Genomic DNA, 136,561 nt, shown 5'->3' with positions numbered 1-136,561 from the left:
CGTTTTATTTCCATAAATACTCCTGCTCTCACTCACACACTGACCCCACTCAGCCCACAGACGGATGGGCAGAGGTGAGCCGCCCACAGGAGGCCCCGGCAGAGGCCAGGGACTGAAGGAGACGCACTGAGAACTCCAATGCAGGACCTCCCTTGGCCAGGGGCCCTGGAGCCCCCAGCCGGGGCACCCAGGTCTGCCACAACCTCCGGGCCAGCAGTCACAGCCCCCACAGCCCCTCAGGAGGCCTGACGGCAAAGGGGGCAGGTGGGTGGAGTGAAACCCCCACGAGAAGTGGGGGACAGGTGGGGCTCCCCCAACTGGGCCTCCTGAGATGGTGACCACAGGGCCACTGAGAAAGAAAAGCAGAGTCAAACCACACACCAGAGTGCAAAGAGCTGGGGGTGCAGGCGTCACCCCCCACCAGTCACCCGGTTCCTATGGAGGAGGCCTGAGCTGGTTACTGCGCCAGCATGGCCCCCCGAGTTATGGCTGGGCCTTCCCATAAGGCATAAGAGACAGGTGGGGATGACCCCACCCCAGGCTGGGGTCAGGGCTGGGCCTGAGGTCCTGGCCCCTGCCCGACACCCATGCTTCTCCCCCATGACCCCAAGTCCTTCCAGGGCCACGCAGCTGTTCCCTGCTCCAGGCTCCCCCCTGTGGCGAAGGTCCCCAGCAGTGCAAACCCAGGCCCAGCCTCCTGCTGGGTTCAGCTCCGCAGGGGAGGGAGCAAGGAAGGAGGGGGCCGCAGGGGTGAGGGGAGAAGCACCAGGCCCAGGGGATATCGCCATGGGAACATAGGGTGTCCTAGGCCACCACAGCCTCCCACCCAGGCTAGACGGTGCCCAGTCCTGTTGCCCCTCCTCTGCCCAGCCCCTCCCTGTTCTAGAGGCTCCCCCAGGTCTCGGGTGGGGGGAACTGGTCCACATCCCCCATCTCGTTGTAGGTCTGGTCGCCCATGGTGAAGAGGAGCTTGTAGCGGAGCCGAACCTTCTCCTGGGGCAGACACGGTGAAGGCAAGGTCAGAGGGAGAGAACAGGCCACCCCCACCCCACGGTGGCGCTCTGTCACAGCCGGGCCCCTCACCTTCTGGGGGTTGGCGAGGAGCAGGACCTGGGTGATGGCTGAGGGGTGGACGATGGGGTTAAACGCCGGCAGCTCTGTGCCTGAGGGTGGCTGCAGCTTCACTTTCATGACCTGCAGGCAGTAGGGCGGGACGGCCGGCTAGCCCTGGCTTCCTGGCCCCATCCTCTGAGGGACCGGGCCCAGTCCACCTGTCAGCTCCTCCCCGGGGGGCCCGGGGGCTCTGTCCTTTGGCTCCTTTCTATCCCCTAATCCCCAGAGGGACCCTGCCCCCTGCCCCCCCCCAGCCAGCTGGTTCCCCTCCAGCCCCAAGTTACCCTGCCTCCAAAGGAGGGAGGCATGTGCGCGTCACCTTGGGCACAGCTGACTGGAAAACGATGTTGCGAATGGGCTGGGGGGCGGTGCTCAGCATGGACACCACGACCACCAGCACGTCGGAGCGCCCGGGCAGCGGGTCCCGGGCAAAGTGGAAGAGGACCCGGAAGCCATGCTGGTCATACACCGTCACTGGCAAGATGCTGCCTGGCAGGGGGGGAGGGGAGAGGCCGACGGGTGGTGCCAGGCCTGAGCCCCAGCGCGTCCAACCCGCTCCCCAAACCGGCTCCCATCAGGCACTCGCCGCGCTGCTGGAAGGAGCGGACGAGTCCACAAACTCCGGTCCTCGCCTCGACCCTGGGCAGCAGGGCGGCCGGGGTGCAGACTGGCACCCAGACGGGGCAGGCACACTTCTACTGTGTTGGTGGCGGCAGGACACCCACCCCAGACGGGGTCACAGCTGGGGCTCCCCCAGTACTCCTTGCTGGAATGCTGAAGGCCGAGGGGTGAGCTGGGGTCATGCTCTCACCGTGCGACCCCGGCACAGTCACTCTGCTGTTCAGGGTCCTCCCTGCTGCTAAGAGAGGGGCACCACTACCCACTTCTTGGGGACACTGGGGGTGATGCCCTCGGTCACAGTGCGGTCATGAGATGGACAAGGCCGAGAAGACCTGCCCATCTTCATTGGTCTGCTCACGGCCTGGGCCGGGAGTGGCCCCCCTATTGCTCCTGGGCAGGAGCAGCTCAGGCTTGGATCTACATCTTGATCCTGGTTTGGTTTCACGATCTCGGAGAGACCCCGAACCTCTCTGTCCTGGCCCTGCCTTTCTGGGGAGGGCGCACCCAGTGGCCAGCATAAGAAGTCCTCTTGCCTGCGGAAGCCTGGACTCTGGAGCTCTCTGCCCTCACTCTGGGACAGATAAGAAAGCAGGGTCCCAGGAAGGGCAAGGGCCTCCCTCAGAGCTCCCTCCCGGGTCAGAGCTCCCAACAGGACAGCGAGGGGGTCCCAGCCCAGCCCGTACCCGCCAGCACCCCTGGCCCACTCACTGGGTTTGATGGACTCCAGGGGCACAGTGATGCTGGCCAGCGAGAGCTCAGTCGTCGTGGGCTGCTGCAAAGGCCCGGGGGGCTCGGGGGATGCAGCGTGGAGGAGGCCGGTGGCCCCGGAGCTGGGCGAGCTGCAGTTACTTTTATTCTGCAGGTCCCGAAGTGTGAGCCGGGGGGTCGGCTGCTGCTTCTCCCTTGTTGGGGGACGTGGCATTGGGGGGTGAATCTTTGGGGGCCGAGAGATCAGGGGCACAGGAAAGGCCAGGCTTCCTGGCTGTCCCTAATGGCCAGCTCAGAGGCCTCCCTGTCTCTCCGGCCTTGGTTTCCTCACCTTGGCACAGGGAGCTCTTGATCCCCCGCCCGCCACCCCTGCCCTGTAGGGCATAGCTCTCCCTTCTCTCATAACCTCTGTGCTCCACGGGACAGGCCCTGCACCTGCCTCGGACCCTGCTGCCTCCCTCCAGCCCAGCACAGAGCTTGGCCCGCGGCGGTCCTCTAGCAGCCGCCGCTCACAGGAGCACGCGGGCCCCGGGCCTCTCCCTGTGGGGCCTGGGAGAGCCCAGAAGCTGCTGCCCGTGGGGCTGGGTGGGGGAGGGGGTGGGGGTGGGCGCAACTGCCACCCCATGTCAGCCCGGGCGGAGCCCTCACCACCGCACTTGTTGGGACTCCGGGGGCAGTGACTGCTGCAGGAGGGTCTTCCCCAGGAGGTCCAGGTCATCCAGACCACTGCTCGCTGGCAGGGACGTCTGTGCGGAGGCCTGGCTGTCCGTGTCGGGGACCCGAGGCGGGGCTGGCGGCTCTGCGCCATCAGAGGACTGTTGGGCATACACAAAGCACGCAGATGGGCAGGGCTGTGCTGGGGCAGGCACGGAGTCACCGGGCACTGCCCTGAGGCCCCTTCCCCTCCTTGCAAGTGACACCTGGGGAAGCAGCAGCATGGAAGGGGACAACATTCCTGCCGGCCTGCACCCCCCTCGTGGGCCGGCCTGGTCTGGGGTTCTACTCGAGAAACCATCACATTCCAGGGACCTTAAAGTCACCCCAAGAGAAAAAAAATGGGGAACCCCATCCCAACCCAACGCTGAGACACAGGGAGAGCGCGTGGAGGTGAGGAGAGAATGCCTGCCCTCCCCCACCTGGGGACAGGTGCCTCAAGCCCAGGGCCGCAGCCGCATGGTCCTCCCACCTCACTACCCCCGGCAGGCTGTCTGGCCCAGCCACCCTACCCCTGGGAGGGGTCGGGCTGGCTCCTGGCCCTCCTACCTGGAAGCTGTTCCATCCAGCACCGTCCAAGCTTGGGCCTGGAGGGGGTGTGGGGTCACTCAGGCCTGCGAGGAAGCGAGACAAGAGGTGAAGGAGCCGGATTCCTGAGCGGAAGCATGGGAGCTGGGGGGGTGGGGGCTGCGTGCTGGCCTGGGGGTCGCTGGCTCCTGCCCTCCCCCTGCGGCCCCCCGAGAGGCTTAGCTCAAAGGGGAAAACCCACTTTTGGAACCGGCAGCAGAGCAGAAGCAGAAACCAAAGATCCTGAGGCCCATTCCCCACACCCACTCAAGCTTCCTTTCCTGCCACTCCGAAGCCACCTCAACCACTGGACATCAGGACTTCTGTCTTCATAGTCGGCTGGCACCTGGCTGCCCAGGGGTGGTGGGGAGGGAGGATGGAGTGGGAGACACCAGGTGAGGATCTACGGACAGGGGGCGGCATTCTGCACCCCCCCCCCCCACAATGGCCTCTGAGCGTCCGGGGTAGGCGGTGCCCCAGCCTTCGAGTGGCCCCTGGCCGGACTGCAGTGTCCCCACGTGCACTGTGGCCGGCGGGAGCTGGGGCGGACTCTAAAGGCCCTCTCTGCCCTGGCCCGTGTCCATAGGGCAGGCTGGCTGGGGCCAAGGAGAGCCGGGGGCCCTCTGCATCGCTCTGCCCGTTGGCCTGCCGAGGAGTGGAAGGCAGTAGGTCACCAACCAGTCTGACCTCTGCCCGCCCTGAAGCGCCCTCAAGGCCAACTTCACCACAGGCTTTACCTAGAGAAGACAAGTTATCCCGTTTCTAGCAAATCCTGAAGGAGTAAGCTGCAGCCTGAAGCTCTGGTGGGCAAGGGCGAGGTGCAGGCAGCTCAGACTGCCGGGTCTCCTCCCCTGGGCACACCGCCCTGAGAGCAGGGACGACATGGGGGTGGCTGCCAAGGTTTCCTACAACCCTCCCCCACCGCCGACGTGCCAGGCTCCTCAGACACAGGGCTCACTGAATCCTCAAACAACCATGGAAGGCAGGTGTAGGGGTGTCATCCCTCTTTCAGGACCAAGGAAATGAATGTCAAGAGGGATTAGGGAACCTGCCCCAGGCCACGTGGCCCACAAGGGGCAGCATCTGGGCCTGGAAGGAGCATGGCCTCATTGCTGGAGTTTGCACACAGCCCTGCCACTCGGCTGTGTGACCTCGGGCTGGTGACAACCTCCCTCCGCCTCATCTGTAAAACCGAGCCAACAGCAGCGTCTGTGTGAGGGGACCGTGACAAATTAGCCCATCAGAGGAAGTGCCTGAACACTGCCGGGACACCCTCCTCGCGGACGGGAAGTCCGTGCTGCTGGCCCTGCCCCCGCCCTTCACCCTTCCTGCCGCAAAGAACCGTTTAGGACAAGCCCCCGCTGTGGTCCCAAGGCTTCCTCTATCCCCCAAGCTGGCCGGGTGCTGCCCTGGCACTTCTGGTTCCTGTTCCCACATTTTCTTTGCCTTTGAGTAGAAACCAACGGAAGCTGGAGGCTCAGGGCTCTGCTGCAGCAGCTCAGGGACGGGAAGTACCAAGCACACCTTGCTTCTCATGAGGAGGTGGTTTTGCCCCCGCCACTCGCGGGGGGCCGGGGGCTGGGGCCACACACACCAACTGCCCGGTCAGGCAGCTGCCGCCGGGGGCCGGGGACCAGCTCTGCGGGGCCAGAAGAGCCTGGGGGTGCTCTGTCCCTGGCCATCCTTTCCCTCGCTGTAGAATGGGGTCAGGGCTCCCTCGCCCTGAGGCGCCCCTAGCTCCGAATGGAAAGGGGGCAGGTGGGTGGGAAGCAGAAGCAGGCCCACGGACACCCTGTGGTCAGACCCTCTTAGGTAGGGTGCCAGCTGCTGGTCCACTGTCCCCCATCCCTCACGCCCCATTCCAAGTCCTCATGTCCCTCTCCTGGCTGATGAGCTGAGTCAGAGTGGCAGAGAGGCTAGGAGAGAGGCCTCAGGCTCGGAGTGCCTTATCTTAACCTGCATGCCCCCTACTTGGGCAAGTCACCCCACCTTCCTAAGCCTTGCCCCTGCATCTGTAAAGCAGGGACGTTGGTGGCACCCGCTCCTGTGGTGGGTGGAGGGCGGTCTGTGATGTGACAGCGCAGCAGCAGTGGTTAGGAAAGCCACCTGCCCGGGACCCCAGCACCCGAATGCTTCTTCCGCTCCGTCAGGTTGGCTTTTTACCTCAGATTTGGCTCAAGAGAACACAGTCTGACTCCTGCCTTCCAAGTCAGTTCCCCAACAAAACCTTCCAGATTCTTTCGACAGAGCTCAAGCTCTCTTTCTCTTTAATAACTTGAGGACTGAGACAGAGACCGTCACTATGGTGTCCCGCTTCTGAGCCCTCAGATGCCCCATCTGCTACCCGAAAGCTGGACTCCTGACAACTGCCCGGCTGGCCGGGCGCCCCTGCGTCTGCCCCGGGCGTGCACCTGGTTCCCCGTGGCTCCCCCGGCCTGTGGTCCAGGACCAGCCTGGGGCACGGGGTGCCTGGAGCTGTCGCCGCTGCAGGGCCTCGGCTCCCCCCGCTGCCTCTCTCCCCCTCAGCGGGTGGGGAAACCGCGGCTGCTGAGGGCCTGCTCCCCACTCTCGGCTCTAACCTGCTGCAGGGAAGTCCTGCCGGTTTCCCTCAGGCCACTGGAGCCCGGGTGTGGTGGGCTTACCAGAGGTGGGTTTAGAAGCTGGCCAGCCTCAACCCATTGACTGTAAGAGCTTGTACGAACTCTGTAACCTCCCTGAGCCCCAGCCTCCTCAGCTGCGAAATGGGCCTAACACCCACCCCATCCTCCAGAGGACTCACAGGAAGTTGGAGGCCTCACCCCCACCTGCAGCCACCCCGCCCTCCTCTGGGCCCGGCCCCCTCCTCACCCAGAGACATGAGCTCGTCATCAAGCAGGGAAACTGAGGTGCTAGGCTGCTCGGGGCTGGCCGGGTCAGCAGGGCAGGTGGGCATGGCTGGGTAGGTGGTGCCCGCAGGAGGGAGATCCAGGCCGGAGAGGTCCAGCAGGGCCGAGGTGCTCCCTGGAGGGGGAAAGGAGAGTCGGGCACGGCCTGGGTGGAGGACAGTCAGGCTCTCGGAGGCCAAGGCGCCTGGTGTGGGGGGCAGCAAGCTGTCCCCCCCCCACAGCCCTCGCTTCCTTCCCCCCACCCTTGGCCACACTGCCTTAGCCCCCCAAATCTGCCACTAGGCCCTCTGTCTAGCCCACGGTGTTCCTTCTGTCCGGAACCTACTTCCTCCTTCTCTCTACTTGGCCAACTGCCTCCCATCCTTCGAGGCCTTGCTTAAACTCTGCTGCTTGTGTAGTGCCCCCCCCCCCCCCCCCCCCCCCGCAACAGGGCCTATTCTAACCTCCGTGGGCCCCCACGGCTGTCCCTTCACCCTGATGGAGCCGAGCCTGCAACGTTTGCATGTCAAACCCTCCCTCCCACCTTGTGATAAGTAGACTAAGCCCGGAAGGTGCCATCCAGCCCCGCACAACAGGTGCCAGATTTAGTAAATGAAAGAAAGGCCTTCCTTCTTCTGCCCGTCCTTGCCAAACCCTGGCTCCGTCCCCTCCGCCCCAGCCGCAGCCCTGGCACACACTTTCCCTGCAGCTGTCTCCCTAGGGCCCTTCCCCGTCTTACGGGGGCAGGGTCACCCTGGCAGTCCTAGCCCCCACCCCGGACTCTGTGGGGCTCCAGCCCGCTAGGCCCTGCCCGGCCCCCGCGCCATCTGCTCACCAGGGACGGAGCCGGCTGCAGCGTCGCCGTTGACCTCCTCGCCCCTCACAAGCTGTTTGTATAGGGTGATCACCTGGGTGAGGTTGTCGTTGGCCTGCAGGATCTCGGCTGGAACAGGTAGGAGGGGAGAGACTAGGCTGAAGAAAGGTGGGGGGCTCTGGCGGGGAGAGGAGCACCCTGAGTCCATCCCAACCCTCGTGGGAGGGGGCGGGGCCGGGGGCATCCCAACTGCTCTACTCACTCGGGCCCTCTGTCACCTCCCCTTGTCCCATGTCCCCACCGCCCTGACCACGGTGGCACGTTCTGGCCTTCAGGCCTCTGCACCGGCTCTGCTGTCTGGATGCCCCCTGCATTTCTGTGTGCCTTCCTTCCTGCCTGCCTTCAGGTCTTCACCCTAAGTCCCCTCAGAAGGCCTTCGCTCACTGCACCACCTAGTCCCCTCCCTGCTTGCTAGTCTCCGTGTCACTGATGACCACCTGAGAAACTTAACTGCTCATGGCCTTGGTTTCTTGTCTGTCCCCTCTCCTTAGGCTGCACGCTCTGCTGAGGATGTGGCTTTGGTCGATTTTAAGCACACCATGTCCCCAGGGACTAGAATAGTGCCTGGCACAAACTAGGCCCTTACCAAGGTTATCCCCTCAGGGGCCAGGGCTGAGGGGTCCGGGAAGCAAGTCCCTTGGGCAGGGACCAGGTACTTGGCACGGGGAAAGCCCTCAATGAGCTTCCACTGAGTCAGAGGCTGAGATGGTACCCGGACTGCTGCCCCAGAAACTGGCTGACACGGTGGCAGAGAATAGGACGAGAACCTGATACATGGCCCTGGCAGGAGTCACAAGGCCCAGCTCTGGAGCTGCTCAGGCCTGTGGGATTTGTCCTTAGTTTCTAGCCCTTACCAGGGAGGCAGTGTCTGGAGAGAGCCCCTGGCCTACCCTGGCTCTGCCACTGTTATGCTCGGTGACCTGGGCCAGTCCCTTCTCCCCGCTTCAGCTTGTTCAGCTCGGGGGCAGGACATGAAATGCCCGAGTAGGGACTTGGCCCTCGGGATCTCCTAACCACACCAGCCCCTGCTCTCTACCTCCTCCTAGATATGCACTAACCCAAAGTCGGTGCTGGGGAAGGGGGCCCCCTGGTGGCAGCTCCTGCCAACTGCAGATACTTAGCAAGGGCTGGGAGGGTAGGGGGAGGGGGAAGGAGGCAGAGAGACAGGACTGACTGCCAGGGGCTCACCTAAGGCCTCATCATTGTCCTCCGTGTCACTGGCCAGTCGGAAGAGCGTCGGCCGCATCCGCTCACAGCGTTGGTACAGCTCCTGGGGGCAGTAGGGTGGGGGGCAGGGGTCAGGCCGGCAGGGGCCAGGAGCGGGTCGGGGCTGGGCAGAGGCGGCAGGCACACCTTCATGAGGTCCTCGCTGCTGCGGGCTGAGGCTCCGCCCTGGCTGTGGCTCATCACCATCTCCGTCAGCAGCTTCACGTTGTTGTTCACCTCCTCGATGGCACTCACCCGCTTTGAGATCTTCTCCATCCGCTTCTGGTCCTAGGGAGGTGGCCGCCCCGGGGGAGCCCAGGTCACGCCTGCTCTGAGCCAGGCACCGTCCACAGCACTCTAGAGTTTCCACTGGTGTGGTGTGACCCTGCTACACGGGGCTCGTGCCCAGGACAGGGCATTCTAGTTCAAAAAGCCCTCTGCCAACCCCGTGCTCACTTCCTCTCCTCCTGCTGACGGTCCCTGGTCCCAGGCCTCCGCACGAGCCTGTCAGAACCTGCGGGGCCCTCACACACAACCTCCAGGATGGCTCAGGAAGCTGGGCCAGGTGCTTCTAGAGGACGAGGGCCACAGACCTACACCTGTGGTTCTACATGACCCTTGCCCTCCTTGCGTTTGTCCCTTGAAAGGAGGTGCCTTGAGAGTGAAAGGGGGCCTTCGTGGTCACCCAGTACAACCAGAACCAGGACAGCGACCCTCCCATCCCACGCCCACTGTGCTTACTATGCGTGTTCCTCCCTCACGGGACAGAAGGTGGGCTTGTGCTGTGCCATCTGACAGTCACCCTCCTTGAGAGGGGCCACCCGGCCTTCCCCTGCACTGTCAGGGCACAGAGCTTGCCCTTGGAAGACAACCTGGGACTCCTGCCCTGCAGGTCTCCAGACTGTAAGCTCTGATGGCCTGCCCTCACCGATACAAAAAGTTTCAGTGCACCCAAAGCATCCGTATACTTGCTTAGAAGTTAAACACGTACGCTTCTCTCTCTCGTGATAAACATACCTATAGAAGGACCTTAAACATAGCGAGGCGTCATTTATTTCTACCTCTCGCGGAAGAGGTCGTCAGCCTCACAGAAGTCCAACTACAGCAGGTTAGCTCGGCTGCTGGGCAAGTCTTCCCTCCACATGGGTCCTGGCTCTGCCCACTAAGGTCCCCCAGTCAGTCAGCTCTTTCTTGGCCGTGACAGCCCTTTACTTGGCCACTGCAGGGCTCCTCGTACGCACACACACCACCCCCCACCTGGGGCGGCCCAGCTCAGATCCCCTCTCTGCCTCCTCCCCGAGCTGTGGGCTTGGCGGTCACCTCCTGCACCATCTCCTTGATGAGTTTGTTGGCTGCTCGGAGGTCCTCGGGGTGGGAGCTCTTCAGCAAGCGGGCCAGCATCTGCAGGGACAGAGGGGCAGGACTCTGACACCAGGACTGGGTCTGGGGTCATATCCTGGCTCCCCGTTTCCTTGCTGTAGGACGTGGGGTACTTGTTAAGCTGTCCGTGAAATGGTGAGCATCTACCGACACCTAATGGTGGGGGGAGGGCACTGAAACACGGCACGTGAATGCTCCCCAAAGAAGTCTTTGATAAACGGTACAAGATGTTATGTTACTATCGCCACAGAATCTTTCTGGAAGGATGTACCAGGAACTCAACAGTGCTTTCCCTCTGGGGCTGGGACTAGGTAGACACTTACTTTTTATCTTACCTCCTCTATAGCGTTTAATCTCTTGCCCATGAGCACATCCTTCTTTAACACAAAGTTAATACAATTATCATCGGAAGGATCAAAGACAAAAATACGCAAACTTCTGCTCAACCTATGAAATGCCCTCAAACGAATCCCAGGGACACAAACATGCTCTCGTGTCTACTACATGCAGGGGCTCTGGATGGGAAGTGCTCAGCACGCAGAAATGCTTGATAAACTTTCCTGTCACCCACTTGTGCCCGCATGAGCCTCTGCTTCAGGGCAGGGCAGCCAGGGCCTGGAATTCAGACCAAGTGGGCCCTGAAGGTCCTCATGTACCCCCCTCCTACCCGTCCCTGGAGCCTCACCTTGGATTTCTCCTCGTCTTCAAAGATCACATTCTTGGGTCGTGGAGGAGGAAGAGGAAAGGTAGCATCATCTGGAAGCTTGGGGTCGGACTTCACAATCCCTGGAGGAGACGGTGGTGGGAAGGCTGTCAACAGGGCCTAGGGCCAGGAGGTGGGATGGGAAAGGGAGGGCAGGCAAGGGTAGGATGGAGGGTGGAGGACAGTCTTTCTCCAGCATGCTGGCTCTGACTCTGGTGGGCCAGGGCTGGTTCCTGAACTACAACGTCGAATTATGTGGAGGAGTTTAGGCACCCATATTTTGAGGCCACTCTGTGGGGGCCACTCCCTGAGAAGTTTGACCCAAACTCACTTTCTTTCCACCCAACCTAGCTTCAGAGCCATAAAAAGGCCCCATTAGCTATAGGTTCTTAAAAAGTTAAAGGGCAGCCCCATGATCTCACTGCCAGAAGCCGCCCCTCAAGCTGCTAGAAGCCCCAGCTCGGGGGCAGGAGGCGCTGCTCACACCCCACCCTCTAGCGCCTCACCCTGCTTCTTCAGCATCTGGTAGGCCTCTGCAATTTTCACCTCCTCGGGCAGGCCGACCGTCCAGCTGTAGAGGAGCTCCAAGATCTTGTTCTTCACCTTCTCCGATGTCCGTGAGCCCAGGTACTTGAGACCGAGGGGAGAGCAGGCCGTTGCCATCGTCCGGCCCCGCTCGCTGCAGCCCCAACCCCTGCCCCAAGCTGGCTGCCTCCCCAGGACTCCCCTGGAAACCTCAGCCTGCCGAGCGGTCTGGTCCCGGCTCTGCTGCCCCACCTGTTAAGCGGGGATGACAGCAGTGGCATCATGGCGAGGATGAAGAGCTGACACAGGGAAGGCGTGGAGCTCAGCGCCTGCTCAGGGCCAGCTCATCTATGGCTTAACTCAGTGACCTCGGGAAGGAGGAGCCTCCTGGCTTGGGGCTGGCCAGGGCAGGGGTGGGCGTGGCACTGCTCGCCCAGGTCCCACTCACAGTCTCTTAGCAGCAAACTAGGCCGAGGGAACTGGCTCTCACACCAGCCGCCTCCCAGGAAGAGAATGGGGGGCCGGGGGGGACATTTAGCTGCTCTGGTTAAGAGAGGGGGGTATGAGCAAAGGAGGGGTGGGCTCTCATCCAAGGGGCCTCAAACAGATGCATGCCCTATGGGGGGACTCCCCCAGGCCAATGCTGGGGCTTCGCCCATCAGCAAGCTCCGCCACTCAGATTTGGGGCTTCAGCATCCAAGGCCTCAAGGAGGCCACTCTTGTGAGGTGGGGACAGGGAGACCCTCCACTAGAGCCCCGGGTGGGGCGCTGCAGCCAGGTCCTCGGTGAGAGAGCAGAGCCAGGGAGGCCGTGCTGGGTGCATGCCCTGTGGTCACTCCTCACTAAGCCTGAGCAGCCCCGTCCGTGGGCAGCTGCAGAGCCGCCAGCCACTGGGTGGCCTGGAAGTCCCCCTCCCGGACCCCCGCTGCCCCGGACTCCGCTGTTAAGGACTGTGAGAAAGGCTCTGTGTTTGTGCCAGTCAGACTTCTAACGGGGGGCTGAGCAGTAGACGCAGGAACCCCAGTGCGAGCTCTCGGGATGACAGCGGTCAGGCACCTCCCACAGGGGGTCGTCCTTCCCCAACCCCCCAGTGACAGCGCAGGCCTGAGCTGGGGCTGGGAGCACCCACCTTGGGAGACACGACCTTGATGAGCTCGTTGAGAAAGCGGAATTTGCCCACCTCGTCATGGAACCTCTTGCCGCAGCTCTTCATGCATGTTTCCAGCACCTGGGGGGGGACCCCAGGGAGAGGGGTCAGAGGAGACAGCCTCCCACCACACCTCGGCCAGGGCCCGGAAGCCCAGGGATGGGCATTCAGAGGGTGGGGGGAACGACTCCTGAGGACAAGAGGATTCTGAGGGTCAGAGTCCCCTGAGCCTGATCACCACCCCCGGGAGCCCCTCCCCAGCCTGGCCGCCTTTGAGCACCACAAAATCCTATGATTTTTCTTTGATGGTTTTTTAAACTTCAACAGGTATTGTCTACCTTGCCTTATCCTATACGTCTGTGAACTCATAGGACTGGCATGTATTTGAGAAAACCCCATCCCATCAAAACAAATACATAACTATGAAAAGAAGAACTGTTTACCACCCGAGGTCAGCCTTGTTCTATAGTGGGTTGCTATGTGGTCCATGCCTGGGGGCCACAGACAGTGCACCCCCTAGTATTCTGCTGACACAGCTTTGAAAGCTCTGGCCTGAGCCCGGCGTCAGCACTCGAACCCCCATGGGAAGGACGGCACCGTCCTGGGTCTGGAGACCACTGATGGGCTGAGCGGGCTCCACACTGCTCCTGGGAACTTTATAAACATGCAGATTCCTGGGAGCAGATACTGAAGGAGCTCGGGTTCAGTGGAGCCCTCATTCAGTATGTGCCCGGCCTCCTGGAGATCTGACACGTGGCTGTAGCAGGGAACCCCTGGGCCAGATGGTCCTAGGGGGCTTCCTCCCCACAAGAGGCCTAACTGTGCAGGGGCTGGGGCAGGAGGCCATGGGCCCCCAGGGCTGGCCCAGACTCCCGATAGAGGCCATTCTGGCCCCACTCCTTTGGCCTCTAAAGAAGAGCCTGATGGGACCCCCGCAAAAAACCTCTGTCTTGTGCCATCCACATGGTCGGGGGACAGACGGCACCCTCTCTCCGCTTCTCACCGTCAGAGCTTGGATCGCCTCCCACTCCTGTGGTGACTGGATCTTGTGAGCCAACAGCCGGGTGGCAAGTGGAGGCCTGGGTGAGAGGAATGGCACAGATCCCAAACAGCTAGAGCCTGAGGCACCCCAGGGGAGGACTGCCACACCACCCTGCCGGGACCGCAGCCCTTGGATGCTTCAGTGGGGCAGATGCAAAGGCCCAGCTCCTTTTCTGATCGGGTGGGGCCAGAGACTGAGGCCCGAGAGGGCAGGGCCAGGCAAGGACTCGGAGCTGGGGACCTTCGAAAGGCATGAGCTCAGCCCCTCAGCCAGCTTTGCCGAGAACTGTGAGCTGGAGAGGGGACCACAGCCTTCAAGGGCCCGGTCTGGGAGTACACCATGACAATGGACCATGAAGGACAGGCAGACAGAGCTCCCTGGGAATTTGAGGGGGCCCAGGACATTTTGCTGGGAGAAAGCAAAGCAGCTTCACAGTAGAGGTGGTGAGCCCGTCTATTAGATCATAAAAGACCCGTCACCAGTGACCATGACACTGAACATGGACTGAGCGCTTAGAATGGACGAGGCTCCTCATGTGCCTTTTCCTGCCCAGCCTTCAGGGGGGCCCTCCAGAGTCGACAGTACTCTTGACCCCACTTTACAAAGGAAACGGAGGTTTGCCCAGCTGACTCAGCTGACAGAGGGACGGGACTCGCACCCCAGCAGCTGGACTCCGGGTTGTGCACATCACACTGTATGCATGGCCTCCCAAAGCAGAGCGCCTGCAGAAGCCCCCTGGCTGTGCTCCCCAAACCTGAGCACCACCTGGGGAGCCTGCCAGCAAAGCCACCCCATGCTCCCTGCCACTCTAGTCCCTGCCTGCACCTAGGCCCCCCAAATGTGCATTTTTGACAAGCACTAATTCCAATGCAGGTGGTTCTCGCTCTTCCTTCAGCAAAGGGCCTGCTGGCCTCCTCCCAGCTGGGGAGCATGTCCCAACAAAGCACTGGCTGGGGCTCAGGCGGGCCTGGGCTTAATGAAGCCCAGGACTACCATTTTCTTTGTGGGGAACCCCTGAGTCCCCTGGGCCTCAGCTTCTTCACCTGTAAAATGGGTTCAGTGAGGCCCAGTTTACAGGGTGCCACACAGACAGTGCACCCCCTAGTATTCTGCTGACACAGCTCTGAAAGCTCTGGCCTGAGCCCGGCGTCAGCACTCGAACCCTCATGGGAAGGACGGCACCGTCCTGGGTCTGGAGACCACTGATGGGCTGAGCGGGCTCCACACTGCTCCTGGGAACTTTATAAACATGCAGATTCCTGGGAGCAGATACTGAAGGAGTGATGGTAGTGGTGCCATCATTAGTTTGTGAGCACAATTAGAATGAAAACGGAGTCTCAACCCACTCATGTCTCCACCCGAGGCCAGGGTCTGGAGTGGGCACGGCAGGTGCACAGTGGATTCTGTTGAGTACGTGAGCAAAAGAGGAGGCCACCTACCCCTCAAAGTCCTCGTTGAGCTGTTCGCAGAAGCCGTTGATGCTGGCCCAATTCAGCTCCTTGTTCAGGGGATTTGTGGCGCTGTCTACAGGAGGAGAGAGGGCCAGCATGGTCTGGTGAAAGGGGTCCCTGCCTCTCCCACTCCCTACTCTAGCAGCAGGGTTGATCAGTAGGGGATAAGGGGTAGGACTGAGCATACAAAAAGACTCTCTTTGACTTCCTGCCCCAATAGCTTCAAGACCTGAGTGATGACCTTTCGGCTGCATCAACGGACAGACGAGCTCCTGTACACGGTCTCCCTTGCAGCCTCTCCCTGGATAGCCCTACTTGTAGTGATGGTGCTCGGGGGCTGTTCCCCCACTCCCTCGGGCTCCCATCTCCGCAGCTGCAAGCCTGTCTGCCTGCCTGACTGTACCTCCTCCGATTCTGCTTCTGAAAGTGTCCTCACAATTCTCGTTTCAAAAGAAACCTCCGTTTCTTTTGTTTCTTACACACTCAGATCCAGAGGTAAGAAAAAAAAAAAAAGCCATAATTCTGCTCTTAAGGAGCCGTGTGGCTGGGAAGTGGGCCAAGGGAAGCTAGGTTCTCAATACAACGTGACAAAGGGAGGCGAAGGAGCCATGAGCAGGGGACTCAGCTGGGCCTGGGGCCAGGGAGGCTGCCCGGAAGAGGCAACACTCAAGCAGGAGTTAACCACGCTGGGGATGGCATGAGGGCCGTGAATGAGGAGGAGAGATGTGGATCATTGAGCACAGGGCAGAGCATGAAGGACCTTAGTGAGGAGTGAGGCTCAGGTATCACCTCCTCCAGGAAGTCTTCCCTAACCCTGGCTCCTGCCCAGGGTGGCACTGCTGGATCAGCTCTCTCCTGTGTGGCCCCAGCTCTGACCTTCATCAGAGGGCCCAAGCCTGCTGTTGCACTGCATCCCAGCCTCTTGGGCACACACCGATTTCCCCTTGGCAAACAAATGAATGAAGGAGGGCTCAGCTGTGGGCAGGTGGGCATAGGTTCTGGGGGAGTCTGAATCCAGGAATGGGTAGTGGCCAGGAAAGGGCACGGGTCTACAGGAGGGGGTGATAAACCAGGCCCGATGGTCACCTCCCTGACACCCAACGCTGGTTAAAAAATAATCAAGTAGCTCGCGAAACTTCCCTGAACCTCTGTTTCCCCATTGGAGTGAAATGTGGACTGATTTAGATGACAAAACACTTGACACAAGGCGGGGCCATGGTGACAACCAGAGCTGGATTTTCACCACCTTCCCAGAAGTCTCTCTAAGTTTCACTCTATTCTGGCCTGTTCTGCCCAAGCCTGACATTGGGCAGGGGGTGTGGAGGGAACATATCCCAGCAGGTGGGACAGAGAAGGATCTATGGACAGGAGGAGGCAAGGACCCAACACGTGGTGCCTGCCCACTTGGGTTCTATGCTGTGGTGGAAGGCCCAGAGCTCTGGGATCACAGTGCCTGGCAGCCATTTATTCCATTCATATTTATCCAATAAATATTCTGAGTGCTGGGGCCACAGAGGGAACAAGACAAAATCCCTGCCCTCCCGGAGCTCACAGCCCAGCAAGAGAACCACCGACTACTCAGATAAACAAACAAACAGAACACTGTATGCTGTTGTGAAGTGCCATAAAGAAAATTAAAGCAAGGAGAACGTACAGAAAGTGTTTTGACGGGGGGGGGGGTGCTGCTCTCTCTGGAAGAGCTCTCAGAGGAGGTGCAGCTGAGCAGAGATCTGAATGAAGCATTTTCTCTCTGGGTACAAATCTCTGTTCCAGGAGCCCTGCAGAGCCCTCTAGTCCCTCAGGGAAAGGAAGCCCCTGCTGACCGCCCAGGGACCCAGGAATAGCTGCCATCCCCCCCCAACCAAGGGAAAGTGTGGCCATCTACTCTGCCTTCTAGTCCCCCAATGTGGCCAGAGGCTGAGGAACACCAGTCTGGAGTTAGAAAGATAGAATGGGGCTGGGTCTTGCCCTCTCAATGACATCTGGCTGGGGGACCCTAAAACGGGAAGTCCCTTACAAGTATCAGACACATGAGTCTGAGTGAGGACAGAGAAGCTAGTTCTAGAAACTGCTCCCGAGTCAGAAGCCAGTGAGGAAGAAGCAGTGGCATCACGAGACATCAGCCTTCTCCCCTGCATCTGGCTCAGAGTGAGAGCCATTGGCTCCAAGGAGGGCTGACTAACCTCTCTGGCCCGGGCCCCCAACCCCCAGGCCTCTTACCTCTACCTGGGGGGAGCACTTTCCCTGGCAGGAAGCAAGGGAGAACACCCAGGGAAGGCAAGAGGGAAGTCTTTCACAATAGGGCATGACTTTACCCTGTCACTCCACAGTGGTGACAACAGCATTTACCTACCAGAAGCTACTCTTTACCTCCAAACCACTGCCAAGGGAAGAGCTTATAATTTCAGTAAGGCACAAAGGGGAAGAAAAAGAGAAAACAATTGTAGCCTCAGTCTATTAGAGTCCAGCTTACTGCCAAACCCAGGTGTCCTGATTCCTGTTTCTCAGATCAGGCTCTGGACTCTCAGAAAATTCCCACCATTGCTAAACCTGAGAGTGTTTTGTATCACCTTCAGCTCAAGTCCCGAAGTTTGTCAGCTCTGTCAGCCAGGGCCCTGCCCATCCTCCCAAGCTGCTGCTGGGACCTGGACACTTGTGGCGTTCTGGAACAGTCTCAATGGCCACCTAGTGCTTCCTTTCCATGCCCTTCCCCTCCACTGGCTAGACTGACTCTGAAACATGCCTGGAAATGCTGTGGCTCTGGGACCAACCTCAGGGTTCAATTCTGCTCAAGACTGGCTCAAAAAGGGCTGGCCATGACCGAAAATCCCCCTGCACAGCTCCCTGGTGTGCCAGGGGCCAAAGAGCTGAGCTGAAGGTAGACCAAGGGCTCCCTGAGGCCCTGGCACCGACGGGAGAAGAGACTTGGAAGGGAGTTGTCATTAGCCCGGGGAGAGTCCAGTGTGGGGGTTGTGAGAGTCAAGGACCTCCCCATCAGCAGTATGGGATAGGGAGGTCAGGTGGAGGGTGTGGGGACTCAGAAGCCTGAGCAGTAGGAACCGGTGCCTGAGGACACGCAGAGAAAGGGGTTCAGGGGCCTTTGGAGGAAGGTCACCAAGGGCTGGGAAAGGAGTCTCGGGTGGAGGCACAGAATCTGAGAGGCTGAGCTGAGGGTAGTGATAGAGAACTTGACATTACTTCTGGAGTCTCAGATGGGACCCTCCCAAGCCGGTACGGTTTGAGGGTTTCTCACTGTGTGGCTTGGAGGATCTGATGGGCCAGTGAGTCCTCCCTTCCTGGGCGAGAAAACAAGCAAATCTGAGAGGAGCTGCAGGCTCAAGGAACGTATAGGAGGGAATCACTCCATGCAGGGCCAGAGAGTGGAGGATTTGGGGTCCACGGAGAGTAGGGTCCCTCCCTCTGGGGTCTGAGATGCAGCCCTAGGGCCGCCGGCTTGCCCCCTCCCGGGCCCAAGGGAATGACTTGGGGGGGTCCGCTCCTCAGTGAAGTCTGGGCCTCAGGGGCTTCGAGACCACTGTCTCCGTCCTGGGGGTTCTGGGCGCAGCTCACTCCTCCCCCAAGGATCGGATGGGCGGGCGGTGCCCGCTGCCACCGCGGGTCCGCGCTGCTGGTGGGCTCTTCCTTCACCTCAGGGTCGGAGGGACCGGCTCGGGGCGCCGCCTCTCCTGGGCCGGAGGCGGGGCGTGGGGAGGGGGCGCCGCGTACCCCGCCCCCGCCGGGAAGGGGCCCGCCTCGTGCCCCCGGTTCCGGTTCCGGTCCGGCCCGCGCCCCTCCCGGACACTCACTGATTCGCGCCTCCAGAGTCTCCGGCTCCATCGCGGGCTCCATCCGCCACGGGCCCCCAGCCTCGGCACCGCCCCCCGCCCCCCGCTGCTCTCGCGGGACCTTCTCGGCACCGCCCTCCGCCGATTAAAGGGGCAACGTCCGCCCCGACGCGCGGGAGAGGCGTAAAGGAGCGCTCGGCACCATAGAGACGAGAACGAGCTCGCCTAGAGCGTCACCTGCTCTCCCAACTCTTCCCCGCCAGGTGGTGTCTACGTCGCGGGCGGGACCCGGCGCCTGCCTTCTTGTCCACGGCGTTCAGGCAGGAGAGGAAGCGGAGGGACTGGGGGCCGAGAGCTGCACCATGGAAACCCCACGGGACGCTGTAACTCGTGCGTCACGAAGATGCCCGTGACCGCTTCCGGAAGAACGCTCCGCAGCCATGTTTCTGAGGGGCTCTGAGGTCACTTCCTGAACCCTGAGGCGGTACTTCCGCTTAGATGAGAAAGTGGGAGGGTCCCTTAAAAGGGCAATGACGTACGTTGGCCGCGGCGAAAATGACAAGTCAAAGTTTGTTGAGGGCTTACAGTGTTCAGGAGTTGTTCTAAGCACTTTTTATGCATGAATGCATTCACTCCCCACAACAAACCCATGAGCCAGATAGTTTGTCTGAGGTCACACAAGGGGCAGAGCCTAAACTCTGTGCTTTCTCTGCGTTCGTTCTGCGATCTTTTAATAAACTCTGCGTTTGCTTTGCTCTGTGATGGGCGCTGGAGGAGAACTGGAGGAGAAAGGCAAGGCCGGATGTTTATTACAATGTGGTAGGGGAAGCCTATGGGGGTAGTGGCAACTCAGGAGGATGCCCCGACTCCAAACTGGAGTTGAGGGGTAAGGGGGATGAGGGAGGGGCTCTTGTCAGGGGAGGTTTCACAGAGGTGACATTTAGCTGAAAGACAGACGGATTTCTCCGGGTAAGCCTGGTGCGAAAAGATATTTCAGGTGGAGGGAACCAAACGTTTCAGGGCTCGCAGGGTAGAAAGAGTATGATGCATTTAGAGAATTGAAAGCATATCAATAGGGCCCCAGAGGATGTTGGCCTGGAATTAGGCCAGGGCAAGATCATGCAGATCTGTGTTTAGCTTTTTTTCTGTAAGCTATGATGGTGTCGTTAATTAGAGTTTCATGGGTGGCGACAAAGTCAGGCTTTTGTTTTAGAGCGGTCCAGGCGGCAATGGGGAGACGGTACTGGTGGGGGCTAGTCTGAAATCGGGGAGGGCAGAATGGATAGAGTTCCTAGCCAAGGTGTCTTTTCTCCTGCTGTTTCTCTCTCCACCAAAGGTCTCCCTCCTCCGGCTTTCCCACCGGCGGGCCCCGGGATCGCCAGGTGACGTCACGCCCAGGGGGAGTCGGTCCCCGGCTCACCTGAGTCCGTTGCAGTCTATCGCCCCCTGGCGGCCCTCCGGGGAACCAGGCCATCGCGCCCTCTGGAGCCACCCAGGCCCAGGGAGGGTTAAAGCCGCAAAGACTAGGAAATCTGGTGAAGCCGGTTCGGCTTGGTGAGCGCCTTGGTGAACGACCTCGAGTCACCTTGCAGAACCGCAGTGACCTCATCTGGGAGATGAAGGGGTTGTGCTGGGTCAGTTTTTCCCCTAAACTCACCATTCAGCCGACTGAGATGCTTTTCTAAAATTCTTCCCCGCAGGCCATTAAAATTATGCAGGAAAGTGATATGTATGTTTATTGCATTCCTCAATAAAAGCGGTAACGTAATGTGTACTTAGACCTCTTTCTGTTTCTTTTATTACTGAAATGGTTTATCCCAGAAATAAAAGGCAACCATATTTACCGCACTGATTTAGGGGCTGTCAGGAGTCACTTTTTAAAGATAGCATAGATTTGACCTGGGTTCAAATTCTGACTTCACTGCTTTACAAGCTGTATGACCTTGGGCAAATCACTTAGCCTACCTAGATCTCAGGCTTCTCATCTGAAACATGGTTGTGAGAATCCAAAGAAACACGTCTGCAAAGTGAACCCCTCAACACATGCTCCCTACCCACTTTCCTTGCTGAACTTTAATCCTTAGTACTTATCTTTATTATATATTTTCTTTTTTCATTGTGTTTTCTGGTCACTCTTCCCCACCAGAATGTAAGCTCTGCGAGAGCAAGGAATTTCATCTGTTTGGTTCACTGACCTACCTCCAAAGCTTAAAAGAGTTGCTGGTACCTGGTAGGTATTTGATAGATAGGCATTGAATAAATGAATGAGTAGAAAGCATTATTTCATAAATTTTATAGATGGAAGGGTGCAGGAATGTGTCCAACATTGCAAAGCAATGTGTGTATGTGGGGGGAACCAGGCTATGCTCTTAAGGAAGGCTCAGGCTGTGTGTCAGTGAGTCCCAGGGAATAGGGCTTGGCGACGGAGACTCAGGAGCTGTGGCCAGGCAGGTAGGACCTGGTCCAGAGTGGGGGTCACTGGGGAAGGTGCAGGAGGAGGATACTGAGGGTGGTGAAAGGAAGAGGCACCAGCACAGGAAGCAGGAAATGCAGGGCTTTAGCCTTTGAAAGCTGTGTCCATCTCTACTGTTTGCAAATGTCTGGCTCTGAGTGACTTGGGAACACTGGGGTGGGTGACGGCAAGAAAGCCGAGCTATCCTTGAAGCACCTGTAATTAACTGACAACCTATACTGACCTCCTAGGGCTTAACGCCTCACACCCTTCCCAGGAAAACCCCTCCAGCCCTGGAAAGGCTGGTGAGGTTGGGTGGGGGAGGGGAGGGGGAAAGAGGAAATGGGGAGAGATCTTGGAGGGCAAGTAGGAAGGCACTCAATCCTTTCCTGGGGGGGGGGGGGCGCTGTAGAAGGCCCACGAACAAGTGGAGACATGGCCTTAATTCCAGCCCCTGTGACCCCAGCCAGATCCTGGTTCACATCTCCTTTCCAGGCTGCCCTCTGGGGGCAGGGGGACAAAGGACCATGGGTGTCATTGTGTCCCATAATCCTCACCCAGACCTCAGAGCTGGGTGTTACGCTCCCTGTTTTACAGATGAGAATTCTGAGGCCCCGTGTATGGATGTGATTGGCCACACAGCCTCCATCACAAGAGCCTACGTAAGACCCAACGCCTTGCCTTCAAAGGACAGAAAATACAAAAGCAAACAAAATATGCTGAATTCATTATAAAAACACTGCAATGGGCTGCCGTGGGAGTGGAGGCCAGGTGTGGGGCAGCCAGGCAGACCATTCTGATGAATTCACATTGTAGCTGAGAAGGAGCTAGCTGTCGGAAGGGTGTCCAAGCCAAGAGACTAGCGAGGGCAGAGGTCCTGAGGTCATCCAATTCAGCAAACCTGAGTCAGAATATGAGCTCAAGCTTGAGTCTCTGCATCCAAAGTCTGTGCTTGGTTCCAGGAACCACGATTCCATGTTCCACTGCTGGCTGAGGCGAAAGCAGGCATCAGAAAGATGAGAGGGTACACGCAGCTTACGTATTCAACCACTTATGTATGTGTACAGGGACAGGGACAGGGGCTCCTATTTTCCGAATCAGAACTAGGCCATGTGGTATAGGGAAGATTATTGCCCTGATTTATTGATTGACATAAATGAGAAGTCTCATAAAGTATTAAAATTCAGTCCTGTTTCCCCGTACATTCAATAAATTATCCTTATTGAAAAGATTGACCTTTGAGGTGGAAGGAAAGATAAATTCAGTGCAGATTTAAAGCCTCTATTACAGAAAATGATCTAATTGGTTGTTTACGATGAAAGCTATCCCAGAAAATCTGGATTGCCTGAAATAATGGGACAGTAAACATAAGAATTGGTTCGCAGGGGACTGGATCATTTCTTGTGTGTGGATGGAGAGGATTGAGGCCCCTAGAGAAATGAACTTGTTCATTGAACTTTTCCATGTCCTGGAGAGTTGAGCAGTGGGTGGGTATCTCTCCTGTGACAGTTTGTTTCACGTCTTTGCTTTTTTTTGTTGTTGTTGGTTTTTTTTTTTTTAAGATTTTATTTATTTATTTGACAGAGAGAGACACAGAGAGAGAGGGAGCACAAGCAGGGGGAGTGGGAGAGGGAGAAGCAGGCTTCCCGCTGAGCAGGGAGCCCGATGTGGGGCTTGATCCCAGGACCCTGGGATCATGACCTGAGCAGAAGGCAGACGCTTAACAACTGAGCCACCCAGGCGCCCCTCACTGTCTTTGCTTTGATTCCATGACAAAGATAACTTGGTACCAGTTATTGACTCACCTGCTGTTTGGGCCAATGACTTGACTTAAAAAGTCAAGTGTGCCATGACTCTTACATATATATCACACCTTTGAGGTGGGGATTAACCTCCCCATTTTACAGTGGAGGAAACTGAGGTCCAGACAGTTTAAAGAAGATCTTGACGGAGGCTCCAAGTTAGTGGGGAGCTGGGACCAATTTCCGTTTGATTTCCGAGGTTGCGCTGGGGATACTCTGCTGATTTTCTCCGAGGTGACTTCGTGTGTCATAATCCCCTGGGGAGCTAATGAACAAGGCTCCCGGACAAACTCATATTCAGTTTGGACTTGCTGGGGGTGTGGCCCGGGAATTCGCCGTCCAAAGTTAGCCTTACCACCCCCCGCTGCCCGAGCCCCCTGCACCTGCCCACTCTGGATCCTCAAGGACCTTAGATCTGACATGGGCATGTTTAGTGTTGCACAGACTCACCCCGGAAGGTCTGACCAGAGATCATATGGATGATCTCTGCAGCATAGTGGGACCCCGGTTCCTGGCCTCCCTCTGCCCCAGCTCGTTGTAACATCAACCTTTCCATGCTCTGGATGGACTAAGTGAAGTCATACTTTCCGGGGACTGAATTGTATGCCACCCCAGGTGGGAGGGAGGAAGTAAAGGCTCGGGAATGAAGAGTCTAAGCAATCCCCCCTTTCCCCCTACACCCCTTTCCAGCGGGTAAGGAGATCTGGTTTACCGGGGGGGTGTGGCCACAGACGCCACACTATGACCCTCACCCTATTGGCTGGAAGGAAAGAAGAAACCCCAGAATTCACCAACTGAAAGGCAATATTCAAACATGGCCCTTCTCTAATTGCTGATGGACAGATGCTTACCATTCATTAATGTGCCCTGGTGGGATTTACGTTCTACAAAACATAAACCCACAAATGAACAACGTAATTTCAAACGGGGTGATGCCAGGAAGACAACGCACCAGGGAGCTGTGAGCTGGCTGCACAGTCAGCGTCCTGGAGGGGTATATTACAGGTGTTGCAGGGGTGGGGGTTGTGGGTCAAGACCAGTTATCCTGGTGGTGAACTGAGGGGTAAGAGAGAGGAGGTGCCCTTGAGCAGGGAACTAAAGTAGGAGCAGAAATGCCCTCCCCAAGAGAAGGGGACAGTATGTGGGAAGTATGGCTTGGCTGGAGGGAAGGGTGTGCAGGGCAGAAGAGAGCAGAGCTATATGTGACTTTGAGTCCTGGATGGCGGGGGATTAGAGATAACATGTTGCCACACTTAGCATACAGTAGGCACTCAATAAATGCTAAATTAAAGAAGGCTCTAAGGGCGCCTGGGTGGCTGGTTAAGCATCTGCCTTCGGCTGGGGTCATGATCCCGGGGTCCTGGGATTGAGTCCCGCCTTGGGCTCCCTGCTCTGCGGGAAGCCTGCTTCTCCCTCTGCCCCTCTTCCCACTCGTTCTTTCAATTTCTCTCTCTCTCTCTCAAATAAATAAATAAAAAATCTTAAAAAAAAAAAAAAAAAAGAAGGCTCCAAATGGTCACGAGTGCTGTTATAGTGGGAGTGGCCCTCCGTTCTATTCCCTAGGTTTAGGGTTTGGGTCCTACCCCTTTGTCTTTCCTTTCCCCCAAAGCTTATACCTTCAAGGTATCTGTCTTCACCTCTCCTCCCGGAGCTCTGCATAACCGTACTTTTGTCTCCCTGCCGGAAAAGGACTCCAAGTACAGCAGGAAAGACTTGGATAAGCTCCAAGACAGGACTTCCCTGTCTTTATGTCTGAGTCAAGCTGCTGGGAGGAGGGGGGCAGGGCACGTTTCCCGCAGAGAGAATTCTGGAGCTGGAAGAAATCTCTGAGATCGTTTATCTAATCCTTGGCAGATAAACTGGACTGTCCTCTACAGAAGAAAGCACAAAAAGGGACAGTCGGAAGAAATTCAAAAGAAAAGAACCCGTTGTGCTGTCAAATTCCGGAGGACCATCACTGGTGCATCTCTTGCTGATATAATGGCCAAGAGGAATCAGAAACCTGAAGGTAGGAAGGCTCAACGAGAACAGGCCATCAGGGCTGCCAAGGAAGCAAAAAAGGCTAAGCAAGCATCTAAAAAGACAGCACTGTCTCCCATAAAGTCAGCACCTAAGCAAAAGATTGTGAAGCCTGTGAAGGTTTCTGTACCCCGAGTTGGTGGAAAGCGCTAAGTTGGTGGATCAGATTTTTAAATAAACATCTGACTATAACTAGAGAAAAAAAAGGGAGGGGGTTCAATCTTTTTTTTTTTTTTTTTGGACAGATACCCAACGTGAGCAATGCACTTTACATAAGGACAAGGTGAACCCAAGTTTTATGGAGCCTGAAGTTTATAAAAATTTGGAGACCTCATTAAAACAAAAGAATATAAAATTACACATGCAAAATTAGGTATTCATTGAGAGTGAGAAAATAAATTCCTATGAATTACAAACTATTTTTTTAATTTTTAAATTTAATTTAATTTTTAAAGATTTTATTTATTTATTTGACAGAGGGAGACACAGGGAGAGAGGGAACACAAGCAGAGGGAGTGGGAGAGGGAAAAGCAGGCTTCCCGCTGAGCAGGGAGCCCGATGCAGGGCTCGATGCGGGGCTCGATCCCCGGACCCTAGGATCATGACCTGAGCCGAAGGCAGACACTTAACGAACGATTGAGCCACCCAGGCGCCCCTGAATTACAAACTTTAAAAAGCTGACAAATACCATACTCGCAAGATCAGAACAATAAGAAATTTTTACCTAACTACCTGACATGCCATTGTAGTACATTTTTTAAAAGATTTTATTTATTTATTTGAGAGAGAGAGAGAGAGCATGAGCAGGGGGAGGGACAGAGGGAGGGGGAGAAGCAGATTCCCTGCTGAGCAGGGAGCCTGACACAGGGCTCGCCCAGGACCCCAAGGTCACGACCTGAGCCAAAGGCAGATCGACTAAGCCACCCAGGCACCCCTACATTTTTTCATCTACAATTTGGGCTGCATCCTCTTCAGATAGTAGTGATTTTATTATTTTTTCTATAATGAGAAAGAAAAGTCAGGCTTCTAGCATGTTTGATCAAAAAAAGTTTTGTATTTTATTTTTTATTTTATTCTGTTCTTCATAATCTATTATTGGTAATGTCACATAAATCTTAAATTTCTAATATTGTCAAACTTGAGAAAGCCAAACTTTGTGTGTGGTTTCATTGGGAACTGCAAAGTTTTGTCAGAACAAAATGTTTTCTATGCTGAGACACACCCCCACGCATCGTGTTATAGAAAACGTTCTGCATGACACACGGTTACACTTGCTGTTTGCACGACTGTTACAGGCTTGGGTCCTACAACAGAGGTGTTCAGATCCATTTGATTGCACAGGATTCCCAAAAAAGAAGAAAACACCTTGTGGTGCGTTTAGAGTCACATACGACGTGTCGTTGACCGTCTTCCCGATGGCGAGGAGTTCCCTTGTAGCTAGGAGACAGTGAGAACGGAGTCCACCACTTTTCTGAGAATTGGGAGAATTTTCCGCAGACTAGCTTCTGGTACAATGTAGACCTTTGTTCTCCCCCATTGCCCACATTCTTCCTGTGTTGGGTGCTTGGGGTATAGTCCTGATGACATAGTGATGTGACCTCTTTCCCTGCACCTTTATGTCAGGACACCAGCTGAATCGGCAGAGAGGGTATGGGTGATAGGAGTATTTCTGGAGACGATTGTCTACACTAGGACAGCTAGCAATCACCTAACTGTTCCTGGAAGTGACTGTGAGCCTTATAATGACAACCCACTAAAACTCCAACTAAAGGCATATCCAACTCAGCTTCCCATTAGTTAGACCTCAAATTAGGCCCAGCCTCTAGAGAGAGAGAAGTGTTTTAGTGATATGGAACAATCTCCAAGATATATCATTAAGAGAATAAAACTAAGGAATGGGACAGTACATATGGCAGGCTCTCCCCTAAGAGGCATGGAGCATAACTCTGGAAGGAAGCAGGAGAATGGTATTCTCCTCTGGGTGGCTGTGGGAATTTTGGTAAGAGGAAGACTTGCTTTTTCCCTGTCTAACCCTTTCGAGCTCTATGAAGTATTTTTTAAATCACATGCATGTTGTAATTTTTCATTTTTCTGAGATAGATGGTTAGCAATTGATGAGCTATTTTTTTTTTTTTTTGCTAATTTATTTCATTTTTTAAAAAAGATTTTATTTATTTGACAGTGAGAGAGAGAGAACAAGCTGGGGGAGCTGCAGGCAGAGGGTGAGGGAGAAGCAGGCTCCCCGCTGAGCAGGGAGCCCCACAGGGGGCTCCATCCCAGGACCCTGATATCGTGACCTGAGCTGAAGGCAGACGCTTAAGCGCTTAACTGACTGAGCCAGCCAGGTGCCCCCCCCTTCTTTTTTTGCTAATTTAGACTGTTCCCTTAGTGGCCAGCAGGAGGAGGCAAATACTTTCTCTCTCCTGGAGAGAGGTTACCCCTTCCACAACCTCCTAAAAACACAGTGGCTGTGCCCTGGGGCTGGAGCCCAGACTCCGGGTGGGGCCTTAGGAGGAAAATAAGTGAAAGAAGTTGCCATTATCAACTCCAGGCAAGCTCTGATTATAAAATAGTTCTATTGTGGGGTACCCGTCTGGCTCTTAACCAGTGGACTCTTGATCTCGGGGTTATGAGTTCAAGCCCTGAGTTGGGTGTAGACATTACATAAAAATAAAATCTTTTTTTTTTTTTTTAAGATTTTTATTTATTTATTTGACAGAGAAAGACACAGCGAGAGATGGAACAGAAGCAGCGGGAGTTGGAGAGGGAGAAGCAGGCTTCCCGCTGAGCAGGGAGCCGGATGCGGGGCTCAATCCCAGGACCCCGGGACCATGATCTGAGCCGAAGGCAGACGCTTAACGACTGAGCCACCCAGGTGCCCCCATAAAAATAAAATCTTAAAAAAATAGCTCTGTTGATATATAATTCACATACCATACGTCTCAGCCATTTAGGGTACGGTTCCATGTTTTTTGGTAAATTGCATTATTAATTTTTAAAAACTGTAGCAAAATTGGGGCACCTGGTGGCTCAGTCGGTTAGGTGTCATGATCTTGGGGTTGTGAGATGGAGTCCGTGGGCTCTGTGCTGGGTGTGGGGCCTGCTTAAGATTCTCTCTCTCCCTCTGCCCACCGCCCCCCCACCGGCTCGCACACGTGCACACTCTCTCTCTCAAAAAAAAAAAAAATTGTAGGGGCGCCTGGGTGGCTCAGTCGGTTAAGCGTCTGCCTTCGGCTCAGGTCATGGTCCCAGGGTCCTGGGATTGAGCCCCGCGTCGGGCTCCCTGCTCGACGGGAAGCCTGCTTCTCCCTCTCCCACTCCCCCTGCTTGTGTTCCCTCTCACTGTGTCTCTCTCTGTCAAATAAATAAAATCTTTAAAAAAAAAATTGTAGCAAAATATATATAACATGGGCGCCTGGGTGGCTCAGTTGGTTAAGCGACTGCTTTCGGCTCAGGTCATGATCCTGGAGTCCTGGGATCGAGTCCCGCATCGGGCTCCCTGCTCGGCAGGGAGTCTGCTTCTCCCTCTGACCCTCCCCCCTCTCATGCTCTCTCTCTATCTCATTCTCTCTCAAATGAATAAACAAAATCTTTAAAAAAATATATATATATATATAACATAAAAATTTCCATTTTAGCTATTTTGAGTGCATAACTCAGTGGCAGTAATCGCATTCACAATGTTGTGCACCATCACTATCTATTTCCAAAACTTTTGTTATCACCCCAGATAGAAACTCTGTACTCATCAGACAGTAACTCCCCAGCCCCAGCCCCTGGCAACCTCTAATTTACTTTCTGTCTCTATGGATTTATCTATTGTAAAGATTTCATCAAAGTGGAATCATGCCATATGTGGCTTTTCGTGTCTTCCTTCTTTCACCGAGCATACGGTTTTCAAGGTTCATCCATGTGAGGGCATGGATCGGCTCTTCATTCCTTTTTAAGGCTGAATACTATTCCATCGTGGGTGCATAGTACATTTGGTTTGTGCATTCACCCGTTGACGGACACTGGGCTATTTCCATCTTCTGTCTGTCGTGAGTGATGTTGCTGTAAATATCTGTGTACATGGATCTGTTCAAGTCCTTGTCATCCATCCCTTTCGACTCTACCTAGGAGTGAAACTGTTGGGTCATGTGGTAATCCTACTTTGAGCTTTTTAGGAACTGTCAAACTGTTTTCCGTAATGGCTGCACCCTTTTACATTCCTACCTGCAACAAATCAGGGTTGAAACCTTTATTTTTTTTAAGTAGCCTCCATTACCAGTGTGGAACCCAATGCAGGGCTTGAACTCACAACCCTGAGATCAAGACCTGAGCTGAGATCAAGCGTCAGTTGCTTAACAAACTGAGCCACCCAGGTGCCCCAAAACCTTGAATGGTTGTCTGCTGCTTGCTGGGATATGGACAGACTCTGGAGATCTTATGGGTGAGGTCCCTTATCCTCTTTGCAAGTAAACTCCCGGGGGCAGGGCTGAAGATGACCTATAGGGTACAAAGACCAGGGAGGGTGGGGCTGGGGGCCTCTAGAATTCTGCAGGGGAGAAGGGAACCTCTAGCAGGCCCCTGGAACCTCCAGCTGAGAGGTAGGGGGCCAGGGCAGGGCAGAGTGGCAGAGGGAGAAACCAACACTCAGAGAGACTGCTGGACATTGAGCCGGAGGGTCATTGCTCCCAACCCCTCTTGCTGCAGCTGGGGAGACTGAGGCTGGGGGGCTGTCCTGTGTCCAGATGAGAGAATGATTGTCTACCGGGTGCCAGCTCTGTGAAGGCCCCGGAGTGCCTCACAGCAAATCTAATGATGCCGGTGAGGGGCGTCGCCATGGCCCAGAGCGTGGGAACCCCTCAGTAAATGCCAGCCATTAGCTAGAGATTACAGAAGAGAAGCAGAGGAGTCCCTACCACGTGCCAGACTCTGTCTGTGAAGCCCATCACGTGTGTTCTCTCGTTTAGCCCCGTGGCAATACTGTGAAGTAGAAATCTTCAAAATGACTTTCCAGGGGTGCCTGGGGGGCTCAGTCAGTTAGGCGTCTGACTTGATTTCAGCTCAGGTCCTGATCTCAGGGTCTTGAGATCCTGCCACGCTCAGGGTGGAGTCTGCTTGAGATTCTCTCTCTCCCTCTGCCCCTCCTCCTGTTTTCTCGCTCTCAAATAAATAAATAAATAAATAAATAAAATCTTTTAAAAAAATAAATAAAATGACTTTCCAGATGAGGAAACTGAGGCCACCTGGCCTGCCCAAGGTCACGCAATGAGTAAGGGGCAGAGCCAGGACTTGAGGAATATGTCATTCCACTGAAGCCCCCCAGCAGGCAGCTCTTCTGGACTCGGGGTCTCCATCCTTGATGGTTGTGGCCTCCTGCCGGGCCTCTGGGAGTTGGACGAGGCCCCATTACAGCTCTGGGCGGTGGCTCTCTGAATTGTGAAGTTGATCCATGGAAGTATTACGGGGCCCAGGTTCCATCCCCACTTTAAAAAGCGGGGGCCAGCCTCTGAAATGGATATTTCCCCATTGACTTCCAGGGCCCCTGGAATCCTGCAGCATCTACTCCGATTCTGGGGTGCAAGATGGTGACGAATGTTGACTCAATAGGAGGGAGGTCTTTCTAGTGGCCACATGAGCTCAAGGTGGACTGGAGGCCTTGGGAGGGGGTGAGCTTCCCCTGGTGGGGAGCTTCCTCTGCTGTTTACCACATCAGGGCAGATAAACACCCCTCCCCCTTCCGTTACTGACACAAAGACCGCCCGTCAGCCCTGAGACAGATAGAGTCCTGACCTTGAGTTTGCCAGGAGCGGGTGGGAATACCAGGTGAGGGGTTATATCCAGAGGATGTTTCTGTCCCCCACAGATCTGCTCCATCAGCTGTGACCAGGACATCGAAGAGTACCACAGGAAGGTTGAGTGGCCCAGGAGGAGGAATGGGGCATTGCAGGACCACCTAAGGAACAGAAACAGTTTGATTTACTTGTTTAATTTCTAGAGAGACGTTCTCTCTGGACATGTTCCTCTTGCCACTTATGTGAAACAGAACACAGAACATTATGGCCTCTTCCGTAAATCTTCCGAGCACCATGTGTGCACAGGGAGGTGTGACCCTGAGAAGGAGCTTCCTGGTCCACGGGGTTTGGGTAATACGCTGGGTGGCAGGGATGGAAATGATGGGGCTAGGCGTCCCTAGATTGGAGCCCCTGCAAACACCCACACTTCTGCCCTCTATGAATGCTTCTGCTGCCAATGCGCCATCCAGCCACCCATCCACCATCCACCCACCCACCCTTTTTTTTTTCAACTTAAATTCAACACCCACCCACCTTTGGGCTGAGACAGACATGATAAGGTCCATCCAAGAGCTGGGGAAGAGTTCTAGGTGGAGGGAACAGCAAGGACAAAGGCTTGAGGCTGGAATAAGCTTGGTGAATTCAAGGGTCAGTCTGGCCGGGGGACATGGGGAGTGACATGAGACTGCAAGGTGGACAGTATCAGATCAAGGAGGTCTCGTCAGCCAAGAGGGACTTAGGATTTTGTTCTAAATGCCAGAAGAAGGCACTGGAGGGTTTAGAGCAGGAGACTGGGGTGTTGTCACTTAGATTTATAAAGATCCCAGTGGGTGTCCAAAGGTTGTGGGGCAAGAGTGGAGGACAGGGTGGGGGTGAGGGGGGCGCCTGGGTGGCTCAGTCGGTTAAGCATCTGCCTTCGGCTCAGGTCATGGTTCTGGGGTCCTGGGATCGAGCCCCACATCAGGCTGCTTGCTCAGCGGAGAGCCTGCTTCTCCCTCTCCCTCTGCTGCTCCCCCTGCTTGTGCTCTCTCTTTCTCTCTCTCTCTGTCAAATAAATAAATAAAATCTTAGAAAAAGAAAAAAAGACTGGAAGACAGGTTAGGGGGGACGGCTAAGTGACTGTGGCCCATTCCCTCCTCCCACTTCTCCAAAATCCTTCCTTCTTCAAGGCCCCTCCCCAATTCCAGGTGAGGTTGGGATGACCCAAGAGCTCCAGTGGACATCTGCGGTCCCGGAGGGATGTCAGACAGGCTTGCGGCCAGGTCCAGCCAGCAGCTGGGGCTCAGAGTGGAGCCACAGAAGCTGGGGTCAGGTTAAATAAGGAGGATCCCTGGGGCAAATGAGGCGAGAACCCTGAGGATGTCTCTTGAAGGACAGACAGGCGGCTGGCTGGAGCTGGAGCAGCAGGGCTGGACATCTACTCTGGCAGCCCTAACATCCAAGCAGGCCTAATAGATAATATTTATTTATTTATTTATTTTTAAGATTTTATTTATTTATTTGACAGAGAGAGAGACACACAGTGAGAGAGGGACCACAAGCAGGGGGAGTGGGAGAGGGAGAAGCAGGCTTCCCGCCGAGCAGGGAGCCCGATGTGGGGCTCGATCCCAGGACCCTGGGATCATGGCCTGAGCCAAAGGCAGATGCTTAACCAACTGAGCCACCCAGGTGCCCCCCTAATAGATAATATTTAATAACGGCAAATGCTTATTCAACACTGAACATGGCTCAGCACTGTGTTTAGCCTTCTCCCTTCAGGGTCAGCTATCCTGTGAGGTGTGACCCTGTGAGGTGTGACAGTTCCCATTTTACAGATGGACAAACTGAAGCCCAGAGAGGTTGCCTGACGTGCCCAAGGTCACACAGTTATAGACGAGGCTCCCTGTGCCTGAGGCTAACACGTCTGAAGAAAGACCGAGGCTAGGAGGGCTTTGATGTCCTTGGAGATCGGGAAGCACAGATCATGAGCCCCAGCTCTGTCTGGGAGATGGGGTCCCTAACGGGCTGGTGTGAGCATCTGGCTGCCTTGAGATGGTACATCTGGCTGTCACCAGCATCTTTCTTCGCACGCCGCCTGCTCCTGTCCAGGATCCCCAGGCTCCGGCAGAGTGGACACTGGCTTCCTCCCAAGGGGCAGGGGAAGGAGTGCGCTCGCCAGCCACAGTCCGAGCTGTTGGACACTGCTCACTGCAAATTTACCCGAGCTTCTGCTCTGTCCACTCTCCTGGACTCTGGGGTCATCAGCGCAGGTGGAACTGTTACCCATTTAGGAATTCTCCCAAAGGAAGATATCTGTTTATCTTTTTAGCATCTATGATGTGCCCCACATGCTACATAAGTCCAGTTTTTAAATTAAATTTAAAAAATATTCTCACAATCACCCCGCAAAGAAGGCGCTCTTAGCTCCCTTTCACAGATGAAGAAACTGAGGCTCAAAGTGACTCGCCATGGCTCCTCAGCTCGTAGGTGACACTTGACCTTTTCCCATTTGCTACCCAGAGCTTGGTGCTTCCGTGCTCCTGCCCTGTTCCCTCTGCCATCTGAAGGAGGATGTTGGGGAGGGGGTGAGCGGGAAGGGAAGCAGGATGAATATCACTGATGCGTTGGGCTGTTTGTTCTTTGGGAGGAGCAGGACCCGAGAGGAGATAGGCCAGGATCTCACAGACCTCAGGACCAAGTCTCCCAACGGCAGAAGGCCAGTGGGCAACAGGCACCATGCCGTGGGCCCAGCACACTTCAGAGGTGCACCGAAAGGTTTCAATTTCTTATAAAATCGGAAGCAAATAAACTTTCAGGTAGAAAAAAAGTGTGGGTGTTCTGGGTTTTGTTTTGTATTGAGGTATAGTTACATATCACATTATATTATTATTTTTTAATTTTTTTAAAATTTATTTATTTGACAGAGAGAGAGATAGCGAGAGCAGGAACACAAGCAGGGGGAGTGGGAGAGGGAGAAGCAGGCCTCCTGCCCAGCAGGGAGCCCAATGCGGGGCTCGATTCCAGGACCCTGGGATCCTGAGCTGAGCGGAAGGCAGAAGCTTAACGACTTAATAACAGCAAATGCTTATTCAACACTGACACCCCAACATATCACATTATATTAGCTTCAGGTATAGAGTAGAAGGATTTGGTATTTGTGTATGTTGAGAAATGACCGCCACAGTAAGCCTAGCTTCCATCCATCGCCGTATTTTTTTTGTTTTGTTTTTCTTGCCTTTTTTTCGTGATGAGGACTTTTAAGATCTAGTCTGTTAGCAACTTTCAAATATGCAAGAGCATAATTAAGCATAGTCGCCATGCTGTACCTCCCATGACTTACTTATTTTATAACTGAAAGTTTATACCTTTTTATCCCTTCATCCATTTTGCCCATCCCTAAGAAAATGTATAATATATAACATTAAAAAAATTTTTTTTGAGACAGAGAGAGCATGTGCGAGCTGGGGAGACGGGCAGAGGGTGAGGGAGAGAGAATCTCCAGCAGGCTCCCTGCTCAGCGCAGAGCCCAGCACGGGGTTCAAGCTCACGACCCTGAGATCATGACCTGAGCTGAAATCCAGAGTCGGATGCTCAACCCACTGAGCCACCTGGGCGCCCCTGATATATGACATTAAAAAAAAAAAAAAGTTCAGGGTCGCCTGGGTGGCTCAGTCGTTAAGTGTCTGCCTTCGGCTCAGGTCATGATCCCAGGGTCTGGGATCGAGCCCCGCATCGGGCTCTCTGCTCAGTGGGAAGCCTGCTTCTTCTTCTCCTACTCCCCCTGCTTGTGTTCCCTCTCTCGCTGTGTCTCTCTCTGTCAAATAAATAAAATCTTAAAAAAAAAAAAAAAGTTCAGTATAGTTAACATACAGTGTTTTATTAGTTTCAGGTGCATTAATATATAACAATGACATATTCATTCAGCGTGGTATAAAATATAATGATATATGTGTGTGTGTGTTTATGTATGTGTATATAAAAATATGTGTAGTTACTGCAGGAAGGGGCCCATGAAGGCAGAAGTACCTTGGGCTCACAAAAGTCATAATGGGGCCCTGGGAGGTTGTCAGAAGAACATTCCTGTAGGCCTGAGGGCTGAGCCTGCGGGTTCCCACGCAGCTGCTGGGTGTGGGGGTTGGGGGGGGGGGGAGTTACCTTCTTCACAGCCAACACAGGTGGGGCACTGGGCTCCTGGTCATAATAACAAATAATATCTGTAAACTATTAACAAAACTCCAGGCGTTATCTCCCTTAATCCTTATAACACTTTTGTTCTCATTTTACAGAGGAAGAGATCGATCTGAGAGGTTAAGTAACTGGGCCCGAGGTCACATAGCTGGTAAGTGGTAGAACCAAGAATCCAGTTCCATATTGTCCTCCAAATGACATCCGAGGACCCCTTCTGCCCCAGGAGTCTGGAACTTTCTGCAGCCTTCCGGGGGGGAGGGGGCGTAGTACATTGTTTTCTGGTTGTTTTCTGGGCTCAAGCTTGTCTCCCTGCTTAGGCTTGATCTCTTTTTTTTTTTTTTTTTTTCAAGGATTTTTTTATCATGACCTGAGCCGAAGGCAGCCGCTTAACCGACTGAGCCACCCAGGCGTCCCAGGCTTGATCTCTTTAAGGCCCGACTGTATTTTACACTTTTCTTCTACGGAGGCCCTCAATCCCCTGTGTTCTGAATAAAGTTGTAGGTGCTTGAGTCACATTACAGAGACCCTGTGTGGTCAGCTCGATGATGTCCTTCTTGGCCCCCCGGAGGTGTCCACACTAGCAGCTTTGCTGTTGCTGCTTCTCGCTGTTGCCCCTTAGAGAGGCGCCCCAAAATGTGACCTTTGATGGCTGTATGATAGTTCGTTTCTATTTGGGTAGTGTCGTGAACATAGCTTGTATTCGTGATATTTTATTTTCCAACCCTTCCCCCGTGATGACGGGGATGGTGAGTTTGCTCTTCGGGAGGTCAGTCCCCAAATAGTTACTAAGCGTGACCTGAGGGCTGAGAACAACGTTCTGATCATCCGGCTTCAGTTCAAGGTAACATCGGGAATATGAGCAGAACATCTTAAAACTTCTGAGAAGTGGGGCACCTGGTGGCTCAGTCAGTTAAGCATCTGCCTTCGGCTCAGGTTATGATCTCGGGGTCCTGGGATCGAGCCCCATGTTGGGCTCCCTGCTCAGCAGGCAGTCTGCCTCTCCTTCTCCCTCTGCTCCTCCCTCCTGCTCGTTCTCTCTCCCTCTCTCTCTCAAATAAATAAATAAAATCTTAAAAACAACAACAACAACAACAAAACTTCTGAGAAGTGGCCAAGGACGCAGTGAGGGAAATTTAGAGCCTAAAATGCATTTATTAGTAAAAAGATGAGATGAAAAATGAATGAACTGAACATTCAACTTGAGAAGCGAGAAAAAGAGCAATAAAAGAAACACCAAGAGAAAGAGTTAATAGGGCATAAAGGGAGGAATTAAGGACACAAAACCAAGAGCTGGGTCTTTAAAAAGACCAGTATGATGGAATGTCTAGGGACACGCCAGACCACAGATTCCTTAGTGGGGAGGCCTTCGGGGATATTATTTCTCACCCCGAGGTTTTGGTAGTAATAGCTTGGCCAAGTGTACTAGTTATCACTTGCTGTGTAACAAATTCACCTGAACGTAGAGACATAAAACCAGAAATAGGTTTCTCACAGCTTCTGTGCTCAGGAATCCAGACAGGACTTTGCTGGGTTTCTCACAAGATGTTGGCAACCTCAGCCATCCCACAGCTTAAGTCGGTGGCACGGGGGAGGGGGGGGTGGTGTCCACTGCCAGGTTCACTCATCTGGCTGTCGGCGAGCCTCAGGTCTTTACTGGCTGTTGGCTGGAGACATCGGTTCCTTGGCACATGGGCCTCGTCTGTAGGACTATTCATAAGTGGCTTGTTTACTTCCCCCAGAGTTAGGGCAGAGAGAGGGAGAGGGAAGGAGGGAGGGAGGGAGGGAGAGGGAGAGGGGACAGTCTTTTCTAACGTCTCTTTTTGTAATCAGTCTTTTCAGTACCTAATTTTGGAAGTGACACCAGGTCACTTTTGCCCTATTCTAGTATTCTCTTGGTTAGACGAAAGTCTCTGGGTCCAGCCACACTCAAGGGGAGTCAATATACGAGGGTGTGAATACCAGGAGGTAGGGATCACTGGACATCATGACCAAGGCTGTGTGTCACACAAAGGACATCCTTCTGGAGGGCAACTCTTCCCTTTGCTAAGTGAGGGCAGCGAGCCATGGGTTTGTAGACAAGGCAAGCTCTGCTACTCACTCCTTGCATGGGACCCTTCCTTCCCCATCTGAAAAATGGGATCATAATAAAGGTCATTTTTTTTTTAAGATTTTATTTATTTATTTATTTATTTGACAGAGAGAGAGAGAGAGAGGGTGCACACAAGCAGGGGGAGGGGCAGAGGGAGAGGGAGAAGCAGGCTCCCCACTGAGCAGGGAGCCCGATATGGGGCTTGATCCCAGGACCCTGGGATCATGACCTGAGCTGAAGGGAGACGCTTAACCAACTGAGCCACCCAGGCGCTCCAATAAAGGTCATCTTGAAAATTTGTTGAGTTTACTGTGATGAGGGCTGGATAAAGTGCTTTGTAAAGTGTAGAGTACCCTTTAGGAGGCAGGCTTTGTTTTATTTTAATTAATTTATTTATGAGAGTGAAGAGAGAGAGCACAGAGAGAGGAGAAGCAGACTCCCTACAGAGCAGAGAACCTGAGGTGGGGCTCGATCCCAGGACCCTGAGATCATGACCTGAGCCAAAGGCAGATGCTTAACTGACTGAGCCACCCAGGCACCCCAGAAGGCAGGTGTTACTAAGAGAACAAGGCTGGAGATTTTTATTTTTTTTTTTTTCTTTTCTTTGGTGATTTTGATTTTTTTTTCTTTCTTTCTTCCCTCCCTCCCTTCCTTTCCCCCCCTTCCTTTCCTTCTTTCTTTCTTTTAAAAAACCTTTCATTGAGGTAACACACACACACAGAAAAGCGTCCCATTCATGGACATGTGCTCCCATCTTTAAAGATTTTTCTAAAGCAAGTGAACTTGTAAATTCTACTTTGTGCGCTTATCGAAACCTTCTACAGTGAGCTAGAGTTACTGCTATAATCAGAAAAATACCACCTTTATGAGGTGCAGTTTCTGTTGATTAGGGGCTTTTCCGTGTATAAAGCATTTGAAACCTCCTTATCTTGCTTGGGCTTTACCACGGCCCTGGGAGGGAGGCCAGGAACGGATTGATTTCCTTGTGGCTTAAAATGAGGAAATCACCATCCTCTTGGGGTGGGCAGGGGCCTGGAGGCTGTGTCCTCTGTGAGCACCGGGCAGCAAGCCAACCGTCAGCTCCTGGCACTGGAGGGTTCTCCGCAGGGCCGGCCTCCCCGCACCCCTTCCAGAGTGGCCACTACCAGCTCTGATGGAAACCACGCCACACTAGGGCTCTAGAAAAATCCCGCTTCCGGGAATCCACCCTAAATACGTTGTCAGGACGCAGTCAAACTTTATATGCAAATAGATTGAATGCAGCAGTACTTTTAATAGCAAACATTTCAAATTAATGTAAGTGTTCAGCCGAAGGAAATTGGTCCAATAAATTTAGTTCTTGAAAGGCGGAAGAGTTCACTGCCATTGCGCTATCATGAAATATAGATTTGTGGGCTTTAATGTTTACTGAATGAAGCAGGATAGGCAACCGCACAGAGGGCTGTCTGTGATATGAATCCACAGAAAACCGTGAGGGGGGAAATGAGCCAGTAGAGTAAGCAGGTTTCCTTCTGGTGGGAGGGTTGGGAGCGCTTGCTTTATTTCTGACTTTTTTCATACTTTGTATCTTGAACTGCCTGCGTGAGCCAGTGATGTAAGTCCCGGAAGATCAAAGCATTTAAATCCCCAGTACTGCCCCCACCTCAGCCCTTGCCCTCCCTTCTCTGATTTTAACAGTTTGTTATAGGCACTCCTAGATATTTTCCTTGAATCCACCATGTATTGCTTTTAAAACTTACACGTACAGGTGCCTGGGTGGCTCAGTTGGTTAAGCGACTGCCTTCAGCTCAGGTCATGATCCTGGAGTCCCGGGATCGAGTCCCACATCGGGCTCCTTGCTAGGATTTAAGGTCTACCCTAAACAAATCTTGATTACATCTGCAAAGACCCTATCTCCAGATAGGTCATGTCCACGGGTGTCAGGTGGCCATAACCTTTTGGGAGACACCGTTCAAGCTGGTACAGATAGGATGCAGGATGTGAATGCCACGGGTGGGGTCAAGTGTGGCGGGGATGATGCTGTCCCCTCCCTCCCCTCTCAGGGGAGCTCTGTGGCCCAGAGACCAGCATCGGGCTCCCTGCTCAGCGGGGAGTCTGCTTCTCCCTCTGACCCTCTCCCCCCTCAAGTGCTCTCTCTCTCTCATTCTCGCTCTCTCAAATAAATAACTAAATAAATAAAATCTTTAAAAAAAAATAAAACACGTACAATCAGAAAAATCATGGGGTGAGGGGAGAAAACAAAACAAAGAGCTCTCGGGATGAATCTTGACATCAGAGAAAATGAGAAGCTTCGAGGTTTTTTTTGCAGAGCAAGTCTCTGTGCTTCAGGATGAGGCAGTGGGGCTCAGGACCGCAGGTGGCTTGCGAAGCTCACGTGGCGTTTGTGCTGGTTCCGACACCCAGCTGGGGCTGGGCTGGGAGGGGGTGGGAGGCTGGGTGCAGGGAGGTCGGGAGGATGCTCTGGGCTGGGCTGGGCGCGCCCGGGTGAGGAGCCTCCCACCCGTTTGTTCTGGGTACTAGGAGATGCTGGTGGAGAGACACTGGGGCAGAAGGGACCAAAGTCCCCATTTATGGCCTTGAGGGAGTTAATGTGTAATATTCTAGAATATAAACTGGCTGTGAGGCGCGATCCGGAGCCCAGGCCTCCAGGAGCCACCAAGAGCTGCGGCCAGGAGCTGCCACCATGTCGGTGAGGAAGCCGGCTTCCCCACGGCTCACCTCCTCCATTCCCCACATCTTTGCCTGAGTGGGGCGACTTGGTGGGGAGGCGGGCTGGAGAAAAGCGTCACCGGCCCTCCCTGGGCTTCGGTTTCCCTCTCTGTATAGTGACCGAGGGGGACAGACGGCTTCCACCGCCCTCTAGCATGGATGTTCTCTGCTCTCTCTACCACCACCCTGCTGCGGGAGCCTGAACCTACCTCTTCCCCTCTCTAGACTCAGTTGCTCGTCCGTAATAATAATATTAGGAATAATAATAATTGCCAACACCTACTGGGTTTTATTTTTTTAAAGATTTTATTTATTTATTTATTTGAGAGAGAGAATGAGAGAGAGCACAAGAGGGGGGAAGGTCAGAGGGAGAAGCAGACTCCCTGCTGAGCAAGGAGCCCGATGCGGGACTCGATCCTGGGACTCCAGGATCATGACCTGAGCCGAAGGCAGTCGCTTAACCAACTGAGCCACCCAGGCGCCCCCTACTGGGCTTTTTAAAAAAGATTTTATTTATTTGAGAGAGAGAGCATGCGCAAGGAAAGGGGGAGGGGCAATGGGAGAAACAAACTCCCTGCTGAGCTGGGGCTCAAACTCGGGACCCCGGGATCATGACTTGAGCCGAAGGCAGACGCTTAACTGACTGAGCCACCCAGGCGCCCCTCTACTGAGCTTTATGAAGACGAAGAAACTGAGGCTCGGGGAGGAGGTTGCCCAAAGTCACAATCTGTAAAACGCAGGAGTTTGGGTGGATCCTCTTTGCCGTCCCTGATTCTCTGTCATAGCTGTGTGGCTTCAGACAAGTCACTGCCCCTCTCTGAGCCTCTGTCTCCCGCATTTGGGCAACTGGATCACAGAGGGCATCTGAGGATCAGAAGGTGTCTTAGTTCCCCGTGGCCGCTGTAACACATTTATTGTCTCAGAGTTTTAGAGGCTAGAAGTCTGAAATCAAGGGGTCGGCAGGGCCACGCTTCCTCTGAAGGCTCCAGGGGAAGATCCTTTCTTGTCTCTTCCAGTTTCCGGTGGTTGCAGTTCGTGGCGGTCCTTGGTTGTGGTTGCACCTCTCCCCTCTCTGCCTCTGTCCTCACAGAGGCTTCACCCCTGTGTGTGTGTCTCTGGGTCCACTTTTCCCTTTGCTTATAAGGATGCCAGGCGTATTGGATTTAAGATCTACCCTAAACAAATCTTGATTACATCTGCAAAGACCCTATCTCCAGATAGGTCATGTCCACGGGTGTCAGGTGGCCATAACTTTTTGGGAGACACCGTTCAAGCTGGTACAGATAGGATGCAGGATGTGAATGCCACGGGTGGGGTCAAGTGTGGCGGGGATGATGCTGTCCCCTCCCTCCCCTCTCAGGGGAGCTCTGTGGCCCAGAGACCTTCCCAACCTACTTTCTGCTTCTCCACTCATCCCATCTCTGCCCGCTCTTTCCTCCTTCACCAGAGACCACCCAGTCCAAATCTCTTATATTAATGATGGGGGAACCTTTCCCAGCTCAGTGCCCTCGAGTGTGCAGAGGGGGAGTGCGACCTGTGGCGTGTGAGTGGGACCCACCAGCAGAAGGGCTCTGGGCATGCGTGTGATGGGCTTTTTATGGAATGCTTCTCCGTTGGCACAGGGAAAATTTGAGATGACGAACATGGACATGAAGTTGGGGAGCACCCTGAAGATCAAGGGCAAGATTGCCAGTGATGCTGATGGGTGAGCAAGGGGAGAGGCGGGGGGTGGGGGGTGGGGTGGGACAGAAGAGGGCAGGGGAGCTGTCCACAGGCCTGGAACAGGCCTGGAAGGCGGGGGCAGGCAGGGCAGCCCTGTGAGATGGACACAGAGGAGAGCGACCCCAGTCCAAACGGGCCTTATTTACATCCTTGCTCGTTCCCACACCCTCCCACGCCCCTGCTGGCTCCCCTCCTGTGAGGGGCCTGCCTTCATGGCTGAGGGTGTTTGGGACCCTCAGAATTTCACAGCTCATGCTATATGCTCAGCTCCGTGGCCCCCAAAGACATTGAGGGGGCAGGTGGAGTAGCCCCTGGAGCTCTGCCCAGCCCCCTGTGGGTCAGGGGTCTCTACTGAAAGCCCACACCCCCCCACCATCACTCTCTTAACCCGGCTGAATGGGCAGAGGCCAGCCTTTCATATACATTACCCCAGAGACAGCCACCAGGGGGCGACAAGGGGTCTCACTTGCTTCCTCTCCGTTAGAACCAGCCGCGGCTTTACCTGTGTGCTGATCGGGTATAGAATTTCTTGGGGCCGATCTCCATGAATCTTTGGTTGGCGAGGGCGGGCTGATGTAGGGGGTAGGAGCCAAGAGCAGAGTCACTCCTTTCTCTTACTTGGGTTCAAGTTTACAGACATTTGTGATCCCTCTGGTCTGAGACCTCCCACTGAAGGCACTCTATTCATGACTCGGAGTGTCCCACTCTCAGGGGCCTTGACGGTCTAACCCAGGCTGTAGTGATCCTGTCAAGAAGTCACACAACCCCTGATGGAATACCTGTAATGACAGGGAGCTCACCACCTTAGCTTAACTGTTTATGGCCAAACTCAATAGGCCTCCAAATATCTAAGGACAGCAATTCTCTCCCCCAGGACAGGTACCCCGATTCCTGAGACTGTCACTCTCAGTGACCCTCCTGTCGAGAGCCTTAGTCAAGGTGCCAAATGGAACGTGGTACTCCCGTGCTAGGTCTGACCAGGTTGTCACCTCCCTTGTTTTAAGGCACAAGCCTCAATTAACACCTTTCTTTCATGATTCTTTCAGCTTGGGGTCAACCCAAGTACTTTTACCCAGGGCTGGCCCCCAATCCTGACTTGCTACCCCTTTCCCTGCAGATTTGTGATTAATCTGGGCCAGGGGTCAGAGAAGCTGAACCTGCATTTCAACCCACGCTTCCGTGATTCCGCCATCATCTGCAACACACGGGATGGCAACTGGGGGCAGGAGCAGCGGGAAGGTCACATGTGCTTCAGCCCAGGGTCAGAGGTCAAGGTGAGGTCAAAGGGGAAAGGCGCCTGAGGAGCACGTCCACGGGAGAGCCCCGAGGGTAGGGCCCACCGGCCTAGACACGTGTTGGCACTCTTTGAGCCTCCGCGAGCTGCCCTGGCCCACTTCCGGGGCCTCCTGCCTCCTTGACACCTTCCCTCCCACCACAGATCACCGTGACCTTCGGGAATGACGGATTCGAAGTGAAGCTGCCAGATGGGCACCAGCTGACCTTTCCCATCAGGCTGGGCCACCGCCACCTGAGCTACCTGAGTGTGCAGGGTGGCTTGAATGTCTCCTCCTTCAAGATTGACTAAGTGGACAGCACCTCACCGGAGTGAAGACCCCGGGTACAGATGCCCTCTCCGGAGCCTCTCTACCCAGTCACACAGGACCAGCAGCCGCGCAGCAGTTCCTGCCCCTGGGACCCTACTCTCCTCCACTAAAGCGAAGAACAAACAAAAAGAACCCGCCTTTATCCAGTCTTTCTGTGGCCGGTGTTTTCCATACATTGTCATGCCCCCAGCATCCTCATGATACAGAGAAGGAAACTGAGGCACGAGATCACAGGGCTTCGAGGTGGGGGTTGGGACGTGCTCCCAAACACGCCCAAGCACCCGCGGCTGCCCTGTGGGATCACGGGGCAGGCACCTGGGCCAGGGGCTGTTCCAGGAACTGTAGATAAGGCTCCCACCTGGGCCTCTTTATCGCTGGAACATTCATTCCAGCCTGGTTACTCATTACCCCCTGCCTCGGCCCCTCCCCTCACTGGGGGCCCTGGGGGTGTGGGTTGGGGGGGCGGGGGCACGATTCTTTGGTTTTCCGAACATGATGGGAGGCTGTTTAAGCAGGTGGAGTTGACCCTGTTCTCCCAGGTCCCCAAGCATCTTGCAGGACACCTTTTATCAAAAAGCCTTTTTTAATCAGGACCCAGAAGCAGGTCTGGGGTGCACAGGAAGGTGGGATTCCTCCCCTGTGAGGTCACACCTGACTTTTTTCTGAGACTTCTGGGATAAGTCAGGGGTTAGGGTTGGAATGTTGGGGAAGCAGCCTTAGCAAGGGCTGGGGCTCTCAGGGATGCAGCAGGGACCCTGCTGGGGGCAGCTCTAGGAGGGCTGGGGCAGGCGGTCCCTTTGGGAGAGGAGACAAAGGCCCTGTGTGGTATGCACCCCACGCACCCCCCCCCCCCCCAGCAAGGACAGTTTTTCCAGCACAAAAGCTGCACTGTGAGCCTGGGCCCTCCAACCAGGGGGGGTGGCACAGGGTTGGGGGTGGGCCTAAGGAATGGCCGTGGGTCCAGAGTGGCAGGGGGGCTGGGCAAGGCAGCCCAGCAGGACCGAGAACAAGCCTGGTCTCCTCTGGCCTCCCTCCCATGTCTGTCCTGCAGAGGTGTGGAGGGGCTGGGGGGCAACTGCGTTCTCCCCTCGATCATGGGCAGGACCTGGTTATCAGGTGCTGGCTCTGCATCTGGGCTGTTCCTGGGCGGTGCCCTGAGCCCCGGCAGGGTCCTGAGCCCGTGGCCGGCCACTCACACTTTGACTTCATCGTCCTCCTCAGCATCAGCAAACTCGAAGGTGTTTGCTTGCACTGTGCTGGGCACAGGGGCCCTGCTGCCTGCCTGGGGTGCACCCCACTCTTCATCCAGGCTCTCCCAAGAAGCCCGAGCCTGGGGCAGCACCCCCCCCAGCTCCTGGCTCCAGGCATCTATCCCAGTGTAGTGGCGGCTGCCCTGGTCGTCCCCCCAGCCTGCTCCCCGGTGCCTGCCAGGGGCCACGTCAGCAGGTGCACGGGGATACTCTTCCACTGGGCTGGCCCTCACCTCAGCCACTGGGCCCAACTCAGCGGTTACCCCATTGGGGTAGTGTCCACGGGGTTGGGGGCTTGAGGCAGGGGCCGGGGGGCTTGCAGCACGGGCTGGGGGGCTTGTGGCAAGGGCCGGGGGTCTTGAGGCAGGGGCTGGGGGGCTTGTGGCAGGGGCTGGGGTCTCAGCGGCAGAGGCTTCTGAAAGGCTCATGACCCCCAGCAGCTCACTGAGGAGTGATGGCCCAAGGTCGAGGTCCAGGCGGAAGGACAGAAGGGAGTCAGAGCGGCGAAGCCCGGACTCAGAGGGGAAGGTACTACCATGGTCTCGGTCACGAGGCTTTTCCTGGTGAGGCAGGCGGGAGATAGTGCAGAACCCAGAGTCCACGCCTGGAAGAAAAATGGGGAGCAGGGTCATAGCTGGGGCCCCTAACCAGGAATTGGGGAGAGGAGAGCCAGCTTGCTCTGTGACCTCTAGCACGTCACTCTCGCATCTGGCCTCAGTTTCTCCCCTCTTTCCAATATAGTGAACCCTGGAGTCTCTCACAGGATCTTCCTATCAAGCCTAGAAGTGGAAAATGGACACAGTCCTCATTCCCATTTTGCAGATGAAGAAAGTAAGACTCAATTTGGGACAAGGGGAAAGGCTTGCCCCGGGGTCACAGAGTCTGAAGGTGGAGCCAAGCCTGGAGCTCAAACCTCCTGACTCTCAGTCCCAACTGATGGTCATGGTCGCTAGTCCCCTTCCATGACAGGGGCCAAGGGTTGCAGGCAAACCCACAGCGCGTGGGATGGAACCAGCAGCCAGGGTCTGACTGCACAGAAATCAGACTCAGAGGACAGGCAGATGCCCTGCAAAGGACCTCTTCCACCCTCTGGCTCCAGGACTGCCATGCCCGAGGCCCAGGTGTGCTTACTGTGGACCAGCCCCCAGGGGAGCTCTGAGCAGCCCTCCCGGAGCCGAGCACGGGAGGAGGCCCCGGGCAGCGAGGCACAGCCACAGGGCAGGGAATGGCCACCAGGTGGCAGCAGGGGCCCCGGTTCCCAGGTGAGCGGCACAGCGGAACCACCGAGGCACCCGCCACTCCCCACCACAGCAGGAGGGACCTCTGGTTTCCATCCCCCGTCCCTGGGAGTGTTTTTTCCAAACTGGTCAAGTCACAGGAACTTCTGTTCAAATAACAACAACACAGCAACAGCTCCTATGTCCCGAGCACCTACTACGTGTGACTCTGGGCCACGCCTGATACACGTATCACATCTCTGAGTCTCAGCAGTGACCCTAATGCCCCATTATACAGGCTGGGACTTCACCTGACAGAGGGCAGTCGGCTTGCTGGAAATCAGGTAGAAGCAGGATTTTAATCCAGAGCCCAGACTCCCAGTCTCTCCACTCTGTCCTTCTGATGTAAAGGGGCTGCTTCGGTTGAAGGGGACGGGGGTGGGGGGGTGGGAACGGGCTGGCTCAGCCAGGGGCCCAGACACGGGGAGGCAAATTAGAGGTAGGTGGGACTCAAACCCCAGCTCCTCACCTCTCAACCTCAGTGTGTTTTGGGGAGTGAGCTGGTTTGCACCCCTTGACCCCCACCCCACCCACGGTCTGGAGTTTGGGCCTGACCTCCATGGGGAGACCAAACTAATGTGGGGAAAAGTGTTCACTTGGAGGCTAGGCTGACCCATCGAACCCTCTGGACCTCAGCACCTAAAAAATAAGCAGCGAGCCCAGGCCCTCACCGTAACTGGAGCGGCCGTCCGTGGAGTTGGCAGGGCTGCGGTCAAAGGTGAATTTGCCCACCACGAGGCTGTCGTAGGCAGCCTGGTTCAGCTGGGGCAGGGAGATGGCATTCTTGATGATCGGGGAGACCGCGGGCGGAGCAGGGGAGGGTGCGGGCGGGGAGGCCAGCCGCCGGGGCGGCGCCCCTACCCTCCGCACCTGCTGTAGCTTCTTGGCCAGGAAGCTGCGGGGTGAGCGGTGAGTGCTCCCAGAGCTGCCGCCATGGTTGCTGAGGAAGGAGGTGTCGCCGAAGACATCCCCACCACGGCCCACGTGCATGGTGTGGCGGAAGTCCCCGAGCGGGGGGCTGATCATGTCTGCCGTCAGCCGCCTTTTGCTCTGCGAGCTGGACACCCAGCCCACGGGCGAGAGCTTGCCCAGGCTCATGGCAGGGGCTCCTCCAGCCCCCTGGGGGCCCGGCATCAGCTCTGGCTCTTCACAGCGGCTGGTGCATGCCCCCCTGGGGCCTGGGCGCAGGGTCCACTTCTCAGCTCCCTCCTTCCCCGTGGAAGGGGGTGGATGGAGGCTGCCCCCTCTGCGCTAAGGTGTCGCCCCCAAATGCTGAGGCTGTGGAAGGCCCATGGCTGGTCTCTCCCTGGGGCCTGGCTCCTGGCCCCGTGGAAGCAGCTGTCGGTGTTCTGTCCAAGAACAGGGAAGGTATGAGTGGTGCCTCGAGTGTGGACAGCCCCTCTCTGCCCAGCGGTAGAGACCTGAAAAAAAGAAAGAAAATGATGGTGGGCCCGGGGGATCCTGGGTCCAAATCACAGCTAGAGAGAACAGGTGACTACACCCACCGACAGAGATGGGGGCCACCGACAAAATGCTGAGCAGGTGCACAAGGAGGACACGCTGTAGAATTCTGGGCACCCGACATTTAAGAGCAGGCAAAGGAAACAAGAGCGATAAAGTCGGAATCATGGTTGCCTCTGAGCAGGGACTGCTGGGAGGGGCACAGAATAATCCATCCAGCTGTACGCTGGCGATGGGGGGCAGTAAGAAGCACGGATGGTCCTTATACCCAGACCGTCTGTGAAGCACCTACTAAGTGCCGATAAATTACCTCTGTCATTCATGTAACCCACATGACAGCCCTGAGGGAGGCACTATTTTAGAGAAGTTGAGGCACAAAGAAGTGAAGTGACTTGCTTGAGTCAAAATGGCGAGGGAGAGCGCCCCCCCACCCCACCCTGCCCTGCAAACCCAGAGTCCTTGAGCCCCAAGCTACATTCTCCTCTGCTGCCAGGTTGAGCAAATCACCTCCCTTCTCTGTGGGTTCAACTGTCCTCCACTCAGAGAGGCCAGGAGGGAGGAGGTGCCTGCCACAGGCTTTGGGAACTGCTGTGTAAACAGCCTGCACAGAGGTTCCTCAGAACCCTCCGCCTCAAGGTGCTTCCTGGAAGAAGGATCCTGTGGTCAAAAGTGGCTTTTCCCAGCTGCCGACTGCATGCCTGAGCAGATTCAAGGCTCTGAGAAGGCCCGCAGGAAAGAATTTTACTATAGTTTTTCAAATTGAGGTAGGAGCCTTGTCGTCAGAGAACAAGTTTTGGAAAAAGCTCAGTTGGTGCCAAAAGCTATTCCTTGCCCACCTCCTCCTGATCTCCCCGCCTCCTCCCCCGCCCCATCCTTCCCTAAGCTTCTCTTGGTCTGACCCCATCCTTTCTATTATCATAGAAAGTGCAGTCTGGAGAATGCCTATGAGCCTATGGTCTGACCTCTGGTTCTCTTGTGGCCCAGAGAGGGTCCAAGTTTGCTCAAGGACCCATCAAGAGAGCTCGTCGAGACTTGAATTCAGAGCCTCTGACTCACATAGCCTTTGACTGGCTCCTGGAGCCCAGTCTTGTTTCCCCAGATCGGCAACACACTGTGAAGGTGGGGCCGCTGTCTAGATGTTCCTGTCTTCCTCCCTCCTTCCACCCAGCTTGAACTCTGCACGTGGCAAGTGCCAAATCAACAGGGGTTCAATCGCAGGAGATCGCTACGATGACCTTCCTGCCGAAGGATCACCCCTTGCCACCTTCCAAGTGAGGGTAGGTAGGTGGGTGGGGAAAAGCTTCACTGTGTGACCTTGAGCAAGTCACCTACCTCCACGGGCCTGGGACCTCAGCTGATAAAAGTTGATAATAATCCTTAACAAGAACACCTAGATCTGTGCCTCAACCTTTTTTTTTTTTTTTTTTAATTTCGCTGCCACCTCCAAGCAGAAAAATCTCAATACTGCCCTTTGAATGTTATTTGAAATTCAAAATAGGTTAAATAACAAGATAAAAACAAAGCAAGCAATAAAACAAAGCTTGCTTTGTTCTCTGACTACATTCTCTTCCCTTCCCACCATCTGATCCTCCCCCAACCCTAACTCCTCCCCCGGGGGGGGGGCGGTGTCTGAATCATCCCTTTCCCTGGCACCCCCGGCACCGAGTCCTCGTGGAATGTTTGCTGAAGTTACGGAGCACTCTGCCATTGGCCAGCCAGTACATGACGTCTTCGGACTCCAACAGCCCCGCAAAGCTGGGGGTTAGCCCATTTTTACAGGGAGAGCCAAGGTTCAGAAGGAAGGGACTTGGCCAAGGTCCTGGCAGGTACATGGCAGGTTTCCTAGCTCTGCAGAGATGAGGGATGACTCTGTGAGCAGGGGAAGGAACTGGGGAGGGGGGGTCACCCTGAGATGTCATGTGAGGGGTCCCTGTGTCTGCCTTGTGGCTACACCCACCTCTCTCCCAGCCCCCACCGCCAAGTATCCACTCTTCTCTCTGCAAAGGGACTCTGGCCCCCACCGAATCCCCATGGCCATTTTGACTTGTGAGACCAGGTGCCTCTGGGCACCTCGGAAAGGTCTCTCCTTACCCTTCCACCTTGCCCACTGCAATAAAGAGACCCTGCCAATAGAGAGGTTGTGGGGCGAAGGGCAGGGCATTGCTACTGGGGACCTATTTTCCCACATGGAAAACAAGAACAGCATCGAAAGCTGGTCCTTTCCCAGAGGAGTTATAAGAGTGGAAGGTGAGGTAATTAAAGCCGCAGGTCCTGGAGCAGGGCAGCCCCGGTTCAAATCCAACATGCTAACACTAACATCTCTCACTGGGGGCCCCCTTAGCTATTTGGCCCCAGCTGTTGACTGCAGGGTATTATTGCTGGCGATCAGGTGTGCCCCACCTGGCCCTGGAGGAAGAGGGGCTCCAGGTGTCCTGGTGCAAGGCCCACCTCCCCTCACCAGCCCGGGATTACTACCTGTTAGCGCTCACGACACCCATTTTACAGGTGAACAAAATGAGGCGCGGAAAGGGGATTGACTTGCCCCAAGTCACAGAGCAAAAAAAACGTGGCGTGGCCGGAGCCTCCCTGGGATTCTGTCACCATCACAAGTAAATGTCAGGGGAGGGGTAGGACCCCAGGGGCCCAGGGAGAGTTGTTGGAGGAGGCGATGCCCAGCTGCTGAGCTCGGGAAGGGCAGGCCTGGGAGGCGGGAGACTCTGTGTGGATTCAGTGCCCCTGACCTGGGCAGGAGTGGTCACCCAGCAGCCTCAGGTCCTAGCGGTCCTCGTATTTAGCCTACAGAGGATAGTGAGGCTGGGGCACTTGGGAAGAGGTTACTCAATGGTGGTAATGACCGCAAGGACAAGGCTTGAGGGGGCAGGCAGGGACCATGCTTTCCAAGCGGCCGACAGGGGCCGCTGTGGAGGCACCGCGGGGCGGTGGAGGGGGGGGGGGCTGTCCGACACTGGGGAGGGCCGAGGCTGGGCTGCTGCACCCTGGCGCTCACCTGAGAGTCACCCGCGTGCCTGCCAGCACACCACCTGTCACCCTGGAGGCCAGGCACGTGCACACAGCCCCCTCCCCGCCGCTGTCCAGCTGGGTAACACCACCCGTACCTCTGGACAGCGCGGCCCTGCCTGGGTCAGGACAGTTCTGGCCCTAGAATGAAAGATCAACTCCCTGGGGCCCCTCGTTTCCCTTGAAGCGCCCCCCCCCCCCCACAGGTGGAGAGACGGGCAAACCGAGGCCAGAAAAGGCCAGAAGTTGTCTGCAGCCTCAGAGGGGGCCCTGTTGCTGGACTCTGAGGGGTTAGGAGGGAGCACCAGGGGCCATAGGGGAGTAAGAGGAAAGATGGGGAGAGACGGTTCTTGGTCCACCACTCCAAGTTAGGGCCGAAGCCCTCCATTTGAGGAGGGGGGTGGCCACGGACCAAGTGTCCCCCCCCCCCAGTCCTGGGTTCCAGTCCCCACAACGCGTTTGGGGCGGCCTCGGACTGGGCCCTCCGCCTTTCTAGGCCTCAGTTTCCCGGTCTCAAAAATGGGCTTCAGGCTTCGCGGGTCTTGCCTGGTTGGGGCAAGGGCAGAACAATCTCGAGGCCAGTCGGGATTGGAAGTCGCGAAAGACTTGGGCCATAAAACATTCCCTCTGGGAGGCAGGGGGTTAGAATGGGGAGGGTCGCTCCGCGGGGGAAGGGGACAGCCGGCTGCCGTGGCCCGAGGGGAACCGGACGGGATGACCTCATCCGCCGCTCGGCCTGGAATGCGGTGGTTGAGGAGGGGGCAGGGTGCCTGGTCCATCTCCCCAGCGGTCCCTCCCGCCCCCCACTTCCCGCTCTCCGCGCCGGCCTCGCCAAGGGGCCCGACATTCCGGCACATCGCCCCCTCCCCGTTCCTTCCCTTCCTTTCCCAGGGCAGGAAGGAGCGTAGACGGCCCTCTGCTCGCCCCCTCCTCCCGCAGCCCCCTTCACCGCTCACCCGCCCCAACTCTCTGCGCCCCTCCGCTGGCCGGGGACAGTACAAAACAACCCCCAAACTTGGAGGGACCCCCGCGCCGCTCCCGCGGCCGGCGGCTGGGCCTTCCTTGTCGGCACCGGGGGCGCCTTCGGCAGGCTGGCCTCCCCCGCCCCCCGCCCCAGCCCCCGGGCGCCTAGGAGGGTGCCAGTCCCCCCCCGTCGGCGTCCACGCCCACCCGGGTGGCGCTGTTACCTTCGCTCGGCGAGCCCCGGGGGGCCGGGGGCCGGGGGCCGGGGGGCGGACGCGGCGGCAGGGGCGGCGGCAGCGCGTCGCGGCGCGCAGCCCGGGCGAGTGGCTGGGCCGGTCTGCGCCGCCCTGGCCGCGGGCTCCGCGGGCTGGCTCCGGGGGCGGGGGCGGGGTGTGGGCGCGCTCCCTCCCCGCGCCTCGCTCCTCCCGCCCGCGGGCGGGGCCGGGCCCCCTCCGGGGCACCGGTCGGGCCGCCCCGAGGGGCGGCGAGAGCTGGAGGGGGGCGGCGAGGGTGCCGGGCCGTGGCCCTAGCCCGCCGCCCCCGACTCCCGGCAGGGAGGAGGGGACCCGGGGAACGTGCGGGTGCCCGGGCGGGGCGACGCGGGTCGGCGGCGGCCACCCCTCCCCCAGCGGCTCCCCGCGGGGCCTTGGGGCCCCAGACCTGAGAACTCTGGCTCCTGGGCTCCCCAGGCGCTCCCTTCGGGTCTCCGGGGCCTTGAATGCCAGAAAGAAAGACCCGCATAGACCCTGAGTTCTACAAGTTGGGATGCCCACTGCCTTTCTCTCAATCCCCGATTCCTTTCAATCCAGCGCAGGCCTCAGGGGGTGCTGGGACACAGACTTGATTGAGCCCAACTGGGGCGCAGACCACAGCAGGCAGCTTGTAGAGTGGTGTGTGGTGTGGTGGGGGCCCTAGAACCCAGCTGCCTGGTTTCCTCTCCTGCCCTAGCCACTGCTTATCCTTTCTGGGCCTCAGTTTCCCATCTGTAAAATGGGATAATAGTAGGCATCGGATGTTAGGTTATTAGGTGTTCTCTGCTCTGTCAGCACCTAGGAGGCTTGCTGAACAGGGTACACCAGACCACACGTCAGATGGATGGGTTTAGAAAGCTTTATTGAGCACCCCCCAATCCCACCCAGGAGGGGCAGGGAACCACCCTGCACCGGACCCTGTGTCATCCTCAGGGAGGGGAGATAGAACTCTGATCCCTGCCTCATGTTTTTTTGCCCTCCTCGGATCCTGTGAGCTCCCTGGGGACAGGCAGGAAGTCCTGGGGGCTGTGGTAGCAGGGAGAGACCCCTAACAGCCTCCAGGGGAGTGGAGGGGCCCAGCAAGTTTTCCCAGAGAAGGTGATACCTAAGTTGTAAAGGACACATAGGCAGGGGCAACACCGTGGAAGTGCACGCACACACACACGCACACACACACACCTGGCGGGAGACCGCACAAGCAAAGATCTGGAGCTAAGGATCTACAGGGCCGAGGCAGGTGTGGCTGGAGGAGATCATCGGCCCGGGAGGAGGGCCATGTTTACAGCCCGGTGGAGGAGACAAGGCCTCTTGCATGGGCTCCCTGAATCCTCACGCTGGCCACCAAGGGAGGGCGTTTTTTCCCCAGCTGGACAGAGAGACAGATGGGGAAACTGAGGCACAAAGAATTCCGGCACCTGCTCAAGTGGCACAGCAGTAGGACTGAGACTCCCGTCGGTCAGAGCCCTTTCCTCAGGGTCGGGCTCGGAGGTGCTTTGTCCTGGGGGTGCTGGAGAGCAGGGGTGAGGAAGAAGGGAGACTGCCCCTGAGAGGCAGGGATGGGGGCAGGGGCACAGTAAAGGGCTGGGAGAGGACTGGGCCAGGTTTTGGGGGCTTACCCTTGGGCATCCAGCCTCCGGGCAGGGATGGGGAGCCAGCAGGCAGTGTGAGTCAGATGTGTATTTGCAAGCTCTTTCTCTGAGCCAAGAATGGACTGGAAGGACAGTGAGGGAGGCAGGGACTAGTGGCTATTATCATTAATAGCAGTAGTGATAACCAGCGTTTATTGAGCACCAAATGCATGCCAGGCCCTACAGCCTTAGAGGCACTGCCACATTTAGTCCTCATGAGAGCCCCATAGGGACAGTACTGTCATCACGTCCATTTTGCAGAGACGTGCAGTGATTTGCCCAAAGCCTCCTGCTCCGGCAGGATGGCCATACTTCCCTGTTTGCCCAGGATGGGCCCAGCATAATTATTTTATTTTATTTTTTTTAAAGATTTTATTAAAATTTTTTTTAAAGATTTATTTATTTATTTGACAAAGAGAGAGAGTGGGGAGAGGGGCAGAGGGAGAGAGAGAATCTCAAGCAGACTCCATGCCGAGCCCGGAGCCTGACACGGGGCACGATCCCATGACCCTGAGACCATGACCTGAGCCGAAATCAAGAGTTGGACACTTGACCAACTGAGCCACCCGGGCGCCCCTAAGATTTTATTTTTAAACAATCTCTATACCTAACGTGGGGCTTGAACTTAGAACCTTGAGATCAAGAGTCGCAGGCCCCACCGACTGAGCCAGCCAGGCGCCCCTCAGCATAATTATTAATAGCACTTCCTTTTACTCTCAAAGGTGACCTAGTTAGACAATAAATTACTTGTCATTCTAGCCAGAGGATCACCAGAACAGCCGGCAAAGGAAGCAATTTAGTGCCGTGTCAAAGGCCTTGAACCCAAAACTTGGCCCATGGGCTTCCCAGGCATTGTGTGACTGGAGGCAAGGCACTTGGCCTCTCTGATCCTCAAGTTTCTTGTCTATAAAATGGGTACAATTCCAGGGCGGATATTTGCTACTTGCCAGCCCCAGAGATGGCCGAGAAAGCAGTCTTAGTGGGCGTGGTTACGGCCTGCCACACACTTCCCCCATGCTCTCCAGCTCTGCGCTGGGGGCAGAGAACCTTCCTACCGTGTGCCAGGCACTTTGTCTCCACCAGCTCCTGGCGAGGCAGTCTGTGAGTCAGGAATTCTCTGCCCCATTTTACAGATAGGTAAAATGAGGCTAAGAGCGGCCTTCTCCCTTCATTCAAAGCCTCTCTCCATGTAGGCTGTGTTCCTGTTCCTTGCTCCACTCCTGATTTAAGGATCCAACTCAGTTTTTCCCTCTGGAAAATGGGTGGAATGGAGGGGTCTTGGCACCCTTATGAAGGATGCAGGGATGGGCAGTCCCCATTTCCTGTGCTTTTTTCCTCCACCCATTTCTTGTGGTCCCTTTCCTTTCCCTGTGGAGGGGCTGTCTGCGTCCAGGAGTGCAGGGGTTAACCCTGGGGAGCTGTAATCACCGTGTAGAATGCAGAACAAATGCTTCCCAGCCAGGGATTGGGAGCTGCTAGCGGGGACTGGCTGCCTAGAATTCAGGAGCCCCTAGTTCCTCCTCTGTCCTGGAGGAACAGGGGCCCTTGGGCCTAATCACAGAGCTCAGCTGCCCCCTCAACTCACCCCTGCAGACTGGGTGGGCTGAAGCTTAGGGCTTATGGGCAGGAGGCAGTTTCTGGGCAGGGAGTCCTCTGTGGAGCTAGAGCAGGGCGCAGCTAGAGAGGGGCACCTCCCCCTTGGGGACTCAAGAATGCCCGTGGCTGCCCACCTGGCTCCAGTGCGGTTTGGAGTGGGAGCCTTGAGCTGAGTGAGTTGGCTTGGCCACATCTATCAGCCCTCATCCCAGGCTCTCCCGAGGGAGCCCTGCATGTACCCTTTCCATCCCAAAGTCTGGCTGGGCTTTTGGTCCATTGATTGGTCTTCCCAGTACTCTCTCTCCTGAGTGGCCGGTGGTCCCTCCACCTATGGATGCAATTACCATTCTATCCTCCTACACACTACTCACATTCCTATCCATCCATCTACCTCCCCCTCCACCCTTCCATTTATCTACCTGCTTATCTACTCCCCACACTCATCCAATCACCTAACCACTTACCCACTCCTCAGTTGACCCCCTGCCAACACCCCTGTCCATTCATTCATCCATCCCTCCACCCATCTGTCCAACTACTCACCCATGCATCACCCCCATCCATTTATACACCTATATATCCTGCCCATGCAGCATCCCTTGGTCCACCGCCCCCACCCACACCCATCTACCCACTCACCTGTCCTTCCATGCATTCACTCATTCTTTTTCCTGTCCATCCTGTGAAGCTCTTACCTCGACTCACACCTGGCCTCTGCTGACCAACATGGGTCTCTGAGCTGCTTTGAAATGTCACTTCCTCCTGGAGGTCTTCCTTCAGAGCGTCCATATTGGTGTCTGTTGGCCTGTGAGGTCTCCCAGGAGATGGTGATGTCGGTACCCCTGGCAATTTGGGGAATGCATGGTCACAGCCAGCATCGGAAGGGGGTCCTTGTCCCCTGAACTGGACTGCCCCCACCATAAGGGCAGGTGCCCTCCTCCTGGGACCACTCCAGGGAGAGTCCGCATGGGCCAGACTCCTGGCAGGGGCTCAGATGCACCTAGGTGTTGCAGGGAAAGGGGACAGCACTGGGTTCTTGAGGAAGTTTGTGAGGCAGATTAGGTCGTCAGCTAGGGCAGACTGGCAATGGGGCCAAGGGGGCTCTCCCCCATTCTCTCACCTGTACGGCCCAGTGTGTATTTGCAAGTTGGACAAACCCGAGTCCAGATCTCGGCTTTGCCTCTCACTAGCAGAGTGACCTTGGACGAGCCACTTTCTTGCCTGGGCCTCATTTGTGTTGTCTGTGATGAGCCATAACGTTCACTGTCTGACCTGTCAAGAAGGATAGCTACTATTATTCCTATTGTTACCATTTTCCTTTCCCCCAAAGACGATTTCATTGAACACATTTCAAGTAAGTTCCTGCTGTGGGTCAGGCTCCTGGTGGGGGTACCTTGTGAGGAGGCAGCAGTGAGTAAGGAGTGCTATTCCTACTCTCCAGAGACTTCTGGTCTTGTAGGGAAGACACAGGCCAAGATATTTGTGAGGATGAAGGGTCAAAACAGTGGTAGAAGAGGCCAGGGAGCCAGAGGACTGACTGAGGAGGTCCAGGGAGTCTTCCTGGAGGAGGTGGTATTTGAGCTTGGGGAATCATTGCCCATAGGTGAGCTGGGGAGAGAACAGGGCTCAGGAGGGTAGAGGATGAGCTAGGAAGGGTCTACTATGGAGGATGGGAGAGAGGCCTTGAACGCCAGGCCCTCTGTGGCCTGAGCTAGCCTGGGCCGCTGCTCTGCCTCCAGCACCGGCTGCCCTTGGGAGTGGGGTGCTTTGGGATCCTGGTTGGGGTTTCCTCATTAACAGACCAGACAGCAAGCTAGACAGTTAAGGCTCAGACAGAGCACAGACTTGGCAGGGCTCCCAGGAAGGCTTCTTGGAGGAGGTGGGATGGGGCTACAGACGTGTGAAGCTGTGCAAAGCAGAAGGCATGTGAGCCAGGCTGAGTACAGTAAGTGTGTGTGTCTGGCACGAGTGTGTGCCCCTCGGGGAGCCGGCTGGAGTGACCACTGAGTGATGAGGGACATTGGGGCCCTGCCGGGGGCTGGCGGGTGGCCTGAGGGCCAGGTGATAGCAGATTAGTCCCTGGCTGTCCTGCCCAGCTGTTTCTGGGGGTGATGCCTGGGTGTGAGTGGGTTGTTCGGAGCCATGGGGTCAGGATGGGAGTTAATCCCAAGGGTATTTGGGAGGACGTGGCCTCGAGGCCCAGAGGGAGAGCATGGCTCCCTGACTGGAGGCAGGCAGCTGTCAGGGCCGGAAACGCCTCTGGAATTCCAGGCTCTGGGAAAAGGGCTGGCCATGTGGAAGAGTTTTCTCAGCTGGACCCTTCCAGGCCAACTCAGCTCTGGTTCCTTATTCACTGCTCTGCAGGGAAATGGGGGTGGGGAAGGGGGAGGCCCCCCTCCCCCGCCTCCCTCCAGGCTCCCTTTCTCTTGGAGAACAGGACAAGAAGTTGGACGGGGGCTAGGAAGGATGTAGGGTCAGTTCCTCCAGCCCCACCCCTGACGAGGACAGTCAGATGGATGGATGGAGGCGGGAGTGGGGGTCTGAGGTGCACGTAGCTGCAGGAGGTGGGGAGGGACTGCTGAAGGGTCCGGGCCAGGTGACCCTGTTGTCCCAGGGGTGATGGAGCCAGGTTCTCCAGAGCTGGGCCAGGCGTCCAGGAGCCTGGATGGAAGGGCAGTGAGGAGGGGTCCTCCAGGAGATCTTTGTTCTCAACGGGGGGGGGGGGGGGCGTTGTGGAGAGAGGAGGGGTAAGGGGGACAGGAAAAGTATTTGAGGCACAGAAACAATGGCCTATTCTCTGCCGTCCAGCCTGGCCTGAGAGATAGGCCCGTGGGCTGGAGGCCAGTGCTGCCTTGGCCTGACCATCTCCAGCATCACCTCCCCCCCGCCTTGCCCAGCCCCCAGCCCTTGGGGCTTCACATGACCCCATCTAGATGGGCCTGGGGGCTCCTTTCTCACCCATTCCTGGATGCATGGGCCCATCTGTTTTCTTCTGACAAAAGCTGGCCCTCTTGGGTCGATGAAGGGCTTTCACATACGTGGTCTCTTACAGAGGAGGGGAAGCAACTTCCCCTGGCACCTACCTGTTTCTGGTAAAGCTGGGGCTCGAACCCGGCGCTCCTGGCTCCGAGGCTTGTGTTCACCTAATGATCCTCCTCCCCACCACTGCTTTTCAGCTCCTGGTTTCTTCCTCCCTCTCCTAGACTGATGGCAAGAGGAAGATTATCAGAAGCCAGGGGAGCATTAATGAAGCACCTCCTAAGTGTCAGGCTCGCGCTTGAGCTACTTGGGCTTGCTCGAATCCTCACATCACCATTATACAGACGAGGAAACTGAGGCCAAGGAGGTAAAGTTACTTCCTCCACCTCTCACAGCTTGGAAGTGGTCCCACGGGATTCAAGCCCAGGCCTGTGGCATCCCCAGTGCCTGCTGCCTTGGGGGCAAAGGCTCTGAGGCGGCCAGGGGACCCTGTTCCTTCAGTCTCAGTGTCTGGAAAGGAACCTCATGTGCTACACACGCATCCTCTTGGGGCCGGACTTGCTCAGAAGCATCCCTGACTGCTGGGTGTTGCCTCTACCTTTTTGGTGACTGGGAGCTCACCCCACAAGGACAGCTCTGCCAGTCAAGGATTTCTCCCCGAAATGGAGCCGAAATCGACTCCCCATAACCCCTGCTCACTGTTCCTCCTTCCGCCTCCTGGTGTTGCGCACAGAGGCCCCCAGGTGTTCCCCCTTTCCAAATGTCTGCCCAGGAGTCAGAAGATCCGGCTCCCATTAATCCCAGCCGTGGATCTTGGGCCAGTTCCTTTGCCTCCCGGTGCCTCAGTTTTCTCATCTGTAAAATGGGAATAATAATGCCTGCGATCCAGGAAGATGGCTGGGAAAGGATCTTTGCCCACACAGGCTGGGGGTATGGGTCACGATGATTACAGATGTTCAGGCTTCTTGTACTTTTCTGCGTTGTTCCATGGACTCAGTTTTCACACCTACATGGCATGGGCAACAGGGCGCAGCTCTAGCCTTTGGACTCAGGAACGCCCCCTCCAGCTTGCAGAGGGGAGACACAGTGCCTTGCTGTTTTAGCTTGCAGTTTTATGTGCAGAATAACCTTTATTAATTCGCAAAGACTCCAACAACAGCCTCAAGGGTAAGTAGAGGGTCTCACGGGGGAGAAAACAGACCCAGAGAGGTGGAGCGACCTACCTGAAGTCTCACAGCGCCTCTCTGCAGGGGGATGGACCAACTGATTCTCACCAGGCCATCCCCCTGTCAGGGCTGCAGGGGTTAACTCCTCCAGCCCAGGAGGAGGGTGGGTGGCCCTGGAGAGTGAGGGGCGGGGTATGGGTAGCCCCCTCTAGGTCTCTGACTTCACCTCGGTGGGCAGCCTGAGCCCTTGCCAGTCTCTTGTTGACTCAGCCAGCGTCTCTTCTGCCAAGGCCTGCTGGCCAGAGCTCCCACGGGGAGGGTCAGGCCACATTCTTCTCTGGCGAGAGCCTGCGGGAAGGCTGGTATCTCTTGGTGGAGTCTGTGTGCTGGTTTGTGGGTGCCAACACAGATGCTGGCGTAAGGTAGGGAAATGCTTTTGGGGGGTGGTCCCAAGGGACTACTGTGGGGTGAATGGGCTTGCCTGGGCACCAGGCCACTTGGGCACATGGCTCAGTGTTGTCCTTAATGACCTAGGTGATCTCAGCAAGCCACCGCCAGGATCTCGTGCCCACCCCCGGTCTCGGTTTCCCTGTCCATCAAATGGAGCCAGTGATAATAAGCCCTGCCTGCCCTACCTCATAGCTAATGGGAGGATCAAAGGAGAAAACGGGTTGGGCCAGAGCGCGCACCCTTTGTAGTCCAAGGGCCCACGCACATCACATCGGCTGGCCAGCCAGCCTGGCATTCTCCAGGTGGAGTAAAGGAAGGGGAAGGGATGCAGGGACAGCCGTCAGCGGTGGCCTGAGTCTGCTGGACATTCCTGTCTCCTCCCCAGACTTGACATAATGACAATAACAAGAAGGTTTGAAAGGCCAAGTGCACAGCGCCCCAGATTTTACAAATTCCTTCCCTACCCATTATCTGAGGCTCTCCCCTCCACTCCTGCCTCAGGGCCTTTGCACCACTTCTTCCCCTGCCTGGAACACTCTTCCCCAAGGTGAGTGAAAGGTAGTCTCCTTCTCAGCCCCAGTTCACCTCCTCCGAAACCTGCTAACCACCCATTTAAATGAACTTCTGCCCCACCCCTAGCCTCACCGACACTCTCCCTCCTGTCTCTGCTCCACGTCTTAAGAGACTACCGTGACCTTGCTCATACAGGGGCCCATCCCTCCCTCCCCCCCGCCCCCGCCCCAAGACATTAAGCTCCACGAGGGCAGGAACCACCACTGCCTTCTGTGGTAGCTCTCACGTCCTGTCTTACGGGAGGAGCCGGAGTCTCGAGAGGCCAAATGACTTGCCCAAGGCCACACGGCCTGGGAGGAGCTAGGGGCCCTTTCCCGAACGGCTCCACGACCGTACCAGCTGCATCCTTGCGAGGCCCCACCCGCCACCCCCGCGGGGTTGAGCCTGTTGGTCGTTCCTTACACACAGTAGTGCTGTGCACGTATCTGTTTGGTGCACCGTGGGGACACAAAGGTTTGCTGGACAGAAGAATGTGCCACTGGATTGAACATGCCCATCTGGTTGCTGCCCTAGGGGACCTCTGGGCTAACACCTTGGGCCCCGCATGGGGGCATCCCAGGGGCCTCCTTACCCTGCCCAGCGGGCTGGCTGGCCTCACTGTCCTCCCGGAATTGTCCCGGCAGCTGCGGGGGGGCCGGATGCCCCACCCCCAGTGCCTCTGGGCCCTGAGCCCAGGCCGCAGGCGGATCTGTGGTTGGCACTGCTCCTTCGGTTTGGGGTGGGAACACCACAGGGATTTTAAAAATAAAGGGCCTTGAGACAGTGGCCTGGCCCAGCCAGCCGTGGGGTGGGGGCCAGACAGGGACAATGGGATGCTGAGCCTTGGGGGCTGTCCACCCTGAGGGAGCAGCCAGGCCAGGGGAGCCCCTTTCTCCCAGCCCCCCCCAGGAGTGCTGCTCCCCCGAGAACACCCCTTCCTCGCCTGTCCTAAACATAGGTCTCACATGCTTACTGAGCACCTACTACGTGCTAGGCTTCAGTGAGAGTGGGGTGGGGAGGCCCGGCCTCTGCCTCCCCTAACTCTGCTGCTCTCCCCAGGGTGGCCCCTCTCCTCCCCCCCCCAGCCGCAGGCCACGTTATTTCTTGAGCACCTACTATGTGCCAGGCTCGTTCTGGCCTCTCCCCTCTCAGCCTCTGTGCTTGTCTCTGCTGCTGTCACTCCCTCAGGCCTCTCCCCATCTCAGGCCATTTCTGTCTCCCTCTCTCTCCTCTGGCCCAGCTAACAGGAAGCAGCCGGAGAGGTCAAGGGCCGCTGGGCCTCCAGAGCCCAGCGTCTACACACACAGGGGCCTGTCTGCAGCGGTGGGGGGGACTTCCTGTTTATGAGAATCACAAGGACCCCTGGGGCGGTGCCTTGGACAGGACTCCGGGGCAGCCCCTCTAGTCCAGACCTCAGTCCCTCTCCGAGAGGCCCCATGTGCTAGCTCAGACCCAGGCCGCTGCCCTTCCCCTGCACTGGGGAACACAAGAAGGGAGGAGGAGTGAGGAGTCTTTGGAATGGCCAGGAATGTGGGAGTCGAATGTCCAGAATGTCCGCAGGAAGCATCCCTGGCTCCAGGGCCCAGCCCCCACCAGTCTGGGCGCCCCGCCCCATTCTCTTCCCCCCCACCCCAGGGCCCTCCCTTGCTTGGATAGGGGAGGGCTGTGGGAGCCGGGAGGGAGGAGGCCAAACCCCATCCTGCCTCGCTGGGGCCACAAGACTTCAGCTCTGGCTTGACCGGGCTCTGGCAGCCACAGCCTCTCATCTGTGGGCAAGGGCCACGAGCCAGCAACTCCGTCAGCCTCGTTCCTGCGCCGTCTCTGGAGGATGGGGCAGGGGCTGCCTGGAGATTTGGGACCACCGGAGAGACCACGGACCAAGACGTCACACCTCAAGGAATCCCTCCGTGTTCTAAGCCCCAGGCCCAAGCACAGGTGTGGGGGGCGGGGCGTGCGGACGGAGGGGTGTGGTTGGCCAAAGTTGCCCCTCAGGAAGCAAACAGCTCTGCCCTCCTCCCCCTCCAGGCAGTCCCTGCCAATCTGTCCTGTGGTTGCCCAACAGGTATTGACCAAGGGCCTGGGGGTCATGGCCATTGGAAGAGGCAGGGCAGGGAGACTGGCCCTGTCCCTCTTCCCCTACCTTGCCCAGAAGGAGGTGAGTGACACCTATCCTCTGTCTCTGCTCCTCCCCACCCCCAGCTTAGAGTACTGGAGATAGATCCTTAGGTCACAGCATCATCAGGGTTTGAGGCAGTCATCCCCTAGAGGGCGGTGGGAACACCAAGGAGACAGCTAACCCAGAGTAGCAGTGAGGGAGGGCTTCCTGGAGGGGGCTGCCCTCTCAACATGGAGGCTTACAATCAAGAAAGGGTGGGTGTGGCCCGGGAAACAGCCTGGTCAAAGGCACTGCACTTCTAGAGAAAATGCTAGCGACGTGATGGGGCTGGAGAAAGGAGCAGGTGAGGGAGTGAGGAGAGGATGGGGTGGAGGAATGCCTCAGAGCCTGGACTTGCCTTGGCTCTGGAGCGCCCTCTTTTGCCCTGGGCCAGGACGAAGAGGGGAGTCCAGTAAAGGAGCCAGTGGGATTTGGTGTGGCTTCGTGGCCACGGTGAAGGGAAGGTCCTGGGGACTGGGACTAGGACCTTGGCCTCTAGCTCTGCGAAGCGGCCTGAGAAGCCTGCGGGCTCCTGAGAGACCTGCCCCAGAGCATCAGGGCATTTCCTGGAGGAGGTGGGGCCGCTGGCACAGGCCATACTGGGACGGCGAATAGAGTCCTGGCTCTGCCAAGTTCCAGCGATGTGACTTTGGTCAAGTTACTAACTTCCCTGGCCTCAGTTTCTGCCTCTGTAAAATGGGGCTAAAGAGAGAACCTGCCTCAGAGGGCTGTTGATGGATGGAATGAATTTAACAAACACTGGTGCTGGTGAGTGCTTATACCAGTTTACAAGTAGTAGTGTTACTAACTGGGAAAAAGAGAAAGTTGGTTTTCCCCCAAGGACCTGTTGACAGGTGGGTGGAAGGTATGTTACCGGCAGAATCTTCAAAAGAAGACTTGAGTTTCCAAGTCTTTTGAGATCGCCAGACTTGCCTGATTCAAGGAACCCTGGGGGCCCTTATTAAAAATATCAGCTTCCCACCCCCAGACTCTTACCTGGCAGGTCTGGGGTGGGACAGGCCTCAGGATTTATAAGGAGGCCCCAGGCCTGAGCTTTCTACCAGACAGGTGTGGGGAACATTCCTCTCTGATGACAAGGATTCACTCCAAATGCTTTGTCCTTGGGAAAAGATTCCTTCAAAATACCCTTTAAAAAACAGCCACTGTTTATAGAGTATGCGTTGCCTGTTCTAAGCCCTTTCTGTGTCAACTCGTAGGATCCTTATAACAATCCTGTGACCTGTAGGTACTTAGAGTGGCTTCCCATTTTATTGACAGGGAGACTGAGTCCTGTAGAAGCTAAGAAACTTGTTCAAGGTTGCAAGAACGCTGTGACTTACCAGAGTTGACTTAGAATTTGAACCTGGACTTAGGCTCTTAACTATTGGGTTATAGTCCCCCACCTCGGCCTCCAGCCCCTGGAACACTTGATGATGGTCTCGGTAGTTTCTACTCCCTGAGCTGGTTTCCCTACCGCTAAAATGGGGGTCCTGCACCTGGGTGTCATTGATGAGTCGCCAGGCCAGGGACGGGAAGAGGGTTTGCAAGCTGTTCAGGCTGTGGGTTCTTTGGGAGCTGGGTGTGGCTGAGTGGGGGTGGGGAGTGGGGACAGTCTCGGAGCTGCTCAAAGTCACCGGCACCCAAGGCTAGGCCCTTTCCACCTCGTGTGGCCAAGACTACAGAGGTTTGTGGGGTTATATAGTGATGGCGGGGCTGGGGGTGGCAGGAGTAGGGGAGGCGGGTGGGGGAGCCTTGTTTCTCCCTTCCTGCCTGACACCCCAACAGGCCCTAGCTGGTGGTTGCTAGTGATTCACCAGGCTTTAAGCTCTAGTTTCGTCTGTAATCAGGAAACGGGCCACTAGAGAGCCTGGGGCATTTTCTGGAGCGCCCAGTGCCCTCCCAGAAACCTGGAGGGCGGGGGAGGGGGGGGTTGGAGGAGGGAGGGAGAAGGCAAAAAGTCTGGCTCCAGAGATTTGCATAATTTATTCTTGTCTTTGAGTAGGGTGAGACATTCCCAGGGCCTGACATCCCTGGAAGCCATTGTGACTCGCTCATTCATTCTGGTTTATGGAACCCCTTCCACTGTGCCAGTTACCACGGACCGAGGGAAGTCAAGAGAAGCTTTTCAGGTGCTTCCTGGTGGGGAGACCACCGTGTGATCGGGTCATTCCTGCTCACTGGAGGGGTGTGTTGACAAAGTTCAGAATCCACAGAAGAGCCAGCAATGAATTTGGGGCTTGGGGCTGCGGTGCGGATAAGGGGAGGCTTCAACAGTTTGTTCAATTGAGGCCCCCACGGGAGGAATGACAGTGCGGGCTGGGCTCAGATCCTTCTGCCACTTCTGAACGGTTCTTCTTCCATCTGGGCTTCAGTTTGCCCACCTGGGACCCTGGGATCATGACCTGAGCCCGAGGCGGACACAACCAACTGAGCCACCCAGGCGCCCCACTCTGCCGGGGTTGTTATGAGAATCACAGGGTAAAGCACTTGGAGCAGACCTGGTGTGTGGTCAGCCTGAAGATGGTTTAGCTGTTGTCACTGCAGAATGGTGGGTTCTGCGGGAGAAGCCACTTGAGACATGGGTTGGAGCATGCCTGGCACGGGAGGGGGCGTTCCAGGGGAAGGGCACTGCCTATGCCAAGGTCCAGGGGTATGCAGCACATGGGTACGTTAGACATTGCTGGGGTGCAGTGAGAGGTGGGAAGGGGCATTTGAAATACTTCATTCCTTTGGACATCATCCTTAGGGCAGCAGGGAGCTATGGAAGGCTTTTGAGCAGAGGAGTGACAAGTTAGATCTGAGCACCAAGAGTGTCCACAGACTGGAGGACCCACCTGGAGCAGGAAGACCAGTGGGGAGTGGCACAAGGGTCCTGGGAAGAGATGAAGAGGATGTTTAGGGAGGGCTTTGAAGGGTGTATAGGAGTTGTACAGGGGACCCAGAGGGAGGGGCACCCCAGACAGCAGGCCACTGAAAGCAAAAACGTAGAGGTGTGAAAGAGCACACGTTTGGAAAGCAGTGGGTGTGGTGGAGTTTGGATTTGGGGAGCAAATAGTGGGGTCAGGAGCTGGGGGGCCTCGGTGCCATCCATAGGCTACTGGGGGTGGGAGTCAGTGGGCTGAGCAGTAGGAAGAGAATTTAAACATCTGTATTGGTTTCCTGGGGCTGTTATAGCGAATGACCACAAACTAGGTGGCTTAGAACAGAAATTTATTTCCTCACGGTTCTGGAGGCCAGAAGCCTGAAATCAAGGTTGGCAGGCAGGGCTCCCCCGGAAGGCTCTAGGGGAGAGTCCCTTCTTTCTTCTTCCAGCTCTGGAGCTTCCTTGGCTTGTGGCTGCCATCACTTCTATCTCTGCTGCTACCCCATGGCCTTCTCCAGGTCAGCGTCCTCCCTCACAAGACGCCTGTCATTGGTTTAGGGTCCACCTGGATAATCCAAGATGATCGCATCTCTAGAGCCTCATCGTAATTACATCTGCAAGGACGCTTTTTCTAAATAAGGTCATATTCACAGGTTCCAGGTGGGCCTATCTTTTAGGGGGCCACCACTCACACACGACAAGTGCCAATGGAACCTGTTTCCCCTTTTCCCTCCTTCCTGGGCTGCCAGCCCCTTCAGTCCCGCCTCCTTGAGCAGGGACGCCCTCCGCCTTTCACCCTTCCATCCCCAGGGCCCAGAAGTGTGAGTTCGCGTGTGCCCAGGCAGCTTCCCCCCACGCGTCCCTCCCTCCAGGAGCCAACGCCCTCAGAGGCTGGGACCTCGCGGCACCCGTGGGGAGAGGGCGCCACCGTGTGTCCGTTTTGGAGCAGCGCGCGCGGAGGCTCCAGCCTGTCCCCTCCCTGCGGGCGGCGTGTGACGGCCACTTACAGAGCTCCCGCGGCCCGCCAGCCACTCCACCCACGTTCATCGGTTCTGCTGACATCAGAACGAAGTGGGGAGTATTGTCCCCACTTTTCAGCCTAACAGAGCCCGGCTCAGAGGTCACACAACCTTCCACCCCCATCTTACTCCAAAGCCCCGCCCCCTACCCACTAGCCAGAGTCGAACCTGGGGGCAGGAGGGCAGGCCACGCAGACTTGGGCTGCTGTCTTGCCCCCGGGTTTCCTCGTCTGTAAAGGGGAGGGGGTGCACGTGAGCCCCACCCCACCCCAACCCCAACCCCGTGGCCCCTTGCTCTGATCCCAACAGAAACCCAAATGAGGGGGCGCCTGGGTGGCTCAGTCTGTTAAGCGGTTAGGCGGCTACCTTGGGCTCAGGTCATGAGCTCAGGTCATGATCTCAGGGTCTTGGGATCGAGCCCCGCATAGGGCTCCCTGCTCCGCGGGGGCCTGCTTCTCTCTCTCCACTCATGCTCTCTTTCTCTCTCGGTCTCTCTCAAATAATAAATAAATAAAATCTTAAAAAAAAAAAAAAAAAGAAACCCAAATGAGGTACCTGTGGACCTTGCCACTTCCCAAATATTGGTCTTTTAGACATTTTTTTAGGTGTTTATTGTCTTTCTGTAAACCCTTTCATATGTGTGAACTATTTAATAGTTTTGAAAATATACTTACTGGATAAAACTTCATGCAGGCCTCCAGGTCCCCCTCTGAAAGACAGTAAGCTGATGGCAGCTTCTTCCACCTTCTTCAAGGGATGATGTATGCACGTATGTATATTCACATCCCCCCATTTTTTTAAACAAATGGTGGCATGCAATGTACATTCTGCGTTTGCTTTTGTCACTTAATTACATTTTTGCATTTGACCCATACTACAATGTATAATTTGCTTTTGTGGGTACAATTTTCTATTGAAATATAACTCTGCTTATATATATATATAAAACTCGTAAGTGTATACGGACAACATGACATGTAGCCAGCACCCAGATGAAGACATGGCTCGTGCTCTCTCTCTAATAAATAAAACCTTTAAAAAATAATAAAAATAATAATTAGGGCGCCTGGGTGGCTCAGTTGTTTGAGCGACTGCCTTCAGCTCAGGTCATGATCCTGGAGTCCTGGGATCGAGTCCCGCATCGGGCTCCCTGCTCATCGGGGAGTCTGCTTCTCCCTCTGACTCTCTCCCCTCTCATGCTCTCTCTCTATCATTATCTCTCTCAATAAATAAATTTAAAAAAATAATTAAAAAAAGACATTGAACACCACCAGCCCCTCATGAACCCTGTTTGTGCCGCCTTCCAACTCCCCACAAAGGGAACCACCATCCTGACCTCTTAAATTTTGACCTATTTTTGTTCTCCGTGTAAATAGAATCATATCCTCTTTTGTCTGCAGCTTCTCTTGCTCAATATCATGTTTGTGGGACCCCTCCGTGTTGTGGTCTGTAGTTGGACATTATTTGCTCACATTGCTGTGTGGTCTACACTTTATTTTAGCTATTCTACTATTTTGTTCTCTCTCTCTCTTTCTCTCTCTCTTTTTAAGTAGGTTCCACGCCCAATGTGGAGCCCAACATGGGACTTGAGCTCACGACCCTGAGATCAAGACCTGAGCTGAGATCGAGAGTCGGAGGCTTAACCAACTGAGCCACCCAGGCGCCCCTATTTTATCTGTTCTACTATTGACGGACATTTGGAGAGTTTACAGGTTTTGCCTGTTACAAATAGTGTTGCTATTAATAGTCTAGTGTGATATGTGTCTGTTCGTGAGCATGTTGGGTGTATACCTATGAATAGATTTGCTGGGTCAAAGGTCTGCGGATGTTCTGTTTTAGCAGAAGGTGCCCTAAAGATTTCCGAGGTGATGGTAGCAAGCAATTTACATTCCCACTGGTTCTGATTACTCAACATCCTCCCTGACTTGGATTTTCAACCTTTCTCGTTGTGGCCATTCTGGTAGGTACAGTGCTATGGCGTTGTGGTTTCAGTTTGCATTTCCCTGATTACTAATGAGGTTGAGCCCCCTTTCATGCATTTACTGGCCATCTGGGTATGCTCTTTTATCTGTGTAAGTCTTTTGCCCATGTTTCTATTGGGGTGTCTGCCTTTCTCATATTGATTTGTAGGAGCTCTTTATATATATGTATATATGTAAAGTAGAAACTTTCTGTTGTATACGTGTATTGTAAATATCCTCTCCCATTTTGTGGGTTGTCTTTTAACTCTTCTAAAGTGTACTTTTTGTTGAACATATTTCTTTTTTTTTAAAGATTGTATTTATTTATTTGAGAGAGAGAGAGAGAGAGCCACGAGGGGGGAGGGGCAGAGGCAGAGGGAGAAGCAGACTCCCTGCTGAGCAGGAACCTGACATGGGGCTCTATCCAGGACCCTGGGATCATGACCTGAGCCGAAGACGGACCCTTAACCGACTAAGCCACCCAGGCACCCCTGTTGAACATATTTCTTAATTTAATATTGGCCACTTACATACATACATATGCTTTTTTTTTTTAAATGGTTAGTGCTTTTGTTTTTGGTTTAAGAAAACTTTGCCTGTTCCAAGGTCATGAAGATGTTCTCTTGTATTTTCTTCTACGGCTTTATTGTTTTAATCTTCCACATTTAGGTATGGAATTTATTTCTGTTTATGGTGTGAGGTAGAGGTTGTGGTAGGCTGAAAAATGGGCTCCCAAAGATGTGCCCATCCCAACCCCTGCAGTGTGTTTGCAGATGTGATTAAGTTAAGGATTTTGAGACAGGGAGATTATCCTGGATTATCTAGTTGGGTCCTAAATACAACCACATGTATCCTTTTTTTTTTTTTAAAGTTTTATTTATTTATTTTTGCAAGAGAGAGAGAGAGAGAGCATGCAAGCTAGCACGAGTGGGGGGGAGGGGCAAAGGGAGAAGCAGAACCCCCCGCTAAGCAGGGAACCCAATGTAGGACTCAATCCCAGGACCTCAAGATACTGACCTGAGCCGAAGGCAGACGCTTAACCTACTGAGCTACCCAGGTGCCCCAACGACATGTATCCTTATAAGAGGAGGGCAGAGGGAGATTTCACACACACACACACACACACACACACACGCACACGTTTTCCCCAATTCTGCCCAGTTGACCCAGCACTATTTACTGAAAAGATCATCCTTCTGCACCACATTGCAGTGTCATTTTGTCATAGATCAGGTGTGTGTTGTTTTTGGACTCTATTCTGTACCATTAGTCTGTTTGTCTATTCTTGTATCAACACCACACTGTCTAAATTTTAATACTTAAAACAATAGTTCTTGATATCTGGTACAGTACGTTCTCTAGTTTTATTCTTTATTTTTGTATTTTATATAAATGGCTTTTTCTTTGCATCTCCATGTAAGTTTGAGAATCAGCTTGTTAATTTCAGGGGAAAACCTTCTGGATTTTGATTGAGATTCCACTGAATCTGTAATTGGAGAAGAACTGATATGTTTACAATATTGAGTCTTCTAGTCCATAAGCATGATACATCCCTCAATTTATTTAGGTCTTACTTAATTTCAATTTGTTTAGATCTTATTGTAACTCGACACAAAAATGTTACTAAAAATTGGAAGTTGAGATATAGTTCACATACCATAAAAGTTGCTAGTTTGAAGTGCACAATTTAGTGGCTTTTTAGTATATTTATAAAGTTGTAAAATCAGTACCACTATCTAATTCCTGGTTATTATTATCACTCCCCAAAGAAACTCCATACCCGGCAGTAGTCATTCCTTATTGTCCCCACCCCCCCAGCATTTGACAACCGCTAGTTACCTTCTGTCTCTATGGATTTGCCTCTACTGGACATTTCATATAAATCAAACAGGGGTGTCTGGGTGGCACAGTCGGTTAAGCATCCGACTCGGTTTCAGCTCAGTTCATGATCTCAGGGGCACGAGATCGAGCCCTGTTTTGGGCTCTGCAGTCAGCGCGCAGTCTTCTTAAGACTATTTCTCTCTAGGGGCGCCTGGATGGCCCAGTCGTTAAGTGTCTGCCTTTGGCTCAGGTCATGGTCCCAGGGTCCTGGGATCGAGCCCCACATCAGGCTCCCTGCTCAGCGGGAAGCCTGCTTCCCCCTCTCCCACTCCCCCTGCTTGTGTTCCCTCTCTCGCTGTGTCTCTCTCTGTCAAATAAATAAATAAAATCTTAAAAATAAAAAAGACTCTCTCTCCCAAGGAGCGTCAGTTGATGGACATCTAGGTTGTTTCTACGTTTGGGCTATTCTGAATAATGCTGTGATGAACATCATGTGTAAGTCTTTGTGTGGACAGATATTTTCAATTCTCTTGGGTATTTTATACCTAGGGGTGAAAATTGCTGGGTCATCTGGGAACTCTATATTTAACTTTTTGAAAACCTGCTAAACTCTTTTCCAAAGTGGCTGCACCTTTTTTTCCCTGCATTCCTATCAGCAATGGGAGAGGGTTCTCATTTCTCCACATCCTGGCCAACACTTGTTACTGTTTGTCACTTTGATTAAGTTATCCTCATGGGTGTGAAATGGAATCTTATTGTGGTTTCTATTTGTATTTCCCTGATGCTCAATCATATTTTGTATTTTCAGTGTAGGGGTCTTGCACACCATTTGATTTTCGGGTATCCCCCGTTTTTCCAAAGTTCATGTCTCGCCGCTTCGTTTTTACAGACTTCCATTAGCACCTGTTTTTTTTTTTTTATAAATATCTTTTTTTTTTTTTTAAGATTTTATTTATTTATTTGAGAGAGAGAGAATGAGAGACAGAGAGCACGAGAGGGAAGAGGGCAGAGGGAGAAGCAGACCCCCTGCTGAGCAGGGAGCCCGATGTGGGACTTGATCCCGGGACTCCAGGATCATGACCTGAGCCAAAGGCAGTCGCTTAACCAACTGAGCCACCCAGGCGCCCTAGCACCTGTTTTTACGAGCCAAAAGAAATCTGAAGATTTTCAGTTTTACCAAAAAAGGCCCGAAGCAAAAACACCATTCAGCATTGGTTTTGCAAGGAGCCATTAGGGAAGCAGCTCACCATCCCCGCCCCCCCCCACCCCGAGCAGCAAGAGTCGCTCCTCCAAGCTCCTTCCCTGGGGCTATGCTCAGTACCCAGCTGCTAGAGCTTGGAACTGTGCTCATCTGTGCTTTATCTAGATTTATTTTGTGCATCTGTTAGCAAGATGTGTCCTCAGGTATCAGAAAAGCCTAAGAGAGGTTATTTTTTGGGGGGTCTAGGAGCACTCAAACATGTTTCCATAGAAACGCATGGCGATTGTTCTTTACAGGATTTCGGCTTACAAAAGTTCTCATAGTAACACTCCACTTGTGCATAGTGGGGGAAACCTGTATTCCTAGGAAGTTGATGTTTTTGATGTTCCTATAGATGGAGCATAGATTTTATGTTTTAGGTTCACAGCAAAACTGAGTGGAAAGTTCAGAGGGTTTCCATATATCCTTTGCACACATAGCTCCCCCCACTATCAACAGCCTGTTTTATCAATCAATGAAACTACACTGACGTATTATTGCCCAAAGTCCATAGTTTACATTAGGTTCACTCTTGGTGTTGTACGTTTTATGGGCTTGGATGAATTTGAAATGACATGTATCCACCATTATAGTACCATACAGAATAGTCCCACCGTCCTAAAAATCCTCTGTGCTCCATCTATTCATCCCTCCCCTCCCACCCCTGGAAACCGCTGATCTTTTTGCCGTCTCCATAGTTTTGCTTTTTTCCAGAATGTCACAGGGTTAGAATCATACTATATGTAGTCTTTCCATATTGGCTTCTCTCAGTAATATACATTCGAGGTTCTTCCATGTTTTTCATGGCTTGATAGCTCGTTTCTTTTTGGCTATGAAGAATATTCCATTGCCTGGGTATGCCACAGTTTATTTATTCATTCATCTTGGTTGCTTCCGAGTTTTGGCAGTTGTGAATAAAGTTGCCACAAATATCCACGTGTAGGTTTTTGTGTGACCTTAAGTTTTCAATTCCTCTGGGTAAAGACCAAGGAGTGTGATAGCTGGATCGTATAGTAAAAGGCTGTTTAATTTTGTTAGAAATCGCCAAACTGTCTTCCAAAGCGGCTGTACCATCTTGCATCCCCACCAGCTGCGGATGAGCATTCCTGTTATTCCACAGCCTCGTCAGCGTTTGGTGTTGTCAGTGTTTTGGATTTTGGCCATTGTAATTGGTGTGTAATCTCATGATTGTTTTATTTATTATTTATTTATTTATTTATTTATTTTTTGTTTTTTTTTCATGATTGTTTTAATGTACAAATCCCTAATGACATATGATGAGCATCTTTTTAAAAAAATAATTTTACTTCTTAAGTTTATTTATTTATTTTTTAGTAATCTCTACACCCAGCGTGGGGCTTGAACTCACAACCCCGAGATCAAGAGTCGCATGCTCCACCAACTGAGCCAGCCGGGCTCCCCAGTTCCATCAAGTTTTGCTTGTATTTTGAAGCTCTGCCATTCGGTGCATACACATTTGGGATGATTGATATCTTCCTGATTGAAATGTCCCTTTTATTTCTAGTAATGCTTCTTATCTTAAAGTCTGCTCTGGGACAGCTGCAGCAGACTCGATTGGTTATCGTTTGTGTGGTATGTCTTTCTTTTTTATTTTTATTTTTTTTTAAAGATTTTATTTATTTATTTATTAGAGAGAGAGAGAGAAACAGCATGAGAGGGGAGAGGGTCAGAGGGAGAAGCAGGGTCCCCGCTGAGCCGGGAGCCCGATGTGGGACTCGATCCCAGGACTCCGGGATCATGACCTGAGCTGAAGGCAGTCGCTTAACCAACTGAGCCACCCAGGCGCCCTGTCTTTCTTTTTTAATTTATGAGATGGAGAGAGAGAGCATGAGCAGGGGGAAGGGCAGAGGGAGAGGGAGAGAGAGAAACTCAAGCAGACTCTGCTGAGCGCGGAGCCTGACGCGGGGCTCGATTTCATGACCCTGAAATCATGACCTGAGCCGAAACCAAGAGTCAGACGCCCAAACAACAGAGCCACCCAGGCGCCCTGTGTGGTATGTCTTTCTATCCTTTTCAACCTTTCTGTGTCCTTATATTTAAATCGTGTCTCTTGTAAGTAGCACATAGTTGGGTTGGTTATTTGTATCTAGTTTCACAATCTTATCTTTCACTTGGAGTAAAATAAAAAAAACTGCATATTTCAATTAAATTGGAATGAATGGATTCTTTGAAGTTGAAGATGGATTCCCTCTCTGCTTTCTCGAACCACCTCCCCTTCTTCCCACTTCTCTGTTATTATTGCTTAGATTATTTTTGCTTTGTTGGAGTTTATAACATTTACATTTTGTGGGTTTTTTTTTTTTCCACCCTAACTTCTTCCCTTGTTTAGTTTTAATTCTACAGTGACGTGGATTTCGTGCTCGCCTCGGTCCCCACGGCTTCCCCATTTCTGAGATCATTGCTTTAGTTCTGTCTCCTAGGTGGCTGCTTGTCCTTACCGAGAACCATTCTAGAAAGGGCTCAGACATGCCTTATGTTTATTATTTCTCATCTCACCATACAGAATCACCCCAATAAAGTTAGCAACACGTAACACAGAGCAAAACCAAGTCCAGCAACGACACCATGTTCCATAGCATTCGCTTTCACTTCACATCGCCTTTCATTTGTCTTAGAAACGGTGGCCGGGAGGGAGACCTCACTCGAAAAAGTGGTTTCCACTTCACCTCCAAGAAGTTGGCTAAAATTAAACTTATCTCAGCATGGGCTGCTGAGGATGTGGAAGGCACCCAGCGCTGGCGGGAGGGTAAAATGGTGCTGGCATGGGCAAGGCTGGTGGCCCGGCAGATCACCGAGGCCCAACTCGGGTGACCCCGTGACTGGGCCAGCCCACTCTTGAAGATGAATCCAACAGAAACGCCCGGATGTTTATCAGAATGCTCCTGAATGTTCACAGCAGCGGTGAACCCCAACAGGAACTACCCAGTTGCCCACCCCACAGTACGGTCACATAAGAGAGCACCACTCAGGACTGAGAACGGACAATCTACAAACACACGTACCCGGCATGAAAGAATCTCACTAACGCAGGGTGCATGAAAGACTCCAGAGACAAAAGAGCACGCGCTGTATGAGTCCCTTCATGTGAAGAACAAAATTGCTGAAACTCAGTCCATGGGGATCGAGGACAGAAGAGTAATTGCCTCTGGAGGGGGTCTTGACTTGGCATGGGGAACACTCAGTACCTCGATTGGGGGGGTGATCGCCCGGGTGTACACATAAGTAGAAATCGACTGAGCTCACGCTTAAGATCTGTGCACCTTACTGTGTTTTATACCTGAGTAAAAATATTTGCCAAGCTTTAAATGAAGGCTTGAGGCAGAAGGTCACCTCCACCCAGGACACGGAGACTGAATCTACGGTACACGGGCTTCCTGGCTGACACCTCCATCCAGCCCCAGTCATCTGCAGTGATGGAATAAATTTCCCCCAAATGTCTAGCAGAACGTTGCCACTCCTCCATCTAGAGGGGCCATCTATGCCCTGTCCCCGCCCCCCTCTCCCAAAACCTGGGCAAGCTTACGACTGCTTTGACCAGTGGAGGGTGACAGAAGTGACCCTGGCTGACTTCCAGGGCTAGGTCATAAAGTGGGATGGCTTCCCCTGACTCTCTTTCTGACGTGTGTCTTTGAAACTGCTGTGTAAGGAAGCTGGCTGTCCCAATGCCACCATGCCCTGGAGACAGACCGTGCAGTGAGCCCGCAGAAAGAGAGAGGTGGCTGAGGAGCCCCAGCTGCCCAGCCTGCACTGCCCTTTCACGTGTCCCAACGGATGCCATGTGAACAGAGACCAGCTACTCCGCTGCAGAGTCACAAAGCCAAATAAACTGGTGGTTGTGTTTCGTGTTGCTGTGTTTGGGCTGGGTTGATATGCACCAATAGGCAACCAGAACACCTAGTGACTTCCTTCCCCAGGGTTTCCTCTGGGCCGTCTCCACTCCACTCGCTCCAGCTGCACCCAGGTACACTCGGTTCCCTCCTGCCAGAGCAAGCGAGCTCCCCGGTCTGCGTGCAGAAATCTCTTCCAATCTCCCAGGCTCAGCTTCTGCCCTGCCTCCTCCAGGAAGCCTGCCTGTCTGCAGTTTTGGGCAGTGCTGACAAGCAAGCTGATGGTGATAATGGGGGAGGCAGGAGGTATATGGGAAATCTCTGTACCTTCCAGTCAGTTTTACTGTGAACCTGAAACTGCTCTAAAAAAAATAAAGCCTATTAAAAAAAAAAAAAAAAAAAAAAAGCAAGTTGACTCCAAAAGTAGATTGTGTCTGCATTAAATTCCCAGATCTCCCACTTCCCAGCTGGGTCCCCTTGGGCAAGTTACTTAGCTTGGAGCCTCAGTTTCCTCATCCATGAAATGGGGTGGTAATAGTGACTACTTCCCAGGTCTGTCGTGAGGATCATCTGTGGAAAGCCCTCAGAATGAGCCCAGCACACAAGAAGCATTCTACAGTGTTGGGGAGTGGGAGTGTTATTATTGCCCTAGGCCCTGGGGTCCTGTCATTTCTGAGCTCTGGGAGCTTACTCAGTGTGTCAGATGCGCGGAACCCTAATACATATTATTCATTTGCTCGTTGATTTGTTCTCCCCATATTGCTGCCATATCAGCTGCGTACCCGGCACCGAGCGGGGCTCTACGGGGGCAGGGGTGCCGAGGCGGACACCACATTTGCCCTTAGGGGCTTACATTCTATTAGGGATGGATGTGGACAGATGCCTTGAAGAACTGACAGATTTTCATGAGAGCCCTAATGGGCAACAGTAGGAGGGAGAGACAGAGAAATAATGGGAGGGTCTTGCCACAGGGCAGACAGGGAAACCTCTCTGAGGAGGGAACATGTGAGCAGAGAACTCAAGGGTATAGAGGGGCCAGTCATGGGAAAAAGGGAGGGAGGAGCATTCCAGACAGACTAGGGCAGGGGTTCCTTTGGGATCCAAGTGTGCCAGCACTGAAGCCAGGATGAACGTGGAGGTGGGGTGGCAGAATCTGCTGGTCGTGGGCCTTCCCAGCAGACAGAGCCCTTGCACATTGCAACAGCCGGAAACACTTATTACACGCGGGGCACTGTGTGTGTTAACTCCTTTCATCCTCAGAATAGCCCTATCTGATTGGTACTATTATCCTCCCCATTTTACAGATAAGGAGACTGAGGCACCAGGAAAGGGCTTTGAATGCAGGCAGTCTGGCTCCAGAGCCTGTGCCATGCTGCAGTTTCATTTTGTTCAGGCCCGCCCCACTGCACGGGTGGGGGAAATTAAGTCAAGAAAGGAGGTTCCAGCTCCCCAAAGTCCAGTAACAAACGAGGAGCAGAGTAGGGATTTCAGCCTGGTTTCCTTGTCCACACGGAGACTGCTCCTTCTCGCAAGAGCTTGTTGAAGTCAACAGTTTCCCGGTTGGGACCGGGCGGTCTGCCCATAACCTTACCTGACGGGCCTCCCCTCTGGGCTTGCGTGAGATGTAATGAGTTCAGAATCCAGCACAGGGTCAGAGCTCCCTCCGCAAAGCCAGTGGGATGATTATTCACCAGCCTTCTGGGCAGGACCGCCCACTCACCTCATCTCTACCCCTGAGGGTTCTGAGTCATGGGGACTTTGGTGAGCGGGACTGATGGCTTGGAATGGTGCAAGTTTGAGCAAGCGAGAGGAATGAAGGGCCCTTTGGGAACATAAAGTGAGATTTCCCACCCCTGGGCCTTTGCACTGGCTCTTCTTTCTGCTGGACCGCCCTTCTCTGTCTTGCCTCTTCCTGAGTTTTAGTTTTTAATGCCCCTGGGCAGAGTTGAGGATTCCCTATTCCTACCGCTGCAAGCAGTTTACTCTAAGGTGGTTAGTCCGGGGCACCAAACTGCGCTGCTCCAAGAGACTGGGAAGGCGACTGTGTTGGCAGGTGGCAGGAGGCTCATACAGGGCAGGGCAGACCCCCACCCCTCCAGGCTTAGCACAGCACCAACAATATTGCCCATGTGGCTCCATGTATCTTAGCTGTTTCCTCATCTGGAAAATGGGGCTAATAGGAGAAGTCCCACAAACCCCAACAAATGGGTTTGTTGATTTAAGGAGCTATATATTCTGGAAAACAATTGTACATAATAAGTTCCATACATAATAAGCGCTCAAAACCGTTGGCTATTGTTGTCACTGAGCGCCAACTCTGTGCCAAGCACTTTACATAAAGTCATTTATTTAACTGGTTTATTGTCTCCACTCTCAGGCCCACCCAGCACGATGACCTCACCGAAGGGGCAGGGCTAGGATTTGGCTCCTCCTAATTCCCCCCTCCTAGCAGGCACCCCTGGCAATTTCTAATGCGCAGAGAGACAGTATCGCATGTGCCAGTAGATATGGGTATAGACCTTATCATGGTAAGTGACCGAGAGTTTCCCAAGGGGGAAGGGGGGAGTATGGACGCAGCGTTTCTCAAACTTACTTGATTTTGACCACAGAACTACTCCCAAGCATTTCTGGATTCAGCCCCTCCTCTGGAGGAACACCCTTTGGGAAACATGGGGCCCCTGGCTCCCATGTTCTTCAGTGAGACTTCATGTAGGATGGGTGTTAGTAGTGGTGCCCTTACAGTTCAGACTCCCATCTCTGAGAAGGTGGCCGTGACCTCTGTCCTTTGTTGCCCACGCAGGGGCTGCCAGGTGCCAGAGCTGGCAGTCTGTCTGGGGACAGCGAGGCCCAAGAGGACAAGCACTTGGTCACTCGCCCAGGTCAGGAGCAGGCCAGAGGCCCGGCTGGGATCAGGATCGAGTGCTCCCCGGCAGTGCTCCCACACGGAGGGCGCCAGCGGCCCCACAGCCCAGCAGGGCCGTGGAAGTGCTTTAGACCGGGGAGGCCTCTGGGGTTCTGTAAGCACCGGAGCCCTGGCCCCTCGCTTCACGGTCACGGAGCAGACAGGACTGCGATTGGGTGTGTGGCTCTGCACAGAGCCCGTGCGCTGTGTGCGCGGTCGTGCGGGACCCCGGTGCTGTGGGAGCTCCGTGTGAGTACGCCGAGTGCCGGCGGGACGCGCGTGCCGGGGTGCGCCGCGTGCGGGCGGGCCGGGGGCCGGGGTGGCCGCCGTGCGGGCTGCGCGTCTGGGCAGCCGGCGCCGCGTGCCCCGGGGAAGGTGTGTCCCGGCGCGGGCGGGGGCTGAGCGTGCGTGGTTGGTCCCTGCCCCGCCGGGAGGCCGGACAGGTGTGGGCGGGCCGCCGGGACCCCGCGGGGCCGGGGCCGGGAGCGCCGGCGGGAAACAGGAAGCGGGGGGGGGGGGGGGGCGCGCGGCCGGGGGGCCGGGAGGCAGGGCGTGCGGGCGGACGTGCGGGTGGCTGGCGGGGCCGGACGCTCGGCCCGGGCCGGGGCGGCGATGTGGGGGGATCCGGGCAGCCCTGGCGGCTGCGGGGACGGGGGCGGAGCCCGGGGCGCCGCGGACACCGCCCCCCTGCGCCGGCGGAGCCGCCGCCCGAGCGCGGACCCGGGAGCCCGAGGCGACTGCGGCGTGCGGGGTGAGTCCCGGGGGTGCGGGGCGCGAGCGCCTGGCGGGGGCGCGGGGAGGGGGCTCCGGGGACGACGGGCGGCCGGTCCCGCGGGCGACGTCCCGAGGTGGGGGGGGGGGGGTCGGCCGGCGCACCCCGCCCCCGGGCGACCCGGCTGACTCCCGCGCGCCTCTGGCCCGCAGACCCCGAGGACGCGGCCATGCCGGGCGGGGCCGAGGCTGGGGAGGCCGAGGAGGAGGCTGGGGCCGGCTCCGGGTCCGAGGCGGAGGAGGACGCTCTGTGGGAGCGGATCGAGGGCGTCCGGCACCGGCTGACTCGCGCCCTCAACCCGGCCAAGCTGACGCCCTATCTGCGCCAGTGCCGGGTCATCGACGAGCAGGACGAGGAGGAGGTGCTGAGCACCTACCGCTTCCCGTGCCGTGTCAACCGCACCGGTGAGCCGCGGGGGGCGCGCGGGGTCGGGCCTTCCCCGGGCTGACTGCCCGCCCCCCCCCCCCCACCGCCCCCGAGCGCCGCGCACCGAGCCTTGGCGCTCGAGGCCCGGGGTTCTGGTGCCCACCATCCTGCCTCCTGCTGAACCACCATTACGATCCAGCGGGTGTGTGGTGCCCACTCGGGCATCTGGGGTTTATCTATCTTGGACTTTCCTCCCACTTCCTGGGCCCACTTTAGAGCAGGGAGGTGGATGTGGTTGCCAGTGCAGTCTAGATCTGGGACCTCCGGGCATCTTTCCTGTGCCTTTTGATCTCCTGGGTTCTCTCTGCCCTCTACCTCTGTGTGCCACACATTCCTTGGGGAGCCGTTTTTCCTTCAGTGCTCAAGAGACATCAAACTTTGTGAGGGTGTCCGTTCCCACAGGGTGTGTCTTTGAACTAGAGCTAGCTAACAAAGGGATGAGGGTCTAATGGTGGAATTTCAGGCATTGACCGGTGGGGGGAATGATAGTATTTTACTTTGCGTTTGGGGTAGGGGGATTCCTGTGTGCCACTGAAAAGGCAGGGAGTATTTGCTGGCCCTGGATCTGTGTGTGTGTGTAGGGGGGGTGGGCAGGCTGGGGGTTGGGGAGCCGTTGAAACACAGGTGCGTGGCAGGAGGGTCCTGGCTTTCTTGGCTCGGGCAGACAGGCTCTGCCCACTGATGTGTTGAGACAGGCCCCTGTGTGTGTCACTGGCTCAAAAATCTGGGGAAATAAAGTCTGGGGAACGTGGGCCCTGGAGCATGGAGAGGGAAAGGGGGAGGAAGTGGCTAGGCACTGGGGGAAGCCCTGACCTTGACCCTGGGGCACCCCCTGCCACTCCGCAGGGCGCCTGATGGACATCTTGCGCTGCCGTGGCAAGAGGGGTTATGAGGCCTTCCTGGAATCGCTGGAGTTCTACTACCCTGAGCATTACACACTGCTCACGGGCCAGGAACCCGCCCAGCGCTGCTCCATGATCCTTGGTGAGTGAGTCCGCAGCGGGTGCTGGCACCTGGGGCACCCGTGCAGAGGTTCTTTACCCCGTCCCTGTCGTGGAGGCACTTCCGCTATCCCTGTTGAACAGATAGGGAAACTGAGGCATGGAGAGACCGGAAGCAGTTTGCCCAAGTTGGGATTCTGATCCATTTCATCTGAGTTCAGAGCCTGCACACTTAACATGGCTCTTCCCCCTAAAATTGTTTTCGGATGCACACGTGTCAGGCATACGTGGGTTTACAGTTTCCTGTGTAAATAATTCAGACACCCTGGGTGACTTTAGAATAAATAGAAAAGATCTTTACTTCTTCCTTCAGCTCTGTTCTGCTGGTGACAGTTTGGTGAGTCACTTTTTTTCTTTGCATTTGCACACACACACACACACACACACACACACTTGTTCACTTTTCCTGAGAACTGATGTTAGTGATTCTTGCGCATTTGGTGCATTTATCTGAAATGACTGCACATGTTCCTTAGTGATATTGTGCCATAAGTCATTTAACCGACCCCTGTTCATGGACATCCAGGTTGTTTCTGGTTTTGTAACATGTACCAGTGATGCAGGGAACATCTTTGTATGTGTATATTTGTGCAAATGGGTGTCTCAGGAGGAGAGGTTCTGGGAAGTAGAATTTCTCAAAGACTGTACGTATTTTAAGTGTTCAATAAGTGTTCATCCCACCAGCAGGGTCTGAGTGCCCAATTTGCTGTACCCTCATGAATCCCGGGGACAATTTAAAAATGTTTTTGGCAGTCTCATATGTCAAAAAATATCTTATTTTAAATTTGTACTTCATTGAGATGTCGTTCACAGCTTACTAGCTAGTAAACCTTGGGCAAATGACTTGACCTTTCAGTGTTTCAGTTGTTTTGTCTTTCAAGTGGTTGTAACAATAGTACCTACCTTATACTGTTGTCATGAGGTTAAGTAAATTATTATATTTACTTAGCACAAAGAATGGAGCCAAATGTTCATGGTTACTATTATTATTGTTATGATTTTTATTGCTGGTGAGTTGGAGTATTTTTTCCTTTGTTTATTAACCAATTTTGTTTCGGAACTTGCCTATTAGTAGTTTTTGCCCATATATTTTTTTGGTTTGTGTTTTCTTATTGATTCGTAGGAGCTCTTTTTATATTGTGGCTCTGAATCTTTTGTTATATTTGTTATATTTTCTCCTGCTCCACTTCTTATGTTTGAACTTTTTTGTCATAACTTTCATTGTTTAGAAGTTTTAGAAATTTTTGTATAGATTTGTCCATTTTTTCTCTTATAGCTCTTATTGATTTGTAGAAGCTGTTTATATATAGTGGCTCTGAGTCATCTGTTACGTTTGTTATACTTTCTCCTTTTCTGTTGTTTATCTTTTAACTTCTTTTGTTACATCTTTTCTTACATTGTTTAGAAGTTAAAAAAAATTTTATATGGATTTGTCCATCTTTTCTCTTATAGGTTCTAGATTTTGTACTTTGATTAGGAAGGCCTCCTCTACTCCAGAATGCTAAAACGACGTTCCAGAATTTCCGTCTAGCGTTTTCACGGTTTGGGTTTTTCGGTGCAGGCTGCTATCCCCCTGGATTTCATCAGCTTGACCTGATGTTTCTCTCCCCTGTCCCTGGCAGATGAGGAGGGGCCGGAAGGCCTGACCCAGTTCCTGATGACGGAGGTGCGCCGGCTGCGGGAGGCTCGCAAGAGCCAGCTGCAGCGGGAGCAGCAACTGCAGGCTCGGGGCCGGGTGCTGGAGGAGGAGCGGGCGGGGTTGGAGCAGCGGCTGCGGGAGCAACAGCAGGCTCAGGAGCGCTGCCAGCGCCTCAGGGAGGACTGGGAGGCGGGCAGCCTGGAGCTGCTGCGGCTCAAGGACGAGAACTACATGATCGCCATGCGCCTGGCCCAGCTCAGCGAGGAGAAGAACTCCGCAGTGCTGCGCAGCCGGGACCTGCAGCTGGCGGTAGGCCCCTGGAAGGGGCAGGCGGGGAAGAGTGGGGAAGCGACCTTTGAGAAAACTGACCGGTCATGGGGTAGCCGGCCTGTGTCCCAGAGCCACCATCTCCCAGCTGTCGGACCACGGGGCAGGTCCCGTCCCCATCCTGTGCCTCAGTTTCCTCATCTGTAACACGGGGGTGTTGGTAGCACCGATGTTGAGTTACGAGGGTGGTTCTCAACGGGGGACACATTTGGTTGTGTCTGGAAACGTGTTTGGTGCTCCCAGCGAGGAGTGTGCTCTGGGCCTCTAGGGGGGGAGCCCCGGGATGCCGCTGGGCAGCCTGCAGAGCACAGGACAGCCCCCACGGCCAAGAATTACCTAGCCCAAGAGGTCGGTAAGGGCCGAGGTGGAGAAGCAGCCTTGGTTAGTGAGGATTCTAGGAGTTTCAGACCCAGAGTTTGAGACACACGGGTGCCTGGCGCCGTTAGTGCTCAGACCTGGATTGTCGTCGGCGGCTGTCATTAAGTGCGACCGCGCGCCGCCACCACCGAGGTTACACACGTCATGTCGTGTGATTCCCGCTGAGGCACCAAGCACCAGGTTTCATTTTGAAACATAGGCACCGAGGCCGGGATTGCGGAGGCACTTGCTCAAGGGCACAGAGCTGGGAAGCGGCACAGCCTGGCTTGCCACCAGGTCCTCCCGGCACCAGCGCGGGCCTCCGCCCCGTGATGCTTGTCCAGGGTTTAGCAGTGCCGGTGGCACCCAGGGGGCTCTCTCCAACGATAGGTACGAGGTCCACGGTGGGGATGCTGCCTGTGTGATCTGAAGCCCCCCGTCGCGGGGCTGCGGGTGCGGTGGGCTCCCGGGGACGATGGGTGGCCCGCGGGAGGCCGTAGGTGCTGGTGCCCATCGGTGCACCGGAGCCTGCGGCCGTGCGTGCTGGCGGGTTGATGTTTGGGGACGAGAGAGTCCCGATCGGGGGCGCGGAGGCCGCTCGTTGAAGACTGCCAGGCGTGCTGAAGACTGTAGGTGGCCGATGGGAGGGTGTGCATCTGCCCGGTGTTTGGCACGAGATGGGGCTGACTGAGGCCTGCAGACTGGCGGCAGACTGAGCAAAGGTGGCCCTGGCAAAAGGCTTCCCTCCCTGTGCCTCAGTTGCCTTCTGGTCCTCGCAGGAGGTCGCGGACGAGGCTGCTGGAACCGCGGTCCCACACCTCCCGCCTCAGGCATGGTCCTCTGTTTGCCCTGCACCAGCTCCCTGACTTCAGCAGCTCCACCGCGACAGGCCGGGGGGGGCACACTGTGAGCGCCCCCGTTTCTGGATGAGGAAACTGGCTCAGGGAGGTTGGTTAGAGCACTTTCCCGGGAGCCCAGGAGTGAAGGATTTCTGACTTTGCTGTCAGCACTGCTGGGGCCGGCCTAGGGCCCCCCCTTCTTTGCCGTGTCTGCTTTTCCTGAGACGGATGTGGGGTGTGCTGTGAGGTTTCCCTGGAAGAAAGGGGTCGGCTACTCAGAGGGGACAGTGGGACAGCCACCAGCCCCGGGGTGTCAGGAGGGGCATGGCTTGTTTTGTCTTTGGGTTGGGTGTAGTTGTGAGTTGGATCCCCTGAAGTGGCAAATGCATGTATGTGCCTGGGGGGATGTCCTCTGTGTGTGTGTGTGTGTGTGTGTGTAGCTGTCTGGGGTCTCCTGGGGTGGGGTAGGGGATGAAGAAGAGGTGTTCGAGGTGCCTCTGTGTGTCTGCAGATCAGCAGCAGGTGCATGTTCGTATGCCCAGCTCGGGTTGAGGTCATCTGCCCCTGGGCAGATAGTGACCGCTTTCCCCCGGTTTAGGGGATAGAGGGCAAGGGATGAACTTTAACCAGTAGATAAGATTTTCTTTGAACGTACCTAGCGTAAATTTGCCTTAACTTTTCGGAGCTTTCCTGCCGCAAAATTAACCAGAGGTGTTGCAGGTGGAGATGAACAGAGTAGCTGATGGCGCCTGTCTTGGCTGCTTGGGTCCCCTCCCCCCGCGGGCAGGTGTGTGGTGGCTGTGATTTAATACCGCGTTTTATAAGGTGCAAATTTAATGAGCTCTTATTTCCGAGCAACATAAACTTCAGGACCGAACGCTGTAATTTTGTGCTCAGTGAGTTTGTACGCCAGGATTAAAGGCATCCGCGTTTCCTGGTGTTCGGGGGAAGACTCCCAAGTGGCCTGTCCTCTGAGCTCATCGGGGGCGCCTGCTGGCCGCGGGGCAGGCCGGAGGCCGTGGTGTGTGGGGGCAGTTCGCTGGAGAGGGTGTGACCACACTTGCCCTTGTAACTAGCTGTCTTTCTCCGGCGGTTTACAAAGCATGTTTTGTGAGGGGAAAGGAATGTGAGAGTCATGAATTTCTTTCTGAGTCCTTTGTGGAGGAGGAGTGGAGCTGCCTGACCCAGCATCCAGACCCGCGAGTGTGTGTGCGCGTGTGTGCACGCGAGCGTGTGTGTATGCGTGTGCAAGCGCTCGTGCGTGTGTGTACGTGTGCGAGCGCGAGCGCGTGCGTGTGTGTGTGGCCACGCCTGGCTCTGAGGGGTGCAGGGCTACCAGCCATTTCCAAGAGAGTCCAGGGCGCTCCTAGGACACCAGACATTGGCACGCCTACGCAGCGCGCCAGAGGTCATTGTGTCCTTGTCCCGACAGTTACTTCATTTTGTGGCCTGACACCTGCTGCTAGTCTTGTCACTGTCCGGCCACCTCAGACCCCACATGCGAAATAACTCTCGGGTGCACTCTTCATCCAGCAAGCAGACTGTGTCACCGTTGGCCAGGCCACCATGCAGCTGACCACCCGCCCCCCCCCCCCCCCCCCGCCGGGCCAGCTTCTGGTGGCCCACACTCAGCTGGTGACAGGTTGGGGTTCTGGGATTTTAGTGAAGGCTGTGAAGACAGCCACCGTCCCACCCCTGGCAGTCTGAAAGCCAGCCTCTGACAGTTTGAAGGCCTCTGCCCGTCCACTGTCATGCTGAGTCCGAGGCAGAGCTGGGCCCAGACGCCGGCTCTCCGTGATCCTGGCGCAGCCCTGCTCTTCTGTCGCGCCGGCCCGGGGCTGGATCACCGGCGCTCCGTGTTGGAGCTGTGGGACAGACGAGCCTGTGGGGATGCGCTACACCCACCCCCAAGTCCTTGAAGCACAGTCCGCTGGGACTCCCCAGCCTGTCCCTTCTTCATAGACCAGTCCGGGGAGGACTTCTGCTCAGGGAACCCTGGAGGCAGGGGGAGTTGAGAGGGTGATACCTCTCCCTGTGCCCTGACCGGTGGCCCCTCCCCGGGCTGCGTCCCTCCTGGGGCTGATCCATGTGTTGGGCCCCAGGTGGATCAGCTGAAGCTCAAGGTGAGCCGGCTGGAGGAGGAGTGCACCCTGCTGCGGAGGGCCAGGGGGCCGCTCCCCGGGGCTGAGGACAAGGAGAAGGACAAGGAGCCGGACAGCGTGGACCTGGTCTCCGAGCTGCGCGCCGAGAACCAGCGGCTGACCGCGTCCCTGCAGGAGCTTCAGGAAGGCCTGCAGCAGGTACGAGGGCCAGTGAGGGGGAGGGTGTGTGTGGGGGGTCAGACCACCGGCTGCTCACTCATCCCCCTGAGGCCCGGAGGGTGAGGATTCTGGAGCGGAAATGGAATCCTGGCGGGCGTCTTGTCTTAAGCCCTGAGTGGAGGGTCCTTCGTTAGCGCTCAGCCCTCCCTGGGTGTTTGGTCTGGGGCCTGGGGGTGGCCCCAGGAAGTCTCTGAACTTCCCGAAACGGTGCACCTGATTTCGTGTGAGCACTTTTCTGGGGAGAGGCCTGTAGCTTTCCTCAGATTGGTAGAGGAGTCTCTGATCCTGGAAAGGTTCAGATCCCTGAGTCTGGGTGGCCCTGGGGCTTGCTTGGTGTCCCATAGCCGGTCCATGGCGGGTCAGTGGCAGTGTGGGCCTGCTGCCTGGGGGATGGGAGCCGGGGCTCCGTTGTATTTCACAGGGTTGGGGTGCCCGGCCGGGGTGTGGGTGTGTGGGCTGGATCTCGGGCCCATGGTCTACCCACCTGGGCCAGGCTCAGCCGCTGTGAAGACCCCTTGTCAGAGGGGTGGGGACAGGCTTTGGAAACAGCACCCATCAGCTGCCCTGGGCGGTGGGTGGGGGCCAGAGCAAGGGTGAGCGGGCCTAGTTCTTGTTTAGGAATAAAATCCGGGCCAGCTTGTGTAAGCACACCCTCAGCCACTTACTTCACTTCCACCCCAGCTGCTCCCTGGAGGGTGTGCAGGGCGGTGGACCGCACCCACTCTACAGATGGGGAAACGGAGGTCCAGAGAGGTCGAGGCCCTCGGCCAAGGTGGCAGAGCAAGTGGGGCGGGGCTGAGGGCTGTGTGTCCCCCTCCCTCCTGCCTCAGTCACGGCGGGCCCTGGGCGAAGAGAGGCTGAGGCAGCCTCTGAACTGTGCCCCTCAGGAAGCGAGCAGGCTGGGGGCCCCAGGCTCAGAGCGCATCCTCCTGGACATCCTGGAGCATGACTGGCGGGAGGCTCAGGACAGCAGGCAGGAGCTGTGCCAGAAGCTGCATGCCGTCCAGGGGGAGCTGCAGTGGGCCGAGGAGCTGCGAGACAAGGTAGCGTCTCCCTCGCGCCCCGCCCCACCACCCCGCCTTGTCCCGGCCTTGTCCCTGCGTCCCTTCTTGCTAACAGCCCGGCTCCTAGGGAGGGGGGGTCCTGCAGCCCACCTACTCTGAGCGTCTGCTGTGTGCGAGGCACCGTGCTAAGAAACGTGCGTTCGTTTGTTCTCGAATTTTGAGACACTGCAACCGACAAAATAAAGGTTTCTGTTCCCGTAGAGGGTAAATTCTCATAGGGGAGACCAACAGTACTCTGTGCACATAATCCTAAGTCAGTTACTTCACGTAGCAGAGGGTAAGTGCTGGGCAAGAAGCAGAGCAGCAGGTCAGATCCCAGTTTAAATGGGGAGGCCAGGGTTGCCTGGGAGGGTGTCATTGTTAGGATTATCCCCATTTTACAGGGTAGGCCACTGAGGCCCAGGGAGGGGAAGTCAGTCTGTGGCCCAGGCCACCCAGCTGGGGAGGTGGGCCCTTGTGCTTGAGGCTCAGGCCTCTCTCCCTGGACCCGCTGGGCACCTGCTGGTCAGCTTGCCCCAGTGCCCGGCCCCGTGGTCTGACCCGGGTGCTCGTCCCGGCCGGCTCCACCCCGCCCGGCCCGCAGTACCTGCAGGAGATGGAGGACCTGCGGCTGAAGCATCGCACACTGCAGAAGGACTGCGACCTCTACAAGCACCGAATGGCCACGGTCCTGGCCCAGCTGGAGGAGATCGAGAAGGAGCGGGACCAGGTGAGGCCGGCCGCTGGTTCTCATACTCGGGAGGACGAGGAGAAGCGGGACTAGGATTGTAGCTGGAGACTTTCCTGGTGCTCGGACTGGTCTGGGAGGGGCAAGGAGGCCCGCAGAAGCACAGACTCCGGCCTTTAAGCACTGGAGATCCATCAGCCCCGCCCCCTGAACACACCTGCCTCACCTGAGCTCCTCATTCAGGAAAGCTGGTCCTGGCACCTGTCAATTCCGAATCCCTTCCTCCCTTCATGTCAAGGACAAGGCCAACACGGTAGGGGCGGGGGTGGTGGTGGTGGTGCGCGCTTGCAAATCTTTGCCGGTGAAGAAATTCGCTAGAGTTCTGACTCCTGGGCCCTGGGTCTCATGATCTTCATCTCCTGAGGCCACAGGGCGGGCCATCTCCTCCTGGTCCCCCGCATTCCTTGTGGAGGGCTCCCCATGCAGGGGGCAGAGCAGGAGGTTTTGTCCTTGCACCAAGTTCGAATCCCACTAGAACGAGCCTCAGGGACCACTGGTGGGCGTGGTGAAAGTGCAGGTGACCCGGTGGTCTGGGCTGGGCCCAGGACCCTGCACTGCCTCTGGCCCCCCACACCCCCTGAGGCACTGGGGGGCAGGTCCCGGCCATTGTCCAGCTCCCAGGGACCCTGGTCTTCATGGTGGGGACAAGCGCTTTGGGTGCGATGTGCTGGGTTTGAATCCCAGCTGCTCCGCTAGCCCGGGATGCTGTGAGTGAAGCCCCAGGCACACAGTGGGTTTCCCAGAAGAGGCTTAAGTTGCTCTTGGGAGACGGCAAGAGCCTGGACTCGGCACCTCCAGCGCCTGAGTTTGAATCCCAGCTCTGTCCCTGATGGCTGGGCTGTCTGTAAAATGAGAATAAAGAGAATGTCCACCTTGGAAAGTTCGTGTGAAGGTTAAACGAGCTGATATTTAGCACAGGGCACCCAGGAAGGGCTTACTTACTACCCGTTAGCTGCTGGTCTTGTTGACCCCCCCATCCCAGAGGGTAGAGGGCAGGACAGTTGGGCCAGTGTGGCCCCTTCACCCTCGCCGCCCGCTCTCCCCAGGCCATCCAGAGCCGTGACCGGATCCAGCTGCAGTACTCCCAGAGCCTCATTGAGAAGGACCAGTACCGTAAGCAGGTGCGGGGCCTGGAGGCTGAGCGGGACGAGCTGCTGACCGCGCTCACCAGCCTGGAGGGCGCCAAGGCCCTGCTGGAAGCACAGCTGCAGCGGGTCCAGGGCGGCCCCTGCCTCAAGGTGAGCGGGGTCAGGGGTACAGGGGTCCTGGTGGGAATGCTGCGGTCCCGGCAGGAGCTCTTGGCCGGGGTTGGGAGCATGCAGGACCTGGTGGGAGACATCAGCCCCGGGGGTGGGACTCCGCAGGACGCAGTGGGAACCCTCGGCTGGGCTCGGGAAGATGCAGGTTCTGGGAGGAAATACGTGGGTCCTGGCTGGAGCCCTCCCCCTGGGTCAAGAACCTGCTGGTCTGGGAGGGAGCTCTTGGGCAGGACGGAGAATACGCAGGGCTGGTGGAGCTTTCCGTTGGGGTGGGTGTGGTTGGTGCATCGGGACGGGAAAGGGGCACGTGTGTCTCCAAGTCTCTGGGGTTGCTCCTGGGGCACCAGGAATAGTGAAGTTTGTTTTTGCATACACTTGGAGAAGCCTGGCCGCATGAGGGCCTGAAAGCCCCTCAGAGACCAGCTAGTCCAATTCCCTCATTGTATAGGGCCCAGAGAGTGTCAGGGGCTTGCTCAAGGTCCCACAGCCAGCCAGCGCCCCTTTCAACCAGATACTAGTCCTTGGACCTCTGTCAGGAACTCTGCCTTTTCCTATCTTGGGTTTGCTTGAGGATGATCCCTTGGCCCTGTATTTGACGCATGGAGCCTGGAGGAATTGAACAAAGGAAGCATGAATCTGTCTCTTCTCACTTAAAATTCTCAGTGGCTTTTTGTTTTTAGGTAAAGACAAAGCTCCTTATCAGGCCCTAGAGACCTGAAAGGTGGGCCCCTTCCTCCTTCTAACCCTGTTCTCTGGGTCACAATCTTTTAATTCCTGGATTGTGTCACAGTCCTGCCCCAGGGCCTTTGTGCATACCATTCCATCTGCCTGGACCATCCTCCCCAACTTTATCGGCTTAACACCTACTTGTCCTTGAGTCCTCAGTTCAAACCACACTTTCTCTAGAAAGCACTCCGTTGCCCCCAGGTAGGGTGGGCCCTTTGAGTGCCTTCCCGACCCTGGGCACCTTCCTTTTCTGCTCTCTCGGCAGTTTGGGGTCATTTCCTCAATCAGCCTGCTTGTTTACAGTCTGTCTGCTCCAGGCTGTGAGCTGCGTGAGGGCAGGGATCCAGCTGTCTCATTCCCTGCTCTGTCCCTGCTCCTCCTGGCGTGCAGTAAATGCCTGCGGCTGACCCCTGCCCCGCCCTGCTCACCTCCGCTCTCCCCCTCCCTCTCCCAGGCTTGTGCCTCCTCCCATTCCCTGTGCTCCAATCTCAGCAGCACCTGGAGCCTCAGTGAGTTCCCCCCGCTGCTAGGAGGTCCGGAAGCAGCTGGGGAGGCGGCCATTACGGGGGGATCCGAGCCCCACACCTCGGTAAGACACCTGCCCGCCCCGAGTGTGGCGGGGGCGGGGTACGGATGCTAATAGTGTTCACGTGACGTAATTACTAACATGTGGAGTGCTGTCCAGTTTGCCCACAGTCCCATTTCACATGTGAGGACGTTGAGGTCCCCAAGCGCCTTAATTAAGCTTGCCCAGAGCCAGCTCGGGGCTGGGCCTGGGTGCCAGGAGACTGGGGACCCCCACTGTACTCTTGCAGAACCCACACCTCCGCCCTGGGCCCTACTTGTCTGTCACCTGTGGAATGGGTACAAAGTAGGGGTGTTGAGGGTGGGAGACGCCATGGAGGTGACCCAGACCCTGTCGTGGCCGTTGGCAGGAGGAGGCCACAGACAGCGAGAAGGAGATCAACCGGCTCTCCATCCTGCCCTTCCCCCCAAGCGCTGGCTCCATCCTCCGCCGGCAGCGCGAGGAGGACCCTGCACCCCCGAAGAGGTAAACAGGATGGGGAGAAAGCAGTCGAGGCTCAGGGACGTGCTGCTGCTGTTTCTCCAGCCATCTCCCAGAATCCCTAGCGCCAGCGTCAGGGCTGGGCCGGCACCTCCCTTGACGGCTCTTCAATGGCTGGGGCGCTGGGGACTTAGGTCCCAGGAGTCACAGCCGTGACCCAGGTCAGGGGCTAAGATAAGGTCAGAGGGCGGAGTGGGTTTCACCCCTGCTGAGCACCCTGGCAGGAGAGCCCCAGGAGGGCAAGCCTCAATGATCCTAAACCCCGGGGGACGTCTAGGTGGTTCAGGACTAGGGGACATGGAGAATGTTCCAAGGGGTCAGGGGCCTCAGGCAAGAAAGCCAGGCCGCACGTTCAGAGCGGCAAACGGGGTCCAGAAAAACCAGGCTGTGTCTGCTGGTGGCAAGACCAAGGTCAGGGGATGGTATATGTCCCCCGTCACAGCTTTTTCCGGGCAAGTTGCCCTTGATTTGTTCCCTTACGGATGCTGGGCACGGGAGGCCGTGATCAACACGGACTTGATTGATCGGATGAGCGCGTCCCCCGTGACTAGGGTGTGTGATGAGGAAGGCACCGGGGAGTCAGGAATGACAAAGGCAGAAAGTAGGGGTGAGGCGAGGGGTTGGTGAGAGGTCAGGAGAGGCTTCCAGGAGGGGGTGGCATTTCAGGACAGTCCAGGGGGCATTCTAGGGGCAAGGACGTGGGACGGAGGTCAGGATCTTAGCTTCTTGCCCTGTGAGTTTAGGGTTCCTGGTTGGCACACTTGCCCTGTGCTTGGGACCCCCGCCTTGGCTGTAGCCTCTGCGTGCTTGGGGGCTGCAGGACCTCTTGGTGGCCAGGGTGCAGGAGGAGGGGAGTGGGGCAGAGTGCTCCCTGTGCCTCAGCTCCTGCCTCCCCCCCACCCCCAGGTCCTTCAGCAGCATGTCCGACATCACAGGTAATGACCCTCCGGGACTCCGTGGGGAGGGCTCATCTGTGGGGGGGTGGCTTTCCAGCCCACCTGAGGCCTGAACTGCCAGCTCTGCCCTTGCCCCCCTTCCTGAGGCCCCACTGTGCCCTGGCCAGGCAGGGGAGGCTGTGCTCGGGAAGAGCCTGGGTGGGGAGTCGGGCCACGCCACTCCCCCTGAGCCCAGGCCTGCTCTTCTCTCCCATGCCTGGCTGTGCTATAGGGCTCCTTGGTCCCAGCCCGCCCTCCACTCTCTCTAGGGTCACCCCGGCCCAGCCTGAGCCCCGCGGGTCCAGTGTGCTTCTGGGGCCTCAAACCTGCTAAGGTCCTGGGCAGTCCCTGGGCTCCAGGGGCTCACCCCCTTCTCACAGGCCCTGGTTTGCCCCGGTTTCTTGGTCTGGCACCCCAGAACCTCACTTCCTCCCCCCCACCCCACCCCTGCCCAGGGAGTGTTACGCTTAAGCCCTGGTCTCCTGGCCTCTCCTCGTCCTCATCCTCCGATAGCGTGTGGCCTTTGGGGAAGCCTGACGGCCTCCTGGCCAGAGGCTGTGGCCTGGATCTCCTCAACAGGTACTGTGGCTGCCTGGGGTGGTGGGACAGGGTCGGGTGGGAGTTCAGTGGGGGGCCAGGGGGGTGGGAGAGTCAGGCTCCTGGAGCAGGGCAGGGGTGGGTTGGGAGGGAATAGCAGCTCAGCCTTAGCCTCATGCACCTTTAGAATATTCAGGCTTTTAGAGACCTGGGATTCAAATCCTGTCGCTGCTGCTCATCATCTGGGTGACTTGGGCTGGTCACTTCTTTCTCTGGGTCTCCGTTTCCTCTGCCGAAGGCGGTCAGTGATCTCTTCGGCATGGGGGGGGGGGGTTGGGGGTTTAGGACTCGTGTCAGGAAAGTAGCCTGCTTTGCCAGGCGTGTTAATAGGTGCTCAGTAAATGGTAATTGTTACTCACGGCTCTGAGCTCCCAGCAGAGCTTCGTGCTGTGGGTGGGGTGGGGCCACCATGGGAGCCCTGCAGCTGGGCTGGCCACAACCCGTGACAAGAGTCACGAAACGGACGGGCTCAGCTTGCACTGCAGGCCAAGTGCTCTGTCAGTGTTGGCTCAGAGTGACCTCCCCGGTCAGGCTCGCTGGTGGGTCTCGGGAGGGTGGGCGAGAGAGGAGGCCGTGCTGAGAATGTGGCCTTGGAACTCAGGTAGGGAGGGCAGCTGGGGAAGAGCAGAGGGCAGAGGCTGTCCAGGGAGAGCCCGGAGCTTGGCTCTGACTGGAGCGGGAGGGGGAGGGGGCCGGGCAGGCTCGGTGAGTCAGGCTGGCGGTGTGAGTCAGGCGGGAAAGTGTGGACTTTGGCTTCTACGCTCTGCTCCGGAAAACGCGGCAAGGTTTGGCTGTTGCAGCTGGCTGCTTCACAGCATTCTCTCCATTGGGGGAGGTGGGTGTTGTTAGGATCATCCCTGTTTTACAGACGAGAAAATTGAGGCTCAGAGAGGTTAAGCCACTTGCCTGAGGTCGCACAGCTGGGAAGCTCCAGGGCCATGGTCCCCAGTGACCCGGTCAGATTTGGGTTTGGGAAAGGGCATACGAAGCACGGAACGTCAGAGCTGGACCTGTGGGGATGCTGGATGCAGAGGATGGGCCACACAAGAAATCGGGCCAGAGCAGGAACAGGGGCCTGAGCAGCTTGGCCGGGCCCTGGTCCAGGCCCCTGCCCCCACTCTTGCCCTCCGGCAGCAGGCCCAGTACGACATTGTTTCTCCCTGTGCAGGACGTGCTTCTGGGGGAAGGGGCGGAGGCGCCTCCCTTCCTGCCTGCCTCCCTTCCTCCAGCTCGGCCTGCAGCAGGGGTCCTGGCTGCTGTCCAGGGGGCACCGGGGCAGGAGGTTCTGGCCCAGCCCCCGCCCGGGCCTGGGATCCCAGGGGCCACCTCTGCAGTTCCTGGGGAGGAGTGGGGGGAGAGAACCGATTGGGGCGGGGGCAGGGGTGGTGGACTGAGAGAGAAAGATGTGGATAGATTGTGGGGGGAGCGGGGAGCCCGGACTGGTGCGTGGGGTGCTGCCTGCGTGCGTTCGTGCATGTCCCGGGCCGGTGTTACCGTGCAGAGCACAGTGGGGAAGAACGGACGTTGGGGCTCTGTCACCTGCTACAGAGGGATATTGGGCAAGTCACTGTATTTCCCACGGCCTTGGTTTCCAGCTCTGTAAAATGGGGTTGTCGTGGGGTTCCAGGGTCCCCATTAGAGTGTTTGGAGCAGTGCCTGGCTCAGAGCGAGTGGTAATGGTAGCTCTCTGCTCTTGTGATTGGTGCTGCTCAGTTCCCACAGGAGCCCTGCAAGGCTGGTGCGTTTAGCCCCATTACACAGATGACAACGCTGAGGCCCAGGGAGAGTCAGGAATTTGTCCTAAGGCCACTCGGTGGTGGAGTTGGGGATTCCGTGGTACCTTCCTTCCAGCTAAACTATTTTCACCTCATGCTTGTGGTCCGTGCACACTGTGTGCTGGGCCTTTGCAGCCTCCTGGTCTCCCCTGCCCTTCTGGGCTCCTAGAGCCTTGGGGCAGGGCACGGGATGCTGGAACAGTGGGTGTGCTGGGGCAGGCTGGAGGCTGGATGGACACCCAGGCAGGCGGGGAGATAGGAAGAGCCAGAGAGTATAAGTGGGGCGCTGAGGGTGGGCGAGCGCTGGGCGAGGGTCGCTGGGTGAATGTCAGGGTGGGTCTCCCTGGCAGGCCCCTGCCCCCACCCACACTGGTCACATGGATGCCAAATCTCTGGCACCAGCTGCCCTTGCCCAGAGAGATTGTTGCTCTACTCCACCACCCACTGGCTGGGTGACCCTTGTCAAGTTATAACTTCCCTGTGCCTCAGTTTCCCCCTTCTCTAACATGGGGGCTCACAGATGGTTCCCATGGGGCTGTCGGGAGGGTTAAATGAGGTAATTTATGTGGCAGGCTTGAGTCTGAGCTTCATAGGTCCCTGGCCTGGAGCAGAGCAGTCATGTGCCCGGCCCAGAGGTCTTCCCACAGTGCACTGGGGTGGGGGAGCACTCATCCGGGCTACTCGGCCCATCACTGGGAAGAGTGAAGGACTGGCCCCGTTTCCCTCTGTGACCCGACTCCTGACTGGACACGGGGGGGGAGGGGCTGGGAGATGGGGGCCCCATCCTTCCCACCACTCACAGGCAGGGTTGGGGTCAGTCAGATTGTGTTACTAGAGACCCAGGAGTCCAGAGGTTGGAGCAGGCAGCCCCTCCCCGCCCCCCCGCCCCCCCAACCATGCACTTGTCTGCTGAGGCCTGGTGCTGAGAGGGACCCAATTGGACCTGGCCCCAGGGAGCCCCCAGGTGGCCACTCCCCCCTTCCCCAGGGGGGCCATGGAGGCCCAGAGAAGTCACTTGGTCCCTCAGGGAGTTGGCCAGGGGTGTCCTGCCTCAGGGCAGTGCCTGAGCCGGGTTGGCCTGGGGTTTCAGGGATTGCAGGGCTGGGGATGGGGGTGGTGTGCCAGGGCAGGGGGTGGGGGGGCGAGCAGGTGGGACCGGGAAGGGCTGAGTGCAGGCTGCTGGCTGGGCTCTTGACTGGGGAAGCCGTGATGCTCGGTTGTCTGTGGGTCTGGAACAGGTGGGGAAAGTGGGGGCCACACCTAAGAACAGTAGACGTCCAATTTTGATTGGGCACTCAGTGTTACCTGGCCACGTTCGAAGAGCACTCCACGTTTAATTGAGTCCCATGATGAGGTGGGTGGATGCTGCCGGGGCTGCTGAGGACCAGAGGCTGAGCAGCCAGGACGTCTGGCCCCAGAGTCCCTGCTGGTGCCACTTTCCTCAGACTCCCCCTGATGGCACCCCACAGCGACAGACACCCAGTACACATGCCGGAAAAGGATCGCGAGACAATAGTTGGATTTACTCGAAGCGCGGCTGGCTTACATTTTCTATTTCATTCCAATCAGAAACAGCGCTGGCCGTGACCTTGTGAATTTCACAACCCTCCTGGGGCCAGGCCTGCGGCCGGGTGTTCCCTGGAGCCCTCTGGTTTCCACTCTACCCGCATGATCTTTCCATTTGTCTGACCGTCACACCCGCGGTGGGAGAAGGTGCCATTACTGTCCTGGCTTTATGGATGTGGTGACAGAATCAAGCAGCCACTCACTAGTCCAAATCCGGGGCCCAGTTAATGCTGGGTGTGGAGCGGGACTGTGTTTCTCCAGCCTCGGGGCAGCCTAGCCCGGCCCAGCCTCGGGCCTCCCGTCTCTGGTGGGGATACATCCACGCAGCCAGGACAGTCCTGGGCCGAAGGAGCCCATGAAGGCAGCGCGGATGCCTCTGGCCCCCCCGCTCCCCGCCCTGTCCAGCCGCAGCCCCTCAGGTTTGGCTGTTTTGACTGAGGGCGTAGAAGCCGAGAAAGGCTTCGGGGGGGGGGGCGGGGGGGTTCAAAGTTCCCCGCTCCGCACGGGGTGCCGATTGGGTTAAAGTCCCTGTAGCCTTGCTCACCCCATGCTGGCAGCAGGGGGCGGTGTGGCTGCATGGGCTGCAGTTGTGGGGGGGGATGGGGAGGCGGGGGACACTCTGGCCTCTCCTCTTCCCTGATGCTCTGGCCTGGCTGGGGGGAGAGTCAGGGAAGGGAATTCCAGGCAGCTGTCTCTGAGCTGGCCCCTGGGCCTTACCAGTTCTCTCCAGGGACGGGAAGAACGCTGCTATGATGGGGATCTGGGTGACTCTTTGTCTTAACCGTCAGTGGTTTCCACTGCCCACAAGGGGAAGGCCAGACGCCTTCATTCCGTGCCCTCCGCAGCCTGGCTCCAGCTAGCCCTTTCTGGGAGCTGTTTCCCATGATGTTAAATTAGCTAATTAGGACAAGGAGCTTAGCATGGCGTCTGGCACATGGGGAGCACTCAGTAAGTGTTCGCTGTTGCTATTATTACTGTTGTTACTGAATCCTTCCCCACATCCTGTATTCTGTCCTCCACACCTCTGCCCCTGCCAGCCCTTCAGCCTGGAACACCACCTCCTCTCTGTCTATTCCCGAAGTGCCTCTCCTCTCCACCACGGTGTAGCCCCGCGGCCTCTTGCTCTGGGAAGCTGCTCCCCTCTGTGCTCCCACGGCTGGCTGTAACCATCTCTGGTCTGTGTTGTGTTCTAATGGTGACCTTCCTCCCTCAACTGTGAGCATAACAAGCTTTTATTAGCCGTCTGCTATGTGCCAGTCACGGTGTTTGGTGCCAGGGCCCCGGAGCTGAGCACGAGAGCAGGCTGGTTCCCAGGGGCTTTTCCTGGCCAGGTGCAGATGGTGCGGTCCTGCGGGAAAAGCGCTGTCTCACGTGTGGCACGGGGCTGGGAGGGAGAGGTCGCTTTGGAACTGAGCTTTGCAGGATGAGCAGCATTCGCCAGGCAGAGAAGAGGGGGAAGGGCGTTCCAGCGGCGCGGCAGGTGCAGTGGCCCCAGGGTGGGAGTCATGGCACACTGGGGGGATTGCTGTGATGGTTCTCCCAAGAAGGCTGAACCGCGTGGAAATACTGACAACTCTAATTCCCCTCTCCCTTCTCTCTTCCCAGGTCTCTGGCCATCCGGGTGTCTTGCCGGAGCCCCCCGGGGGGGCCCGAGTCCCAGGACAAGGGCCCAGATGGCCTGTCGTTCCTTGGGGACAGCTGGTCTGGGGCCGTGGTGCGGAGGGTGCTCTCTGGGCCAGGGTCTGCCAGGGCGGAGTCCAGAGAGGTGAGATCCCGCCCCTCTGAGTTGGGGGTGGAGTCAATGCATTAGCTGGGGCTGGAGCCCTCTGATTGGTGGATCTGGGTCACTGGGCGGTGTTTCTGGGGGTTGACCAGAGCAGAGGCAGGCTCAGAGATGACACACGGGTTGCCCTACCTCAACCAGCAGCACATTAAATCTGATCAGGCAGGTGGGCTGGGAGGTGGGGCAAACTGACAGCACCTGGATAAACATGGGAGAGACCAGGATGTGCCAGCCTGGATAGGGAGTCCTGTTGATGGGAGAAGGGTCTGATTGGATAGGCATCCTGGCAGGTGGGGGCATCTGAATTATGGGACATGTCATCCCCACCCCAATCTTCCTCCAGCCCCAGGGCTGTATTGCCCTGGGAAGCTCACTTCTTTCCCTGCCTGCCTGGGTTTTCTCCCAGCCAAGGGCCGAGGCTGCTGGCCTGGAGGGGGCAGGCCTGGAAGGTGAGGTCCAGCAGAGAACCTTGCCCTGGAACCAGGTGTCCACGCTCCCCTTCCTGATGGACTTCAAGGGTAAGTCTGGTCCGGGGTGGGGAGGAACTGGGGACTCCGGGTCCTAGAGGGATGGAGCTGAGAGCCCAAGAGAGGGCTTGTCCAGCCCATTGTGTAGGTGGGACAACCAAGGCATGAGAGAGAGAGAGACAGACACTTCGCTGCCTGACTCTTGGCTGTGCCCTTCCCTCCCGCACTGCGGTCCCCTTGCTGGTTGTCCATCTCCTCCTCAGTAAGGAGCTTACTGTGAAAGGAGCACTAGACAGGAGTCCAGAGACCTGGGTTCAAGTCCTGGTTCTGTTCCTAGTGGGCTTGGTGGCCTTGGGCAGGTCCCTGCCCTCTCTGGGCCTCAGGCTCTGACTTTAAGAAGGAGAAGGTAGGGTTTTGGCAGCCCAGGCCTTGAAAGGGGCATGCCTGTGGCCCGAGGCTGCTCCCTGACTTTGTCCTCCTCTTGTCCTCCCTGCTGCCCCTGCCCTTCCCACGTTCAGCCTGTCAGTCCTTCCACGAGGCCCTCGACGCCTGGACAAAGGGGCTGAGCACCGAGCCCTTCTATATCCGAGCCAACCTCACCGTGCCCGAGCGAGCAGACCCTCATGCGCTGTGTGTGAAAGCCCAGGAGATCCTGCGTCTGGTGGACCCGGCGTACAAGCGGCGGCAGGAGTGGTTCTGCACCCGGGTCGACCCCCTGACGCTGCGGGACCTGGACCGGGGCACTGTGCCCAATTACCAGAGGTGATGCAGACCTGCGAGTCTGGGGACAGGTGCCACAGGGAGCCCGGAGCAGGCTGGGAGACTTTTCCCCTCTTCCTGCAACCCCTCACAACCCTCTGGGACAGGATGAGGGGGGCCGGAGGGGGGCTCCCTTTCTCCCTACAAATGCATGACGTGTGTCCCCCACCTCTACCCCACAGAGCCCAGCAGCTCCTAGAAGTTCGGGAGAAAGGCCTGCCCTCCAGCCGCCACCGAGGGTCCCGAAGTAATGTAAGCAGTACTGGGTGGGCTGGCAAGGGACTGCCAGGGGTGGGCTCCCAAAGGGAGAGGTCGGGTTCCATTCTCTGGAAGCCCTGCGGGGAGGAGGGGAGGGAAGTCCCCACTTCGCTCCTTCCCCTGGATGTGGTTGATGGTCTACTGCATGCCGGGCAAACAGAACAACGGCGGGGCTTGCTGGCCAGGGGTGTTGAGAGGGTTAAAGGAGGTGGTGGGTGTCTGGTGCTCAGGACCTGGCCTGGCCACCGTAAGCACTTGACAGAGCAGCAGGGACACCCCTTTTTCCAGTCCCCGGATAAGGGCTGGGCTGGGTGAACCTCCCCGTGTCCACACGGGCAAAGTGAGGCTCAGAGAAGTAAAAATAACTCAAGAGGCCATGATGCTCGAGGGGATGAGAACTCGGGCTCTGGAGCCAGGCTGCCCAGGCTCGAATCCCAGCTCTGCCACGTGCCTTGCCATCTTGGACCAGCACCTGACCCTCCCTTGAGGCTCTGTTTCCTCGCCTGTGAAATGGGGGAGTTACGTTGCCTGCCTGGCGGCTTCAGTGAGCTCATGACATCTGGGGCTTAGTGAGAGTCTGTCACATTGTAGCCACTTGACACCTGGTAGCTGTTGGTTGTGTGATTGGTGCTGTCTTTATTGTTGTTCTTTTCTTCTTACACCAGGTCACATTGCTAATTCATTGGAAGGGGTCCCAAAGTTTGTCTCTTATGTGACATTAGCTTCCTCAGGTCCCCGGGCCTCGGTTTCCCCATCTGTAAAGTGGGGCTGGGTAGACCTCAGGTGCCTCTAGCTCTAACTGGTACTGACAAGCTTGCTTTCCTGGGCCCATAGGGATGGTTGCCCTCACCTGCCTGTGGTGGGGGGCTCTGTACTGGGCTGGGTGAGGGCAGAAGGCCTGGTGGGGAGGGGGCCCTTCTGCTGACCCAAGCTCTTCCACAGAGCCCGGACAGCAGGGGCAGCCCGGCCTGCTCTGCCGGGGGTCCCGTCCATCCTCTCCTCCCTGAGGGTGGGATGGAGCTGGGCTCTCAGGGCCTCCTCTTTCTCTGCCCCCTCCCCAGCTGAAGAAGCGAGCCCTGGACCAACTCCGGCTGGTGAAGCCCAAACATGGGGGAACCTCTGCGGGGGATTCTCCAGAGCAGCTGTTGCTGGAGCCCTGCTCAGGTGAGCGCACTCTGGCCAAGGCATGTCCTGTGCTGGTCACGGTGTCCACGAGTGTGCACATGTGGGGGGCCTGGGACCTTGGTGGTCCTTTTGGCTCCTCCAGTGGGGAACAGGGCGTCCAGGGACCTGAGAGGCTCCCTGTGGGGGGGACATGGGCCACCAGGGTGGAGGGAGCCAGTCGGAGGAGGCACACGTGTGCAAGTGTGATTGTGGGTCTGTATGACTTTGGGGCACACACGAGCACGGCTCTGTTCTTGTCTGGCAGAGTGGGTGTAGCTGCGCTTCTCACATGTGTGTGCTGGCGGGCGCCACGAAGAGCCCAGAGTGGGTTTCTGGAGGCAGTAGGGGAGGCCCTGGGTTAGATCAGGAAGAAGGGCCTGGGGGAGCCCAGATGAGGGGTTAGCAATCCTGAGAGGCAAGAAGATGGTGGTTAGGGAAGGCTTCCTGGAAGGGAAATTGAGGTAGGGTTTTCAGGGATGAAGAGGAGTTTGTTCCAGGCACAAGGCACAGCCGTGCAAAGGCACTGAGATATATAGCTGTGTGTGATGTGTGTGCAGGCCATTGAGTACAGCAAGTGCGTATCAAACGCCAGCTCTGTCATGAATTGTGCTTGGTCCAGGGGACATTGTGGCACTTCCCCTTGGAGCACACTGCCTAGTGGGGGCGGGGGGGGGGGGTGCAGCTGCCTGCCAGTCAGATAATCCTACCTGCAAATATGATTACAAAGTGTGGCACGTGTACTAGAGGAGAACTGGGTGCGTTGGGGCGCATGCCGGAGGCCCTGCACGGCTGGGGACCAGGGAAGGTATAACGTGGGCTCTGAAGGGAGAGTTGGGGTTATGTGGGCCGGGAGATGCTGGGGTGTGGCTAGGCCTCCCCAAGTCATGCAGAAGCCCTGTGATTGGAGGCAGTTGATCCATGTGTTGGGGCACGGGACTCGCTGCCTCTCTAGGCTCTGGCAGGGCTGGGTCACCCATGTGGAGGATGTGGCCTTCTTCCCGAGGGTCGTGGGAAGTCACTGGCACATTGAAAGCAGGGGAGTAATGCGATCTGACTTTCGTTTTAAAGCCTCTCTCTGGCTGCTGAGAGGAGAATGGTCTGGAATGGGCAAGGGTGAGGTGGGGGACGGGGCTCGAGGCTGCTGTTAGAGGTGCCAGCCAGGAGGGGGCAGCTCTGCTGTGTGTGTGTGTGTGTGTGTGTGTGTGTGTGTGCGCGCGCGCGCGTGCGCGCGCACGCCCAGGAGGAGCAATAGTAAGACTTAGGAAGGGAAAAGAGATGGGGGGCTTGAGAAGAGGTGATGGGGTTTTGAGTATCGAGGGGGCTGGCCACCCTCAGAACGGGGAGCTGGGGACTCTGCCTGCACCCTCATCTCCTCTGTACCCCATCCCCCTGCAGAGCCTGAGCGAAGCCTCAAACCCTACAGCCTGGTGCGCCCGCTGCTGGTGTCCGCCCTGCGGCCCGTGGTGCTCTTGCCCGAGTGCCTGGCACCCCGGCTCATCCGCAACCTGCTTGACCTGCCCAACTCCCGGCTGGACTTCCAAGTGTGCCCGGCGGGTGAGCCTGTGCCCGGGGACGGGAGGGATGGGGAGGGCTGGGTGGCACCCTGGGGCAGCCAAGCCCACTGGCCCTTCCTCCCTGCGTCTCACTTCTCTGCAGAAAGCCTCTCTGGGGAGGAACAGTGCTCATCCTCAGCACCTGGAGCTCCCAAAGCCCAGCCTGCCACCCCTGGGCTGGGCAGCAGGCTCCGTGCCATCCAGGAGTCCGTCGGGAAGGTAGGTGCTGGGGTGGGGGGCTGCCTTTCTGGGCCGGAGGGCTAGAGTCTGAGAGGCGCTGGGCAAGGCCCTGCCCTTCCACGGGCCTGTTTCCTCACCTGCGAATGGGAGCGCTGGGCCAGCCAAACGTGGGTCACCTTTGAGGTGTTTGGCTGGTCCGTCTCACCTGTCCATCCCGTCTCAGATTCGCCGCTCCCTTGGGGGCTGGCTAGGGGCTGCCAGGCATGGGGGTGGCGGTGGGGTTTGCTTCATCCTATCGATGGCCAGGCTGAGGTCCGGAGCGGGGATGTGACTTACTTCCCCAGGCCTCCCTCCCGCCTTCCCTGTGGCTCTTTCCTTGTTGCCAAGGCCCTCCTGGAGGGGGTGGGGCCCCGTGGGGGCAGGGAGGTTGGTGTCGCCGGGCCGGAGTAAAATGTAGCCTTGGTCTCCTGAGAAGAAGCACTGCCTGCTGGAGCTGGGCGCACGGGGCGTGCGGGAGCTGGTCCAGAACGAGATCTACCCCATTGTCATCCACGTGGAGGTGACAGAGAAGAATGTCCGGGAAGTCAGGTAAGGAAGGGTGGGGGTGGGTGGCACCAGCCCTTCCTCCTCTTTGGATGTCTCTGTCTCCGTGTCTTTTTGTCTCTCTGCATCTGTCCGCGCTCCCTCTGGCTCTCCGGATCCTGGCGTGTCTCTGTGTCCCTGTCCGCCCTCGCCCCCGCTCTGACCGCTGCCCGCCCGCTCTCTCGGCAGGGGTCTGCTGGGCCGGCCCGGCTGCCGGGACTCGGAGCTGCTGCGGCAGTGCCATCGCTCGGAGCAGGCGCTCTGGGGGCTGCCCTGCTCCTGGGTGCAGGTGCCTGCGCATGCGTGGGGCCACGCGGAGGGGCTGGCCAAGGTGGTGCGCGGCCGCATCCTGCAGGAGCAGGCCCGCCTCGTGTGGGTGGAGCGCGGCAGCAGCGCCGGGGGCAGCGGCGGCAGCAGCGAGGCGTGACGGCCCCTTCTGGTGCCTGCGGCCTCCTCACACACCTGCGGAGCCCCCGGCGCGGACCCCGGTGTCTGCAGTGGAGCTGGGTCCTCCTCGTCCTGAGCCTTCCTAGACCCTTGGCCTCCCCGACGTGGGGCCCCCAGCTCCGGGCTCTCCCCCGAGCGAATTTCCAGGAGCCCTCGGGGCGGAGCTCCCACCGCCCCCGTACTTGCTGCTCTGGGCCTTCAGTGCGCCCCGTGTCTCCGTGATTCCAGTCGCGGGCCCCACGCCCGTGCCTGTGTCCTTGTCCTCCTTGCCCCCCAGGAGCATCTGAGCTCTCACTCCTGTGCACTGGTTTACACACCCAGGTTCTCACGGCGGGCACATGAGGTCTCCTGGGTCCTCGTTCCCTTCTGTTCAAGGAACCCCCGAGCCCGCCCCGCGTGCCCCTCCCCCGCACCCCGCTCACATTTCTTGTGTATACCTCCGCGTGTGGGCACCGTGGCTTCCCTGGCCCACCGGGCCCCTCACGTCTTCTCGTCACGTGTATGTCTGTGGTTCTCTCCTGTGTAAATGTCACACCCCGCCCCGTGACACTTGGGCACGAACCCTCGTGTGTGCCCGGGGAGGACACCGAGGACCATGTTCTCACAGCGCCGTCTCCCTGCAGTGACCCGCCTCTCAGAGGGACAGTGGGGAGAAGGCCGGCTGCTCTGTCACCAGAATGTACGGCCTGTTGATTTTTAACGGGCCTTTTTCATTCCGATTCTGCACATTATGGAACATTAAACAGTTTGTCATAGAAGCTGGTGGCCTTTTGCTTGCTCGCCTCCCTGGCCCAGGGCTCCCTCTCCACTCCCCCGGCTCCTCCCCACCCCTAGATCAGGCTGATACCACCTCTCAGGTCCCCGCTTGCCCATGGGAAGGATCGGATTTCGTTCCTGACTCATCCCAGAGCCGCCCGCCATCTGCTGGCGTCACCATACCTGCCCCTGAACGACCAAAGGGCCTCACAGACGGGCCACCTCCACGCTCAGCCCTGCCTGCTGTGTCTGATCCTCAGAGGAGCAGCCCCTGGAGAGGGGACACTGAGGATAGCAGGGTATGGTCTTGGCTTAAGGAGTTCGGCTGCTGAGTCCAGGAGACCAAGAGCAAACCCTCTGTGTGCACTCGGGTCCTGAGGCCATTCCACCGGCGAGAGGATGGTCCAGGCAGGATTACCACAGGGGGTGCTGCTTCAGCTTAGGGTCTGGGATTCCTTCAAGAAGTATTTATTGGACCTCTGTGCCTAAGTGCTGTCCTTGGTCATCCTATGGCTGCCCTCTGTCCTAGTGATGAACTTGGGGGTCAGCCCCTGGAGGTTGGGGTGGGGGAATGGGTTACTAGGTGGAGGGAATCCCCAGAGTGAAGTCTCAGAGACAGAAAATGGGTTGAATTTGGCCACCTGGGGGGTGGTAGGAAATGAGGCTGGGAAGTCCAAGTTCAGGGGTGGGGGCTGCCTATATCGTAGTGTCTTTTGAGGTCTGGCTCAGATACCATCTCCAGGAGGCCTGCTTGATTCTGCCAGGCCTTGGGACTTTTCAATCACGTCTTGTGGCAGGATGGTGGGTCTCTGAGGGTGGCCGTGGGGTCCCTGGGTGTGGAGACCGGGTGATGCTCATTTGGGTAAACGGACCTCCCCACTTTCTTGCTGCATGCCTGGCCCAGTGCTTGCTCTATGGACATGAGTCTGGGTGACATTGCGGGACCTCAGTGAGGCAGTTGGCTTTGTCTGGTCCCATGGTAGGTGTCCCTTTACTGGGCAGAGAAGCCCACTAACCCCTTAATTCTCACCATGTCTTAATTTTGTCTCCATTTGTTAAATGATGAAATTAAAATTCAGAGAGGTGAAGTAACTTGACCAAAGCCACAAAACTGGTAAGTAGCCCAGTCAGGATTTGAACCCTGGTCTGTGTGGCATGAAGCCTGGCATCATCCCTTGGAGATGCCGTTCTGAGAAGATGGGCCATGAGGGGCCTTGGCATGGGGCTGGCCCACAGGAGGGTGATTCCAAAGGGTTGGTTCTCCTTTCCTCTCCCCCTAAACGCCTAGTACAGGCTTGGGCCACAGCAGGCCCAGTCCAATTCACCAGCCATCTGGTACTTTCTTGTGTTTAATGAATATTTCTTTAGTGGGCCAGGCACTGTTCTAGGCAGTGGAGATTCGGTGAATAAAAAAGAACCCCCTGCCCTGATATATTCATGAGAAAGACAGACAATAGATAAGTAAAATATACAGGGTGTTGGAAGATAAAAAGTGCTATGGAGAGAATACTGCAGAAAAAGGGGTCTGGAAAGGACAGGTCTGGGGGGGCTAGGAAGGAGGGGGGAGATGATAGTGCAATTTTTAAAAAGTGGCCTGGGAAGTCCTTGTGGAGAACATGACATTTGTGTAGGTCTGAAGGAGGTGAGGGAGTGAGATGTGCAGACCTTTAGGGAAAGGCCCAGGCAGAAACAGCATGTGCAAAGGTCCTGAGGTGGGTGTGTGTGCCTGAACTGGCCAGAAGCCCAGGGGGTCTGGAGTGGAGGGAGCAAGGGGAGAATAGTAGGAGGCGGGGTTGGAGGGAATGGGGAGCCAGTTCACACAGGACCTGTTGGCTGCGGTGTGATCTTGGGCTTTTGTTCTGAAGGAGATGGGAGATGCAGGGTTCTAACAGGAAGGATGAGATGTGAGCGACCTTGTGTCCAACCAGATGGAGGTGGTGGCTGGAGAATGCCCTCTGTCCCTGGCCTGGCTGGGAGAGAGGCAGCAATAAAGACTGCTGAGTGAGATGGGGTGCGGTGGGCTACAGCAGGACAGGCACCCTTTGGGGCCTCCTGGGGGCCAGGTGAGGCCCAGAGACCTGGGTTCCATTGGCTCTGTGGCTGAGCTGCTGGGTCATCTTCGATCGTTCTGTGCCTTATGTGCTCAGCTATCAACTGGGACTAGCAATCCTCCCGCTGTTGTGAAGAGCCAAGGAGCTGAGCAAACTACTGTGGGTGCCCTGGAGGTTGGGAGGGGGGCATCAGGGAAGGCTTTCTGGAAGGGGAGACCCTTGAGCTGAGCCTTAACGTCCAAGTAGGATGGAGCTGGGTGAAACGAACATGGGTGACGGTGGGGAGGATGGGGGAGGGCATCCAGGAGGAGGTACAGTGTGAGCAAAAGCTGGGAGGCTGGAGAGCAGGACACGGTAAAACAATGGGTGTTGAATGAGCTAAGCAGACAGTCTCTGGGGAGTGGGGAGGCTGTGAGGCCCCTCCCTTCCATGGGGCATGGAGGGTTTGTTGTTGTCCCCACCCCCACTGCAGCAGCTGGCCTGCCCGCCGGCTGGCCGGCCCGGGGCTGTCCCTTCGGCAGAGCCTTTTCCAGCCACCTCTGGGGCTCCCCGGGCCGGCCCCGCCCCTCGGGCCGCGCTGGAGGCAGGGGCGGGGCCAGGCGTCCCGGAGCCGGGCGGGAGCGCGCAGGGAGCAGGTGGAGGGCTGGCGGCGGCGGCGGCGGCGGCGGCGGGGCTGCCGGGGCTCGGCGTCCCCGGCCAGAGCACCAGCTCCCACCTCCCCCTCCTCGCCTGCCCACCCCCACCCCCCGATGCCTACCAGACTTTTGCCTGGGCCGGGGCCCCCGCCGAACCAGCCTCGCCTCCCTGTCCGGCTGGGATTCGGGGGCTGAGCTGTCTGGGGTCCCAGGGCCAATGCAGTGCCGTCTCGTCCGGGGCCTGGCGGGAGCCCTCCTCACCCTTCTGTGCATGGGGCTCCTCTCCCTACGGTACCACTCGAGCCTGTTCCCACAGAGCATGCGGGAGACCCCCGGGCTGAGCCCGCCAAGCCCTCTGTCCCCTGAGCTGCGGCTGCACGATGTCTTCATTGCAGTCAAGACGACCCGAGCCTTCCACCGCTCCCGCCTGGAGCTGCTGCTCGACACGTGGGTCTCCAGGACCAGGGAACAGGTGACAAGTGGGTGACTGCGGGCCCCAGGAGTGGGCCCTGGCCTGAGGGACTCCCGGAGGCCTTTCTGTTGGGCTGGGGTCCCTGGCGGCCTCCAGGGAGAAGCTGCCCGCCCACGTGCCCAGTCTGGGCTTGTCTTCCCACTCCTCCTTCCTCCAGGGACCAGGGGCTCCTGCTGCCCGGCCTGGGCCCCTCGCTGGTCCTGGAGCCAGGTGCTCCTAAGGCCCCCTGCTCCACGTCTTTCAGGGGCCAGCCCGGGCCCCTGCCCCAGGCCCCTCAGTCCCTCCTGGCTCTTCTAGCACAGGCTTTGCTCCTGCCCACCTTGGCCCAGCGTGGCGATGGGGACAGCGGGGAAGTGCGGGGCGGCCGGGTAGAGGCGTCTTCGAGGTCCTGACTCGGACGTGTGCCCAGGCCTGTTGTCCCGCTGCTCGGGCTGCTCGGGAGGAGATCAGGGGCTGAGCCGCTGAGAAGGCGAAGGTCTTGGGGGGGGGCCTGTTCGGGGAGAGGGGCGGGGTGGGGGGGCATCAGAATTCCTGGCAGCCCCCCCCCACCCCCGCTGCTAGCCGGGGTGTGCCCAGCGCAGCGGCGCCTCATCTCCTGTGCTCTTTTCCTGTGGGGCAGTTTCGGACGGAGCGGGGGAGGTCCACTGTGACGGTGTGGCCGAGGATGGCGGGGAGAGGTTAGAGGTCTGCCCAGCACGCGTGTGCGTGTGCGTGCGTGCGCGTGTGTGTGCTCCTGCATGGAGCCAAAGTGTCCTTGTTAGATGGGCTATGACAAAGAGGTATGGGGGTGATGGGGGCGTGTGGCTTATGTCTTTCTGGGGACAAGCTGAGTCCCTCTGGCTCTTGCCCTCCCCAGACCCAGTGCCCTCCCCAAGCAAAGTCAGTGATTTAGGGGTATTGGGAACCATCTCTGGGGGAGGTGAAGGGTTAGCTTTACACACACACACACACACACACACACACACACAGTCCCTACTGTGGCGATGGGCTCAATGGGAGGAAGTGACTGGACTTTTGGAGGGGATTGCAGGCTCCTGGGAGACCAAGGAGCAGGGGAGGTGATGTCTGCAGGAGCCCAGGGCCTTCTGGGGAGAGGGCACCCCCACTCCCCGATTTCCTGACCATGATGTCCTAGCACCCTATTTAACCCTTTCTCCAGGGGGAACCCCAGCATCCAGGTTCTTCCCTGGGCCCCCCCCATGCAGCTTCTCATCTTGGGGAGATTCTGGTTCCTCCTGCGGAAGCCACTGAGCCTGGCCCTCCCCGCAGACCTTCCTGTTTATGGCGCTGCGTGTACCCGGGAGCCTGCCTCACGTGGTCTGAGGCCCCTTCCTGCCTTGTCTTGATCACCATGGTGGTGCCCTTGCCCCGGATGAGGAAACTGAGGCCAGAGGGAGGAAGTGCTTGTCACCCTCACTCCGAAGGCTTGGGGGCGCAGAGCCCAGTGGGACCCAGCCCCCTCCTCCTGGCTGGGGCCCTTCTTTCTCTGCTGAGACCCAGGATCCCAGAGCTGCCTTGTCGCTGGGCTACAGGAGAGGGTCCTGGGGCCCCCAGCCTGGGTGGGCCTGGCAGGACCAGGTCAGCAAAGGAGAGGAAGCAACCACCCACTGTGTGCCTCAAGCTCAATCCCACATGCCCACTGCTCAGCACCCAAGGGGCTGCCCATCAGATGCCTCACTCTGTTTAACCCCCACAGCAGCCCCGAGTGGGAGGTATCGATAGGCCTGTTTTATAGGCGAGGAAACCGAGCACAGTGAAGCCGAGGTAGGAGATGAATTCACTCAGTTGCGCAACACCCCTCCGCCCCCAGCACAAGGGGCAGAGTCGAGAAACCTTGTCCTTTATGTAGGGCTGAGGAAAGGAAGGATGCTCACTTGAGTAAGAGGAGGGGAGACAGGGAGACACATTCTTACCGCACACTGCGTCTGGGGCCCCTTTGTCTCAACCCTTTGGCGCATCTCTTTCTGTGACCTTGGCTAAGACCCTCCCCCTTTCAGCCCTCAGTTTCCCCATCCACACAGGACAGGAGGGTCTCTGAGCCTCTCTTAGCTCTGCCCTCAGGAGTGGGCCTGAGCTGGTTAACTCCAGGGCTGGGCGCCCGCCCCAGCTGGTTAAGGGCGGCTGGGTGGCAGGTGGGCCTTTGTGGCAGCAGGCTGGGGCTCGCGTAGCCTTTGTCCCAGGCAGAGGGGGCGGGCTGGGGGAGGCTGGGTGGGGAGCCTTTCCCTTCCCCACAGGCCCCTCGAGGGCGGTGGGTGGGGGGTGGGGGCCGCAGAGCCCGCCCCACATCTTCCCTCCTCTTCACCAGATGGCCCCCAGTCCCCTCTCCCCTGACCCCAGCGGGCTGCCTATCCTTTTGTTTTCCTGTGAGGTTTTAACCATTGTCAGAGTCTCCTCCTTAAACAAATTAAATGCAACCTTTGGCTCAGAGGAAACTCTGCCCACCGCTCTGTCCCAATCTCAGGGTTCCCAGGGACTGGGACACCAGCCTCATGCGCCCCGCCCAGCCCCCAGCCCTGCAGCGGGACCCCCTCCTTCCCCCTTCCCCTACTGATTCTGGGCTTATTCATCCATCAGCAAACATGCCCTGGCCCATTTGGCCCATGCTCCAAACTCCAGAGAGTTCCACTATCTGGTGGCTGTTTGGTGGCAAAAGTTTCCCAGGGAGCCGGGCAAGAAAGGCCTGATTTACTTCCCTGGCTCCCTGGGGGCTGTGTTGAAAACAGACTTGGGGTGGGGGCAGGACAGAGCAGAGAGAGCAGAGCAAGGGTGACTGCAGCAAAGCAGGCAGGAGATGACCAGGGAGGGGCTGGGCCACCAGGGGCCGTGCAGGCTGCTTGGAGAGGTGGCATCCTGGGTGGTTTGAAGGTTGGGTGGGTGTGGGGTGTGAAAGAAGGAGAGGAGGCGTGGTGACCCCAGGGTGTTGGGTCCCAGCAAGATGGGGAGCCCCCAGAAGAGCACAGGTCTGGGAGGAGCTGGGGCACTGAGTCTGAGGCACCCGGGGAGAAGTTGTGGCTACCGTGGGGTTTGATGGCTTCTTGCTGAAAGCCGAGAGGCTGGATAGCGTCACTGGGGCGGTGACGGGACAGAGAAGAGGGCCAGCATCGGGCCGCCAACACTTTCTGCAGGGATATCTAGGGACCTCCAGTATTAGCTAAATCTGAAGGTGGGAGACACACCCAGGGAGGGGGCCCCAGAAGGTGGATGCTGCCCAGGTCTCCTGGACAGGGAGATCAATCAGACCAGGCCTGCGCCCTTCAGGATGTCACTGTCTGGTGGGAGAGACCAAAGGATAGATTTTCATAACTGAGGGGTTGTTGTTACTTACCATCAGGAGGAACAGGTGGCTGAGGGGCACATGGGAGGGGTGTCAGGGAAGGCTTTCTGGAGGAGGTGATGACTGAACTAGGAGTTAGGGGGCAAGAAATGGGCACAGCATGTGCAAAGGCTCAAAGGGGTGTGGATGTGTGCGGCATATTTGGGGAACTGAAAGACCTTTGGATTTAAGAGAAGGGGTGGGGCAGGAAGTGGTGAGATAGGCTGCATCAGGCACAGGGGCTGGGTGGCCCCTCATGGCCACACTTAGGAGGCTGGCCTTTATCCTGAGGGCAGTAGGGAGCCACAGAAGGTGTTAGGCGGGGTGGTGGGTATGGGTATTATCTGATTCTGGTCCTGACAGGAAAAGAGATCTGAAGGTCTTGCCCTAATCCATTGAAAGATAATGGCTCAGAAGGCCCATGGTTGTGGGCTCTTGGGGAGACAGGACTCGTTCCCTTGTGCCCCTTCCTGTGCCCAACCCTGGCTTCTGGTCTCCGGTGCCTCAGTTTCCCCCGAGATAAGAAGCGGAGCCAGGCTTCACTGCCACCTCTTTCTTCTTCTTTCTCACATTATCTCACTTTACTGTCACAGCTACTGCTAGTCCCCATTTTCCAGCCAGGTAAACTGAGGCTCAAAGCAGGGGCTGATCTGATCTGAAGGGCTGGTTCCTGAAAACCAGGGAGAAGTTTGTGGCTGAGCGGGGAGGGGCATGCAGTTGGAGGCCCTGAGTCTGGAAGGAGGACAGGGCCAGCCCCAGGGTGGCCCGAGTGAGGGATGGGGATGTAGAGGGCCTTTCACCAGGTGGGATGCTTTCTCCTTGGTCCTCCCTTGGAAAGAAGTCAAAATTGTCCAGGCCCTGGACAGGGCCACCTAAGGGTCAGAGGAGGCTCTCGCTGTGCTTGGCGGACGAGAGGACCTGCTCAGGCAAGAAAAGGTGCGTGTGCTGGGCAGGGTGTGGAATGGGGGTTAGACGGGTCCCCGGCTGTGGGTCTGTCTTGCCACAAGCTTCTTCTCATTTGTCTCTCATTCAGTTTGTGTTCAATTTATCTAGGGCTTGAGTGGCCTCTACCTGCCCGGGGCGTGGTGAGGAGAGGTCCAAGGCCTGTGGGTCCGAATCCCAGCTCAGCGATTGCCAACTATGCAACTGTAGTCTGTCCCTTAGCCTCAGTTTTGCCATCTGCGAGGGGGGGGACAGATCATGACACCTGTCTTGAGGTTCAGTGAGGTCATCAGGGACCAGGAACTGTGCAAGCTGCTGGTGGGCTCCTTCTGCAATCTGGGAGAGCTGGGGTTGGATCACGATGTAAAATTTCTGAGATTCGTAAGGACGCTGCACCTGCCCAGGGAGTCTGTGTGGCTGTGAAACCATGACCATCTCCCCAGGCAGGTGTGCTGTCCCCGGGTGTGGGTCTTTCCACGCAGAGTCTGTCTCCTGACAAAGTGTCTCAGGTTGTGTACGTGTGGTGATGGAGGGGCCAGGTGGGACTGCAGTGTGTGTGTGTGTGTGTGGGATAGAAGAGGGTGTGACTCTGGGAGGGTCCCCGTGGGCGCTGGTCTGCAAGGGTGCTCGTGCCGGTGACACGGTGGCTGGTGCGTGGTGTGAGGCTGTGTTGTGTGTCTTGTAAGGGGAGTAGCTGAGAAAGTCATGGTGTCTGAAAGGAGTGTGTGGCGCTGTTGGGAGGGGGTGTGTCTGTCGCTGCCGGAGGAGGACAGAGCTCTGACAGGTGCTTCAGCAGGGCCGTGCCTGTGGGCTGTCCTTGGCTGACTCCGGTCCCGACTCCTCTTTCTCCTTAGACGTTTGTCTTCACCGACAGCCCAGATGAAGGCCTCCAGGAGAGACTGGGTAAGTCCAGGTGGGGCCCCTCAGCTGTTTCCAGGGAAAGCTGGGGTGGCTGTCCCATGGCCTGGGGTCCCCAAGAAACAGGGCTGCCCTCTCTTGGCATGTGGGGATTCCCCTTTGCCCAGGAGGGGAGCAGGCTTCTTCCCTGGAAACGGGTGTGGGTGTGAAGAGGGGCTGTTCTGGACGGTACCCTGGATTCGTGGGTCCCAGCCCAGCCTCCCGTTCATTAGCTCTGGGGTCCTGGAGGGTCAGCCCTCCCTGGTCAGTTTCCCCATGTGTAAAATGGGAATGGGTGGGCCGCTCCAGGCTGAAGTCTTGCTCTGCATTCTCATGGTGTGCACGGCTGTGGGGAGGACCTGGGTAGGGTCCCCTGACTTGTCCTCACTTCTCTAGGGTCTCACCTTGTGGTCACCAACTGCTCTGCTGAGCACAGCCACCCCGCCCTGTCCTGCAAGATGGCTGCTGAGTTTGACACCTTCTTGGCCCGTGGGCTGCGGTGAGTGCCCCTGGGTCTCTGGGGCCAGGTGTGACCTTTGCCTCAGGCTAGTTCCCGAATAGGGTGTTGTGTCAAAAATGAAGTCAGCTGGGTCCTGTGAATTTAATCATGTAAGGGCCTCCTGGGGTCTGTCTCTGGGCAGACGGTCTGGGTTCAAGTCTTGCCATTTCCTGACTGTGTGACCTTGGCCAAGTGTCTTAACCTTTCTGAACCTCGGTCCCCACCTGTTAAGTGGGCACACTTTCCTCGGGAGCTCACACAAGATGCTGTCAGGCTCAGAGCATGGGCCTTCAGTGTTAGCTACTCTCACTGCCTAATTTTGCTGACTGATAATGGGGGGCACGGGAGAGTCTGGCTAGCTGGCAGCCCTTGGGAACCCTCCTCCAAGCTTACCATCCCCCTTCTGTCCCCATAGGTGGTTCTGCCACGTGGATGACGACAACTACGTGAACCCAAGGGCACTGCTGAAGCTGCTAAAAGCCTTCCCACAGACTCACGACGTCTACGTAGGCCGGCCCAGCCTGAACCGGCCTATCCGCGCTTCTGAGCCGAGGCCCCACAACCGCACGGTGGGTCCCTTCTTTCTCCTTCGTGCATTGGCCATGGGTGTTGGCTGTGGCCAGGCCGGGGGGCGGGGCCAGGCCGGGGGGCGGGGCCAGGGCCCTTGCGGAGTCAGGTAGGTTTTCCGGCTTTCTCATTTGGTCTCCTTGCTGTGTGTTTGGGTTGGTGACTTTGCCACGGATCCTGTCTTCTCTGAAATGGGGAGACTGAGATCATGCAGGCGAGGCGCAGACTCTGGCACGCAGTAGGGCCTCAGTCACTGAGGAGCAGGGGCTCATTCTGGTCACACAATTACAGGGGTGTGTGGGGTGGGGGTGTGTGTGGGGGGGTGAGCTGAGGCTGCCTGACTCCATGGCATGGCTCCTAGCCCCTGGTATCGTCATGTAGTCGTACAAGCTGTTCAAATGCCGGATACTGCTGGGCCACGTGGTAAATTGCACTGCCCCCCAGCCCCTGAGCACTCCCCTCCCCTCCGCACCCCTCCTTTCTCCAGACTTCACTGACCGGCAACTAAAGAGGTGACACCTGGCACAATGGGGTCCCTAGCACCAGCTTCATTCAGCTCCAGACCTAGATGGCTGCTAATGAGGGTTGTGAGGTTTAGGAAACAAATAAACCAAAAATCAGGATAGTAGTTAAATTGAACTTGCAGATAAACAGAGAAGAATTCTGTAGTATAAGTACGGAGCATGGTTCTCTCCTGGTCCCCAGGACCCACCAGGCTTCTGGTGTTGGTATGACCCAGGCCCCTAGGGGGCTCCCTTGGCCCCAGGGAAAAGGCTAGTCAGGGGGCCCCCCCTCCCTAGAGGCAGGACGTGGAGCAGAAGCTGGGCCTGCAGTGGGGCTCTCTGCCTCCCCGGCTCACCATCTGCTTCGTTAGGGAAACCAAGAGCAGGAAGCACACAACCTTAATTATCAGCGGCTAATCGGCCTCTGAGCCCTAATTAAATCCTCCTGGGCCCTGGGGGTGTGTGTGTGAGTTGACTCCAGGTGAGCGAGGGGTGCCCCAGGCCCCCACAGCGCCACATGCTTGGCGGTAGGGGTTGAGAACGCTGCTCTGGAGCCCGGCTCCCTGGCTTCACACGCCATCTGCCACCTCCTGGCTTCCTGACTTTTGCTCAAGTCACCCCACCTTTCTGTGCCTTAGTTTCCTCGTCTGCAAAATGGGTGATAACCATCCCCACCTAATAGGGTGGTTGTGAGCAAAAAAGGGAACAATTCAATGAGGTCACCTACCCAAGTGCTTGGAATGGGACCTGGCTCGTGATGACACTAGTAAGTGTCAGCGATCAGTACCCAACCCAGCTCCACCTGCGTCCCCCGGCCTCCTGCTTCCTGGGCAGGTTCAGCACCTGCTGAGTACACCCAGGCCCTGACCCCACAACGTGCACTAACACCCTCCTTGCACACACTCCATCGGCGGGATCCTTAGACTCTGCCCCAAAGTGTCCCAGCCTGTTTGGATTCTGGGATACCCCCCGGGTTGTGTAGTTGGGGGAGGGGACAGCAAAAGGGGGCAAGAGTTCCAGCTCAGGCTCAGTCCCAGCTCTGGGACCTCAGGCTGGTGACCTCCCTTCTCTGCACCTCGTCACCTCCTCTGTGGCACAGGACGCTGTGCAGCAGTGCTCAGGGTTAGGCCCTTCTACTGTTACTGCTGTTGTTCCTTTAATTATCTGGGAACGGAAGCCCTGGGCCCATAGGTCATCAAACGAGCATTCATTGGGCACTCCTGTGTGTCAGGTCCTTAAGAACCCGTTCATTCTGCTTAGAGGCCTGACCTCTAGCTAAGAGGGAGACATTTTGAGAAGTAGCTCGTAGAGGTCTTTAGGAGGAGGACACAGGGCCAGCTGAACTGCCGCAGAAGTGCTCACAGGTGACAAATCTGAGGCCCAGAGAGGAGCAGAGACTTTCTCAAGGTCACACAGCTGGGAGGAGTGGAGGAGGCGGAGGCCCCAGAGTCAGGCTTCCCGGTTTCCTGCCCTGGGTTCTTTTTACTGTTGCATCATGGGAGATAACCCAACCCCATGCAACATGCATCAATTAAGCACCAACTATGTACTTGGGAGAAGGTAACCGTAGGGAACTTGTTGGTCAAGAGATAGTACAGCTGAAAAGGAGCAGGGTTTGCCAAAAGCCTTAGAAAAAATTCATGAGCTGTGACTTCATGGGGCCTCACCGGCAAGGTGGGGGCAGAAAGTGATTTAAACCCCAAGGGAGGTTATTGGTTCCTGAGATTGAGATGTCAAGGGGTTTGCTGGCCTTGGGGGCTCACAGGCCTGCCTGTCATTCTCTCCTTACTCCGTGAGAGGCCTCGTTCTCCTTGTGCAGAGTCTTCTCAGTCCCAGGACCTGGAAGTGGTGAGGCCAGTGCAGGTGGCTGGGTATCAGTGGCTTTGGGACTACCGCTCCCAAGACTGGTGACTGTAGAAAGCATCTCTTCCTCCCAGGTAGCATATGGAGCTCAGGGAAGAACTCAGATTGGCTGGCCTAAGTCATTTCCCGTCACTGAGCCAATCACTGGGTCAGGGGGTGTGGCCTTGTGATCCACCCTTCCTCGGGCCCCTGCCCACCTCCTGTGGCCCCGGGGAGCAGGTGCTGCATTTGGCAGCCCCTCCTGAACCACCTGGGGTGAGGTAGAGGCATTCCGCTGGGGAAAGGGGTAAGGTGTGCTGGGTGGACAAATAGGATACATATTCTCTTTAACTGAAATCCAGCCAGACCGGGGTCTAATTGGTGACCCCATCACTCTTAATTAGCCATGTGACTTTGGGCCTCAGTTTTCTTGTCTGTAAAATGGGCATAATAATGTCAGGCTGTAGCAAGACTTTAGTGAAATGTGAAATAAAAAGGTTTTGAGCCATGCTGGTTGGGAATGAGGGAGGGCCCGGCCATTGCCCCCACCCCCAGGCTCACCCTGCTCCTTGGCCCTCCCCACCTCTCCCCCCAGAGGCCGGTACAGTTCTGGTTTGCCACCGGGGGTGCTGGCTTCTGCATCAATCGCAAACTGGCTTTGAAGATGGCCCCGTGGGCCAGGTAAGCAAAGCCCCACAGGCGGGTGGGGGAGAGTAGGGCCTGGTGTGTGTGGGGGGCTTCGCAGCAGGAAGGGCTTGAGAGTGAGCTCAGGAGAAACTGCCTCTCATTCATGCTGTGTCACAGAGTTACACAGTTAGTGGTGAGCATGCCACCTGCCATCCCGCCCTCAGGGCACTCTGCCACACACAGGCAAGTTGTGTAATCTCTGGGAGCCTCAGTGACCCCATCTGTAAAATGGACCTGATAATATGATAGCTAATGGTTGGTGTGAGGGTGAAATGGGAAAATGTTTGGGCTGGCACCCGGTCCCCAGTGTCACAGGGGAGGTGAAGGCCAAGTGTAGAGGCATTCAGAGGAAGGAAGTAGGGCCTTCTGCTTGGGGACAGGAGGAAGGCTTCCTGGAAGGGGTGGCCTTTGAACTGGGCTAGCCCTAGAGGCCCTCAAGTGAAGGGGTTCCTGGGGGTGGTGGAAGCCCCCAGTATGGGATGAGGGTACTGGTATTCTAGAGAGGAAGTGGCAAAGGCCTGGCCTCTCGAGATCTGCCTGGACAGGATGTTGTTATTAGCAGCAACATCCGTCTCGCTACCTCGTGTTGGGGGCTGACCCTGAGCCAGGGCTGCACTTCACCGGGGAAGAAGGTATGTCAGCCTTGTTTCCACAGCTAAGGAGACCGAGGCGTGAGAGGTTGGGCAAGTGACTGGTCCAAGGTCACCCAGGCCGGAGGTCACTCAGCTGCTGGGCTTGGCTCCAAGGCCTGTCTGCTTTGCCACTGTACCACCCTGGTGTGCTCTGACTTGGATGGGAGGGGTCCTCCAGAGGGGACCTCGGGCCCCAGTTGGGAGTGGTAATGCTGTCCTAGGACATGTCCACAGCAGGTGTGTACCCGTGACCAGGGGTCCTCCCTGTGCCCAGTGCCCCCATCTGGGCTTCTGCCCACCTTTATGGTATATTTGCGTGAATTGGAAAAAGGTACCCCCCTTGGGCAGGTGCAACCCTCGGGCAGAGCCTGGGGTGGGAAGGGAAGGCTGGGTTTCTGCACCCACTGAGCCCCTCAGGGAGGCGTTCTGTGCAGCGGGGCGGCCTGCCCAAACTGGCCCGCAGGGATGTTCATGGGGCATGTAGTCCCGTGATGCCCTTCCCCGGGACTCTGCCCCTTCCCTCCTCCGCATCTGGCTGAGTCCAGCACATCCTGTAAGACTCTATTTAAAGCCTGCCATTGTCATGATTAAATAAAAAGCAAAGCAAAAGACTGCCACCTCCTCTGGGAAGCCCACCTTACCCTCCCTGTGTCTCCCAGGCCTCATGCTTCCCTCTGACTTAGTGCCAGGCCTACTCTGAAATGACCTGTTCACTGTCTCCCCTCAGAATGAGGGTTGCTGTCGAGGGCAGGATGCTTTTCCTTCTCATCTCTGTATCCGCAGCCCTAGCCTGGTACCTGGCTCCGGGTAGCTCCTCGAGGCTCAGCAATGAATGAATGAGTGAATGAATGTAAAGAGAGGAAGGGATACATTTATAAAGGGCTTCTTCTTGCCATTCTTCCACTTAATCTTCACAATAGCCCAGTGAGGGCAGGGCCATTCTCATGCCCATTTCACAGAAGAGGATGCTGAGGCTCCCCAGGTTTGTGGCTTGCCCGAAGTCACCCAGTGCACAGGAGGCTCTGCTCTGCCCATGGGCCCCAGTGGAGGGAGGGCCTTCTGGGAGGCACGGGGAGCCCTGTGCCAGTGACCACAGCACGGCTCTGTCTCTCAGCGGCTCCCGCTTCGTGGAAACGTCTGCCCTCATCCGATTGCCTGACGACTGCACTGTGGGCTACATTGTTGAGTGCAAGCTAGGCGGCCGCCTGCAGCCCAGCCCCCTCTTCCATTCCCACCTGGAGACCCTGCAGCTGCTGGGGGCTGCCCAGCTCCCAGAGCAGGTGAGCTGGCCCGGGGCAATGGGGGAAGGATGCGTTGGGGGAGGGCTATCCCCTACTGATGGGGAAACTGAGGCTCAAGGTGGGAAAGGACCCTCAGACGGGCCCACAGTGACTCAGCCCTCTCCACCTCCAACCCGCAAGGGTTAGCGTTTGTGATGCTCAAATTCTTTGGTCTGGTCCCCGAACGCCAGCTGGAACGACCTGCACAGACCAGGTGAAGCTTGCCTTCAGGTTCAGACTGCTCCCCTCCCTACCTGCTCTGCTCCCTCTTGTCTCTCTGTTCCTTCTTCAGCCTTCCATCCCCCCACATCCCTCCAAAGGGGTCAGGCCTGCCCTTTCCAACTCTGCCTGTGGGTTGTCCTGCCTTCATCAAAGCTTACCTGTCTGCTGCCCCCCTGCTTTCTTTCTAACCCAGATGTTGCTGAGAAAGAGCAGGTGCTTAGTGGGAAACCTCAGGCATAATGTCTGGCTGGGGCAGGGGGACCCCATTCTACCACCTGGCAAGCAACGACTCCACGGAGTTCCAGCAGGCTCTGCCTTGCACACACGGCCCTCCTACTCATGGGTGGCCAGTTCCGTAGGGATCCTGGCTGGGAAGGCCCTTGGGATCCTTCACCCAACAGTGCGAGTCAGAACACTCTGGCAGCAAGAGACACAGATACAACACAGACCAGTCGAACAAACAAGGACATGTATGGGCTCATGAGCCTGAGAAGCTGGGGGCCGGCTTGCTGGTTCTGACTGAGTCTGCGTGCTCAGACTGTCCCCACTCTGGTCTGTCTTTCCTGACACTGGGCTTACCCTCAGGCGGGCAAGATGGCAGCTCCAGGTTTCCACCCCACCCACAGGAGGAGAGCTCCTCCTTCTGCCACATTCCGGGGCTGGTGCTCATCGCTTGGAAGGCCTGCTTGTGTCACATGACCCGTTTCCTACCAGGGCCAAGAGTTAGTGTTGATTCGTCAGGCCTGGAACTAGGGTGTAGAGTGGGCCCCAATAAGACCGCAGGGCTTGAAGCCAGGAAAAGGGGGCAGATTTTGGGCAGCCAAAACCAGGTACCCTAATGGCTGGATTTTCAGAATACCCACCACGCCAGGCACCATGCTGGTGGCTTTATCTGCTTTAACTCTGTTTCCTTCCAACATTTGCATGAGGTCAGCACTAACATTCCCATTCTGTAGGTGGGGAAACTGAGGCCCAGAGAGCTGAACATAGCACAGCTAACATAAGGCAGAGGGGGATTTGAACCCTGCCCCGGTGGCCCCTAAGTCCACAGTCTTTAACCACTGTGGTCAACTGCCTCTTGACGAGGAGCATTATCCCATGTCCTCATTGTATGTGGAGTAACCCAAGGCTCTGGGTAGAGAGGGAGTGTGAAGTCCCCATGGTGAGTCTCAAGAAACCTCTGTCCAGGCATGGACTTTACTGGAAGGGTGCCTTCCCCTCTTGAGACTCAGTTTCCTAGTCTATAGGCAAGGGACTCATTCCATCCTCTCAGGTAAGGTGGACAGCTGGGGAAATAGGGTCTGGGCACGAGAGTGCCCTACAAGCTTGAAGCACCTTGCAGAGTGGGGTGGGCTCCTCAGTGAGTGCTCAGGGTAGAATTTCAGGGGCCAAGGCAGGCTCTCTGCGCCCCCCAGAATGTCTTACGGACCATCCCTGCTTCTGGCCCAATACCGCCCCCTTGTGGGGTCCCCAGCGGGACACCCCACCAACCTTCACTTTCTTCTCCGCTTTTCTCTGCCCAGGTCACCCTCAGCTATGGCGTCTTTGAGGGGAAGCTCAATGTCATTAAGCTACAAGGCCCCTTCTCCCCCGAGGAGGACCCTTCCAGGTGAGTCTGGGGGCTCAAACTGTAGGATCAGAGGAGGGGGCTGAGTCCAGGCGTCCAAACATAGGGGAACCTGGAGGGAAGGTAAGCCCTGGAGGCTGACAGCACAGAGCCGGGAGTGGAGGGAGGGGATTTCAGTCTCTGCTCTGCCCCAGGATTGCTGTGTGACCTTGGGCAAATACCTTGCTTTCTCTGGGCCTCAGCCTCCCCATTTGTAACACAAGGAGCTGGGTGTCGTGGATCTGAAGGGCTCTCCCAGTCCTGATCCTCTGGGGTTCTTCAGGAGCCCCTGGAACACTGAAGTGTCTTCACTGGGCAAAGGAGATGCTCTAAGGGAAGAACTTCAGGCCCCGATGGGAAATTTTTATTTGAGCTTTTGTAGGCTCTCTGTGTCTCTGATACTCTTCAGTGGTTCTTTTCAGTAGGTAGATGGTTGGAAAGGGGGCTAAGATGGCGCCCGGGCACCTTCCGGTTCTGTCCCCACACAGGCCACAGGGAGGCTGGGGCTGTTCCGCTCAGGCCTGGCTGCTGTAGAGCATCTAGGCGCACAGCCTGTGACACGCTGTGGTGGGAGGACAGGCCCGCCGAAGGAAGTAGCGGTGGCCATTGTGGCTGAGATGCAGGAGGAGAGAGGGCAGGGGACTCCCCAAGGTCTTGGGGGCTCTGTCGGGCCTTCGGATTTATCTGGAGTACAGAACCCTTGGGGGAACTAGGACTCCTGGCTCTGAAGCCCCGCAGAGCTCTCTGTCGGGGGCAGAGGGCTCACGACTGTTTAAGGGGCCTGGGGCCAGGGCTGTGTTGAACAAGTTAGACATTACAAGGAGACAGAGTTTGGCTCAATATAGGAAAAAAAATTCACATTTCTGAGATGAAAGGAACCGCCTTCTGATGGAGTGAGCTCCTCATCAGTGGAAGGGCACAAGCTATGGCTAGACTGCCAAGAGGTTTAAGAGTGGATGTGAAATTCTCTCTGAGCCTGAAGATTCTAGAATCCAAAGGTTCCTGCCTAATAGGGTTGGAGCCGACTGGGGACTCAGATACATGTGATCAGATAGTCTGGCCTCAGCTGGGGTCTCTTCGTGGCATCTCTGGCCTTTGAAGTCTCTCTAAACTGGTGGTTTTCATGAGGGGCCACCCCCCTGGGGACATCTGGCAATGTCCGGAAACATTTTTGATTGTGACGACTCAGGGGGGTTCTCCTGGCTTCTCGAGGGTAGAGGCCAGGGGTGCTGCTAAACATTGGACAATGCACAGGACACCCCACGGCAAAGACTTATCTGGCCCTAAATTTTAAGAGTGCCGAGGGGGAGAAATCCGGCTCCAAACCATCTCTGTGACATGCGCTCCCCCAGGAGCCCGTGGAGTGAGCGTGGGAGTCAGGGTGACCATTTGTCCATTTCTGGTCTCTCCACAGGTTCCATTCCCTCCATTGTCTCCTCTACCCAGATACTCCTTGGTGCCCACAGCTGATGGCCAGATGAACCCTGAACGGCTGGGCAAAGTTTGGGCTGAGGCTTCTGGCTGTCCTTGGCCTCCCCAGGCAGCCCTGGGGACTCATGGCAAGTGCTCTTTGGTAGGGAGTCCCCGGCAGGGCCTCTGAGTGGTGGGTCAGCCCAGGATTGGATGGTGGCTGGCGGTGAAGGCGTCCTAGGCCCCTGGGAGGTCGGCTTCTATGGGCCTTGGGTGGACAACCCAGAGGAGGGCCAGAGAGGCCCCAGGGGCTGGGCTTCTATGGGCCTTGGGTGGCTGAATTGAACAAACATGGAGGGCCCTTGAACTGGGTTGGGGCTCAGGGGTCCTAACCCTCCAGAGAATTACATGGGCCCTTGGGTGGGGTCTGGCCTCCACCCCCAGCTCTGGTCTCTGTCATTCCCCTGGGGTCAAGCACTGGGCCACCCACTCCTGGCTCCCTTGGCTGGATCCCCAACCCCTGAGGGGACCCAGGTGGAATAAGGGCAGAGCCCGGGGTCTGTGGCAGGGGCTGTCATTGCTGACCAGTGTCCAGCTCCTTGCTCCGACCCCTTGCTAACAGATCCCATTTTGCTTGGAGTATCAGCGTGCCCAGACCCTGATGGTGGATCATGATGGATCCCAGCCCATGGTGACGATCCTTTTGCTCACTTTCCCAGCCTCCCTTGCTCAGTCTGTTAGTGCGAATTAAACAAAGCCAATAGAGAGGCTTCTGGGGAAGACTTTGCAGTCCCGTACCCCATACCTTTATGCTGCGAACGTGGATGTGATGTCTGGATCTGGGGCAGTTGTCTTGTTATCATGAAGGAAAGGCCATGACAATCAGGCACACCTGTCCCTTTTGGCATCTGGTTCTGTGAGAAAATTAAACCCTTACTTGTTTCAACCTCTCTTGGTCCAGTTTTCCGTTACGTGCAGCCAATGTGTTCCTGACTGGGGCGGGCTCTTAGATTGGCCTGTCACAGTGGTGATGGTGGTGTGGATTTGGGTCCTGAGCTAGATGTCCCTGCTCTGCCTTTGCTGGCTGTATGCGTGACCTTGAAGCATCCACTCCGTCTCTCTGGCCTGTTTGCCCATTTTATAGAGGAGGGAAGGAACCCCTTCTCTGTGGCTTGATATCTGGGTGAAATGATAGAGTGTTCGTGAAGGGCTCGGCACAGTCTGGCACGGAGAAGGAAGGGTTCTGTGAGCAGTGAGTCTTCCAGCGTGGGCTTGAGTCACGGTGACCCGGGGTGTGTGAGGGTGTGCGTGGCTGTGTGGTGTGGTGTGTCCCCTTTCTACACAGGTCTGTGCATAAGGACACACGTGTGGTGGATGTGTGTGTTGGTGCTCATGTCACACACGTGTGTGTGCAATGTATCCACGTGTGACTGGGTGTGCGCATGCGGTGCTAGTGGGCCGGGAGCTACTCCTCTTCTCTGCCCTCGGAGCCTGGGTTGGGGTAGCCAGAGAATTGGGAGAGGCAGAGTGGAGACACAGGTGAGGGAGTCAGCCTCTGGTGTGTCAGAGAAAGCGACAGCTTGACAGCCGCGGTAGGAGATGAATCAATGCAGACATGCTTAGGATCGCAGGTCCCAAAGAGGCTGCCTGAATGAATGAAAACCGTCATGGTAGAAGTTCAGGAATGCTGGTGCCAAGGTTGGGGAGGCTTAGGGATGGGATGCCTCTTCTCCCCTTGCATCTTCCCAGTGATGTGGGAAGTTGGGGCCACCATGGGGCTCTGGGCTGGGGGTAGGAGGGAGGACAGAGGAGAGATCCCGAGGGATAGAGGGGCCCTAAGCCAGGCAGCCAAGGCTGGGGGCTCCTTGAGCGCACCCCCTCCGGCCCTTGGATACCCCAGCTAATGATACCCCACCTTGTCCCTCATGCAACTCTGTCTGGCGCAGCTGGAACCACAGAGCCCCAGAGCCTCAGCCCTGGTTTTCCACAGAGGGACTTGAGGCCCAGAGAGGGACCACCATGTGCTTGTGGTCACACAGCAGGTCAAGTGCAGAGTCGGGCTGCTTGGGCTCTTGCAAAGCCTCCTTTCTTTCTGGGCTAAGCTGATGCTGGGTTTGTGGGCCATGAACGGAGTAGGGGTGGCCCTGGCCCTGCAGCCCGGGTGGGGGATGGACTGGTGTGCTCCACAGCTGTTGTCCTCTCCACCCTGTATCCGGAAGGCTGCCGGCCGGCCTGCTTTTAGAAGCAACAGCAGGAGATTTGCGGGTTGTTCCCAGATCCTGGGGGTCGGGTGGAGGGAACAGGACTCGGGCCATCTGCTGCCTCCATTGTCCCAGAATAGCTGTGGTAGGGAGGGGGAGCAGAGTCAGCAAGGATCAGAATTGGGATGGAGGAAGGGGGGGGGGTGTCTGGATTTAACCCTTTGCGGGTCTGTATGGGAGAGTAGAAAGCTGCCTGCTCTGTGGACTGATGTGACCCACGTGGGCCCCACAGGCAGGGCCGGCCATGGGGGGGAGGGACAAGGTTGGACCACCCTGTACTGGTCTTCAGGTGCCCCTTGGGCAGGTATTATTCCCATTTGATAGATTAGGAGACTGAGGCACAGAGAGGGAGAAGGCCCATGGTCCAGGTCACAGGGCTTAGAAGTGCCAGAACCGAGGCTTGAGGCCACCTGGCTCTGCAGCGGTCACCTCAGTGTGGGACGACTCTGGACGGTCGGGAGAGCCCTACTCTCCTTTCCAGGCTGGCTCTATGCTCTTGGGCAGGTTACTTCACCATTCACCGGCCCCACCAGTAAAATAGACACAGTGACTTCTATGTTGTGCGCTGTGCAGTTTTGAGATGCTGCACAGGAAGCTCTTGGCACCGTACTACTTGTCCAATAAACCACAGCTCCCTGGTCTCTCTCTGCTGTTAAAAGGGCTGGACTGGCCATCCCCTCCACTCCACTGGGTCTGGACCACTGTCCGCCTCACCTGTGTCCCCATAGCCGCCTCCTTGCTCACTGGTGGTGGGTACACTGGCCTCCTTGTTTCCCCTGGTGGATGCCCAGCTGGTTTCACCCAGGTGGGTAATCAGCCTGGGGACACTGATCATTTTTAGTATCACCCCAAAAGGGAAAACCTGACCTTCAGTGCTCTTGATGGAATGCAATAGGAAGGACACGGCACCACCCAGGAAGTCTGCTTGCCCAAGTAATTGGCCCTGCACTGGCCACACTTCTAGATCTAAATACCAGTATCCAGGAAATGGGGGGACAGTGGAACATGTCCAATGACACTGTGAGGGTTCAGCCCAGCATGTCAACAGGGAGATCGTTCTACAGGACGAAGGACATGGTTTCTTCAACAAGTACGACGGCATTCACAAGGCAGGAAGGAAGGACCGTTAGAGATTATAGGAGATTTGAGAGGCATAGCAACCAAATGCAACGCATGGACCTTGTTTAGACTCCGGTTTGAATAAACGGTCAAGAAAGGTCATTGTTGAGAAAAGTGAGGAAATTTGAACATGGACTTTGTATTAGATGGTATTAAGAAATTTTTCATTTGGGGGCGCCTGGGTGGCTCCGTCGGTTATGCGTCTGCCTCGCCCTCTCCTTCTGCCCTGCTCATGCTCTCTCTCTGTGTCTCTCAAATAAATAACTAAAATCTTAAAAAAAATAAATTGTTAATTTTCTTAGGTGTGATAATGATATTGAGGTTCTTTTTTTAAAAGTTTATTTATTTATTTAATAATGTGTCTGTACCCAAGGTGGGGCTTGAACTCATGACCCCGAGATCAAGAATTGCATGCTCTTCTGACTGAGCCAGCCAGGCACCCGCGGGGTTCTTTTTAATAAGAAATGTTCTCGTATGTAAGAGATACATTCTGAAATATTTATGGCTGAAATGATATAATGTCTGGAATTTTCTTTAAAAAGGAGCTTGAGGGGAGGAATGAAATAAGAATAGCAAAATAAGGGTGGTTGTGGAAGCTGGGTGATGGGCACATGGGGATTCATTACGCTATTCCCTTTACTTTAGGGTGTGTTTGAACATTTCCATAATAAAAAGTAAAATAAAGAGGGTCTGTGGATATTCCATTTGTTGGCTGTGGCCTTCCCCTGTCTCTTTCTCCCTCCCCTGCCCCCTCCTCCATGCCCCACATTCAGGCCCAGATAACATCTGTTCTCATCAGACACTGCAGTCTGGTTCCACATCCTGTTCTCCCCAAACAGCTGGAGAAAGGAGAGGCAGACCTTGACCGGAAGCTGGCCCTGCCTGAGTGACATTTGGCCTCTTGCCTGGTTTCCCCAAGACCTACCCTGATTCTTTTGGTTCTGAGCACTTGTTCCAGCTGCTTTGTAACCCAGTGGCACTCTCCCTGTGCACAGTCATTGGACACATTCCTCCCCCCCACTTACCACTCCCCCAATCATCCGTCCAATAAGAATGTACTGCTCACCTCCTCTGGGTGGGGGGAGGCATCCCTGTGTGAGAGGTTACACAGATGCAAGACCTAGCCTCAAGAGGGAGCTCAAATCCCAGTCCGGACATATTGAAAACATGGCGTATCTTGTAGCGATGATGAAACAAAGCCATGGGGCGAAAGGAGGAAGGACTAAAATCTGGGGGGCTTACAGCGCAGTACAGATCAGGAAGACATGATGTGTGAGTTGATGGATCTGGGTCTTGAGCTGTGAGGAGATCAGAAGGAGCAGCATGGGTGACACACTGCCTTGCAGATAGGACTAGGGAGACCCTAAGGAAAGGTACAAATGCTGGTTATGGTTATGGATACTACTGTTTTCAGGTACCCACTTATCTCACCTTGCAGGATAAAGGTGTACCCAGCACGGTGTCCACATAACACAGAGGGCGTACTTTTCCTCCTTGCCTCCCGACATCTCCTCCCGAATGACTTTGTAAATTTCTCCCGGAGCAGAGGCTCTGCTAGATGCATTTCTGTGCCTCCCAGGATCTAGCACAGTGCTGGACACATAGCAGGCCCTTCATGAAGACCAAGGACCATTTAGTTGAATGAGTCAATTTTAGGCCAGTACCAAGATGGCTGCATTAAAATCTTGGGTGCTTGGTACAAAGGGATTCCAGGGCCCCATCTTAGATCCTCAGAATCCAAGTCTCCAAATAAGGGGCTAGGGAGTCTGTATGTTCCCTTGGTTTCCCAGGAGGCTATGAATTGCCGCTGGGTTAGAGGACGAAGTGGGGGCTGAGGTGAGTTCAGCACCACGGACAGAACCCTCCCTGCAGCCTCTGTCTCCGGAGCAGAGGCTTCCTGGCTCTGAGACCTTAACCATGGGACGGACTAGCTGCATGGCCTTGTGCAGGCTGCACAGCTACCAGAGCCTCAGTTTCCTAATCTGAGAAACGGGAGTGATGACACCCCCCCAACTCATTCCAGGGCATTTGGGCACAGGGCACCCAGCCCAGTGCCCACGACATAGCTCGAGCACCACTAATTTGCTCACAGACTCCAAATTTATGCCAGGCATGATACCATGAACCAGGTGGTTGAGAGCTGGCACCCAAGGATCTTATCCTGGGAGTGGAGGGCAGCGGTGGCACTTCCTCTCTTCTTGCTGGCCCCCAGCTGGACTCCACTTTCAGCCTCCCTTGGGGTGAGGGCGGCCATGTGGCTGAATTCTGACTGATGGTTGTGCTCTGCTTGTAATCCCCCCCCTCCCCACCACGAGAGGCTCTCTCTCTGTCCTCATCGCTGGCTGGCTGGTGGGGACTGTGGATTAGGGGAGGGCAGAGCATGGAGATGGGCAGAACCCTGGTCCCAGAATCTCCCCATGGAAGTCTGTCCACCAAATGGCTGCACTGAATTGTCAGAAGAACCAGAAACAAACTTGTGTTGGGTTGAGCTCCTGGGTTTGGGATGCTGTTACAGTGCTTACTGGATGCTGACTAAGACAGGGAGATACAACAAACAGGTGAACAAGCAAGCAGCAGTTCCAGAACATGATGGTGCAATGAGGGACACACACAGGGAGGAAACAGTGGAGGATCTTTGGGGCCACACATTATCCCTTTGTTTTTAACTTCTTCTAAGTTCAACTAATAAACCTTTTGCCCCTCAGTGGTCCGGGTCTGAAATTCTCTTGCTTTGGACATGTAACTTCCACCTCAAGCTTCAGAAGCCCCCATCTTGTGTGATATATACATCACTCGTATCACTCCCCCATATTCTGGATTTTATTTCAAGGACCTGCTGGCCAGGTTTATCTTTCATTTGGCCCTGCTGGGTTGGAAACCTGTCCCTTCATGCTATGCACCCCCAGTGAACTTTGTCTTTCCCACCCATATCCTCGCCTTCTGGGGTAAAGATCCGAGCCTGGGTATGTTCCCAGCCAGCTATGTCTGCAGCCCACTGACCCCCAGCTTTGTTCAGTATTCAGGTGAAAGTATCTTTGCACCTTTAACGACTTTATAGAGGCAGGATACAGACCATGAGAGAGGAAACACCCAATTTACCAGTTGGTTTGCAAGAGATTTATGTAGTCTAAATCTGTTTTATTTGTATCTGATTATTCTAAAATTAAATTGAAATAAACTCGAATACATAAGTAATATGTTTACTGTTCCATTTACTCATTGCTGCTAAGAGACTACCCCAAAACTTAGTGGCTGAAAACAGAACACCACTTATTTTCCTCACGAATCTGCAGTTTGGACAGGATTCATGGGACAGTTTGTCCCTGCTCCACTGGGTATCACTGGGTATAAACTCTGGGCTGGGGCTACGGTCATCTGAAGGCTCTCTCATGGGTCTGATACCTGGGTGAGGAAGACTCAAATTGTGATCATTGTTCTCTATCTCTAGGAGGTCTCTCTGGCATGACTTTTCTGGGTAGCTGGGCTTCTTACATGTTGGCTCAGGGCTCCCAGCCAGGGGAGCTAGGTAGAAGCTGGATTGCCTCTTCTGACCTGGCCTAGGAGGGGATGAGCATCACTTCATTAGAAGCCAGTAACCAAGGCCGACCCCTAATCAAAGAGGATGAGTTAGATTCCCCATACTCCTTTAAAAAAGTACATTATTAATTTTAAAAATTGTGTTAAAACATATATAACATAAAATTTGGCATATTAACCATTTTAAATGAACAACTTAGTGACATTAATCATATTCATGATGTTGTGCAACCATCACCAAAACTTTTTAAAAAGATTATTTATTTGAGAGAGAGAGAGCACGAGCAGCTGGAGGGGCAGAGAGAGAGAATCTCAAGCAGACTCCCTGCTGAGGGGGGAGCCTGATGTGGGGCTCGATCCCGAAATCAATGAGATCATGACCTGAGCTGAAAACTGATGCTTAACCACTGAGCCACCCAGGTGCCCCAGCAAAACTTTCTCCTAATGTTTAAGTATAATGCTTTCAAGTTTCCTCCATGCTGCATGCATCAGAACTTTCTTCCTTTTTACAGCTTCAGACTATTCCCTCATCTGTGCACGTCGTTTTGTTTATCCATTCATCCATCCATGGACACTCGGGTCGCTTCTGTCTTTTGGCTCTTGTGAATAATGCTGCTGTGAACACAGCAGGTGTACAAATATCTGTTTGCATCCCTGATTTCAGTTCTTTTGGGAATATGCTCAGGGTGGAATTGCTGGATCATATGGTAATTCTATGTTTAATCTTTTGGAGGAACGGCCATCCGTTTCCACAGCAGCTGCGCCACATTTTACATTCCCACCAACAGTTCACAAGTGTTTCATTTTCTCCACACCCTCCCCACACTTGTTATTTTTCTTTCTTTCTTTTAAAAGAATAGTAGTCCTCCAAGTGGATGTGAGGTGGTAGCTCATTGTGGTTTTGATCTCCTTTTCCCTAATGGTTAGTGATGCTGAGCATCTTCTCACCTGCTTATTGGCCATTTGTACAGCCTCTTTGAAGAAATATCTTCTCAAGTTCTTTGCCCCATTTTTAATCAGGTTATTTTTTCTGTTGCTGATGGGTCCTCATTCTTTTTTTACAGCCATGTAGTGTTTCAAAGACTAGCTCTCCGGTGTTTTATTAACCCGTCCTCTACTGATGGATATTCAGGTTGTTTCCAGTCACCTGTTCTTCAAAAAAAAATGCTACAATGAATTTTCTTGTACATATGTTATTATGCTCATGTGCTGAGTATTTTGGAGGATAATTTCCCAGCAGTAGGACTGGTGAATTAGAGAGAAGGTGCATTTATCATTTAGGTGGATACTCTCCAATTGCCCTTGAGAGAGGATGTACTGATTTATATTCCCTGTAACCCATGTAGGAGAACAAGGCGCAGCTTTAAAACTAACACATATGTTTTCGGCATTGTGCCAAAGATTTCTTCTTCCTTGGGGATGCTAATCTGACATTTCCTAATACCGATTAAAACATTGGCCCAACGCTCCACTCTGTTAAGGGATTTGCAACTTAATTGCATTTGTTCATGAAATGGAATTAATATCAAATAACTCGCCATCAACAGGACTAATTTTTGACCCTGGGCTATGACAAATCTATTCACATTTTATATTTTACAGATCCGTTCAAAGTTAAAAAAAAAAAAGCCACTATCTGAATACCATTAAACTGATATAAAAAATCAGACTCAAAAACCTCAATGCGTATGCCAGTCTTTGCAAATAATACAGAATTTATTTCTATCAATTCTTTCCCAGAGGTATAGCCATGAAAATTCACAACTGGAAGTTCTCTTCTCTTATTAATAGTATCTAACAAGATAACAACTCACATCAGATATTAACTCAACCTGCACTTTCTAGACTACATGCAGATTTAGAAGCAAACAGAACCTCTTTACAAAGCCCACACCAAACCACTTGCTCCTTCAACTTCTACTCGAGAAAGTAACTGAAAATTGTTAGGAGCAAACCAGGATCCAATTAAAACAGATAAACAAATTATAACTACATTAACCACTTTATGTTAATACATGTTCATAAGTAACTAGTCACAGTTTTCAGTAAGGGAAAATTGTTTTAAGGGGAGAAAATTCCAATAAATGAAGAACTAACTTGTAAATAAACTCAGGACAGAAAATCCTATATGTTCTGAGCAGCAATTAATGTAATACTTATATTAACTGATAGTGAAGACATGTGGTAAATAAAACGTGATATGCAGCGTGGATAAATGGGAAATATTTAACCAATATGTTAAAATCAGAGTAAATGCACATCAACTTTATACCTTGTGTTACTTTGAAGTAGTTTACGTAAATATAAGCTCACTTCTCTTTCCCTGCGTATCTTCAGGTTCATTCAGTTCAGCCATTCACCCAGTGTGGGGATCCCAGGGCACCAAGCATGGCTCACTTCCTCCGATGATGGTAGTTTCACAGGCTGCTCCTTATTCGGTGCCCAAATTGAGTGTCCAGGACACAGGGGCTTCCTCCTCAGCCACCGGACAGTCAGGGACACATACCTGCCCAGAGATGTTTTTTAAAGCTCCCCAGGTGATTCCAACATACAGCCACGTTTGGGACCTACTGCTGTCTAAAGACCATCCACAGTCTGCCTGACCATCTCTTCACTCATTCATTTAGTACACTAGCATTTATCACACACCCTCTTTGCTAGGTCCGGAGGATACCCACATGTTATTTACCCTCTGTTTTTCCTTACATTGGCTCCCTTGTACCTAAAGACATTTATTTTATTTATTTTTATTTTATTTTTTTAAAGATTTATTTATTTGAGAGAGAGAGAGAGAGAGAGAGAGAAGCAGAGGGAGAGGGAGAGAGAATCCCAAGTAACTCCATGCAGAGTGTGGAGCCCGACGTGGGGCTCGATCTCACAGCACCGAGATCACAACCTGAGCTGAAACCAAGTGTTGGATGTTTAACTGACTGTGCCACCCAGGCGCCTCAAGACATTTATTTTAAAAAGACATTTTATATAATCAATTGGATGGGCCAGGTGTATTTTAAGTAACACACATAAAAATAAGCATATCAGGGGCACCTGGGTGGCGCAGTCGGTTAAGCATCCGACTCCTGGTTTCAGCTCAGGTCATGATGTCAGGGTGGTGGGAGACTCAGCGCAGAGTCTGGTTGAGATTCTCTCTCTCTCTCCCTCTGTCCCTCCCACTCATAATCTCTCTCTAAAATAAATAAATAAATCTTAAAAAATGAGTATATCATTTTTAAACAAGTTAATATTATCTAAAAAGAACCTTACGTATTGCCAATGATATTCACACCACCTTTTAGGAAATCATGAATTCATTTATTCAGACATTCACTCATTCTTTTATTCATCTGTCCCACATTTCCTGAGCTCCTGTGATGGGCCCTGCACGATACTGGGCATCCTTCCTGCCCTCTTGCTGGGCTATGCCTGGTGTCCACCCGTCACCCAGGAGCCTCCATGCTCCCTGCTGCTGGAACAGGAACGAAGTCATTCTCAACGTCTTCAGGCCTCAGGACTTTGTGCTTCTTCCACAGATGCCCACTCTTCCCTTCGCCCAGACAGGCAGTCCTGGAGGTGTGTGTGTGTGGAGTGGGGCTAGCTACACCCCTGGGTGGGGTCCCCGTGGGCAGGGCAGACTATCACCACCAGGGGGCACTCCTGCGCCACTGCTGGCTTCTTGCCCCCGCAGGCTCAGGGCAAGGTGGGCCGGGCAGGAAGGTGAGGATGCCTGGGGAGCTGCTGTGGGGGACCAGGCCAGGCTTGGGAAGAGCCTCATCGGAGAAGGGACATGACAATGGACCCGCTGCACTCGGATTCTGGGAAAACCTCCCCTCAGTACGCAGCATATCTACCAGGCTCAGCAGAACATGACCAACTGGCGACAGCAGGCATCAGGGAAATAATTCTGCCATTTGGTGAAGGGCAAGGTCGCCCCACGTGCAGATCCGAGCCCACCATGAGCACCAGACAGCACGCCTGTGTACCTCAGTCCTTTGCTGATTATTTTCAGGGAGAGGAGAAGAGCAGAAAACAGGATGGAAGGCCAACGGGGACCTCACCTGGGGGCGGGGGCCGCCCTCGTCCCCAACTTCAGCCAGGAACACTGGTCCTGTGGACTGGGCCCTCTGAAACCGTTCTTCCCCAGTCCCCTGGGCCACAGTTTTCCCTTCTATAGAATGGGACTGAAATCGTTTCCGACCCGTCTGCCTCTCTTGAGTGCATTGAGGAGAAGGCGGCCGCAAACAGCAGAGAGCAGGTTGAAACAAAAACAAGAGAAGCTAAAATGGAACTTGGCTCCCCCGTCCTGCCCCTCCCTGCTGTGGAATTTGTGCAAATCTGTCATCTGTGTGAGTCTGTGCTTCACCATGCCTTGCTGGAGCTGGTAATTAGGTGCGGTGGTGGCTCCTGCCTTGCCCTCTGATGACTTTTCTCTAATTGCTCTAATCTCTGTTTTCATGTGCTCACTGGAAAATGAGAAGAGCCTCCAGCGGCTCCCCAAGGAGGGGAGGTGAAGGGTGCACCCTCGGCAAGGGGAGGGGAAGGCTGCCGCCCTGCCCCTCGGTGCGCAGCCCTGTGGTGTGGGCTGTGGGGACAATGGCAGACGTGGTCCCTGTTCCTGGGTTCTTATAGTTCCAGGGCTAGGAGGGACATTAATGGGGGAAGTACAGGAGGGTGAGAAGTTTCCTGGGGGGCCCGGAGTGCTGGGAAAGGGGATGGGGGGGCAGAGAAAAGGACCCTGATTGGGCTAGGCTCCTGGGGGGAAGACGTGGGGGCTCCTGTGGAGGAGGGGAGCTGAGAGCCTCGGGGGGTGGGCAGAGTGCCTGGCTAGGGGCAGGAATGGGGGGCTCGGGGTGGGGGCAGAGAGACCCCGGTGGTGGGGAAGGACCTGGTGTGAGTGTCCTCTCTGTGCCGCTCCCTTGTTTCTGGGAGCGCAGGGCTATAGCTTTCTCCAAGACAGGATGATTCTGTGTGGCTTCTCCGGACTTGTCATACCTTTGGGAGGACAGTTCAGTGTGTGTCCGTGTTTAGTATGTTGCCTCCGACTGTGTGTCTGTGCATGTGTGTGGGGGGGGGAAGGGAGGGAGAGAGGGAGGGCGGTTGTGTGTTACCACTGGTAACTGCGGGCTCTGATGAATTCAGCTTCCAGCCCTGAAGAGTCTCCTTGCTGAGCCTCTGGGAACCCCGCCCTGGGACAGAGGTGGCTGGTGCAGCTGGGGGGGGCGGGCTAGCCTACATAGCCGCTTAAGCCCCGACTGCTGGGGTAAAGCGATTACTGGTGTGTGGTGCGTGCGTGTGCGTGCGCGCGCGCGTGCATGTGCGTGCATGTGCGTATGTGCGTGTGTGTGCGCGCGCGCGTGCATGTGCGTGCATGTGCGTATGTGCGTGTGTGCGCGCATGCGCATGTGTGTGCGTGTGCATGTGCGCATGGGTGTGCGTGTGTGCGTGCATGTGCGTGTGCATGTGCGCGCGTGTGCGTGTGCGCGCATGTGTGTGCGCATGCGTGTGTGTGGTGCGTGCGTGTGCGTGTGTGTGTGTGTGTAGGCGGGTGAGACTGAGCTCACAGCCTTTAGCAGCTGCAGGTTTCTCAACTGCCCTGAGAAGATCCAAAAATTTGCCTGTGGCGTTTCCCTCCCTTTCCCTGCTGAGATTCACTCCCCGCTGCTGACCTGGATACGTGCATTTACTCCCATCTACTCCAAGATGCTATGCTCCTAAATTGCTTCTCCTCCTAGGGCCTCTCTGGCTCTAATGGTGGGATTTCAGTCAGTGTCGGAGGGGAGATAGTTTGGGATGTGGGGAGCTCCCCGGCGCTGCCTTCCTGGCGCTGCCATGGACAAATTGAGATTTCTGACCTTGTGTTTGACAAATGACTCACCTGTAATCACACTTATTTTTCCTTGCATAAACCAAAGCAAGAGGAAAAGCGTCGGGTTGCACCCCTGTGCCAGGAGGCTCTTCATAGCATAGGGTTAATTCTAATAAGAGCAGTGAGTGTGAAGTCAGGGGATGAAATGTTCCAGAACTGGGGAGTAAATTCAGTTTCCTGTAACACACATGCCTAAAGAAAGGAAGTTCTCAGCACGAACATGACGACCGTGGCTGAAAATCAACAGCCCCTCCTGTGTGCGTACTAAGCACCACTGCAAGCTCTTCCCAGGTCGGCCTCTGGAATCCTCACCTGATGGTGCCCATTTTACAGATGAAGAAACTAAGGCACAAGGAGGGCCACAGTTCGTGGAGCAGGGATTTGAACCCCGGCTGTCTGGTGCCCTTGCTGAGTCCCCAGCCGCTGTGCCATGCACTGTAGGACAGCGGTGTAGGGTGGTCAGAGCGTGGCTGAACGGTGCCCCTTCTTTTTTTTTTTTTTTAAGATTTTATTTATTTATTTGACTCAGAGAGAGAGAGAGAGAGCACAAGCAGGGGGAGCAGCAGAGGGAGAAGCAGGCTCACCACTGAGCAAGGAGCTGGATGCGGGGCTCGATCCCAGGACCCTGGGATCATGACCCGAGTGGAAGGCAGATGCGTAAACGACGGAGCCACCCAGGCGCCCCAGCAGTGCCCCTTCTTGCAGGAGAATCACAAACCTTAGTTTCCCTGGGGAGCATCTTGCCAACTACCCCATTTCACGTGGCAAAGACGGAGGAGGACAAGCTCAGAGGAGAGTTTTACCGCACCTCGCTAGTGTTCCGTTGGTTTGTTTGCTCTTTGTGATTTGTAAATATTCCGGCTTCTGCTTTATCTCTACAACAGGCTTGCTGTCCAGGTCAGCGCTCCGCCGGCTCGACAGCACTTGTGTGACGAGCTCTAGCTGCAGTGATCCGCACGGAGCGCCCCGGACGCCGGGCTGCGGGGCCTGCTCCAGGTCAGGCCAAGGCTGATCCACAGTGTCTGGGAGCTGGGATTTGACCACTGGGCTTTGGGGCATCATGGCTATCTGAGAGGGAGGCAGGGTGTCTGGGGGTGTAAGAGGTTGGGTTGCACGATAATTGCAACCTCAGGAGGCTTTCGTGTATCAGGTCAGGATTGCTTCCCACTGCAGATAACAGAGACTGGAAGTAATAGTGGCTTGAACCAGATTGAGGCTTATTTCTCTTTCACACAAAGGATGTCAGGAGGTAGGAGGGTCCAGGGCTGGTGGGGGGCTCAACAGGGTCATCAGGGACCCAGGCTCCTTTTTTCTCTTAATCCCACCAACTTTAGCATGTGGCTTCCATCCTCAAAGTTTCCTCATGTTCCAATGTGGCTGCTGGATCTCCATCATCACATCTGCTTTCTGGGGTGGTGGATATAGACCGGCTGAATGTTTCCCTCTGTCCCAACCTAACAATTTATGCTTGCCCTCATTTGCCTTGCCTCACTGCAAGGGAGGCTGGGAAATGGAATCTTTCGGCTGGGCATATTGCCATATGAGTTTTTTTCCTAAGGAAAATGGAAGACAGGACATAGTAAGGGTACTCTGCATTCTCTGCCCCAGAGTACTGTAGCATCCTGTGCACCCTAAAGTGAAGGCTGTTGCTTTTTCCAGGTGCTGTGACTGTTTTGGACCGAATAGCTGGAGAGGGTTAGGGGAAGGAGCCCTAGCAGCAAGTGCCAGCACCCAGGCCCTGTAGGGGCTTGCTAGTTTGGGGTTTTATCTCCCCTTAGTGTCCTGTAGTAGTTCCAACCTTGCAGGAGGGGCTCTGCTGGACAACCACGGCGGGGTTGGGGGGGGGAGAAGAGAAGGCTGCCAAGTAGGGGACTCTGTGCCTTGCAGGTATGTTCTGGAAGGAACCGTGATGACAGCGGTGATGGTATAGCTTGGCACTGGGTTGGAGGTCTGGGTGGTCCACCCAGGAGGGCAGGATAGGGGTAGCTTGGAGTCTTGAGGATGTGGATGGCCAGCAGATGGTAGCCTGTCTAGGAAGACCTCTTGACACTCCTGTAGGGCCAGCCCCAGGTGGCCTAAAGGTCCACTGAAAAAGTTCATGTACACACCCCCTCCCCATTCTGCCAGGCCCTGAGAGGGGGTCACAAGGGTTGTGACAATCCAAGGGAACATTTCACTGCCAAACGCATCTTTGCCTCCATGTCACACTGATCCTCCCCACAGACTGGTGAGGTTGGGGGAGATTCTTTCCTTTTTACAGATAGGGAAACTGAGGCTGAGAGTGGGTAAAAGATGGGCTCAAAGTCACACTGTGGCAGAGCTGGGTTGGGCCCTGGGTCCTTTGAGTCCCAAAGGGGAGGGGGGATGGTCTGAGTAAATGTTCTAAATGTAGTGTCTTTTCATTTCTTTTTTACTTTAACTTAAAAAAAAATTGACGTATAATTTACACACAGGAAAGGAAAGTGTAGATTTTAAGTGTACAGTTCAATGAATTTTACCTGTTTGTCAAACATTCCCAGCACCCCAGAAGGCTCCTTATGTCCCTTCCTAGTCACTAACCTCTCCTCTCCTAAAGGGCAACCACAATCCTGACCTCTATCACTAGAGATTGGTTTTGCCTGTTCTTACACTTCATATAAACAGAGTCATGCAGTGTGTTCTTTCTCTTTTGGCTTCTTGGACTTAGCGTAATGCCTGTGAGAGTCATCTGGGTTGCGGCATGTATATCTGTAGTTGATTCTTTTTTTTATTACTGAGTAATATTCCACTGTGGGCTATGCCACCCTTGTCTATTCATTTATCTGTTGATGGACATTTGGGTTGTTTCCTGTTTGGAGCTGTAATGAGTAAAGCTGCAGTGAGCATTCATGTTCACATCTTTGTGTAGACACATGCTTTCACTTCTTTGGGGCAAATACCTAGTTGTGGAATGGCTGGGTCAGAGAATAGATATATGTTTAACTTTGTAAGAAACTGTCAAACAGGTTGAACCATTGCCACTCCCACTAGCTGTGTACAAGCTGTGTATCCTTCCTATATTTGATATTTTCAGTCTTCTCAATTGTGGCCATTCCTGTGGGTGTGAATGATAACTTGTTGTGGTTTTAATTTGCATATCTCTGATGGTTGATAATGTTGACTGTCTTTTCATGTGCATATTTGTTATTTTGATATTTTCTTTCATGAAATGCCAGTTTGTATCTTTTGCCTATTTAAAAAAAAGTGGGGTTCTTTCCTTATTAATTTGCAGTTCTTTATATATGCTGGATAGTAGTCCTTTGTCAGATACATGCATTGAGATATCTTCTCTGCATCTGTGAATTGGCTTTTCTTTCTCTTAATGGTGTCTTTTGATGAATATAACTCTTAATTGTAATGAAGCACAATGTATCATTTTTCTTTTATGTTGTTTTGTGTTGCATTTAAGAAAGCTTCA

General features: G+C 55.8%; 5 protein-coding genes across 7 annotated transcripts in view; 3 read left to right on the top strand and 2 right to left on the bottom strand.

Moving 5' to 3' along the window:
* Positions 1-19,486, bottom strand: part of GGA1 (golgi associated, gamma adaptin ear containing, ARF binding protein 1) — a 21,665-nt gene extending 2,179 nt beyond the window's left edge. The window contains exons 1-18 of one of the 3 annotated variants that reach the window (XM_032416650.1): positions 18,722-18,737; positions 18,169-18,211; positions 14,904-14,988; positions 13,426-13,501; positions 12,405-12,503; positions 11,257-11,380; positions 10,733-10,833; positions 9,988-10,068; positions 8,815-8,955; positions 8,650-8,731; positions 7,423-7,530; positions 6,571-6,723; positions 3,706-3,770; positions 3,091-3,257; positions 2,443-2,636; positions 1,433-1,602; positions 1,084-1,194; positions 1-993 (exon numbers count right to left, since the gene is read on the bottom strand). The exon at positions 1-993 is cut by the window's left edge and continues 2,179 nt beyond it. In XM_032416650.1, coding sequence (XP_032272541.1) covers positions 883-993; positions 1,084-1,194; positions 1,433-1,602; positions 2,443-2,636; positions 3,091-3,257; positions 3,706-3,770; positions 6,571-6,723; positions 7,423-7,530; positions 8,650-8,731; positions 8,815-8,955; positions 9,988-10,068; positions 10,733-10,833; positions 11,257-11,380; positions 12,405-12,488 — 1,692 coding nt within the window. In that variant the 5' untranslated portion in view covers positions 12,489-12,503; positions 13,426-13,501; positions 14,904-14,988; positions 18,169-18,211; positions 18,722-18,737 and the 3' untranslated portion in view covers positions 1-882. Of the gene's footprint in view, positions 994-1,083; positions 1,195-1,432; positions 1,603-2,442; positions 2,637-3,090; positions 3,258-3,705; positions 3,771-6,570; positions 6,724-7,422; positions 7,531-8,649; positions 8,732-8,814; positions 8,956-9,987; positions 10,069-10,732; positions 10,834-11,256; positions 11,381-12,404; positions 12,504-13,425; positions 13,502-14,903; positions 14,989-18,113; positions 18,212-18,721 lie in introns of those variants that run through there. The other 2 variants (XM_032416648.1, XM_032416649.1) reach the window with 2 other exon arrangements.
* A 20,885-nt stretch (positions 19,487-40,371) lies between these two features.
* LGALS2 (galectin 2) lies at positions 40,372-43,044 on the top strand. The gene is made up of 3 exons (XM_032416732.1): positions 40,372-41,423; positions 42,558-42,714; positions 42,879-43,044. Exons 1-3 carry the CDS (start codon positions 41,296-41,298, stop codon positions 43,023-43,025), a joined length of 432 nt encoding a protein of 143 aa, XP_032272623.1. The 5' UTR covers positions 40,372-41,295; the 3' UTR covers positions 43,026-43,044.
* Positions 43,045-43,051: 7 nt separating this feature from the next.
* On the bottom strand, positions 43,052-51,279 carry CDC42EP1 (CDC42 effector protein 1). The gene is made up of 3 exons (XM_032416731.1): positions 51,238-51,279; positions 46,243-46,992; positions 43,052-44,898 (listed from the first exon to the last, which is right to left on the bottom strand). The coding sequence occupies exons 2-3, from the start codon at positions 46,703-46,705 to the stop codon at positions 44,237-44,239; spliced, it is 1,125 nt and encodes a 374-aa protein (XP_032272622.1). The 5' UTR covers positions 46,706-46,992; positions 51,238-51,279; the 3' UTR covers positions 43,052-44,236.
* A 26,849-nt stretch (positions 51,280-78,128) lies between these two features.
* CARD10 (caspase recruitment domain family member 10) lies at positions 78,129-102,757 on the top strand. Its single transcript, XM_032416762.1, has 21 exons — positions 78,129-78,195; positions 78,369-78,620; positions 79,489-79,626; positions 81,266-81,591; positions 84,908-85,105; positions 86,014-86,169; positions 86,774-86,899; positions 87,964-88,155; positions 89,357-89,491; positions 89,838-89,953; positions 90,875-90,903; positions 91,359-91,482; positions 96,447-96,606; positions 97,031-97,142; positions 97,610-97,853; positions 98,033-98,102; positions 99,170-99,272; positions 100,668-100,826; positions 100,929-101,044; positions 101,481-101,593; positions 101,777-102,757. Exons 2-21 carry the CDS (start codon positions 78,386-78,388, stop codon positions 102,012-102,014), a joined length of 3,090 nt encoding a protein of 1,029 aa, XP_032272653.1. The 5' UTR covers positions 78,129-78,195; positions 78,369-78,385; the 3' UTR covers positions 102,015-102,757.
* A 2,744-nt stretch (positions 102,758-105,501) lies between these two features.
* MFNG (MFNG O-fucosylpeptide 3-beta-N-acetylglucosaminyltransferase) lies at positions 105,502-122,671 on the top strand. Its single transcript, XM_032416763.1, has 8 exons — positions 105,502-105,948; positions 111,058-111,106; positions 111,497-111,599; positions 112,015-112,168; positions 115,107-115,192; positions 116,945-117,110; positions 118,856-118,941; positions 120,353-122,671. Exons 1-8 carry the CDS (start codon positions 105,694-105,696, stop codon positions 120,417-120,419), a joined length of 966 nt encoding a protein of 321 aa, XP_032272654.1. The 5' UTR covers positions 105,502-105,693; the 3' UTR covers positions 120,420-122,671.
* Positions 122,672-136,561: the final 13,890 nt, after the last annotated feature.

This window comes from Phoca vitulina, unplaced genomic scaffold (assembly GCF_004348235.1).
Source record: "Phoca vitulina isolate PV1807 unplaced genomic scaffold, GSC_HSeal_1.0 scaffold19, whole genome shotgun sequence".
In the NCBI taxonomy this organism is placed as follows: domain Eukaryota; kingdom Metazoa; phylum Chordata; class Mammalia; order Carnivora; family Phocidae; genus Phoca; species Phoca vitulina.
Note: the sequence above shows the minus strand (reverse complement) of the source record. Positions and strands in the feature narration are given on the sequence as shown.

What these genes read in the sequence shown, in the direction of transcription:
- LGALS2 (XM_032416732.1), top strand. Translation starts at nt 41,296, where the DNA reads ATGCGTGTGATGGGCTTTTTATGGAATGCTTCTCCGTTGGCACAGGGA. An exon ending in ATTGCCAGTGATGCTGATGG is followed by an intron (nt 41,424 to 42,557) that starts GTGAGCAAGGGG and finishes CTTTCCCTGCAG; the next exon opens with ATTTGTGATTAATCTGGGCC. An exon ending in GCCCAGGGTCAGAGGTCAAG is followed by an intron (nt 42,715 to 42,878) that starts GTGAGGTCAAAG and finishes CTCCCACCACAG; the next exon opens with ATCACCGTGACCTTCGGGAA.
- CDC42EP1 (XM_032416731.1), bottom strand. Translation starts at nt 46,705, where the DNA reads ATGCCGGGCCCCCAGGGGGCTGGAGGAGCCCCTGCCATGAGCCTGGGC. An exon ending in GGACGGCCGCTCCAGTTACG is followed by an intron (nt 44,899 to 46,242) that starts GTGAGGGCCTGG and finishes TTTTTCTTCCAG; the next exon opens with GCGTGGACTCTGGGTTCTGC.
- CARD10 (XM_032416762.1), top strand. Translation starts at nt 78,386, where the DNA reads ATGCCGGGCGGGGCCGAGGCTGGGGAGGCCGAGGAGGAGGCTGGGGCC. An exon ending in GATCCGAGCCCCACACCTCG is followed by an intron (nt 89,492 to 89,837) that starts GTAAGACACCTG and finishes GGCCGTTGGCAG; the next exon opens with GAGGAGGCCACAGACAGCGA. An exon ending in CTTCCTGATGGACTTCAAGG is followed by an intron (nt 97,143 to 97,609) that starts GTAAGTCTGGTC and finishes TCCCACGTTCAG; the next exon opens with CCTGTCAGTCCTTCCACGAG.
- MFNG (XM_032416763.1), top strand. Translation starts at nt 105,694, where the DNA reads ATGCAGTGCCGTCTCGTCCGGGGCCTGGCGGGAGCCCTCCTCACCCTT. An exon ending in TTCTTGGCCCGTGGGCTGCG is followed by an intron (nt 111,600 to 112,014) that starts GTGAGTGCCCCT and finishes CTGTCCCCATAG; the next exon opens with GTGGTTCTGCCACGTGGATG. An exon ending in AAGATGGCCCCGTGGGCCAG is followed by an intron (nt 115,193 to 116,944) that starts GTAAGCAAAGCC and finishes TCTGTCTCTCAG; the next exon opens with CGGCTCCCGCTTCGTGGAAA.